Below are 126814 nucleotides of genomic sequence, written 5' to 3'. Positions count from 1 at the left end.
CTTGTAATTTTTAATGTGGTATTGCGCAATAACTCTTCAGGCTTTCTGGAGGTTTTGTGCAGTCTTTCTTTGGGATTTTCAGTTTCAGTCTAGTAGTTGTACCTGGCCATTTTCAGAGGAATGTTTATTTGTAAGCCACCTAATACAATTGCATACTCGAATAGTAAATCATTCGAGTATGAAAAAGGCGACTAATTCAAGGGAGATTCAGGGTTGTGTCTACACATAACAGACAGCTTAGAAATAGAAAAATAAATCCAGCAAAGACCTGACACAAGACCCAAGAGATACATCTTGCCCTTTAGTTTTCCAAAGCCTCATCAAGAAGGTCTCAATCGAAGTGTGGCTGTCAAGAAGCCAATTTCTGAGGAAGAGAAATGAGGAGAAAAGGCTGAGGTATGCCAAATTACACAAGAACTGGCCCGAAAGTCAGGGGCCACAGGCCTCATGGAGTGATGAATCCACATTTGAAATGTTTGGTTCAAATCTGAGGAAGTCAGAAGAGAGGTATACAAGTGAGTGGCTATACAGCCATCTGTAACACACAGCAGAGGAGAATGTCCTTCAAGGAGATTGGAGAACTATGACTGACGACTACTTAAAGAAATTACAAGAACGCTTGCCTAAGAGGGTTCACGCTGTGTTGAAGATAAAGGTGGTCATACCAAATATTTACTTTCAAGTAAACAGTACAAACTCTTTTCTTGACCTACATATTTCCATGTGTGTTTCCATACATATGTTAATAAAAGGCAGTAAAAGGCTAGCAACACATAAAGAAACGAGGGATTTCACTATCTAATCTGTTTCTGTGATATTGTGACATATCATACACAGAACCAAAACAAAAAGTTAAAGTCAGCTTTATTGTTATTTCTGCCATATGTACAGGACATATACAGAAAAACATTGTTCACCCGGCCCATGGTATGCAAACAAAGACAAGCATTAACAATAAATAAAAGAAAGAAAAAAATTATCTATACAAGAATTATGTATATTGCCGCAGTCTGTGTACATTACAGTGCCTTTCAGTGAAACAGTAGACAGTGAAAGGATTCAGTGGTTTAGTTATAATGCAGGGGACATTCAGCTGCCACTGGCACAGGCACTGCAAACAATTAGAAAGCTGTTCTGTGTGGATACATTTATCCTTTAATAAAGAAAATCTTTCCTGATGGGGTATCATCTCTTTTCCATCTAGGCCCCACAATGGGTCACTGTCAGCTGCGGATCTAGAAAATTTTACGTGTGTGTGTGTTTGGGGGGGGCTGAGGCAAGAGGGCAACTGCCCCCCCTTGCCCACATGTAGATCCACCCCTCGTCACTGTATAATTTAAGCTTGAAATTTATACAATTGCTCCCACACCTTAATTTGACTCTTCATATAGATTTTTTATTAATTTATCAAGCACCTGTGTTGGAAATGTGATGAATGATATCAACAAATTTATTTCAAATATAAACAGTCAGTGCAAAATGCCTAATAACACACGTGGAAATTACCACTGACACTTTCCGACATGCAATGATTGACAATTCAGCATCAACCATGTGGTGTGTCTGTTCAACAGCAATATAGAAACATGGGGCGGGAGGCATATATTATTACCCAGAATGAAAATCCTAGTGCTTTTGGATCATGGTGGAAAAATAAGTAAATGAATAAAAATGCAATATAAGGAAACATGTTAAATAAACTGCAATTTCATATAATAAAATATAAAATTCTTATATGCACTTGCACGTAGTACCTTTATGTGGCTGTTTTAAATAGTAACACACCACTGCTGCGTCTCCCTTAGATTTCCATGATTCTCTCAAGCACCATTTCTGCAATATTAGAAAATAACTACAACAGAGCCACCGCTGTGTGACAAATAGTGGGCATTTACCTTTACCTAAATGCTTTTCTAACAAGGGACATTTATGGTTGCTACACAGACACCACTGTTTTATGTCGTTCCAGCTCACATACAGTATATAGTGATCCTTGATCCTTGATACAACACTTAGACGTTATTGCCTGCCTCCAAATCAGCCATTGCTAATTCTTTGAAATGCATTTTTTTGTTTATTTCCCCCTCCCTTAATATCCTGTCTCTTGGATTATTGGACATTGTTACACCTTTATGTTATCTGTACTGTTTAAGAGGAGCTATTCAGAGGTTATTAACACCATTCACAGTATAATACAACCTAAAAACATTAGACTTATTTTCAGACAACAGCTGTTATCAATATACAAATCCAGTGTGTTTGCTACAAACCACCACTTCAGCTAAGATTTATGCATTTCAAGACATGTTGTATGCTCAAACTATAGGCACATTTTTTGAAGGTGGAGTCGGCCAGATTTACAAGCGACTGCAAACAGTTATAGATAGAAAACAAGGTGAGAGACACCAGCACAGACATGTCTGAACAAGTCATCCATTAGGAGCTAGTGTTCTGACACCAGTCCTTCAAAAGAAAGGGATCTATGAAGATGAATGACTGCTGCTCTGAGGACATCCATCAACACCTTTTAACATCTGTCTGTGCACGTTTAGCAGAGAGAGAGATACAGTGAGGTGAATGATTTGAAAGGGGGCTTTATACCTTGTCATTTTTCTATGCTTTTTTTTTTTCTTTTTACAGCTGGCCTTTGTATTTCATAATCTGTTGCACTTCACGCATCACACTTGGAATAGCTTAGCTTTAGCCACATTCAAAGCAGTTGATATTAAATCAGCCACAACAAGGACCTCTGGAAATTATGAATCATCAAAAGACAGGCGTGTCTAAGAAGTGGCTAGTCAAATTTAAAAAAAAAACAGCAGCACGTAACTTCAGGAGCTCATAAGATACAGCTGGTATTGTTCAGAAGCAGCATTTTAAACATGACCCCAAAGGAATATATGAATTCCTGAGGTTTTCACCTCTGTATTTACAGTACAGTTGTACAATTCTTTCATTGACATGTGATGTGAAGGTGAAAAAAACAAAACAATGTTTGTTTACTCCAAAGCACTAGTTCATTCACAAGTCCCACCAAATTATTTATGCACCACACTGCCAGAGGTTGTGTAACAGGGTGTGGCCTCGTGAGCGTGCCATACAGGTGGCAAATAAGACAAGGCAGATAAACGTGTCAACAGGTGATGAAAGAGTTAAGTAACATGTTCAATTTATGTTTCACTTAGAGATGGCTGTGCAAAGTCCTTGCCAGTGTAAATACACAAAACACATTTGTCAGCTTTAACTCTTTAAGAGCAAAACTGTTGTGTCCCATTTGTTATCTTTTTTATACGCCAAGATCCTTTGTAGAATTCTATAATCTACTGTATTTAGTATGGATTTTTAAATTTTAAAAAGTGTTTTGATAATAAATACATCCAACAAAAGTAAGATTTATTCCCTCTTTCCTTTTTTGTGTCCCAATTCAGAGGTCATATCTGACAGCTGTATGGCTCAAATAACCTTTTACTCTTTGGACTCTGTTGAGCTCCTCACAACAGGACCTATGGATTTATACAGGACCCTCTTTACTTTTGTTTTTGTTATAGCACATATTTTCAAACAGCCAGGTTAACAGGGGGCATTTTTATTCCCAAATAGGAACAGAAATGGGTTAATGGGACTCATGGGTGTCATGAACATGCTTGCATTCAGGACTGCATTAAGACTGTAAAAACAAACACTTTCTGTCTGTACAACATGCCTCTGTTTTCAGGCCTTTCTGTACTGATTTGATTGCCAGTGAAGAGCAGTGTTCCTTACTATAAATAACTAATGAGCATCATGGATCCAACACCAGATCATGAATTAGCCTGGTGCTTTCTTTAGAAGTGATGGCTTGCAGGATGTGTCTCTTCGTGTTTTTCCATTTGTAGTGATTACACTGTTGATCATTTAAATAATTAATTAATCCTCAGTAATGTTAAGATGCTGCCTCCAAATGTGCACAATGTCTGCGTGTAGCATATGTGTCATTGTTAACGTGTAGGCCGCAACAAAGGACAGAGTCACGCCACTAATTGAATAGGGATTACTAAGGGTTTATTATGATGATCATGATGTGTGTAAGTCCGTGTCAGTGGTGTAAAGCGGTGCATGGATGAGTTGGCAAATATGTGGCATATGATAGTTGTGCAAAAACCAAACCAAGATAATAACTAGTGCTGTGTGGTTCTGTAAATGTTGGCACTGATCTTATACCAAGTAAAGACAGGTCCAGTATTACCATACCAATAGTGGAAAAATAAATCTTTAGGCTTTTCATGTATTTTAAACTGGATTTTGTTGTGTTTTTGTAGACTTGGAATCTAAACATGTCTGTCTCTAAAGCACAGTGGGTCACCTTCTGATATTTAAATGTGCTGAAGGCTGTAAATAAAATAGATGTTACAGTCATCACAAAAACATTCACGTTTTTCATAGTGCATATTGGAGGTATATTTTTTTCATTTAACACAGTTTGGTGGGCTGCATCCTCAAGTTCAAGGCTACAAACAAAGTATCCTATTGCGCTAGTATTGATCATGCATTGGTATCGGTACTATACGATATTTTGATCAGTCTGTCTCTAATAATAACCTCAAATGAAACCATGACCATGACCAAATGGGGGTGCTGTGGCATTGAGGTGGTGCAGAAATGGTCACAGGAAAAAGGCCTCAGAAGGTGTGGTTGAAATAGAAATGCAGAACACATGCCTGGTGTCCTGCATTTCCAAAAGTCTCTTGCATCATACAGGACACTCCTGAAAAACAAAGCACACACACACTAAACCCCACAAAAAGCCTGGGGCGGTAACAGTTATGCATTGCTTCAACTGAACACAAGAATTAGGTTTGTATTATGCTTTTGTATTATGCTTTATTATGAAATTTCAGGTGCATGACGTGGGCTGCAGTGATGTAAAATCTGTAATCTTCGTTTTTAATCTTCTTACATTTTTATCAATGTAAATAAAAGCATAACACAGCCTAAAGTCGTGTTGTGTTTCTGTGCATACAAAAGTCTCTCTCCTATGCCTCTGCTCTCACTCTCAGCATTCACACCACTTTAAGTTGAAATACTTCGGTCAGAGGACTCTTATTCATAAGCCAATTTGGGAGCTTGGGGACACCGTAGATAATAACTTCTTAATCATTAAACGCATGCTTCAGAGAACACCAATCAAGTGCTCTGACCCAGTGAAGCTGCAGTTTTCTCTACTGCAGCCTTCATTCTTGTCTCCTGGCTTGATAAGGTTGGTCTGTGCTGTGGCATTGCTTTGATTTGAGCCTGCTCCCTCTAAGGGAGGCCATGGTGCAATAGAATGAGCCTGCTTTAGTTTATTTTACTCCATATCTGTCCTGCTGCTGCCAGTGACTGGCCTGGTCTGGTTCAGCTTGGCCTGCAACCTCTTCTAATCAGATAGCCGAGTAAGGCCAGGTGCTTTCCTGCCTCTCTGCTTTGACTGCTCAGCCAGCCCTACTGATTCACTTTATCCAGAGATAAGAGAAGGACTAGAAAGGGCCACTTACTGGTTAACTGAAAAGTTGCGGGGGAGCTACCATCTCCACCAACAAAGTCTCTGAATATTATGCTGCATTTGTGTTTCACTGCCTGCATTTGCTTTTATACATACTTTATACATCTATGTGAAAGAGTACGCACAACCAGAGGCATCTATGGCAAACATTCAGTCCTCTATTTACTGTATGATGTACCATACTTCATAGCCCTGTTTCAAAGTTCCTCTCTTTAGGTCTATTTGTCACTACTTTTATACAGTTAAAATGTTCTAGTTGTGATTTGTATCGCTTCATAATTTTTTTTCTACTATTTATATTACTTATCAAAAACTGCACCAAATTACATTAAGTGAAATAAAATTGAAGCATTATGTGTAAGACTCGTATCTAAACAGGTTTTGCAGACATTATCTCTGGTTAGAATTTTAAGATGCCAAAAATGGAGACTAAAATAATAATTACATTTTGCAGGTTTGCAATCGCTATTTTTCTTCTTATGGCACCTTATTTGTAAATATGTAAATATGACAACACAAAATTGAGCACAGCGTAAAATACTTCCTCACTGATCTGTATGAATTTATAATAACAGATAAAAGTAAAAGCTGTAGAAAGCAAATATGTAAATATGAGTGACAAACTGAAATGAATGCAGTGATGGAGATAATTACATGACACCCCCTTTGTTCTCGTTTCTTTTTTTATGTTAGGGTCTTTTCTCTTTGCCTGTGCCACTCTTGCAACCCAGATTTTACTTGTAGTACATTGCATGTATAGGGCATCTTCTTTGATGTGGACGTCATCTGCGTGGCTAACGGAATATTTAAAAAGTACTTCGAGGTGTAAAAGTAAGTATAAAAAAATATGTACATGCCAATCTTTGTGTACTTCTCTCGGGACAAAGATGCCATTATATTTCAGATGAAAGCTGCAGATTCTGTACAGAGAATTAATTTGTAAAAATCCAGATTTACACTGTCTGAACTTTACTTAATGGCCTGTACTCCACACAGTATCTCCAGTGAGATTAATTATCTTCCCTTTTGAATGAAAAGACTCAGACTTCAGCTGGTTAATTATTCCCCAGTCTGAAAGCCACAAAGCTTAGGTTACCATGGTGTTCCCCACTAGTCAAAATGAGACATCCTTTCAAACTGAAAGTTTGAATCACATGTTTACTAATCGCTTGTAAGCCAATATGTGAACATTATCTAGATGGGTGTTTTAAAGTTTCCAAGGATGTTATTCAAACTTTTTAAACGATCCATAAATATGGTGTTTTGTGTCAACAAATATTATTGTGGCTGCTATAAAAACTGAAAAATAGACAGGCAGGATGTCAGTGGCATAAATCACAAGACACTGAACTTAGAGGATGTAGTCTATTGTTTGGGTACGTTTAAGGACCACAGATTATGGTTTTTAAAAAAATCATGGTTTAGGTTGAAATATATTGAATACACAACATCAGTCCTGTATGCTGAAAAATACAGTCAAAGGAATCCAGCAGGGCTGGACTGATAATCTGGACTACCAGGCATTTTCCCGGTTGGCTGACGCACTTCTGGGCCGATGGACCGCCCATAATAGCACTGACAGCAGCCCATTGGCTTATTTTAATTACTGAGATTTGACTGTCCAATCAAGTCTCTTAATGCAACTGGCCCCTACCCTAACTTGTAGATAAGTTTAGTGCGGAGGAAGTTGTGAAAAGGTGGAGATGAAAACCTAAGAAGCTAAAAAGGTGTCAAGTTAACCAACATGTTAGCTGCTGTTAGCCGCTGCACCATGAGCAGTAGTACCAGCAACAACTAGTAAGGCCTCACAGTCGCAGGAGGCTCCTGCTGCTAGCACCAGCTGTAGAGAAGGGAGGAAGATGAAATTAACGTAAGAAAATAGCTGCAGGGCCGTAATTCGGAAGAGAGAATGATTCAAGGACATTCAGGTAAAATGAAAGCCATTGCTAATAGTTAAAGTGTCGCTTTTAATTGTTGTCACATGTTGCATTGCAGCTAAGAATAACCCACAACAACTGTACCAACCTGATTAAAACCTAATTCAATATCTATAATCAAACAAAAATGAAATCTGTACATAATTTCTTTCTTTGTTGTTTTTAATCATGGTGGGCCGCCTGGGCAAAAATGCCAGAGCCCTAGTACCTGGTGTGCTAAAATGTATCCATGTGCACTAGTATGAGAGTAAGACTAGTCTCACAATTAAGACAAAAGAAAATACAAAAAATTAATTGCACACTGTGGTATTCCAACTTTGCACCACAAAAAAAGCAAACCCACCATCCCTTTTTAAAGAGCAGGTGTGCAACCTGTTGATTTTTCCTTTCTCTTTTGCTTGTTTTTAGCCCAGCACAGCCCCTCTTGCAGTGTGTATCATAACTAGCAGTCGAGAACTCCTGGTTTACATTTATTTAACCACAATTGTAATAAATAAGGTGTCTACAAAGTTCCTTTGTTGTCTTTTTTCATATTATAGATACTGCTTCACTTTCGTCACCATAGTAAATAATAGTGCATCTCGACCATGTTACAAAGATGGGACTGATACCTAAAAACATGCTATCTCTGTCATACCATCCACTGATAAATTCACAGCTTTCAACTCAAAGGTCGATTAAATACTGTTAAACTGAGCTAAATTGACATAATGGCCATAAAGCATGCTGGCAGGGTGCCATGCTTTCACAGAGTCACTTTTTGCCAATGATAATTTATTTTATTACAGGAAGATAAAATAAATGTCAGTAACAGAACCAGTTGCCCACCACTCTGGCCATTAAACAGGACTCCCTTTAATAGCTGGTAGGTCTGTGGTTGACCATCAGTAGACTTAATAAATGAAAATCACTGCATGGAGTATTATACATTTCTGCCCTGCAGACCAGTAATACAGCAGGAGTACAGGAAGTATTGGCCATTGTAGCCGGTCACATTTAACAAACATATGTCCATACGTTTTTGGACAATGAAATTTTTGCCTCTGCACTACCAAAAAGGTTTTTAAATTAAAAAAGATTTAACTGAAGTTCAGACTTTAAGGTTTAATTCAAAGTGTTGCATTAACTATTTAGGAATTAAAACTATTATTAGACATAAAAATGTCTTCAGAGACTCAAAAGGAAATATAATTATTGTTTTTAATACTTGAGACACAAATTGCCTTTGGGGTTGTGTCGGGAATGGCGCCCAGCATAAAAATCTGCCACACCAAACATGCGGAACTGCCCACTGTGGTGATCCCCCAGGACAAGAGAGCAGCACAAAGTAGCTTTTTTCAAAAAACAAAAATATTTGAGTGAAAATCCCTTGCAGTCAATGACTGAACCCATGAGCATCCCCATATGTTGTGCTTCCTCCTTTACAATGCTCTGCCAGACCTTTACTGCAGCCGCCTTCATTTGCTTGCTCGATTGTGGGTTTCTCTGCATTTCGTTTTGTATTTAATAACTGAAAAGTTGCTCTATTGGGTTGAAACTGGGAGGCTAACCGGGCCATTGAAGAATATCCCAGTCAATCAGACAATATTTTTTACAGTCAGAGTAAAAATATTGTAAAGACACATCAGACCACATCAGTGTTTTTAGTTCTCATCGTAAAGTGCACAACAACATCACATGATATCAAACATTTCACCAGACAGTTCCTCCAATTGCTGTAGTCACATATAACATACAGCACGTCTATGCTTTTTTACTTCCTGTTTTGCTCTCTCGAACGCGTCACATCTGCAAATTCTGCTCATACAGTCATCACAAACTGTTTTTGTCCCATCATTCAGTCCCATCAAAGTTTAAAGACCAAAGGCTATTTTCAGCTGTCTGACTTTGATCCACAACTAAGAGAATGAGCCAAATGATTTGGCTTCTTAACACTTCTTTCCAGTATGTATGTCTTACAATAAATTACTTTTTTACTGTTTCTTTTAAAGCCTTATGTAGTCTCCTAGCTACATCTCTGATGTCTTGGTACAGTATGTGCCAGTACATACTGTGAGATCCTCAGGCAGATGTCTTTTGTCTGTTCCAGGGTCGCAGCTGCAAACCCCCCTTGGCTCTGGAACAATCTGCCAGATCGGTGAGTCAGTATCATCTTTTAAGTCTGATTTTAAAACATACTTTTATTTATGAAAGAACCTCCTGCTTTTACTTAAGCTTTCTTTATTTTCTTTAGGAATTTCTGTAACTTTTCTCATCAAATCATTTTTTGTGTACTTATAACGTTTGACATTTTTGAATTTTTTATTATGTTGAAAAACTGTGAGTTTTTTGCCCTTAATAAAGATCATTTACTGATCATACGGTGTAAAAGCAGCAGATTTAACTCGCTTTTACTGCAGCTGCTGCACCTGCTGTGATAGGATTTCATAAACATTCATCAATAACAGAATCAAACATTTAGTTGTTTCTACACAAGCCATGAATCTAAATCATCCTCATATGCAAACATACCATACATACATACAAGTGCATAGTATGCAGAGGCCTAACAGATTGTGAAGGAGAGTGATAGCGAAATGTGTCACTCGTTGGAATTAAGTTGTCACAAAATCCTCACTAATGCAGTTCCAACTCAGATATGCCAGCGCAGCTGTTTGGGTGTTTTTATCACTATTAAACAGTGTGAGTACCTGCTTGTAGCCTACAAAGCTCTTTATCTTTGTGGCAGCTCATTTCAAAGGCCCTGCCAGCAGGACACAGACATTAAAGACAGATTGTTGCATAACCAATGTTTAAAATGTGATTATGACCAGATGTGCACTCAGATTGTATCTGAGGCGGAGGATTTTGTGATATCGCACAGATGCATGTTTTTAGAGCAAAGCTTTATGTCCTGCCTCTCGAAAACAATCAGTTCGTGCATTGTTAAATTTCTGCCATCTGGCAAAAAAAAAATGAATAAATAAATAAATGTTGGGGTTTGAATGAATTATCCAAATGTATATATATATATATACACATATCTGTTGAAATTATGCTTGTTTGTTTGTAATGTAGGAAAATTGTTTTAAAAGGTACAACAACACAAAATCGTAATAGTAATTTGGATGCATTTTCAAAAAATACTAAACACAAATATGCATGTCCAAACACAGAAAGCTGTGCTGTGATTTAAAAGGTCTGATAGTGGCAGAGAACACAGGAGAATAGGATTTTATAAATTCTCTTGTTCTGGAGGCCTAGCACAAATCAATAACAAACGCGTCATACAAGTTCACAAACCTAAAAGACACAAACTACTCATGGTCAGTGTCAGCGTTACCAAACCTGTCTTTTTTAGGGTGTTTTTCTTAACTGCTGCCAGAACTGCTGTTGTAGCGCATAAAGGACAGACAGGACTATGGTCTTAGTATGTGGAGAGAGGCTTATTTGATATGAATACTGTGGTATATAAAGGCAGATACAGGAGTGTAATTACATCTAATGGCTGGAAATGCTCCTGTTCAAGACATCTTGGCGTGTAATGCCTGATTATGGGTGATCATTTTCTGCTTTTTGGAGAAAAAGCACAGCATCTAGGACCTGGGCTTTTTTGATGATAGTGGTTCAGAACAATGGGCTATTGAAATGTATTGTTACTATCCCAGCTTAAATGTCAGAGGATAAGGTTGGAAAGAAACTCCAAGGCACGATTTATACTAGCGTCTTCAAACAAAAGTAAGAGCAGCTGATATGATGCTGTGACCTGGAACTACCGTTGAGTAGCATTTTATCATGGACTCAACCATATACATACTCTGGCTACAAACTCAGGAGTTTCACCTGCAAAGAAATGATTTATTCTCGTCATCTACTGTCCACATATGACATGAAATGCTAATGATATTTTAAAGGAGAACTGCCACACAAAAAATATCCCTTCAGTGGTTAAAAGTAGGATACACTAAAACAGAAAAAAGCCAGGGTTTATTGAACTCTCCATCCATTTTCATCCGCTTATCCAATTCAGGTGCCCATCCCAGCTATAGGACGAGAGGATAGGACGCAGCAAGGCTAACATAGAGAGAAAGACAACCTTTTATACTCACATTCACACCAATGCCATAACATGTTCTGTCATAAGTGTGACAGAACATGCTGCAAGTAGACAGCATACATAAGTTTATAACATTGCAGCTAGAGATAAACATGGCCCTTTGCAACAGCAAGGATCTTGGACCATATATATATATGTGTGTGTGTGTGTGTGTGTGTGTGTGTGTGCGTGCGTGCGTGCGTGCGTGCGTGCGTGCGTGCGTGTGTATATATGTGTATATCTTTAAAGAGGAGTAAAGGTGCCCAGGTTCAGTGACTGCAAAACAAGCCCCCATCATCACCCCTCCACCTCCATACATGACAGCTGCTGTGAGGTGTTTGTGCTCATATGCTGTGTTTGATTTATGGAACTGTATATTATTTTGGTCTCATCTACCTAAGAGACATTATTTAGTCAGATGCAACCCTTGCAAACAATGCTCCTGTAACAGCTGCCATAGGGCGAGGATGATAGTAATAATAATTAGAATTATTTAGCTCAAACTAGAAGTGTATAGAGTTGTCAGTAGACCACCCTCACTACAAAGAGGGCATGTGAAGGTACTCTGTGTGATAAATGAATACATTTGTGGCTATGTGGCTAAAAAGATTATTCAATTAAAGTCAAGGAGAAATGTAACTATTTGTACAAGTCTCTCTTTGTAAGACTATGAAGTCATGCAAAACAGAAACCTAATGACAGACAGCTATCACTGAGGACCTGCTGAACCAGCTGCTGAGGTTCATGCTGCTGGTTTACGGTCAGTGTTTTTAATAATGAAGAGCAATCTCTCCATAAAGCTGTTCAGGACAAAAAAATTGTTTCTGCTTGTGAGTTTATATTGTTGCGTATAGTTCAAAGTTCGACTGAGGACAAACCTGTTCTTCTAACACTGTACACATCAGTAAAGCTAATGGTCTTCTTTTATGTTTTTCATCATAGTCGACTGCATTTGATGAATTGTACATCAACTTATGAGCCATGCAGGAACACAGAAGAGAGAGGAGAGATTAAATAAATAATGGCATTTTGATCAGCCCGCCAGAAAGGCCAGACGTGAACAAAGAGGTTTGGAGAGCTAGATTTAAAAATTTGTGTCAGGGCTGATGGATATGTGGTCATCTTCTGCTTCCACAGTAGAGGAAGAGGCATGCTTATGCAGCCAAAGCCCACATAGTCCAGCACCAAGCCAGCACCTCCTTGCTGTATTGCGCTAATCTGATTTGCTTTTAACACTGAAATTTGCCTTGAATAATTAAGGAAACTAAAATCTCATTCATACAGGAAAAGCTAAGCTTTGTGTGTTCTTTTAATCATTCAAGTGATGGAGAGCAGATGGTATACATCAAGTGTGAGGACTTTCCGTGCAGCACTTTCATCTATCTATCTATCTATCTATCTATCTATCTATCTATCTATCTATCTATCTATCTATCTATCTATCTATCTATCTATCTATCTATCTATCTATCTATCTATCTATCTATCTATCTATCTATCTATCTATCTATCTATCTATCTATCTACCTACCTACCTACCTACCTACCTACCTACCTACCTACAAACTGAAGCAAAAATCACATCCAGCTGCATATTTCGCATTAAAGGACAAGCTGCAGAGGCTCAATTTGAGCAGGTTGATGGATTTTTTTTGGTTCAAATAAAGGCAAAAATTTTTTGAAGGATTTTGTTTTGCTGAAGGCTGTTTTAAAAATGCAGTCCTGGATGTTTGTGTTATGCTTCGATCACCAGTTAAATTCGGAAGAGGCACCATACGATTTGTTCAAGGATATGCCTCAACCTTTTGTTTTGTTTTTTGTTAAAACATTCAGTTAATAAAGTGTACACTGCTTATTTTTGAACTGATGCGAAGACATTTTAAAGAAAGAAAGAAAAAAGGAAGTCCAGTTCTTGGCTGCAAAGCAGATTATTGGGTGAATTTAAAAAATGTAAAAAGAGAGAAATTATTAATTATGTGCATCATAGTTTTCTTTTAACTATTTTTTTACCACCAATTAATTGAATTTTTCCCTTTCATTCCTTAACATTCCTGCTTCTTTGTAGTTCTGTAATTAAATGAATTAATTTCACAATTTGCAGATAAAGTTTTGATGCATTTGGCTCTATATATTCTGAGGCTTGGCAAATGGCAAATACCCTTTCACTACGTTTTCCTCCTTACAGTTTATTGATGAACTGTAAATTATTTTGCATAATTTGATGAAACTGAATTTCAGAATTGCAGACTATGAAGTAGGAAAAATGAAATCCTATATTCCAGGTTTATTAAATAACTGATCCAGAAACAGTCTGAATAATTTTAACATTGAACAGATTGAAGATCACATGTCCCTAAAAAAAGGAAAGAACTATGCAGCATGTAGTTTTTCAAGATACGTGAGTATTAAGTGCAGCGCTCCAACTCCAGTTAGGGAAATGCTTCTTTTTCCAAAATTGATACAAAAGCTGTTCAAGCCTGGTTTCTGGTCTGTGATGACTGGCTCAACACCACCTACAGTATATAAACTCAGCTTTGGCCTGTAGATTATAAATTATAGATGAGATTGAAAACAGAGTTTGGATTTTGAATTTTATTTAAACTCTTCTAGCAATACGAGATAGGACATTGCAAGTTTCCCACTCACTGAGCAGTAATATGTGTATACCATGTGACTTTGTCCTGCCATGTGATTGTGATTTAAGACATTATGTTTTTCTAAAGGGCATTTCCTATTGGCTTTTATGTGTCTCATCAAACAGGCTGAAGCAGAAGCAGGATACAGACACAGAGGAGCCTCTTTGAACGGCAGCATCGCCGCGCTTAAGACAACAAGCACTGCCTTAAATGCATCTCTCAGTGTCCTGTTATTTTCTGTGGGAAAGTCAGACTGGACCCAAGATGCTGCTTATCTGAGGTTTCAAATTTATTGGATTAGTCTGTTTTCTTACATATGACAATATGTAAGCCATAGCTTTTAGTTCTTTTGTTGCGCTGTAGCTGTTTGAATCCTTTTTTTCTGTGATGACAGCAGCTTCTTATCAATTTTCAATTTTTTACTTCGAATTCCTTCTCAATAACTATATTAAAAATGTTGAAAGTATGGGGAAATCTTCTAAAATGACAGCTGTTTGCTCCACTTCGTGTTGTAGAGGTGGATTTTCTTCTCAGAGGAAATGTAAATGTTCAGATAGTTTATTTACTCTGGCAGCCTGGCGTATATCTCCTCCATCTGGTGAATTGCGTTTGACTGTTTAAAAGGATGATTTGCGTGAAAGGGCTAAAATAATGGCATTATATTTTTAGATTCATCTCGTCCCGGCTTTGCTGTTTTTTTTCATCAACTTTCACAGCTTCTGTAATTTCAGTGCAATTTCAGGCTCTGATTGCTCTGTTGCTTGAATGCTAATCATTGCTAGTGTATAACTTCATTTCTTTTTGGCTCTTTATGCATTTAAGGAAATGTCATTTAATAAAGAAAATGAAAAAGTTCGAAGAGGTTTGTAAACAGATTGCACTCCTCAGAGATGCGCACACAACAACGACGCGGGGACGTCTGCTTCTGCAGGACCGTGCTTTACAAAACAACTCTTCAGAGCGCTGCACCCCAGCTGCCTATTTGATTTGATTTTTTTTTTTTCATGAAAAAAAATGTTCTGTGCCTTTATGAGGACATCTTGGCTGACATTTGTCTGAGCGTAGGCTTTTTTTAAAAACATTTTATCAAAGGTTTCTTTCAAATTTAATTGAAATATTTAGTAAATATGAGTTGTTAATACACCTTGACTCCTCAGAGCTGTTTTTGATGTTATAACAATCACATAAAAATAATTAAATTGAGCTCTCTCAAACAACTCCCTTGGAGCTTCAGCAAGTAATCACATACTGAACATATTTCTGCTAATGACAAAACCCACTGAAGCTTATTATGTGACCTTAGTACCTGCGCTATTGTCCGTGTCCTGTATTCAAGTATTTTGTGTGGCTAAAAGTGTGTGTGTGTGTGTGTGTGTGTGTGTGTGTGTGTGTATTCTGTGCTCACAGTACTTATGGCTGCAGTATTTATATTTGTGTCCGCTAGGGGGCAGCAAAAATGACACACACTTATTGAGCAGCACTCAACTCCTTTAAGGTCTTTCACTCTGATCCTTATGAGCAAAATTATAATTTTACTCTTTTACTTTTTAAATGTTTTTGCTTTATTTGAATGTGTTTATTGCCTAATAGACTTCCGAGAGATCTATCTGATTTTTTTATCTCCTACATTTGACATTTGAAATCACTTTTTTTCATAATTAATTTGTTTCATTGTTTAGAATTCGCTTTAGAATTAAAAACTGTTTTTTTGTATCACATTTCCACACAAAAACACAAGATAAACATTTTTCTATGGCCCTCAGATTTTTGTTAAAATGAAATGTGCAAAGAGTTTTAATTTAAACATGAGAAAAGTGTGTCAAACCTAAAATAACCAAGTTTCAAGAAGTTTATCTTCTTCCCTTACCTCAAGTCTAAATATGAAAGTTGACCTGACATGCAAACAGAATTTTATGACATTTCAATGATCTTGTTGGCATTTTTTTTAAGTGTAATATGTTTTTATTTTCAACGAGGGAGAAAAACAACATATAACTGTAAGATGTTCCTGCTAGGTAGACCTGGGCAAATCAGAAAGGATCAGAAAGTGACCTAATTTATATGGCAGTAAAACGTCCAAAGAAAAATACAAAAGAGTCAGTGAAATATAAAAATAAAAATAAAATATGTAAGGAACGCATGAAAACCGGAGAGCAAAGCAGGGGAGCAAAATAAATATGAATGAAGGACAAATACTAAATACAAAAACAAGAAAGACATTACATGATCCAGAGGAACTGCGTGGACTGAAGAGGTGGGAATAATAAAGCCAAGATAGAAACCAACAATAACACAAAAAAGAAACGAATCACAGAAATAATAGTCAACAAGAAGTCAAAATGTGCAGAAAAAAATTCAAAGAACTTGAATTTTCACTAATATAAACCAAACCACCAGACTGCAAACCACAAAATCATAGCAAATTCCAGAGATCACGATTCTTCTAATCTGTATAATTGAATGTGTTTGTGTAAAAAAAAAAAAAATCACATTGCACACACTTTATTACTCCAGTGGGCCATTCTGACCCATAGCTATGGGGCTGATTACTGATAATAAGACCTATTCAGTGGACCAATAACATTCAGTGCGAGCTCCAATCGAAGTATTTTCACATTCCTTTACAACATTTTCACTCTTTAAAATTCAAGCTCACATAAAGCTCTTATTTTTTGTCTATGCGGAATCGCTCAGCTCTTTTTTTGAAAGCAGGGGTTTAAAGTGCTTACAAAATCTATGAATATTCAAATAAAAGTATGTTAATTCAACATGTTTTATACAAAGAAAAAAATGTCATCTTTAAAATGGGATTAAATACTATTATTATAAAGTTATTCATAAATGATAATGTCACGGTGCCTCTCAAATGTTCAGTATCCATCAAATTAAAGATTCTCTGACTGTCAATGAAGCCTCTACAAAGCAAAAGTTCCCCATTTTTTCCTGTGCAACAACACACTGACCTTCTCTGTCCTAAAATCAATTTACTCTAAATTACTTTTCTGTTCCTGTGTAATGGCTCGTGTCCATCTACTGTTGTGGCTTATACCTAAGTAATTGCTAAGTAGTTGTGAACGTAGTCTTTGCCCTTTATCTTTTAGTGAAGCAACATTTAGAAGAATAAAATTCCACATAGTGATATGTAAAAAGAAAGCTTTCAAGGGATGCAAGTATGACCTTACTATTTCCATAGGAATAAAGAGGCTAAGTGATAACTAAATGCACTTGATTAATTGATCCTCAGTAAGTGTGACCGTCTGTATAAAAGCAGATGTTTTGGCAGTTTGCTGGTCTGGAGAATTCAACATGTCTGTGAAGCACAATGGCACAATGTTCCCAGGAGTGGACGTCTTAGCGAATTCAACGCAAGGTCAACGTTCAATTTCAGAACTGAGAGAAACTGCAAAAAAGAAAACCAAAAAACCCCAAGAGCTACATCTCAGGTCTCAATTAGTCTGAAAAATGTGGGACAAACAAGACAAAAGTGGAAATGTTTGGCCATGATGCACTGCACCAAACACAATGTATCAGCACAACCTCATACCAACTTTCAATGTTCTGGGTTTGGACACCTTGCAGTTGACAATGAACTTCTCTGTATACCAGAGTATTTTAGAGTCAAATGTGAGCTGTCTGTCTGACAGATGCCAAAACTGAGTCAAATGATCCAGAGCAGAGCAGCGTGTTGCAATGACCCAGCCAAAGTCCAGACCTCAATGGGATTGAAATGCTGCAGTGGGAGAGCTGTGTATGAATAAATGTGTTTAAATCTCATAGAACTGAAGCTACGTTATAAAGAAGAGTGAGCCTGAATTCCTCCACTGATAAAATCACACAGAAAAGGATTGCTTCCAGTTTTTGCTGCTAAAGGTGGTTCTACAAGCTACTGAATCGTGCAGAGTACTTAGTTTTTCACAGGGCTTCAAACATATCTATGAAAAGCTGTTTTTAAGATTGCATACATCGCTTGTCCATCGCCCACGTCTTACACACCACTCTCAGCCACGTGGACAAGAAACAGGGTAACTATGTGCGAATGCTGTTTGTTGATTACAGTTCAGCGTTTAACACAATAGTGCCCTGCAGACTGTTCACAAAGCTGAGGGATCTGGGACTTAACAGCCGTCTGTGTGCATGGGTGTTGGACTTCCTCACTGGCAGAACTCAGGTGGTGAGGGTGGGCAGGTGCTTCTCCAACAGCATCACCATCAACACAGGAGCCCCTCAGGGATGTGTCCTCTCGCCACTGCTCTACTCCCTCTACACTTCAGACTGTGTGGCCACCCATGGCTCCAACACCATTGTGAAGTTTGCTGACGACACAGTGGTGTTGGGTGCCATCTCCAACAACAATGAGGCGGCCTACATGGATGAAGTGAAGAATCTGGCATCGTGGTGCCAGGACAACCACCTCCAGCTGAACGTCAGCAAGACCAAGGAGCTGGTGGTGGACTTCAGAAGGGGTCAGCACAGAGACTACAAGCCCATCATCATCAATGGAGCACCAGTGGAGAGGGTGCAGTCCTTCAAGTATCTTGGTGTCCACATCTCCTCAGACCTGACATGGACTGCCCACATTCAGGTCCAGACCAAAAAGGCTAGGCAGCGCCTGTATCACCTACGACAACTGAGGAAGTTCAGGGTCTCTCCAAAGATCCTCAGGATTTTCTATACAGGTGCTGTGGAGAGCATCCTCACACAGAACATGACATCGTGGTTCGGGAACAGCTGTGTGAAGGACCAAAAAGCTCTCCAGAGAGTGATCCGTACAGCAGAACGCTGCTGCAGGATTGCTCTCCCCCCGCTTCAGGACACCTACACCAGGAGATGCCGGACTAGAGCAGCGCAGATACTGAAGGACCCGTCCCATCCTGGCAACAAACTGTTCCAACTTCTGCAATCTGGTAGAAGGTTCTGCATCTTCCGGGCAAGGACAGAGAGACTCGAGAGGAGCTTCTATCCCCAAGCCATCCGTGCCCTAAACACACACACCCGCCCTCTCACATCATCTATAATTGACTGAGACAGGACTCTTCCAGACACTAAACCAAGGCACAATGTACATTTCAATTCCTTTAATTTTAAATATGTTTATATTGTCTATCCTGTAAAATAGTCAGATGTCTATTCATATTAATGTACAGAATTCACCTGCTTGCTGCTACTACTGCACATTCACCCAATGTATATACTACATACATATATATATATATATATATATATATATATATACGATTCTGCCCCCTCTCCCCTCTCTCCTCCACGGTCTCACTGAACTCTGTCACACACACACACACACACACACTCTGACTCACTCACTGGCCTGCACCAGTTACCAGTCACTTTGTGGAGCATTGGACTGCCATTACCTCATAAGACTCTGTTGTTACACTATCTCTTACCGTACATTACTAAATCTCCATTTGCACTATTTGCCTATTTGCACTACTCTGCCTGGTTTACACCCAATGTCATTTACCCATTATATTGTATATTGTATAGCTTTCTTGTTATATGTAAAATTGTATTGTATTTATTTAAATTTTTACTTTTTAATTATTTTACCTGCATTTTTTAATCACTCTTATATTTAAATGTTCATTTGCTATTTTATCTAGGGATTGAGAGTAACGTAGTTTCTATTCTCTGTATGTCCTGTACATGTGGCAGAATTGACAATAAAGTTGACTTTGACTTTGATAAAACAAAAAAACACCCAGCACGCCCCTGCGGGCGGTTTATCCTTCAAGCTCGGGTCCTCTACCAGAGGCCTGGGAGCTTGAGGGTCCTGCGCAGTATCTTAGCTGTTCCCAGGACTGCGCTCTTCTGGACAGAGATCTCCGATGTTGTTCCCGGGATCTGCTGGAGCCACTCGCCTAGCTTGGGAGTCACCGCACCTAGTGCTCCGATTACCACGGGGACCACCGTTACCTTCACCCTCCACATCCTCTCGAGCTCTTCTCTGAGCCCTTGGTATTTCTCCAGCTTCTCGTGTTCCTTCTTCCTGATATTGCTGTCATTCGGAACCGCTACATCGATCACTACGCCCGTCTTCTTCTGTTTGTCTACCACCACTATGTCCGGTTGGTTAGCCACCACCATTTTGTCCGTCTGTATCTGGAAGTCCCACAGGATCTTAGATCGGTCATTCTCCACCACCCTTGGGGGCATCTCCCATTTTGACCTCGGGACTTCCAGATTATACTCGGCACAGATGTTCCTGTACACTATGCCGGCCACTTGGTTATGGCGTTCCATGTATGCCTTGCCTGCTAGCATCTTGCACCCTGCTGTTATGTGCTGGATTGTCTCTGGGGCATCTTTACACAGCCTGCACCTGGGGTCTTGCCTGGTGTGATAGACCCCAGCCTCTATGGATCTTGTGCTCAGAGCTTGTTCTTGTGCTGCCATGATTAGTGCCTCTGTGCTGTCTTTCAGTCCAGCCACTGGTAGGATTTCTGGATATCAGCCACCTCCTCTATCTGCCGGTGGTACATACCGTGCAGGGGCCTGTCCTTCCATGATGGTTCCTCGTCTATATATATATATATATATAATGAATGTTCTTCCTCTACACCCCCCCCCCCCCCCCCCAATTTTTTGCACATGTCGAGGAGCGTGTCAGGCTACATTTCACTGTGTGTTATACTTGTATAACTATGCATGTGACAAATAAAGAACCTTGAACCTTGATCTTTTTAAAGTGAACATTTTTTGGCTTCACTGCTGTGTATTTTTTAAATGACACGGTCTTCATCTGAAAAGATGAACACACTTTTTAAAGCCAAGGACTTTTTAGTTCACTTATCTACTTTTTGCAAGCATCTTTTTTTCATTTTTCGCTGAGCAGTCAATGGCAGCTTAACCTCTGAGACCTACAGTTTTCAGAGGCATGAGAGAGCACTTTGCTTTCGAGATTGATTAATGAAGAGACAGAATGTATTGTGTACATCAAAAACCAGATGTAATTCAAGTTATTCAAGAAAGGCAGAGGTTAGTACAAAAAAAAAATTCTACATTTCTGAGAATATTCACTGAAATGCAACAGGCTTCTTTAAAGGTGACATGCTATGCTCATTTCCAGCACCCTCCTTTGAATTATGTCTACCGGTGGTTCTTTGCAAACACGATTCACAGTTCATTATGTGTTTTACACTGGATCTTGGCTGCCCATTGCAAACAGAAGGTGTGAACAGCAGGTGGCTGAGGCTGCTGTGCTCACAGACAGAGATGAGTTAATAAACATATTTATGATATTAGATACAGAGGCAGTGGTGGACTTGTTTAATATGAGCATTGTGTGAGTGCTCAGAAGCTATATGACAAAAAATAAGGAACGGTGTAATAGGTCAGACTTAATTTTGCCATGTATATATATATTTATAGCAGCTTTAATTGCTTTATTTTTAGTTTGTTTAATGTTCTTTTGTTGGACTGAAAAGATAATGCCTGATATTAGAAGTCGTGCTGTCAGAATCACTCTGGCCCATTATGACATGGATACAGGATGTCTGGCACCAGGATGTAGCACATTCATGTCCTGTGGGTTGTAGAATGGCTCCTCTTTGGATCCTGCTTGCTCTTGTGCATCCTGCAGCACAGTCTGATTAGTATTTGGGAAATTTGGAGGCACTACGTATTTGACTGGCTTGCAACAAAGTTTAGGTGGCTGATGTGAGTCTAGGGACCCAAAGTTTCCCAGCAAAACAAAGTGTACACCATACTGACTGTATGTGACCATCAAGGTAGAAAAACATTCATCATATCAAAAGTTAGCAGTCACTACTGTGTATTTACTCTGCAATAGAACCTGCAATAAAACTTGAAGTCCCTTTTTAGTGATGAGTGGATGAGGTGATGGCTTTCTTCTGTGGCGACTTCTTCAAGTCAAAGAAAACAGACTTTTAAAAAGAAATCTGCACATGCCCGGCTGTTCTTTATAGTCTGCAAGTTCAACTGATTCTGAGTAGAGAAAAACTAAGACATATCTAAGAGATCTTTGTACACTTTTATGCATGCATGAAAAAGCTGGGAACAAGAAAGAAAAATAGCATTAATTTAACAGCCGTTTTTTTCAGCGTATAGTGTTGTGTTTGTCATATCGGCACTAATAAATCAAAGAAAAGAAGTCTGCTTCTAAATCTCATGAACTGAACAAGAGAATCTCTCTTTAACAGGCATTACCGTGTACTGACAATAATAAGAAAATGTGCCTCATCCATCATTATCATCCTAAAACAAGCTTTTAGAGGCCGACCAGCAAAGAGACATGTAAAGGGAAAGATATCACTTATTGAGAAAATTTGTTAGTTTGTTGCCTGAGACTTAAGGTGTAGACCTCAAAGGGATTTAAAAAAAATTCTTATTCTTTACTAAACACACAAACCAAAATTACTGATGAGACTAATATGCATGACTCTGGCTCATCCACCATGGTGGATTAGAACGTCAGTTGCTTATCTGTGCCTATACCACAGTAGGACTAGGAGTAAGGGATATGATTATTATTAGTTAAATGAACAACATTTCTCTCAAACGTTAAATACGTTGGTTTGAAAACAGATCGTAGTTCTTTGCCCCTGTTGTCAGATCATCATGGAAAGGCTTCGAGAATAATGCCTTTATTACCAGTCTGATGTGATGCCATCTGGAGCTGGAGGTTTTTGAAGCCTCACCTTCCGGCCGCCACTGCCAAATTTTAGGTGTAGCTCTCATGGACTCATTCTACAGTAACTGCATAAACACATGAGTCAGCTGTGTGCTTTTCCCTTTCTTCCACAGAGGAGGAATCACGGTCACAGTTTGGATGCTTGTGTTGCTTGCACTTCAGGTATGTCGCGCAAGTGGTGGATAACGTAGCATTGAGCTGCCCATCTCCAGCAGAGACGGGAAGAACAGGCTGAAGAGGTCTTCCCAGAGTACTTCTCTTTAAATCCTCACTCACATTTTTTTTTTTTTTTTAAATCAAATACATCTTTTGATTTAATTGATACTCATTCAAGTGACAACTCTTGCCGGTCTGGAGCTGGAAGGGATATTTTTCACACTCCCCAACTCCTGTAAGGAGACGCTGATGGAAGCTCGCCTTTAAAATACAACATCAGCTCAATGAAACATAATTCCAAAAAAAGGGTGCACTGTTAAATGTTGACTTTAGAAACATGTAATCTCACCTCAAGGTTCAATATGTACAGAAGCTATTCTGGAGCAACAAAAGCAACACTTTTTCCCCTCATGTTTAGATTAAATTTGAGTTGGAAATGTTACTCTTCACCTTGAAAGCAGGAGTTTATTTGAACGACTAAGGTATCCATGAGAAGAAGAAGAAAACACTCCAAAAAAGACTAAGACCTTGTGGTGAGATCGGAATAAAAAAAAGTTACATGAACTTATTTGCTCTTTGCTTCTTTGCAGAGGTCTCAAACCATGCTGAATTAGTACTAGTTCATTCCCAAAACTGTTGATTAGTCCTGACCTTAGCTTAGCTTAAACTTAGTGTCACTTCAAAGAAAATATTATTTCAGCACTAAAACCGCTGATATGTGATATCAGCATCTACAGCCTCACATTGATGCAACCATGCAGGTGATCACCTTTAAAAAGTCATTTCTCCTAACCACCCGATTGTCTCACAGGCTTCATAAAAGGCGTCCGCTGAATGAGAGGAAAAGAGAAGCACGAACTGATAAAAAAAAAATGACAACATGAAGGCAAATAAACACAGCACAGTGCACAAAGATAGAAAATGTTTATGAAAACGATGCACAATACTGACATTCAGAGTTAATGCTGGCACCGTTGTGCACGTTACAGTTTGCTCGACCGTCAACTTGCTAAACAGAAGCAAGTCCAGTTAGTTTGCTTGAAAACTGTTCTTTGGTATTAAAAAACAAAACAAAACATGTTTTCCACCTGCACAGCACGGAAAATAAGATCACACGATTCTGTAATTTAACACAAACTATAAGGCAGCAGAGAGCAAAACACAAACATAGTGTCATCAAACGCTCACGATAATGCCAGACGATTTTCAAATCCTTAAAAATTACTCTAAAGTGCTTCACGAGCATCAATAGATTGTCTAAATAGGAAGCAACTATGTGGCTTCTAGTCAGAGAGGTTTACAGTTGATTGTCCGACATCGTGCTTTCAGATTACAGCAAGAGCGGCAAGCACATTCAAACGCATCACAGCGTGCTCACCGCTTCTATTGTCTACAGCAAAACGGAAAATCTCTCCGTTCCGGTGGAGCCACCCTGTGCTGCTGACCCTGTGTTTCCTGTTTTTCCTCAGTTAGACCACATATTAACCTGTTCAGTTATTTTAAATTTAATTGCGGCTATAATTTTACCACATTTCTATATATTTTGTTCTGAGTGAACAGCAGATGGCAGCAAAGTTGAACTAAATATCTAAAAGTATTTAGGACAGTCCATAGTGTCAAATATCCTTTGGTGTTATCCAAAAAAATAATAAAAAAATAGTTGTTGAGAGTAAACAGAGAGTTTGTTTTATAAAGTGATAGTAAAAAAACCTGCTTACATGACTGTTAAAAGACATGCCTGCATACATATTAAAATGTCTTTAGTACATATGCATAGTCAAATGAAAGCCTGCCTTGCAGTCACTGTTAATATGAGAACAGGCTTTTGTCAAATGTGACAAATGTGTCTGCTGCTACATTGATATGGCAGTTCTCAAAGTTAAAGTGCATCAAGTTAGTCAGTCATAATCCCAGTTAACTGCAGGGCCAGTTTCACGAGTAAGTTTGTAAAAAGTTAGCCTAATAGGCTCCAATGTTCTGATCATGGCTTGTTTGATTTACTTGCCTATTTACTCTTTAACCTATGTGTCCAATATATTATAACAGTTCACTCATCAAACCCACTGCAAAATTATTTGGTGCAGTTTTCCTTGCTTGACAAACTACCCCAAAGTAAACTACTAAAAGTAAACCAAAATTCTTTTTGCATAAGTAGCCTACAGTGTGTCTTCTTTGGCTAGTGCACACCCAGCACACCCACACATCTAACATCTACCTACAGTGTCATCATAAAAAGTAAGTAAACATCAGGAAGGTGCTTGTGCACATGTACAAAATGATAACAGGTTGAGGACGCTGCAACTAATGAACTCCTCGGCCTCTGGTTTAATGTTGAGGGTTAAATTTTTGCAGCTGAAAGTCTAGATTATCCTCTGCCTGATATGTTCCTGCAGCCAAAGCAGTAAAGGCTCTAAAGAGCTCGGCCCATCAGGCACAGCCTCTGTGTACATCTGCAGCAGTACTTCTTGTAAAACAAACAGCAGTGGCAAGCTCATGCTCAGTAGCTCATACAGCAACGTGTAGTCCTGTGCGTTGTCTCTCAGGTGGCCGGTAAAGGCCCGTGCTGCATGACACGCGCGCTGGGACAGATACCGGGGGGCGTTGCACACAGCACGAGTCACACTCAGAGGCCAGCTCAGCTGTTTCCTCATGAACGAGCTGAAGGTACCTGCTGCGGGTTCACTCTGCAGGTCTGCCGGACTGCTGGAGGGGGTGATATCTTCATCAGTAGGACGGTGCTCCTGAATGCTATCACGATTCTAAGAAGGAGGTGATGGGAGGAGAAGTTAGACACCTTGCATCCATCATTGTCAGAGGAAGGTGGATAAATACGCACAGGTCTCACTGAGGGTAGAGAGAAAGTCCTCCGTATGCTCGTCCCATTGTTCCGCTGATCAAAATGCAGTTTGCAGTAGAGTTTCCCTGTAAGATCAAAGTGAAGGTCAAGATGAGCCATTTCAGTTATTCTGTGCCATGTAGGTAATATGTGGCTACGCCATTTGGAGAAGCATACCCTCTTCAGAGTGGAAAGCATGCGCTCCCTGTCGAAGAACAGAGCTGCAGGTCGAACAGCGGAAACACTCCCTGTGGAAGTAAAGCCCCTCGGTGCAGATCCTCTCCACCATATAAACACGCTTCTGACACGAGTGACACTTGTCACCCGACGGGGGAAACGCCCTTCGTACTGAGCCGCCCTGGGAAAACAGCAAAATCATACAAGTGAATTTTAGATCTGTCACTATAACTGACACACTGAGGCTGAGTCTCAGCTTCCTTTTCAATGATCCTGCCCTTATGTACTTACTTACTCATGTGTACCCACTGGTTGTAAAACACAAATACTTGATTATAATTACCTACCAGGAGTTGTTCCTTTATACTCTACTAGTGTAACTCTTGCTATAATATCTGGCTGTTATAACGGCATCCAATTTACATATTTTTCTCTCTGGCCTGCAGCGCTCCTTTTCCACCTCCAGCAGTTTCTTCCCAAGCTACAATGAAATACGTAAATGGATTAATCCTGTACCTTTCAGTAGAAAAGTCGGAAAAGGTAGCGTCAACACACAACAGTGACTGTGCAGATGACCAATTTTAGCTTTTCCGTTGTTTACGTTCCCTTATGCTAATTTGGATTGTAAAGTTGGGGCTGTTCTGACTTTCTAAACTGGACTTCCAACTTCCAACTATAAATGGTGCACACCATATTAACACTACAGGCCAGGAGTAAAACACATAAACTGGATATTTGGGGGGGTTGAAATGGGCTTTTTAAGTTGGAGACAGCTTTTTGGGGAAGGGTGGAGCAGAGAAACCCTAAGAGTGAAACCACAAGAGTACACACTTCTGTCCTCTGAGGACTGCCAGTAATTAAAAGCAAAGGGCAGAAACAGCAGTTCAAGCAAAGCTCTCATGCAAAGCACATGACAATAATAGAAATCTGAGGTTAAAGTACTTCTTTTTTTCTATTGAAACAAAGAATAAACACACTAGAAAACTAATGAACGATGGAGAGCACTGCAAACATGCCACAACTGTGTCCTAAAACACGTGCAAATGAGGACACTTTGAGGGGCAGGGAGCACAGAGACACACAGGATAGTGTGGGATCACACATCAAGCTGGAGATATTCACCTTAAGTACATCAGAACCGTTTCCTGGGAACAACCCGCTAAGGTGGATGGCTTTTTCCTTTATACTCTTTGCATGAAACTCTCTAACCTGTTGTGTCTGAGCTTTTTTCTGCAGGATGGCAAAAGAAAAGTCATCAGTTCATCCAACAACCCTTTTTGTGTGCGCAGGCAAAATTAGGCAGACTAATAAATGCTTAATAAGCACTGCGCACGTAAGTGATGACAGACCTTTCTATCGTCTTCTCAACGAGAAGCAGGATTCGACAGCTAAGTGTCTATTGTCAAGAGGAGAACAAAGACGTCGCAGTTTGAAAAGCCGCCCTATTATATTAATTTCACACCTGAGTTGATGTAATTACTCAAACTGTATGGGAACAGAAAACCGGGATAGTCACACAGTCCTGGCAGAGAAATGAGAGACTAGTATATGAGTTCAACCAAAGTCATGAATGAAAAGGACAATTACTCATTTTCAGATTAGACTAAAATAATGATGTAATTTATCTCAACATTAATAACACAGGCGTGGGTAAAATATCTGAAGCCAGCAGCTTAAAGGAACATTTTCACATAGCGGCTGACCTATATTTGAAAATACACATGTCCAAAGCAGTCAGATTGGACATTAAACAGTCTCTAATCAGTCAGTTCCATAGTGTAAAGTCTGTATGATGTCTGAACAAGAGGCGACACTTAAACCAATCAACATGTAAATAAGGAAAACGTCACACAGTTTCTGTGGCTGATTCTCTTGACATTAGTCAGAGTTTATGTGTTGAAATAGCGTCATTGTTTTTACAATCTCAAAATCAGAGGCGCGTCAGTGGACCATTCATGTCAGTCTAGAGCTGGATCCAGGGGGTTAGCTTAGCTTAGCATAAACAGTGGAATGAGGAAAAAACATCTCGTGAATTCATATCCTGTTTATTTATTTATATCGCGCCAATTCACATCAGTCGGCTGGAGAATCTCACATTATTGGAGAAAATCCCAACAATCAAGCAACTCCTCTATGAGCAAGCACTTTGCAACAGTGGGAACAAAAACCTCCCACAGAACAGCTGTAAGTTCTAATATCTTCCTGACTCTTGCTAAAGAAATAAATCAGAGATTGTGTCTGTTGGCAGTCCAACAAAAAAACAAACTAAGTTGCGTGTTTCTACCCCTGCGCTCACTGTTTATGCTAAGCTAAGTTAGCGATCTTCTGACTCCAGTCATGGACAGATTTGAGAGTGGTAATAATTTGATAGCTAGTTAGCAACAGTCTGATAGCTCTAAAAAATAAATAAATATGGATTTCAAAACTTTTGTAAGGGATCATAAAAAAGACTAAATTAAAGGCCAAAAACTTCCAACAACGCTAAATATAGCGTTAAATATGTAAGACTACTCTTGCAAATTTTTGTCAGGCTGGATAATAAAGGGGCTGACTTCACCATCAGACTGCATATTACACGAGCCTAAATATATAATCAGAAAATGATATATAATCAACATTCACTCCTTGTTGAGAAACGCAACAATCACAGTGATTTAGAAAGAGGACAGAATGAAAAAACAGACAGAAAACAGGAGTTAAAGAAATAAAAGAAGAGGCACTGTTCACCTCAGAGATGTGTTCGTCCACCTCCTTGAGACGATGGAGGACTCTTGTCATGAAATGGACTGCTGACTGACAGGAGGAAGGAGAAACAGGGGGCTCTGCACCCTCCAGCTGAGGCTTCGTCTCAGCATGCGCTAGATCGACATGTCTGAGCTTTACTACAGAAAATGGATGTGGGGGCTGAAGCTGGGGTTTGGGCAGAGTCTTTGGAGGCAGGCGGACTAACTGTTGTGCTGCTTTTCTGATACTGACTCCAAACTGAAAGGGACAATGAACATGTGAGCTCTTATAACTCGTCACTAAGCAAACAAACAACGAATCCTTTGTTTTTGTGTGCATCCACTCAGAGATCAGATACTGTAAAAAGCCATACGGATGGTTTCAACCCATTAACTAAAAATAATCAGCCATTTTAAAGCACAGCACAAGTTTTCACATTGATTTCCTGCCCCCTTGGCAGACATTAGTCATGCTAGCACAGTATGAAAATCAGCCCGCATAGGTAATATATCAATATGGGCCTGTTTGCTTTATGTTTTCCCAGAGTTATGTAACCATCTCGTGGTCATGCATGTGTAAGAAGAACCTGTTTTTAAAGAAGATTTATTTGGGGGATGCTCAAGAATTGGAAAACCAGCCTGACATCTGAGACTGCAAGTCAGCAACCGAAGACTCAACGTGAATGAAAGAATTTATGACATTGCTGACTGTTGCTTTTTGCTGGTTTTCCAACAGCTCAGCTAATGAATGCAATGCTTTGACTTCAGCAGTGGCTGAATAGGACACAATGGGTTTTTTTTATCTCATTGGCTACGACTATTCGCAAACATAATAAGCAGCCATCTTGGAATGTAAGTAAATGTATGTGAAATTCCAAAAAATGTTCAAGTGACTTTAAAATTTTAAGTTTTTCTATCAAAGAGTTCTTGTTTGTCCACAAACTGCTTCATCCTGAGCCTGTTCAGTGACTATCTGTAATACAGGCGTGGATCTTATATTCATATAATGTGTGATTCTGAATATTTAAACATATATCAAATGTGAAAATTAAATAAAGCTTGAATTTAAAGCTAACTGCAAAGTAAGCATTGTTTACTTGATTTAAGTAACAAACAGATGTCTAATTGTGTATTTTAAATTTTGAGATTTCAGTTTTGTGCCAGCTTCACTGAGTGTGCGTGTGCAACATGTGATTGCAGTCAAGCATGAAGGCATTTAGCTGGTTTATGGAGTAAAATTAGGGACCGTGTCAGTCAGACCCAAAGAAAGCAAAACCACAAGTATGGCCTTTTAAAGATCCCCAAAAACCTCTGTTTTGGAAGAATTCTGCTAGAGCCTTATACAATAGTGGCATCTGTTACTAAAATCCACTACATGAAGTACATATATGCTGTAATTTTATAGGTTTTAAACACTTTTTTCAGATGCATTTGGTTTGTCTAATTTGTGCAGTTCTGGACTACCTGTGTCACAGGAGAAGGTTTGGGTGGGACCGGAGGTCTGAGTTTAACGGGCAGACCGTCAGTGAGGTCGAGAGTACGGAGGAATGAGGACTCCTCCAAGTCTGACTGTGATTTTGCAGAGGGTTAGTAAAAAGAACAGAAACAGAAACATATGAGTAGATTAAATACCAGCAGCAAAATCAGACAAGAGAAGATTTTGAGGCACTAGCAAAAAGGAAAGTTTTGTCAGATTAAAACCACAAGCCACTGTGAATCGAGCTCATAACTGGGGAAATTTAAATCATATTTATGATCCATGAAATAAAAAGAAAAATTCTATGGCGATTTTACCATTTCTGGACTGTTGTTTAGATAAATGTAGTGCATACAGTACTTAGTACTCAGGAAATAAAATAAAATCTACATACCATTGCGAGACATATTGGTGTATAGTTTCTACCTGTGTTTTGCGGATGGTGTAGTTCGGTTTATTTTCAAACTTGGCCAACAACTGCGTAGCCATAGAGCGCACTTTATTTTCCTTTGGATCCGGCCTGTCTCGAACTGTGGAGCCATTACTGGCCAAGTTAGTGGCCTAAAGAGAGACAGACAAAACTTACTGCATAAAAAAACCTGCAAAATGATCAACTATGCACTTGCAAAGTATATGCTAACAAACCTCCTCCAAATAGAACTTCCGCCTTCTTTTGTAAATGGGGTCTGTACCGTCTAGCTTCTTCTCTTCCTAAAAACAAAGAGCAAGGAAAAAAATCGGAATATGTGACAGTCATGATTAATCAATAACAAGTGGGAATAAAGCAAACCGAAGGAACAAACAGAAAAACTTGCACTTCTGCGCAGAGTTACCTTTGGCACCCGTTTCCTGGTCAGTGCAAAATTGAGCACATTATTATTACTTTTGACTTCCTTCGACGGATAATCTTCATTGTTTTCATCCACCCCTCTGGAACCTGCAGAATAACACATGACTGCATTAACAGCTTCACATTTTTCAACCGTGAACAGCCAGTAACGTCACATTATTGTGAAATTCCCTTACAGATCACAGAATATGTAAGAGTGGTTTGGGAGAAAAGAGGACACCCCCTTTCATTTCCCTGAAACAGTGAAGCTGAAGTAAGAAGTTGGGGGTTAAATATTCCAAAAGAGTTAAGGCAGAAATTTTAAAAGCACTTCTGTTGAGACAGACAGCTGTATGCTGTTGAGAATCTCAGACTTGTGCAACCTCGCAGTGCTGGTGCAGATACACATTCCTCTCATACCATTATACTTGATTAACAGGATGGAACAACATGCGAATTTTTTCACAGAAAATCCAAAGAAATGTAAGACCTTCAACACCGATGGAATTTGGTGTAAAAGATAAGGAATAAAAACAAAACAGAGGGAGAAATATTACGAATACCAGGCTTCAGTGGCTATAACAACACAGAATAATAGAGCAGGGCACCTGATGCAGGTAGAGGCGTTCCGCGGAAGAGCTCGTAGAACTTGGACAGGTAGTTGATCATCTTGGTTTTATCCAGCTCCTCCTCTTTACTCAGCTCCTTCGCAGATGTGAATGGACGAATCCCAAATTCCCGCTCACTGATGTCAAATGCCAGCTGGAGGTTTGCAACGTGGTCCTCGTCGTTTAATGAGTCAAAATCTCTGATGGAGGCAAAAACAGTCACACTGAGTATTAAATAGTATAAATATATTATGTGTTTTTATTGTAATTTAACACAAGTGGTCAGAGTTTTTTGACTGTTTTGCTTTTGTCTGGTACTGGTTTACAATTTCCCAAATCACTCCTCAACAAACACATAAAAACTTGTTTTTAAAATATGGGTATTACGTTGACTTACAGTCAGTGGCCACTTCATTAGGTACATCTGTTTAACTGCTTGGTAATCAAGATAGGCAGCCAATCACACGACTAAATTTAGACACAGCCAAAATGACCTGATGAAGTTCTAACTAGGAATCATATTATGGACACAAGATGATTTAAGTGACTTTAAATGTGGGATGATCTGAGTAATTTAGAAACCGTTTTGGGATTTTCCCAAAAAAAACCATCTCTATGGTTTACAGAGAATGGCCTGAAAAGAGAAAATTTGTGAAAATAACTTGTTGACACTGGAGGAAAATGGTCAGAATACTGATCTGAGCTAACAGAAGGCCAACAGTAACTCAAAATAAGCACTTGTTATAACAAAGGTATGCAGAAGAGCATCCCTGAATGCACATGAAGCAGATGACCACAATAGGTGCTTACTCCTGTCATCTAAGAACAGGAAACTGAGGCTCCAACTCACATGGGCTCATCAAAATATTATTATATTATTTAAGATGCACTGCGGACATGTGTGGTGTGTAAGTGACATTCTTTAAGGGAACTGTACATTTCATGTGACTGACAATGACTACATGTGCAAAGGAATGACGTCACTCAGAAACACATTTTTATTTCCAACACAGCCAAAGAACCGCTTTCCTCAAATGCAGGAGAAAATAGCAGCCAGTAGCCTCTAATGGGGGAAACGGCATCTTTATGTCGTCACCTAAGTGGACAGTGTGCAGACGACTTCAGAAGTAATGAAGTAATGTAAAGACAAGAGCGGTAACCTAGCAGCAGAGCACACAAACTCTGGCATTATTCGCTAAGTGCTCAGGCTCACTTTTTTCTGCCTTTCTCTTCTGTGAACCTGCTCTGTCTGCTGTCTGCTCTGCTGACAGTCATGCATATGGAAAAGAGGAAAGGGGAAAAATGCCAGTGGTTCCTGGAAACTTACAGGACCAGATGAAATTGTGGTGGCATGTGGCAAGGTATGAAGGCACTAATTAAGGGGTTAGAGGATAAAATTAGAGTTACTAAATCCATGCTGTGAGAAGCAGTCTGATCTGAAACGTGGCAAAGAATGAAAGTATGGCTTTTGTTCTTTGTTCTTGATTAGCTGTTTTTCTCCACAGCTCTGAATCAATAGAGAGAAAAACTTGGGGTTTTTTTAGAATTAAATACAAGTCAATAGTAATTCTGTTGGACACACATTGCTATGGGTACTGGAGCAGCTAGTATTTATTTAATTTGGCTTGACATGTATGAAATTTACACAGCTGCACACTCCTGTGAGCACCCAGCTAGTTCGGGGACAGCTGTGCATGAAGTATTTTTTACCCATCTATCAGCACAAGTTTTAAGGAGGTAGAGAGCAGATCAGATAAACACACATATAGATCAGTGCCCTTCATTGCATACCAAGCATATTTAGCATTCCATTTTAAGATGTGAATTTCCTCACAACTAGTTGTTTTTGAAGAGCTCATGGAGTTCATCTTCTCAGGAAAACAGATAACGCTCATGTGAATACATGCATGCTACGACTATGTTAACGCAACTGGTTTGGGATCAGTTTGTGGCTCTGCAGGTTGATATTATCTGACAGTTGATACGTACATCAGCTGAGGCTTGAATCTGTGGATGAGGGCACAGAGGGCGATACCATTTTTCCAAGAAGACGCCAGGTCTGTGATTATCACATTCCTGTAGCCCTCCGTCTGCTTCTGGCACCAAGTGAGAAGCCTCGCTGGTCTGACCTCTGAGTCTGCCACAGAAGCACAAAAAAGACGATTTTTTAAAATGATCAAATTCTTAAAAAGCAGTGAAAAGAAGGCAGGCTGTGTTAGAAGAAAGTTTCGGTGGTTATGATGTCAGATATGATGTCACGACGACAAACCAACAAATAGTGTGCTGTTACATAAAGTGGCAAGAAGATGTTTAGAGTGGGTGCTGGGGTTTGTACACAAACCTGTAGAAACAAGTACGTGCTTGCTCATAAGAGCGAAGGACTGACTAAAGTGGCTTTACTCAAACACACAGAGTAGTGCGAGAATAATCAGACTAAACAGAATATAACAGAATTCTGGCACCAATGTTTACTTTTCGCTTCGGGTTTCAAAATTTTGTCATTGATTTTTTTTTAAAATGTTTAAACGCAGGGTTGTTTTATGGACGTGACATTGAGTTTTGTTGATATTGGAGAGGGATGTATGTGTGTTTGACTGTTTCTTTCATAGTTTCCTCTCTTCAATGAACCCACATGTAAAAACAAACCTCATATCGTGACTTATTCCCTAAACTGAAGTTAATTCTGGCGACTTACTACTTCTGTTAGAAGGGAAGGAACTGAATGGGGGAGATTTAGGCTACAATGATTGCATTAGGAGCCTTTGAAAGGAGAAGAAACCCTATTAGTTATAGTATTAGTGAATAACCGGAGATGACTCAGTGGCATTCAATTCCTTTAACCCTTACCACATCTGGAGAGATTGACAGGCCGTCGTATGGTAGCGGCACGCTCGAGAGAGCAGGGGTTAAGCTGTCCGCTAATGTACAAATGACGCACCTGAAACAGAAAGGCAAAGAAAAAGCTGTTGGAACTGAGATATTAGTATTAGTATTTAAATGATCCATTGACAGATTTGCTGACATCTCACCTGGTGAGGCCTGATGCAGGTAGAGTTGAGGTTGGGGTATCGAGTTGCTGGGTCTAGGGTGTACTGCTCAAAGTTTTTGGCAATGTTTTCAGGGGTTGTCTGTGGTAGTAGTCGGTAAATGCTCTCCCTGTACCAAGACAAGAGGCATTACTGCATCACTTTAATGCCAGTGTGTCAAACCTAAGGCCCGGGGGCAAGGATCAGTCCCCTTCAAGAAGGCCAACGGGACAGTTTTGGAAAATGTGAAGGAGGATATAAACTTTTAACTGTATTTTCATAGTTTTATAGCTTTTCCTGCTGATAAAGACCGAAGTAAGTAAGTAAGTAATAGATAAACATTTAAATAACAATATTTTTCACTTGGTTCAAAAATAATTAACAGAAATATTGTCATGGTCCTGGGTCGTGCGACCCAGTGTTTTGTGTTTAGTCTATTTTGATGTTTATTGATTGTTTAGGTTCATTAAGTTAGTCCAGCCATCTGTATATACCACCCTTGCATTACGTCTCCCTTGCCCTTCGTGTGTTTATGTCTGTGTGTCTTGTACTGTCAAGTTCATGCTGTCAGTTATGTCACCTCCCCCTGTACTACGTCTCCCCGGTTCATGTCTCATGTTTCCTGTTTTACTTTGAAGGCCTGCATTCACTGTCAGTGTATTCAGCTCACTCCTCCTGTCCTGTCGTTAAGTTCATGTGTGTCAGCTGCGTTCCCATGTGTGGCCACTTCCCCTGATCATTCCTCATGTGTATTTAGTCTCTGTGTTTCATGTAGTCTGCGTCGCGTCGTCTGTGTTCCCACCCTCCATGTTTCCATGCCCGGTCTGTTGTATTCATAGCCTTACCTTAGTTCATTCCCAGTTTAGGTTTCTGTTTAGTTATTGCTTTTGAGCTGCCCTTATTCTTGTTTGTTTCTCTTGCGTTACCAGCCACAATAAAAGGCTCGCTTTTGTTTAAAGTTTACTCCCGTGTCACTCGTGTCTGCACCTGAGTCCTCCACGCACTCTCCACACGGTCTGCCCCGGCGGTCCGTGACAAATATTCCATTTTATAATTACAGGAAACTCAACACAATGAGCTAGCAGAGTTTTTTTCTGTAATGTTACACACAAATGAATAAATAAATAAATGAATAAATAAATAACAATAATGCATTTTTTTCTTACAATTAAAAAGATTTATTATTATTAAGCCCAAAGCATTTCCCTTATCATGTAGAAAAACTGACATGTACTGCTAAAGTTGCACTTCTTATATTAAAATATTAAATTAATTAAGTTAAATTAAATGTGTAGTTAAATGTCTTTACACTGAGAGAAAGGTGAGTTTCACTGCTCCGGCCCACTAAAGATCAAAGTGGGCTGTTCGTGGCCCACAACGTAAAATGAGTTTGACATGCTGATTATGTGAACAATGTGTTTGAGTAGCACAGATTTATAGGAGGCGCTCACTAATGCCCAACATAAAGTGTGGGTACCTCTCTGCCAGCACTTCGAGGACCGGCTGACCCTGCGCCCAGCTCTTTACCATCCAGGCCGTGTCGAAGGCAGCCAGGAAGCCTCTGGCGCAGCCTGTTCCCATTGGCCAGAAGGGCTACACAGCAACACACAACAAGTTTGCCAGTTATTGTTAGAGGCATCGTGCCGTGGCTTTTAGTCTGTTTGACATACTTCTTCTCTTGGTCATCGGGGGATATACAAAAAAAGGAGTCACGCTTTTTGGATTCCAGGTCATAGAAGTTGAAATAATGGAAAAATCAAGTCATGCTTAAGCAAACTGCAAACATGAAGTGTTAGCGGGTGATTATGTTTTCTGAGTGCAGATTTCCTTTTACAGAGAGACTGCTTACACAATAAAAAAATAAAAGTGATGGGAAACCAAAGAAATTAGAAAAATGTGGCTCCATTAGAGAAAAGTTTGGTCTTGTCTGGAATTTGGGATGTCTTTAGTATTTCTGTTGTTGTTATGTTTTACCCTGTCATGTCACATACCAAAGCATTGACTATCCAAGTTTGAATATCTTACACACTTTCCTAAAAAAGCTCAGGTTGCCCATGTCTCTAAATAGATTCCTGAAATGTCCCTGTGTGCTTCTGGACCACCACCATTGTCTCAGAGCACAAAAATTCTGCTCCCTTAGTGATTCCAGACAACATCACCATCAAGTTTGAGACAGAGCAAACTGTAAACGACCGCTTTCTACCGGTCTTCTGCCCACAGCAATTGGATAGAGGAATTTAAATATCCATGCCATGAATGCCGGATTCTGCTACTTGCTGTCTTACCTCAAGCAGACTGTCGCCAACCAGTGCTACCAGCAACTGGTGTCCAAATCTCTCCCTGACCAGAGCAGCGTTCTCAGAGGCGTACATGTTAGTGAAGTCAAACATTGCTACATCTGGCTGCCCGCAATGGTTCATGGCAAAGTCCAGTGTGGGAAGTTGGTAGTTTGTGCCAAAGTCAGCAGCCTCTCGGGCGTAGCACAAAAGAGCTTCCTGGTTGACGTTTTCACCACTCAGCAGCATCTCTGTGTCTGAGTAATCCTGTCGGACCGAAGCAGTCAGAACAACCACAATGAATTTGTGTGCAAAAGCGAAACAAAAGCTCTCTGTTTATGAAAGAAATCAACGGAAGACAGTGAATAAAGAAAAGTAAGTAAGAAAAACTGATGAGCACAGATTTATAAATGATAAAATCAAATCGTTCTGAATCGAAATCTCTGAAGCATCAAGTTCTGCCAACATCTGTCTGCATCTGTTAGCGGTTATGGTTCTCCTGAAGCCAGTGCTTAGGGCTAAACAAATTACAATACAATGAATTTAACACATGACCGACACAGTCTTAGAAATAAACAAAAGATTTGACGATTTCAAATTTATTGTATTTTACGATATTAATTCTTGGAATAAGAAACCTGAACTGTAAATTGTCTGTAATATTCTTTATTTTTAAAATATAAGATAAATAACAATAATAAAAAAAAAAAAACAGACAGCATGAAATAAGATTACAGCAGATCTGTGGAGCTAGTGTATTTTGCTCACGTTGATGACGACTCCCTTGTCCAGCAGGCTTTGTTTCTTGGCAGTCATGACAAAGTAATGTGTGTTGTCCTTGTAGTACACAATGTTCTCCAGATCAATACCTGTGACAAATGACAAGTTTGCGTTACGGCTACAATTCATAAAAATCACCAACAAGCTTTTTCCACAGAGATGAAAGCTTGAACTCGCTTTTGTATGCTGAAAGGGGTTTAAATAAATGGTTTCTTCACACATCAGTGTCTCTTTCTGATGAACAGACTTCTTATTTTTTATTGCTGGAGGCTCAGAATGATCCCAGTGAAAATAATGAAAACAGTCGCTGCACAACATTCTTGATATTTCTTCAGGTATTGAGAACACTGTGCAAAATATCCCTGAAACTTTTAGTGAATTTGAAGATTTTAGATCTGATTTTTGCTGCATTTGGTCTGTAGTGACTTAGTGGTCTCACAGAGAAGTTTAATCTAAACAGCTTGGTTTTCATCTAACAGATAATTGTGGCTGATCCTGTTGGATCCATTATTATGTGTGATATTTAAGACTCATCCACTGTTGAAAAAAAATTGAAATGCAAAAATTGGATGATGTAACATGCATTTTCTTTAATTGCATGTGTTTCATCAAATATTTAACATGCTTTTAAAGTGTCAAACTGTAGCAGTTTGACAACCACCGTTCTCCTGCCAAATCCAGAATCATCCATCTGATTACCAGACAGAGAAGTGGGATTTGCAGCTCCAGAGAACACGTCTCCACTGCTGTCCAGTGGCAGCAGGCTTTACACCACAGCAACCGCCACTCTGCATTGTGTTTGGTAACGTAAGGCTTGGATGCAGCTGCTCAGCCATGAAAACCCATTCCATGAAGCTCTGTAGGCACTGTTCTAGAGGTAATCTGAAGCCCACATGAAGTTTGTAGGTCTGCAGAAAGTCGGTAACCTCTGTTGACCCTACTCTGTGAGTTCATAACTGAGTTGCTGTCGTTCTCAATCACTTCCACTTTGTTACAATACCACTAACAGTTGACTTATGTTTAGTAACGAATTCCTCACTAAATTCACTGAATTCACGGAGCTGCAGGTGTAGGTGCTTGATTTTATCCACCTGTGACCATGGAAGTGATCGGAACAGCTGAATTCAATGATTTGGATGTGTGAGTGAAAACTATAACAACATAGTGTAACACCCAGTTTGTAATCTTACTATAATACACTAAATCTCCTTCTGTCTGTTTGCTTGCCCACAGACTCCTCCTACACTATCAGGAGTCGAGCAACCAAAATTGGCACACAGGTACATCTTAGGCGCCTGAGGGCTTTTCTCTATGTCACATATCATGATGTCATCATGTTGCCTAGCAACCATCTACCAACAAAATGACTCATTTGTTGTGTTAATGCACCTATAACACCTTGTGAAAGCATAACATTGTTTTTATTTCACAATCGTAACATCACAAAATCAACACAAAAATTTCAATATGGATGATATGACATCATTACGTTACCTAGCAACTACCCACCAAGGGGATAAAAATCATATACCAAACAACAATAAAGCATTGGTGATACTGGACTCAAGACAATTCAGCATGAGATACTGACTAACTAGGCATTTATTCAAATTTAAGCCTCTGAAATTGCCAGGTTTAATGAGTCTATTTGCACTCCCTTCCCACCTGTCTCTTCTTTGAGGTCAAGAAAGAACTTCTGGTTGAAGATGAAAGCCACTCCACTGATTTCTTCTACTTTGGCCTCTGCGGTGGTGTTCCTGTTGATGAAGTTGGCTGTGATGGCGATTGCCAGTTTACCCCTGAACTCCTTCCTTTTGAAACCTGGGAGAATGGAAAAAATAAAGACGGAAGAGAGAAAGAAATGGGGATGTTAATCTTCACAAGCAAACAAAGGCCTATCATCCTTTCCAGAGGAAATCTAACAGTAAACCACAACTGCAAGGAAGTCATTTTAGGATAAGAGGCAGCTTGCCAAGGTGATTCTTTTTAGCGACAAGGAAACAAAAAGCTATGTGTTGTAAAAAGCCCGAAGAAGTAAACTGCCAAACGTATCATCAAATTAGCCTTCAGAACCAAAAGTATGTGGCATTCTTTCATTTTATTAACAATGTATTCAAGGTGTAAGAATTCAAGTTCAAAAATAGTTTTAAAAGTATCTTTGTGGAATCTAATTAAATCTTTTAAATACAAAAGTAGCAGAATAGCTCTGCTGATGACTGCCAATGTCAGATCTTTTGAACAGAAATGGACACAGGAAACAAAAAAAATAAAAACATCATGCATTCTTCAGTCCCATAACCAAAATAACTCAAATTAAGGTTCAACATTTTACTGGCAAATCAAACTATTTTCTTTTCCAACCTGTAAATGAAAGACTCCCAACTATGAGTGTGTGAAGGCTACGAGGAAGGGGGGAAATCAAGTGGTTCCATATAACAAAGTGATGTGTGCAATAGTGACGGTACAGAAGTGATGCTCTGAGCATGTGCTGCAGCCTCTCCGCACTGTCACTGTTAAATGTCATCCGTCACTTCACTGCTCGTTTCCAAAACCAGCAACAACAAACGGAGAGCATTTTGCTCTATGTTACCGTAGCTAAGACACAAAAGCAAGCTCACTGCAGGGAAAAATTATTTCCCCCAGGAGTCTTCATAATTGGGGAATGAGCTAAACGTTTTGTTCTGCCCCAGAATGCCCTTTTTAGGAATAAGCATTTGTTGCGATTTGGTCGTTAGATGACAGCATTTTTAAAAGAGAGGAGACGGATGGAGATGGGATGATGGAACCGATCCAGGGGGAAAGCATCAGCTGCTGCGCTGAGCCCCAGCTCTGCTCTATTTATGTACAGAGCTTTGGCTGTTTTGTGTGCAGCCGGTCCCACTGGGAGAGATCAATGGCTCCGTGCAAGTGCAAGTTTGCAAAAGGTGGGTTTCATTTATAGCATTGTAATAACGTGCCTCAAGTTTATTTAAAGTGAGAGCCCAGAAAAAGTCTGGAGGAATGTAAGGGCTGTAAAGTGCACAATAGGTCTGCTATTAAACTATTTTTGAGCAATTTCTTAGTCGCAACAGGTTCATCAGGTCTAAAAGTACAGTACATCCTTGAGGCATCTATACTCTTCATCACTTTTGTTTGCCGTCTTCTCACCTTCCAGGGTATTTCTGCGTCCGTCAGCTCCCACCACCACATCAAACTCAAAGTTAGCCACGGGGTGATCAGCAGGTTGGATTGCAGCCCTCCACCCAACCCCTGAAAGACAGAGTAAAACTGAGAGGGCCGAAAAGCCACATAATATAAATCCTAGGACAACAGCCTTTCATTCCTATTTGAATATTCCACCACAGAACAATAACACATGCCATGGGGAATGTTACATGATAAGAACACCTTTTCTTCCTGGATCGCTCCGCCGCCTGCCATGCTTGTGCAACTCTAAAGTCATCAGCATAGAGTGAACAAAAGGAGAAATAGAGCTTTATGATGAGCAGGAAAGTAAGAGACTCAAAGCATAAGGTCAACTGCATCTGGCCTGCAGACCATCAGCATAATTAAAGTCTGAAGTACTCTTTCAACTTTATTATGACCCATTTTAAGCGTGCAAGTGGGAGCTACAGAAGTGTGAGACCAGCACAGGAACAGCTTGGCAAGTTGTGCAATATCATCATGTGGAAAATGCATTCCATGATGTCAAAGGCACGGCTAAGTCCGTCGCAGCAGAGCACAGAACACAAGTTTGTGTCTAAATTTAGGCCAGGCTCTTCTTGTTATCACTGCATTGATATTACAGCTGGAGGAACAGCACAATAGCATGTTCGCTATTTTCTTCTTCAGAGCTTATAGGGAAATGCAGGATGTGAGGGTCAAGTAGTCATTTACGAAGCAGCGCTCAGTTAATGCCATTAAGTTGGGGAAAAAAAAAGGAAAGTGATACTTTTATTCTCACTGCTTTCTAATACATGAAGTCCTCCTGTATCAGATATGCATTTGAGCAAAATAACCGTTGCTGACCTCATCCAAATATGATAGCAAAGTACTTCAATGCCAATGTTTATCTCGTGTTTACCGGTGGCTGTCAAGGAAATTAAATACTGCAGGATGAAAAGTCTTTCGCTGTCTAACCAGCCTTGAATATGAGCCGAAGCTGCAGAGCAGGAGGATTACTACAAATCCTCCAGGAAGCTCCACAGTATAGATCTCTAAAGAAACGTCTTCATTGAGCTTAACACATTGTTAAAAATCTCAACTTCACCTTATTAAAACACCAAGCTGTACAATTTCAGCCTTTTAAATCTCCCCAAATCTTGCGGCTAATAAACAAACTGTCAGCGAGTGAAGACAAACTCGCTGTTAATCTGTTGTTTGGACATGAAACCGACCTTCATTTTCCTGAGGTTCCAACAGGTTGACAAACTCCACATTGATGTGAAACTCCACGGCAACAATCAGGGCAACCTTCAGCAGGATCAACTGCAGCTGCTGAATGCCTGCAAGACAGATTCAGATTAATGTTTGGACACAGATGTAAGCCTGCCAGTTTTTACACCATCTTGAGAGGAAACAGCTCATTGTTTGAAAATTTGAAAGCTTTATACAAAAGGAACGTTGAGATCATGGATTGCTTCTTTTGTACAAATGAGTTTTATACAAATGATTAAAATTAAAGATGCACCGACTGACTGACCAGCAACCACCGGCCACCGGCCAATCAGACTCACGTGTCCCTTTTATGCATGCACAACACACATGCAGTGGTGAGGAAAACACCCAAAGTAAACTGCGAGGTGACCACAGACTCTTACAGACTCTTGAATCACCCTCACCCGGCTGAACACGGACATTTTAAAAAAAGAGAACAAAGGGAAAGCTCAGAGCAAGCCACGAGCTAGCAGCCTCGGTATGAACAAAGAACCAAAGCAGTTATGAGGAAGATTTATGGAGACAAGTGAAACTAGAAACTAATATAATTACCCAACATTAGTTTTATTACATAAATCTGCTGCACCTGCTTTTATTCAGTAAGGTAAAATATATTAGCTAAAGGTGGGTGTACAGCAGCTAATTTTCAGTTAATTATCCATATATATAAAAAATTTATTTAACTGAACTAAATTGAGTTGAAAAACCTAAACCCTGAAGCACAAAAGGTTATTTTTTTGTCCTTTTTTTCCCCAAATACTGCAGTTTCTGTGCTTATCTTTCTAGAAAAATAACAGACTGTTACTGCTGCTTTCAGTACAACTGAATGAGCTGAATCAAAACATTTAGTGCCCAGTGGACAGAAAAGGTAAAAAAGATGAGCCCTCAACGACACACATTTAAAAAGGTTCTATCTGTCCAACAGCCCAACAGGTCTTTTTTGTCACTTTGTTTTTATTTGTTTTGCCAAACTTATCAGAGATGCAGGCTTTTAAACTGAGCTCAGGTAACAACCCAGGTGGTTCCTCTACTTTATAGTCCAAATGATGCAATTTCCATGTTTTCCAAAAAGAATTGTAAATTTTGATTCATCTGACAACAGATCAGTTTTTTAGTCCTTAAATGAGCTTTGGCTCAGAGAAGCCTGTCTGGATCATGTTCACACGGCTTCTTCTTTGCATGATTCCTGAAAGTGTTCCTGAACCCATGCAGTGATTTCCATGACAGAATCCTGCCTGTTTTCTAATGCGCTGCCACCTGAGGACCTGAAGATCACAGGCATACTAGTTTTCACAGGCATCCAGTACCCTTGTGCACAGAAATTTCTCCAGACTCTTGGTAATATTATGTATGTACAGCACCTTAATGTCAAATTTTTTGCAGCATAAAGCACTTTAAGGTTGGAGTTAATAATTTGTGACAACAGGTCAAAGAAAAGCAAAGGCCGGTGTAGTTTCAGATACTCACTGATGTGGTCGATGGCTCCGGCACAGAATTTTCCATAGAACTTTTTGGCCCCCAGTCCCCGCAGGTCATGAATGGTATAGGGCCAAAGATGGAGCACGTTGTTCCTGGAAAAAGAGTCCCTCTTTTCAATCACCACCACTTTAGCACCCAGTAGGGCAAGTTCAATGGCAGTCCGCAGGCCGCAGGGACCTCCTCCGATGATGAGGCACTAAATAAGAGGGAATGACAAATTGACCTCATTAGCAACACAAGGAACCAAGCAAAAATCTCAGTCTTTGTACAATATTAATAGCAGAAGCCTGAGAGTTTTCCTGCAGAGTCCCAGATGAAAAATAGTTCACAGCCAACTTGTTTATAACATGCCTAGAAGCATTATGACATCTGCATAGATCACGATAGAGAGTACCATTTCACTGCACCACTGGACCATTTAGAGGCTGAGTGTCTTACTTAAAGACCCTAAAGGAAGACTGGCATTGACTCAGAGAATTATTGTGTCTTAGGATAACTTCCCCAGACCACCCGGTGTGCGTGAGGATTGTTAATAAAACACATTAAACGTGAGAGAGACAGATTACGGGTGCCCAAAGTGGTGCATTTGTCAGGAACTTCCCAAAAATGGATATTTGCGAACAACTTCCACCCACCTAAACCAACCTTTGCATATCTATCTTGTTATTCACGCACCAGCCTCTCCCAAAAATGCATGAAGTCAGTTCACTGAGGCTACTGCGTGTGTCTGAGAATGTGCGGTTTAAACATGACATCATTCCTTGAGTGATAGATGAAAGAAGTGACGCATGTGTGCTGGCAAACTCTCCTTTCCTTATGAGCACATTAAGAGGCTTTACAGAGAACTGTGCAGAGAGAAGATGTGTCTCAATTCTTTTGAGATTTAATCCAGAGGCAAGCTCCGACTCCTGCTGGGTGCAACAAGGCGGACTGTCTCCTGTCTCAATAGCCTCACCACATTTTAAATGCTGAAAATATCTTTTCTTTCACTTTTCTTGGAAGGTTTGCCACTTATCCAACACAAAGATCTATAGCAGCTCACTCCCTGCCATCCTGAGTCTCCAACAACTACACAACCAGAAAGAGTGAGGAGGGTTAATATGTATCAGCTCTGTGAGACAATCCGACATCATGACCTAATCGACTTCTTTCCCTGCGCCAAAAACAAGCAGCTGGGTTTTCATCACTCAGCACTGTCTCTCGCATTGAGCAGCTGAGCACCAGGTGTGATGAAGAACACAATGTTGAACCATGAGTTGCCCGAGGTTATAAAAATGAGGTATTCTCAGGTGTGGAGCACAAACAGGTGGTGGAAGCATTGCCTGGACAAGCCTACTGGCAAGGTTTGTTTTCCTCAACAAAGAGGAAGTTAAGCGAACCAGCTATTTTCACAGCCAGACCGAAATCGAGGATGCTAAAAAAAAAGAAGTAAAAATTAAAATAAAAAAACCAAAAAAAAACCCACGATGTCGCAGCAGAGCAGCGCTAAATCGGTTTGTTCAGATGTGTCGTCACAGTGTGTCCAATTTTCCTAAACTCACATCACCGCTTTGATCTCTCCAGCAATAATTAGCAAAGATGTCCCCTTTGTTTGACCACTTTTCCATTCGCTCATATATTTTTCCAGATATGAGGTTTTTCCTGAGGGCCAGCTCCACATCTGCCGAGTCAGGACAAACGCTTCCTTTCAGCTGCCCACCTGTGACCTCATTCTCATCCCAGCCCTGACATCTGTCTCCTGCCTTATCACCGAGCCCAGTTAGTCTGGTGATAAACTCACAGTTTGGTGTGAACGCACAGCATAGCCAAGAGGCCTCTGCTCTGTCATCGGGAGAGAATCAGGAGGTTATTTATTCATCTTCACATTATATTGTCAACTCATTTTTATAGGATCAAAACAGTAGAAAATAGCAATCAGAGCAAAAGTTAGTGTTTTCATTTTGTGCATTTTGCAAAACTCAATTCACGTCATCATCATATTTAACCTCCAGAGACTTGACCTCTCATTTGGTATTTTTTTCATTTCTATCTGCGATTGTTTGGAACTGATAAGTAAAAACTAAGAATTTCTTTTATACACAAAGTATTATGTCCTCATATGGGGACAATAGGCTTATTTTACAGCATAACACAATAAAGTCACTATTGTTTACAAAGCCTCAAACACTTTATTGAGCAGTACAAAAGATGAGGTGCCAAAAAGGCTAATCTTGATATATGAGGATACAGGACTGAGGAGGTTAAGGAAACAGAGCAAACATTTACATTTCTAAGATAAAGCAACTTCCAGCTGCTCCATCACTCACAGTGGCTCACCACAACAGATAGTGACAAATGTTTGACTTGACAGATTTTTTTTTTTCTTTTTAATGCAACCCCAAAGGGATCTGTGTCTCCTCCTGGGGATCTTTCACTCCTTAGGCAAATCTGTAACCCACTACACTACGGAGCCACCAGCATTTTGAGACATCTGCATCATCAGTGCAAGTTCTTTTCCCCAAACCCTTGAAAATTGCACAATACATTTTAACTAATAATTCTTGAGCTATAAGTTGCAAAAAAAACAAAAACAAAAGCCAAATATATAAAAAATTATAGAAACGAAAACTCAAAAATAAAACTGATTTTTTTTATTTGTCAGTTAAAACGGGAAAAAAACATAATTTTTTGGCAATTATCTCATAGTTTAGTTTTTATAGGGTTAAAACCAGCCACACAATTTTTGCATATTGAAATGAATGATCTCTTAAGGTAAACCCACACAAACAAACCCTGGACCGTTACGCTGCATTACCGCTCTTACTGGTAAGGCTGTTTGGTCTGACCACAACATGCCAAAAGATTTACAGTTGCTCCTTTTATTAGGGGAAAAGCAGATTAGCGACAGTCACCTGAAGATAATACAGGCACGCGTTGGAGTTTTGGACCTCTAGCAGCATTTTAGATTTTGTGACTTTTTAGTGTCACAGTCACAGAGGAATTTTGTATTGCTGTTGTCCATCTGACCATCCCTTTATTGGGAGCATGATTTCTAACAAACAAGATTGAAGGCTTTTGTTTGTTTGTTTTAAATGTGGCACAAACATTTACTTAGACTCGAGCATTAACTAATTTGATTTTGTTGGTCAAAATTTATGGTCAATTTGACCTCTCAAAGTGCAATAATTCCCATGCTCATGACAAAATACCACACTAATGCATACAGGTAATAACATAAAACAAGGAAGCATAAAGGGAGATGATTATAAAGTGCAATTTGACTGTTTGAAGCAGACATACAAAAGGGAGGCGGTGACTCTGGTTTTGTTTATTTTCCTGCGTGCGCTCACAGACAATGCAAAACTCATGTAAAAGAAACATGTAAAGGTTTCCAGGTGATTTCTCTGATGTGCAGGTGATGCTAATGCGCTGGCAGAGTCATGCAGGCTCATGTATACGCACAATGCAGTTTGGAACGTAAAACTGGAACTGAAGAGAAGCTACAAGAAAAACTCCTATATGTGTTTAAATCAGGTGTAATTATAAAAAAAGATCTGTGAGGTGCACTGAAAATGTCTTTGTCTATATTAGGGTGTCAAACTTGAGGCCCGGGGGCCCGAATTGGCCTGCCGAAGACTACAATCTGGCCCACTGGACAGCATTGGAAAATGTGAAGAAGGGCATGAATTTTGGACTTTTAACAGTATTTTCATAAGTTGTACAGCTTTTCCTGCTGATAACAACCTCCTGCACAGCCATTCATACTGCACCAAAGTAGTTAAGTAACAGATAAACAATTGCTTTGGTCTACAACTACATTGATTCGACAGTTTAAAATACGATGAGCTACCAGAACTTCTTACCCTTTAAGTCAGGCTGACATATTTCATTTACCACAGCTGGATTTCTTTAGCATGTAGATAAACTGAGTCATAAAGTTGAAACTGCACTTCTTTTTCTTATATTGAGATATCACAAGGATTAAATGTGTACTTAAATTTCTTGACAATGACAGAAAATGGAGTTTTGCTGATCTGGCCAACTTAAGATCACAGTGAGCCATATGCAGCCCACGATGTAAAATGACTTTGACATCACTCGTCTTTTTTATGAAAAGATTCATTCTGTTGTAGGCAGTAAAACTTCACGAAAAAGACACAAGCTACAGCCACATGTCACCTCAGCCAGCTGTGTCCGGTAATAAAACCCAGATGACATTACATCCTTTTAAAAAAAGTTACTGCTACAGCAGCAATAAGAAGACGAAGAGGTGCTGAGTGATATCACATCTGTCAGTGTTAAAGAGCTGCGCTGTCATAAAAATGACTCGTTACCTCGCGGTTCTCAGAGGAGACGCTTTTAATCACGTAACGGCAGACCGCCTGGCCATGAGTAATTAAAACATTGTGCAAGTGTACCTGGCTCATTAAATGTCTGGCATTTGCACAATCACAAATTCACTACGCACCACTCACTGGCTAAGCGTCTACATTTTATAACACAACTCTGTGGATTGTCAGAATTAACAGCTTTGGCTCAGAAGTTTAAGGGTCACACTTTCTTCAAAAAATATTTTTTCCTTCTTATTACCTGTTTGGGCGCCGGCTTAAATCAGGCAGAACGAGTAAAACCGGGCTCACATTTTAAAAACACATTTTCAATAATAACGCGGGCCTGGCTCCAACCCTTTGAGACGAGCCCAATTTTAGTAACGCTGGGGCCAAATAATCACAGTTGCTGACTGATGCTGTCTGCTTCTCTGGGCAATAAAACAAGCTCTCTCAATCTGAGCGCTGCTGATGGCTGCAAGGTAATCACACTCCTCTGGGTTTTTCTACTTTCCGTCATCACCTTTACTGCCCCCACGCCCGCATACACAGGATACTGTACACACACCCTTTTTTATGGCTCTTTTGTCCCTTTTGCAAGTTGTTTTTCATCATGCACTTCAAGACTACCCCCTGAATAGCGCTCTTATTGCACATTTAATCTGCTGTCTGAATAGGACTGAATCTTTACACGACAGTCAAAAAAAAGCAACACACAGCTGTCTTCTTGGTTTCCCCCTTGTCTTTAATAGTAATAAAATGCAAATGCATGCAATTTATATTTTTTTCTGCTGGCTGATCTGTCTTTGTGAAAATTTCAGGATGTATTTATTCCAGTTTTGTCATATAACACCTGTCTGCAGCAGAAAACATTTCCTGCCCCGTCTGTTGAGAGCTGTTAAAGGAGTGAAAGAGTAACTGTCTGAGCAAGTAGAGGTTAAAATAAAGACTACTTGAGCTATGGCACTCTGTAGAGCACTTTAGCAGGGTCTCAGTGAGACTGCCCCTGAACTGAGGTACAATTAAAAAGGAGTCATGTGAGACGAAACCATAAAGATACTTCCTAAATCATAAAACATCAACTTTAATGATGCATGAACCAAGCTTTGTGATCATTTTTAGACTTTCAGGCCAATCAACACATTGTTAGCTTTCTGCGCATACCGAGAATAAACTGAAAGATACATGCTTGAGATAGAAACCCCATCAGACTAAACATTTTCCCAGCTTTACTGTTTTTAACCACTTTTAACTTTTAACTAGCTTTATTTCAGCCACTAAACTCAAAAGTGAAGCTTAGAGTCAAAATATGAGAGCTGGCTGCTGAAAGGTTTTGTCAAGCAAATGAAAAACGGTGTGAAAAAGATGACGTCTATCGTTGTTTCTTCTATAAAAAACCCCAACAAAACAGCTGCTGTCATGCAGTAGACTCTGCAGTCTGGGGTAAAGGATCCTCGAAACCACTAACAAGGAGACTTTTTAAAAATAGCAACATGGCCACTCCAGGAAATAATCAAAGAATTTATGGGGCTGTGGAGAGCAGTTGATAAATATAAACAGAATATATCATGTCAACACCTCATATGACTTTTTTGCAGTATGTACAGTAGATGCACAAAGATGTAATCAAACCAACCTTAGTGCCCGCACAGGCTTGGCCTTTTCTGTACTCCTTATGGGACATCCTCTTGTCGAGCTTACTCCAAAGCGCTTTTGCTTTCCAGGAAGTAACCTTTGCCTTCAGACTGTTGTAGAAGGTGCTGTGCTCTGCGGGGTCGAGGTTCTGGCATCTGCAGAGGACGTTAAAGGCCTGAAGGGCTCCTTTGCAGGTCGAGGCCTGGATGAAGTTCTCAAACAGCTTCCCTACATTGTCCCTCTCCTCCTCTGTCTCTCCCATCTTCCCAGCTGCAGTAGATGGTCTGGTGTACGGAGGCGCCTGCTTAGTTCAGCGGTCTCTGCCAGATGTGGCTACACCCTCAGCTTGGCCCGCACCATCATGCCCCGTCTGAGGAGGCAAGACACATAAGAGCCTGACGTCATCTTATGGCAAAGAGTCTCTCATAGGTTGCTTTAGGCAAATGACGTTTTTCCCTATTCTGTTATTAGAATGACTAAACTAAGCATTTTCCTTATGTTACATCGAGCTCTTTTAAGGGTTTGTAAACTAAAACGCTGAAGTATTTTAAGGTAGGTTGACAACACAGCTGGATTCTATCTACTGCATGACTCCGGCTTACCATAACGAATTGCTTTAAATTACAGGACAGTCAGTGCCACTCCACACTAAGTCAACAGGCATTTTGAAACACAGTAAGCTTACACCCACATCAACAAGATAAAATTTCAAGCACACAGGAGGATTTGAGACAAACACTAGAGAGAAAACCGAGCACAGAAGTAGAATGAGCCAGTCTGTCAACATCGGGCAGCTGTTGGAGCATATTTACTACTCGTGCTTTATAGAGGCATAACCATGGGAGCCTGTAAATTGAGGTCTCTGTGGTTTTGTGTAGTACGTCCTGGTACAACAAAGAGTCAAACTTTTCAGCAGCTTCAAGTGTGTTTGACAGCTTTGCAATAAAGAAAAGTTTCAATTTTACACAAGAACATCGGCATGAAAATAATGTAACATGCAACTAAAACTGTAGCATGTTTTTGACTGGGATTCATTTTGATACAAGAAAAAAGAAAACATTTCCATCATAGCCAGTTTTAAATTGAGTAACTAGCATTTATATATCAAACACCAATGAAGCCCATCATGGGCTCCATTCCCTAAAATAATAACACAATAAAGTGAAGGTGCAGCGATTTGTTAAAACATGTCAACATAAATGTAGCATATCAGGTGCGAAACGGAGTTTAAAGAATTGTAACAATCTGGATTATTTGGTGTGACTATCTTTAGATGGCTGCCGTTCCCTAAGACTGGTTCTGCCAGAGTCTTCTTCCTTGTTACTCATGGTTGTTGGGGGCATCTCTGCAGTGTTGTAGGGTCTAAACCTTACATTATGAAGCACCTTGAGCCAACTGTTGTTGCGATTTGGCATTATATATTTGTTCTGTCTGATGATCCCACACTGCTTCAGTAATGTTGGGGTCCGGGTTGTGGGGAGGCCAATCCATGACTGATAGAAAAACACACAATGGAACACTATTTGGGTTTGCCTTTACTGTATTGGCACTGTTTTTGGGATCCACCTTTGCCAATCAGTTACTTTCCCAATGTTACTGCATGGTGGATCAACATCTGATGGTGTGTTCGTAATTCCATCAATTTTGACAAGATTCCCATCACCACTGGCTGAAATCCAGCCACAAACATGACAGAGCATCCATCAGGTGTTACAGATGGCTGTGAACACTCACTGTTGGACCTCTTGCCTGACCTCCCATCTGATCAGACTTTTTCCCTATTTCTTTAGGGCATGACTTTCAAATACAGTTCATCTGCTGTGGATAGTTTTTAGGCCTGTCACTTCTTCTTTTATCCTCCATTTTTCCAGTTTCCTCGAAAACTATGAAAGCCTGGAGAACTATTGTTCAAAGCTGCTTAAAAAATAATAAAACAAAGTCTGGTTCCTTGGAAACAAATTATAGAGAAATGAGGGCGGCTCAAGACTTTTGCATATCACTTTATTTATCTTGCGGTATTTTTCGCTCCACTAAAAAACCAGACAGTGTTTTTGGAAGGAAGAAAGAGGTCCTTGAAATTCACTGTAAGGAAACGTTAGACTAACATAGGCTGATAGATGTGATTAGGTATGCACGCTTTATAGCCCACCTTGTACTCAGATATTTGTATTCATTATGCGCCTGCGTGTGAAAGCGATTGTTAATAACACATGCTCGTGTCATCGCAGAGCTGAACTGACAGAACAAAAAAAACCTTCACTTCTCTCTTTCTTCCAAACAACCATCAAGCATTTTGAAAACCACGCCACAAAAGTCTGTGCCAGGGGTTCAACATCAAAGCGAAATGTGAAAAATGTCTGCATTAAGCATGTGTGGGCTAACTTGGGTGGAGACCACAGCTTCCGTGAGTTTTGGGCGAAGTCTGCCTTTGGTATTTTAATGTCTAATGGAGGGACATAGGCATGGTTTGAAAAGAGGTCAGTCTACAAGTGCAAGACTTGGCCAGAGCTAAAGAATAACACAGTCTTACTATCAAATCCACGGGCCCACGGGCCTACATGAGCGCGACTGTCGTAGGGAGCTTAAGTCAGAAACGAAATTAAAAGAATAAATAAAAAACAACAACAAGCAACCAGTGAAATTTACTCACATTCAACGACCATTGAACCCTGGGTCAGGACAGTTTGGATTGTGTTTTGAATGTGGTGAGATTTTGAATGTTGCTACCACAGCAACAACAGTGTCCCCAGGCTAAAATTAACATATTCATTTGCAAAAGATCCTGTTTGGCCCTGTGTTTGCATCCTGTTTTGCTGCTCCTGTCGGTGTAGCTTTACACTTTAGAAACCGGCTGGGAAAGGGACCATTGTCAAACCAATTGAAAAGACGTATACCATTGTGTGTGCTTCAAAAAGCTCCTGTCCTGTCAGTAAATCTCATAGACCTCTGAGGCCTTCACAGCAAACATCCAGCCTCACTCAGTGAGCTGGCATTCCTTTGCCACGTGGCTAGAAGAGCCCTGAACTGCTCCATCAGCATGAGTTCAACACTCACACTGCTAGCCCTCTGGCTTCACCAGCCACAACTCGCAGGACCACCTCCACAGATTTTTGGGAAATCTACTCTTAATTGTCAACAACTGACAAGCAAGAACTACGATGAGCGTGATTAATGATACACAAGCTTTAATCCTACATGCATGGCAGGAAACTGTGATTGGAATATTGTTGTATATTTATGGGGTTTTTTAAGCTTTTGTAATGTCTTCCATTGCCTGTATTTAGTCATTTTCTTTGACATTTGCATTATAATAATCTTTTGGGCTGCTAAGTTATACCACAAAATGAACAAAAGAAATTTCCATTGTCATCACTATTGTCTGTTGCTGTATTTTCTCTATGCAATGACATCATTTTACTCTAAACTTTGGTGAGTGTTCAATAAGCTCTCATGCCCTTGGTGGACGGCTCAGTCAAAGAGATGTTTACTGCATTTATGTATTCACATTACAGTCTAAGCAAAGTGGTAAAACAGGCACCCTTATTGGAAACATCTGCTATAGGAGCCTGCGAGGACTATTGAAAAGGTACCACTTACTGTCTTCAGAGCCAAGTCGATGCTCAACACTCTAACTGCACTGTCTCTGGCAGAGTCCTATGACTTCACCATCCCTGCCTGACAGAATGGAAAGTCACTTGTGGGCCGACACAGTGAATCCGCAAAGCAGCTGTAAAAAATATAACTAATGACAGATGAAGCAGGCTGAACGCACATGCACACACGCCATACACGTCTTATGTCTAACCATATAATGCTTAATAGGATTGGAGATTTTGATTGCATGTAGGTTTAAGTTTCCTGTGTGTTTAGAAAGGAGTATAATTAAGTGAAACTACCTTAGTCCTGAGAAGATCAAGGGAAGTGATTAATTGTAAAAAGGCTGGTTTTTATATAGAAATAGCTTTGGTTTGTTTGTTTTAATTATCAATCCAGGAAGTACTAATATCTGATCAATTTTCAGTGATGTCACAGTACTTTGTGCAATCATTTTGTTGTAAAAAAAAAAGAAGGAAAAGAAACAAAACTCCTGAACAACAAATGCTTGTTTGGAACAGTGGCCAAGAGAAAGGCTCTTTTCCTCTTAAAAAAGAACTTGTAAGCACAGCTTAGGTTTGCAAAGTCGCATCTGAACAAACCACAAGACTTCTGGATGAATCTCCTTTGGTGAGACAAGACCAAAGTGAAGATGTTTGACCATAATTCCCAGCACCACATTTGGGAAAAACCAAACACAGCATATCAGCACAAACACCTCATACCAACTGTCAGCCAAAGTGGTGGAGGGGTGATGATTTAGGCTTTTTTTGTTTTGTTTTTTTGCAGCCACAGGACCTTAGAGTTATTGAGCCCACCCTGACCTCCTCTATATAACAACTTGTTCGAGAATCAAATGTAAGACTAACAGTAAGCTTGGCCTAAACTAGGTCATGCAAGAGGACAATGATCCCAAGCACACGGCTCTCATGTTGGGTCACTGGAGCAGGTAGCTCTCCAAATTTGATTTGGAAGATTCTTGTAAAGAAAAGTGGGACAAAATTCCTCCACAACAAATTGACAGAATGACACAATCCTACAGAAAACAATCACTTTAGGTTCTTGATGCTAAATGTGGTTTTTCAAGCTACTGAATCATGCGATGTACTTTGTTTTTCACAGTACTGTGAGAACATTTTATCTCATTCCTGCATACGGATGAGCATGCAACTGAGTGTCCTACATATAAAATGAAAGCACTGACGTGTCTTTGAGAGACACCGCCAGGTATCAGTTTTCAGTATGATAAAGGAGGAATCTTAGGAATGTGAAAGTGTACCTGCAACACCTACACAACAAAAATCTTTAAATCTTTATGTCCTCCTACACTACTCTATAAGATATATACTTTCTTTGTCTGTGGCCCTCAGGAACATGTTAATTTGTTACTAGCAAAGCCAGAAATCATTTTTTAAAAAGAGGCATAAACAAAATATTTTGTACCCTATGTAGTATGGCCTTTGTATACCTGTGTATCTGGAAAAGGAAAAATGGCACCAAAGAGGGGGGGAAAAGCAACAACGATTCATTTACTTGTGACTTTATGGTGTCAGTCTGTTTGTTTTTTCCTTATTATTCAGTTGAATCAATTTTTTCTCTAAATTTTCATAGATATGGCATTCACACTGGCCACTATTTTCCCTACTGGCAACCCTTTTTCTTTACTTTAAGTCAGTTGACTTCTGTTTGCTTTGGCTTCATTGATTTGATGAGTCTGCTTAGTTGAACTGGCAGTTTAAATGATCTGCATGTTGATGTTATAGACTTTGGGTGGATGTGTATATACCACATGAGGTAAATGAACAAAGAAGGAAAGGAAAACAAACGTTCAAAACCACCATGAGAAAACTACAAGGCTTCAAACATAAATCCTTTCAACTAAACAAAAATGTGAATACAAAACTAATAATAATGTTGCGCAAAATAAGTAAATAAATAAAAACACTTTAACCCATGACTATGCCATGCCATTTTGGCTCTTTCATCTATCTTTACGTGACATCCCCTGGTGACTAATAGGCGAGCAGGATTTTCTTTCCTGTGTTGCTGTTTAGGCTCACATCGGTGTGATGTTTAATGGCCCGCAGTGAGGAATTAATAACTTCCCTCAAATGACTTAAAGCAAAATAAACAAGGCCATTTTGAAAATGTAAGGCGTGAAAGTAAACACTTGTCAGAGAAATCACTACTCAAGTAAAGTACAGAGACATAAAAATTCTACTTAAGCACAGTAATGAAGTATTTGTACTTCGTTACTTCCCACCTCTGCCTAGTGGTGGCTGAGGTTTGCAGTATCAGTTTCTCAATGAAGAGACCTCCACTCAGATAAAAAACAAACAAACATGTGCACACTAAGGATGTTCCTGTCAATTAATTTCATAGTCGACTAAACGAAGGGGGGGGAAAGTAGACTAACTAGCTAGTCTAAGACTAAGAAACACTCAATTATGATGTTAAATTCGAAAACTATTTAATGGACTATGTCAAAAATTGATAAGAAAACAATTTTAAACCATTTCAAATTCAAATTCAAATTTTATTTGAATTTTATTTTATGACATTTTTGGTGTTCATATCGCACTTTTAGACTCTATAAAAGCAAACATAGACCCAGAACCATGGACTGAACTACCAAGCTTCTGGTAGATCTAGCTCTACGTCATGACCAGAAAATGACATCAGTGCTCCCACCAAAAAAGTCATCAAGGAGGTTTGATTCACAGTCAAATATTCCAACTTCCACTTTAAACCAGCGAGCGTGCAGTGAGTAACATTTAGCCTATCACAATCTGTGATTAGTGGTCATAAGTGGATGGATATCCTCTGAACATGTGCAACAGTATTAGCTCATAAGCCTTTTTTCTTTTTACATGTAAAATTATTAACGGGAACAGTAACCTATTAAGATACATTAGATAACTTGATGGTTGAGAGAAAGACAGGATCTCCAAAAGGCAAACATCAGCCAATAATAACAGTGAACTGATACATCGTTCCGACTCTAGTGCAGACTGTTTGGAGGTCAAAGAGCGAGCTATATCTGGATATTAGCTACACAGGCAAAGCTTGTTAAAAAGATCAATTCAGTGGCAGATTCCACGGAAGTCTGACAGCAAATAAGTACAGAATATCAACATTTTTATCTCTAAGAGATACTCTTAACTCACTGAGTGTAAGACAATCAGTGATTGAACAACACCATGTGAAAACGGTTGTGCTTTAAACCTAAAGGCAATAAATACAATGTAAGAAACTGGATCAAGTGTCAATGCACTGTCTTCATTTGTTTCTGCAGAGCACGGAGCTTCTGGCTATCAGGATACAATAGGAAGCTGACAACACAAGGAAAACATTGGGAGTGCTGGGAAATGCACATACTGTAGTGCCGTCAGCCAGCAACAGTAATTACAGACTGGATTGAAGAAAACCAGGAAGGAACCCTCTGTAGACCTGATAAGCAGGCAGCTTGCCTCTGAAAACATTGCACTCATGTGGACTTCAGCCTGTGGGCTCTGCCCTCCACCAGGCCCCAAAGCTCCACAGTATTATCTCAGCTCTCAGAAATCTGGCTGCGTGTTCAGGCAGCATTGCCAAAACAAAGGAAGATTTGTCATGAGATAGGTAGAAAGACTGACAGATCACAGTATACATCAGTCAACTTCAGAGGGGGAAAGGTCTAAATTCACTCAAACGGGAGCAGACTTGTGAAGCTTCGGGGCTGCTTTTTGGAGGCCCATTTGACCTGCAAGGCGTGTTCTCCACATGGCTCTATCAGAAAATAATTTATCAAGAGTCGCACTGACACCAACAATTTACAGGAGCAATTATTACATCTACCTACACGTTATTAGAAGTCCCTACAGTCTCCTTAATAAACCAATAAACGGACTCACGACAACCTAACATTACACATCAGTGAACTTGGACCACTCACACCACAGAGAGGCACATTAAAGGTTTGTACAGCCGTGTATCACTGCCTGGCAGGAACAGCAGCTTCTGTACGCCAGCAATCATGAAAGCTAGTCTTGGAATAGACAAGTGTCATGTTGCAAAAGAAAACAGCACATGATACGAAAGGACATCGTCACAAGCAAAAACATGTAAACAAGAGACTCTGTAAACTAGATTAGCGCCAGAAAAACCCACAAAATTGCACAAAGTTCAACCCAATAAGAGTCAGAGTTTGGTACCATCAGGCTAACGCTTCAGGTGATGCACCGCACCACAGTAAAATTACTACAGCTGTGTCGGTCCTTCAGTGGCTCCAGCTTAACTGTGTTTATATGCGATATGTGCCAATGTTGCAATGTAGAAATGGGGAAGCAGAAATGTGTTTGTTTGCTGTCCTATTTTAAGCTGACCTGAAGTGGCAGAGATGACTCCTACGAGTCAAATGGGAACTTTAACCATGGCGCAGATGATTAAGCAGCAGACCACACGGAACGACGGGCCGCACCTATCTCCCAGAGCTCCTGTCTCTTTTAGTGTAGCTGATGCCTGGACACATGTGCCTGTTTTTTATGCTGTGGAACAAGGAAGGAAACATATTGCAGAGAGGAAGGAGAAAGTTTACAACACCTCCCTGGCAATAATGACTACAAGCTTCCACTTGTAGTGTTTCAGGCTGTGTGAAACTCATTGTTTTTACTGTACCTCACATATTTTTAACAATTCAGTTCACAAAGACATTCAGTGATTTTAATACTCGACAAGCTCACAAGTAGATGTCTTGATGACTGTAACCATCTAACCTAATCCTAACCAAGCAACAAACACTGTTTCAGAGGCAGAACTGGGTCGAAACACCATAAACTGTGAAATGTATTAGCACAATCACAACCTTCACAATCATTAATATGACTCAAAAGTCCCACAGTTTCACCAATCATTAATACTAAAAAAGGAACGAAACGATTTTTAAAAAAAGGAATGGAGGAAAGCCATCCACTGTGGCAACTCGTTAAGGGAGCAGGGGGCAAATTTCCCTTCAACTCAACCTGACTTCATATTTTTCACCTGGATGCCTGCACACCACCTGCAAGATAAGCCCCTGTTGCACAGATCTAGAAACTGCTCACCAACCCTGTTCCACCCCAAAGATCCTTGCGGCCTCTATCAAAGCTTGACCATGACCCTGATCAGGTGACCCTGAATCCTCCCTTAGTTCGCTGCAATAGGCCTAGGCTGCCAGGGGCTTCCCATAATGCACTAAATGTTTCGTGTTCACTCACCTTCTTCACCCACTATGTGCTTCACACCACTTTTTATTTAATCATTAGTTATTAATCTCTCTTCCAGAGCAGGTTTTTTGTGCTGTCTTCCTTCCCTCAGCCCAACCTGTCATCGCAGATAGCTGGCCCTCGGTGAGCCTGGCTTTTCCTGTTAAAGGGAATTTTTCTTCCCACAGTCTAGCATTCACACACTTACACTCCAGTAGATACATCTTGCCCAAGAATACTTTGGCATGTGGAGCGGAGGAATCAAGGATTGAACCACCAGCCTTCTGATCACCGAGCATGAGCCACAGCTCAGGCCAGTGGATTTAAACCCAGGCTCTTCTTACTGTGAGGTGATTACTAGCGCTTACTAGTGTTGACCATCACACAACCATGCCACCCACTGTGCGTATATAAATTGACCTGTTTTGTCAGGCAAAGGTCTTAAAACCCTGATAACTATCCTGAAACTAAAGATAGACTTTGGTCTATTAAATAACGTTTCTTTTAGATCCTTCATAAGGACCATAAAACTGTAGTTCCTCAGTTGGCACCATGAGTCAAGGGGGCTGTGCAGCTTTCTGCACTCACTGAACCTCCAGGGACTGTTGTTAGGTTAAACTCCAGTAAAGCTGGTAATTGCAAACTAAAAATGAAATGCTGCCATGGGAATTTGCAATGTAAGCTACTGAACCCTGTCACACTCATTTTTTCAACAGTAAAGTGGCAGTTTACAAATGGGGACGTTTGTATGCTTCCGTTTCACCAGTCAGTTTATCGCACTGGTTCCTCATGTGTTACAATGGTTCAAGAATCTGACGTACAGCCCCTATTGCTGCTTGATGTTTGTGTATTCTTTCAGATGTACAGTACACTTCAGTGCTAAAAGGAGACAACCAGGAATCACAGATGAATCTGTCATAGCTCACCATGTTTGGCGCACGAGCGTCAAAGCCACTGAGACAAGAATATACAGTTTACTGTGACTTCCAACGCATTTTACATCATAATGCATGAAGCCAAAAAAAGGGTAAATGAAAGGGGAATTCGAGCGAGAGGAGAATTCTGCGGTCGCACTTCGATGTTGATGCAGAAAGAGGTTGTTTACTATAAAATATAAAGTCCAGCAGGGATTAAAACAAACAAACAAAAAACACTCTTTCCATGCTGGAGAATAATCTTTCATTCTGTCTGTGAAGGTTCTCAGTCATCCAGGTCATCGTAGTCAAAGGAGCTTGCAAAGAAAAGCGTCTGGACTTCTTTAAGTTACTTTTAGACGTTTCACCTCTCATCCGAGAAGCTTCTTCAGTTCTAAGGTCAAATGGTGGAGAGTCCCAGATATAAACCTAGTGGGAGTAACCCCCCACAGAGGGACAAAAGGACCCCCTGATGATCCTCTAATCGCCTGAGCCAAGGTGTGAAACTGGGTGTGGGTCCCAATCAGCCAGAGTTTCGGGTGAGTTCATTGTGAAACCTGGCCCCACCTTATCATGCGAATTCCTGAGGTCAGATGGCCCAGGATGTGAGTGGGCGTTAAGGCGTCTGGGGAGAGATCTCAGAACTGGATTATAGATGGCAGAGAGTTGGTGTCGTAAACCACCGCCTCTGTTCAAAGATGGTCGCTCACAGTGGACATAGATGGCTTCTTTCACTCCTCTTTCAAACCATCTGTCCTCTCTGTCCAAAATGTGAACATTGGCATCCTCGAAAGATTGTCCTTTATCCTTAAGATGCAGATGGACTGCTGAGTTTGTCCTGTGGAGGTGGCTCTTCTGTGTTGTGCCATGCGCTTGTGAAGTGGCTGTTTGGTCTCTCCAATGTAGAGGTTTGGGCATTCCTCGCTGCACTGTACAGCACTGTACAGCAATCTTTCATTCTCACAGTTCGATGGGCAAACCTAAGCTGTATCTAAACTTCACATTCTTAAACTACACAGGAAATGATTGCTCACACAGCACTGGGAAGGAGCGCTACCGCTATTTGTATGACTCTTTAGAGCTTCCAGAAAACTGTGTCTCATGAATCATCTCCCAAGCCATATGAAACATAGCAGCCGGCGAGCTCGTGCAGTATGTTGAAACACATGGAAGAAGGATAAACAAATTAGTCTAGGCTGAAGGGCTTTTTCCTGCTTCATCAGGAAGACCTGCTAGATCCTAGGTCCAGCTGTGTATTAACTTGTAGTTACACTGCAAAACATTAACAGGTGGCTTCTGCCTCTCATTGAGCTTCTTTTTAGTAGCCGGCCTGTAAAGGCTGCCAACACCACACCTTTCTTTATAATGCAACGTATGTCGGTGTGCAGCTCAAAATAAATAAAGCCTGAGGTGGTATTTAGAGTCTAGAAGCCACTGAGTAGGTGGTTATGAGAGGAAGAGTTAACTAACCAGCAGCTTTACCTTTTTGAACTTCGATGCATAGAAAAGATCTCATTCCGGGTTTTAAATAAAGGTCCCTGGAGTCATGTTTGACAGGCTGGCACACTACACACGATTTATGGCTTACAGCAGCACAACAGCACCAAAAACAAACAAAACTAAACTAAAGTAGGCTGGGCGAAGTGCAGATAACCTTTTTTGTTATCAGAGAATAGGAACGAGCCTCTGTCAGATGTCTGACTGCTCTCAGGCAGCCTTCAACCGGGAAGCGATATGATCACGCTTCAGTTTTCGGCACCAGTTCAGAAAGCTCCAACGACATGAGAAACAGTGATCGTGGATAAATCAGTAAACAAACGAAACAGCATACAAAGTAATGACTGGAGTGAATCCTGGATTTCTCGCTAACAGCGTGCCTGTCATTCATTCCCGGTGTAATAACTGCTAACTTTGATCGCGTTGCTTAACAGGATCAAAAACTTCTATCAGGTGTCTCACGGTCACACCTCCCACAGCTGGCACTAATGACATCAGAAACGTACACAGCGTGAAAGAGCAGAACTTACCTTGTGCGCCTTTCTGCCTGAGTCTTCGGTTAATCGAGCTGCGGGACTGCTGTGGAAAGTAAAGTGCGTCCTAAGTCAGACTGACAGGCAGTAGTTTCTGTGCAGCTGCGTCCAGCGATTAAGGGGCGGTGCTCTAACGTGGGACACATCCCACGTGGGCACAGCGCCTGTGGCTGCTGTTTAATCCACACTTTCTCAGGGAAGGGCACCGCTCCGCCGACCACCTGCTGTCTGCGCAGAAAGCAGGTGAGAGCTGCCCGCACAACACACTGGATCCACCCCTGAATATTAAAGGATTACCAACGTAAATAAATACTTCAAATCAAAAATGCTTTTATTTAAAAAGATGATTAAGTCATTATTACTGAGGAAGATCCAAATACACTAACTAAACACATCTAACTAAACCTGTAAATATCAAAAAAGTTATTCGGGTGGAAGACGAGACTACGAGGCGCCAGAAACTCCACTTAGTCAACACTGTGGGTCATGTTTTGCAGCTTGTCAGCAGGAAATGTACAAAACCACAGCACCGTGGACAAAACCTGTGAGCAAACCATTTGAAAAAAGGCTTAAAATAGGCGGCAAGGACGGATATAGGTTTATTTTTAAAGTGCGTTGCGCCATCTTGTGGCCTGTTTTTGAAATAGAAAGAAAACTACCACGTCTCACGCTTCTGTTTGAGCGGGTTTCCACTGGTACGCTGGACCGGTGAACACCGGGTTGGTTGACAGGTTGCTTGTTACTGCCACATCAGTGTGCAGTGTGGATTTCTGTCACACATATATCACACATTTGACCTGACAATAAGCCCATTTTGCAGTTCTGTTTGTGGAAAACTTTGAGATGAAGACATATTTTGTCAGTTTCTTGGATCAGAGTGATTTTTTTGTGCGTGTTGTTGTTGTTGTATTTGTTTTAATAGCTCTTAAACAAAATTAGTCATTTCAGGGGAGACTTTTTTGAAAGAAAAATGAAGACAAGACTAAATTATTTATTTTATTGTGTGACTCCTTTTTTATATATTCATTTATTTTTGCAGGACGTTTTGTGGCGAGCCCAAGAAAGCAATGTCTATCAAAACTGGTCTTTTTTAAATTTTATTTTAATGCTTGCCTTTTTTTTTTTTTTTAAAGAACTTTATTGGACAAACAGTGAGTATACAACATACGAACAGATGAAGTATACAAAAGAACAGAACATGAACACACAAAACCAGGGGTAAAAAAAAATAATTATATGGATACACACAAAAATTCACATATATATGATGTTTTAAGAGCTTTTTTGTTGGTGGAGTCTGATACTGATTGGATGTACAATTCCACATCCTTAAGAAAATGACAGAAATATGGTGTTTTATAAGTAAACTTACATTTATGGATAAAAAATTTAGCTAAAAGTATTAACAAATTTATTACTGCCAAAACTGATGTCACAACGATCGTACCCCTGGAAATCGAGGGGTTTACGTTTGTCATGACTGACTTGTGTGACTCTTACATCAAGACTACCAACATTCAAATATCCAAAGCGGGTGTTTAAATGTTGGTAGTCTTAAACAAAACCTTTGTTATTGGATAATTGCTTGGCAAAGTGTCAAATTTTATTTAGACTTTTTACTTGCCTAAAAGCTATAATCCTACTGAAGAAGCCGAATAGTGCACATAATTAATCATCAAAATGCAGTCAAGCAAAAAAAAGAAAGAATACTAATTAAATTAGTAATGCTACCCAGTCATATGGAAAGATTTAGGGCCAATGTGTGACACATCTTTATTTTATTTTTTTACATTTTAATGTACATAATGATTATTTTATTAGATTTGTATTTTTAATTTTTGTTTTTACATTGATTCCACCAAATACAAACACAAATTAAATATATGCTGAGTTTCTAGATGGAAGTAAATGTAAATTATATAATCTATAAAATGATGTAAAAGTATTTTTTTATTGCTTACAAGTACATCCATCCATCCATCTGCTTATCCCGAGCCGGTTTGCGGGGAAACAGCCTAAGCAGAGAAGCCCAGACCTCCCTCTCCCCACCCACCTCCTGGATGGCCGAACTCATCAACCTTCAGAGAAAGCTCATTTCCGCCGCTTATTTCCGTGATCTCATTCTTTTCGTCACTATCCACAGATCATGACCACAGGTGAGGTTAAGGATGTAGACCAACCGGTACATTGAGAGCTTGTCTTTTACTCTCAGCTGTCTCTTCACAACGACAGACTGATCACTGCAGCCGCTGTATCACTGCAGCCTTCTCCCGTCACTTGTGAACAAGACCCCAAGATACTTAAACTCCTCCACTTGGGGCAGGAATTTGTCCCTGTCCCTGACAGAGTCCAACACCCACCGGAAACAAGTCTGACTTTTTGCCAGCTGTGCAGACCAAGCTCTTGCAACAGGTTGCATAAGCATTTAGCTTATACAAACTGCTTAAAAGTTCTCCCACAGTCCAAAGACATCCAGTTAGTGGGGACAGGTTAATTGATCAATGTAAATTGCCCATAGGTGTAAATGCGGGAGTGAATGTGAGTGGGACTGGTTGTCTGTCTCTGTGCGTTAGCCCTGCGACAGACTGGCAACTTGTCCAGGGTGTACCCTGCCTCTCACCCCATGACAGCTGGGATAGGCTCCAGCGCCCCCGTGACCCTGGAAAGGATATTCGGAAGCGAATGGATGGACTTTTCATAGTCACTTTGTTAATGCTGTCCATTTAAATGGTCTTACCCGTACACACTGGCTCCTGTTAAGGATCCTCCATCTGAATGATGATCTGAACACCCTTCTGAACAAACTAGCAGGTGTAGAAGGCACTACTGGCCCATATCTATGGGGCTGATTTCTGCTAATAATGCCCATTGAATGGAATGATGACTTCTGAAGCAGGTGTCTGGTGAGTATCAGAATCAGAATCAGAATCAGAATACTTTATTGATCCCTGGGGGAAATTATTTTTTGTTACAGTGCTCCATTTTTTTAGTAGCGCGGGAGTTTGGGATTCTTCATTATTCATGACACAGAGGGAAACTTTATTAATACTTTTGCAAAGTACGTGGCTTACCTCTAATAGTTAAACACATTAGGTCAATGACTGGATGAATTAGACTCATTAATGTCACGTGGTATGAATAAGCCAATTACATTGCAAACTCACTGAGATCAAAGAGCCATCGAACTGTGACGTCATCAGAAGAAATGCTTATAAAGAACCCGCGTTCAGTCTGACCCTCAGTGTTTTTGTGTCCGTCAAACTTCAACTAAACTTCTCCTGCGAAGATGTACTGAGAAGAAGCATTTTTACACATTTTCAACTAGTATCCAAGAAGGATTTCCACTCGTCTTATCGCTAAGATAGAAGACAGAATCTAGTTACACTCCAATCCAATCCAACTTTATTTATAAAGTACTTTAAAATAGCCAGCACAGGACCAAAGTGCTGTACAGTAAATAAGTTAAGAACAATAGAATAAAAGTTACAAAAAAAAGTTAAACACATAATACATAAAAATTAAAACAGCCCTATATAAAAAACAACATAAAACATCATAGAATCAACAAAAACAACTAAAATAAAGGCCAACATCTCACTAAAACCAACATCATCAGCTCACTGCAGTCAAGTAAAAAAACCAACATCTCAAGTGGTGTCAAAGGCCAGGGTGAACAAATGGGTTTTTAGAATTGATTTAAAAACAGGCAGAGAAGAGGCCTGTCTAATCTCTAAAGGCAGATTGTTCCACAGTTTTGAAGCTGCTACAGAAAAAGCACGATCTCCTCTAAGTTTACGCTCAGTCCTGTTTACATTCAGGAACAGGTGATCAGCTGACCTGAGAGCTGGTGATTGTATAAGGCTGTAGCAACACAGAGAGATATAGGCTATGGAGGGCTTTAAAAGCAAATAAAAGAATTTTAAAATGGATCCTAAAAGGAATGGGCAACCAGTGAAGTGAAGCTAAAATAGGGGAAATGTGCTTACACTTTCGAGTGTTAGATAACAGACAAGCTGCAGTATTTTGCACCCTCTGTAGATGAGTAATGTATGAAGCACTGACCCCTATATAAAGTGCACTACAGTAATCCAGCCGAGTGCTAACAAAGGCGTGGATGCAAACTGCATTTCGTTGCCCTGTACCTGTGACATGTGCAATGACAATAAAGTTGAATTCTATTCTATTCTATAACTGTCTCCAAGTGCTGCCATGAAAGAATTGGTTTTATTTTAGTCAACTGCCTCAGCGGAAAGAAGCTAGATTTTACCACTGCCTTAATCTGACCGTCAAGCTTCAGTTCAGAGTCCCCTTTGACCCCCAGGTTTGTGACAGTTGGCTTATTATACAGGGCCAAGGAATCTAAATACACATTGGGGGTCTCAGTGGGGCTACCAAAAACCATCACCTCAGTCTTTTTGTCATTGATTTTTAAAAACTTAAGAGACAACCAAGCCTTAATGTTATCAAGACACTGAAGTAATGGCTGTACGGAATATGTGCCTTTTTTCTTTAGAGGGACATAGATCTGACAGTCATCAGCATAAAAGTGAAATGCAATGCTGTGTTTTCTCAATATAAAACCAAGAGGGAGCAGACACAAAGAAAAGAGGAGGGGCCCTAGAACTGAGCCCTGTGGGACACCGCACAAGAGATGAGCGGAGGACGACACATGGTCACAGAGACTGACACAAAAAGTTCACTCTGCCAAGTAGAGCCTGAACCACTCCAGTGCTGTGCCTCTTATGCCCACAGTAAAATGGCACGATCCACTGTATCAAACGCAGCTGTCAAATCTAAAAGCACAAGAACAAGACAGTCACCAGCATCAGTAGCTAAAAATATGTAATTAAAATTTTTTCAAATGGCTGATTCAGTGCTATGTAAGGATGTAAAACCGGACTGGAAAATCTCTAGTTTGCTGCCATGTCCCAAAGAAACAATAACCCCAGACACCCACGAAATAACTGTGCTAATCCCAACGAGATCTCCGAGGGAAAACTGCAAACTGCGAGAGAGTACTTACATGTTGAGGGGTTGCCTCAATGGACTCCGCAACAAAAGAAGGAATTTCCTTCATGTTGATACCTTTGCCGATTCAGAAACGCAACTTGAGGAAAAAAAACAAACATCTGGAGGAGGAAAACCAAATACTGAAGAAAGAGAACATGGAGGTGGAAAACATAAAAAGCCACTATGCACAGCTGGAGGAAAACAAAAAACCTAAACAGCTGGAGCACAAATATGAAATAATGGAGAGAAAGATGCATCTGAAAGTGGCAGAGCTTAAAGAAAAGCTGAAAGATGCCCACTTGATAACTGAAATAGAAAATGACTACAAGCAATATCAGCTAAACAAACACATGGAAGCCAAACAACAACCGCAGGAGAAATGTCAAGAGTTTGAGCTGAAGAACCAAAGGCTGCAGAACAGAAATGCAGAGTTAGTTAGAGTCAGTTAGAGTTAGTGTTAGGAGTGTGTAATAATAATAATCATCCTCTTGTCATTGGGTACAGCTACAAGTGTGCTTTCAGGATGTAGCAGATGTAAAAGCTGCATCTCAGACACTTCAAGCATCAGTCAGCATGTTAAATGTTAAAGTCGATGGCAATAGGTGAGTAGGTGAATTTTGTCAAAAAATGTGTGCAACTACAGGACAGTCCAGGGATTATTTTTATTTTATTTATTTATTTATTTACTTTACGCACGGGAAATTGACAGATGGATTGGTGCTGCCCCTGCAGTGATGCGGACACTGTACCGATCAGTCGTGCTGAAGACTGTGGGTAGTGACGTGAGTAGAGCCACTGCTGCTCCACATTGAAAGAAGCCAGTGGAGGGGGTTCGGGTATCTCACTAGGATGCCTCCTGGGTGAGGTGTTCCAGGTATGCCCACAGGGCAGACCCAGGACACGCGGGAGAGATGATATCTCTCAGCTGGCCTGGGAACACCTTGGTGTTCACCCGGAAAGGCTGGAGGAGGTGGCTAGGGAGAGGGAGGTCTGGAGGTCCTGCCCTGGTGGAGTTTCTTAATGGAAAACTCATTGTTGCAGCCAGGGGCAGCACAAAACTGATTTTTAGTTTTAGTGTCCTCGTTTTCCTCTTTGTTCTCGATACTGTCAGTAGTTAGCTAACATAAACTAATGCTAGTCCGTTAGCCGCAGTCAACCACATGATGTCGTGTTCCCTACCGACAGAAGATGGCGCTAAACATGTTTTGAAAACTTTCTCAGCTTCACAGAGTGAATGTCCGTTTTTGAGAACAGGGCTCAATGATGACAGTTTACAATTTTTCGTAACTGTTTTAGCAGCTAAAGTATACTTCCGCTTACATCACCAGCTTCTGTGTAAAACTGCAAGCACACCTGCGTTTAAAAAAAAAGTCAAGTTTGATGTGTGTTTTTCCATTTTATTTTTGTTTTTAACGGCAGAGAAGAAAAACCTCGTCTCTGTTTACCTGGGCTACGCTTACTCAATGTTTACCTCGCCTATTGACTTCGAATAGTGGTTAAACCTGGCCGGAACTATGTTTGAAGTGCGCTGTTAAGTTGGTAACACACAATTAAAATAATGCGCACATTATCAAGTCGGCTTATTTTTCATTTTATGTATTATTTCTATTGTTATTTCACCTGTTAAGGGGCCGTCATGAATGTGGAGGTTTGATGGAAAAACCCTGCAGTGACGGGAACATCAGCTGTGGTGACGCTGTTTGTGTTTCTCAGCATCACTGCCACACCCTCCTCGGAGTGCAGCAGCAGCATCCTCAGCAGCAGCATGGTGCCAGCCATCCTGCTCGTTTTGGCTGTCACAGCAGTCTGCAATGGCATCCTCCCTGAGATAGTGGACCCGGGCATTAGTCACATCCTGGAGAATGACTCTGCACAGGGACAAGCGGAGCCGGACAGCGTATTTGTGGAAGTGGAGCAGCTGCCAGAGGATCCACAGCAAAAGCCCGAGGACTCGTTTCACCAAGTAAGCAGCCAGTTGCACCTCTCACTCAGCTTTTTACATGACATATAGCATTACCTAACTGCCTGTAGTATGTAGGATCTCAGTGGGTTGTATGATGAAAGTATTTTTTTTAAAACACTTCAATCTCTGGACAGAAATGAAGATCAGATGCAGCAATAAAGTAACATCAGAGTTATGCATCTTTTTTCCTGAAATCTGGCTTTGATCCTCTCCAAAATCCTTTCAGATAAATGAGGAGAACTCTCAGTCGAGTCTTCACAATGCAAATGCTTCTGATAAAGTGACTGATAAAGACCAGGTAGGCTAAGAAACAGTAAAGTAAAGTGAGGCACTGTTTGTTTCCCCTTGTGATTGAAACTTAATGTATGTCCCATCTTCACCCAGGAGACAAACAACATTACCACAGTCGACAGTTCTAACGACCTGGAGAACAGAGTCGATCACGTAAGCCCGTCCTGTTTACCTGCACGTTCAAAAAGAAATCTAGCTTTTGTATGACCTTCAGCTGCTCGGTTATCATCGCTGAAGAGGTTGCATAATGTCTTGGTGCACCATCACAGCCACTGACTTGGCACTATGTCAGCAAACGAATCAAAAGCGTACTTTTGTCTCCATTCGGCCCTTTTCCTGTGTACAAATAAGTGGTAAAGATGTCAATTCTCAAATGGTCTACTAGGTTTGTCATTTTTAAATAAGTGATGATTACGTGCTTTAGGACTAAAGCTGCAAACACAAAGTGAGGTTATGTAACCAAGCACTTTTGGACATATGGTGATTAACTGTCAAATCCAGTTGGGTAGCTTTCTGATAACTCAAGTTTTGTGGCTCGGGGTGTCACAGTGCAACTAATAAAAGCATCAGTCCAAAATATCAGCCTAGTTTTTCCTGTATGAGTAAAAGAATCTCCATTTATGTGGTTAGCATCTTGCTACATTTACACGCTGTCTCACCGTTTATTTTGGCAAAATCTGTTGGGTGATTTGATGTTAGACACAGAACAGAAAAACTAGGTCAGGCGTCAGTCTAAATAATAAATAAAACCAGAGAAGGTGCCGCATTAATATATGTTTTGTGCTTCAACACCTTCAACTGTACTGTGTTGTGAATGTGTATTCAGTTAAGGGTTTCTCTGACTAGAGCTGTCAGACCCATATTTAATATTTAAATGTAATTAGAAAAACGAGCTGGCCTGATGTAGTCTCGCCTCTCTCGTATTTAGGGATGCATCAGTGACGATGACTGTGGAAAGGGAAGGTACTGCCTTCACGACCCACATAATGCCAAGTGTCTGCCATGTAAAGCGCTCGATATGGTGAGTCAACCTAAGAGACTTTTCTGTGGACGTCTTCACTGTTTTCATAATTCTTCTCTAAAACGCACTGTTTCTCCTGTCTGACGCTTTCCAACACGCACAACACGATGCGCTCTTACATCCAGCCTGCTGAGGTTTCACACTGACTGCATTGCAGTGCGTCCACAAGTGTAATTGGAGTGTGCTGTTTCCAAGCACTCTGTCCTGTGAGCATCTCATGAAAGGGGGGCAGGTTAAATATGAGCTCTTCCCTTCCATCTGCTCTCTCGGAGAACATAGAGAACAAAAGCGATTCAAATCAAAGTCCTCTTATCTCATTGGTTTTATTCAGGACTCTGTTCTACCTGTGTTGCTTGTTCAGCTGAGTCTCAATTGGATATATTAGTGTTGATGTTGACGTATGAAAAAAGCAGTGGAAGATGATGGCAGCCTGCCAAACAAGGGTAGAGGGAGGATAAATGCACAGAGGACAGGATCTGTGTCTTCTCAAAGTCGCTGACGTGGAAAACTGTGACTTTGCAGTGTCTTAAAGATGTGATATTAGGATCTCTTTCCACTGCAATCACAGATCAGCTGACCTGCTGATCTCATTTATATATTTATATATATTCTTTAAGTCAGCAGGATTGGAGAATAATTAACGCCATTTGTGCTCAATACAATTCAATTCAAATTTATATGTACAGCGCCAAATTACAACAACAGTTGCCTCGAGGCACTTTATATTGTACCTGATCCAGCCCTAACTATAGGCTTTATCAAAAAGGAATGTTTTAAGCCTAATCTTAAGAGCATAGATAGTGTCTGTCTCCTGAATATAAACTGCTGGTTCCACAGAAGAGGGGCCTGAAAACTGAAGGCTTTGCCTCCCATTCTACTTTTAAATACTCTAGGAACAACAAGTAGGCCTGCAGTGCGAGAGTGAAGTGCTCTAATGGTGTGATATGGTACTATAAGGTCATTAGGATAAGATGGAGCCTGATTATTTAAGACCTTGTATGTGAGGAGCAGGATTTTGAATTCAATTCTGGATTTAACAGGGAGCCAATGAAGGGAAGCCAATATAAGAGAAATATGCTCTCTCTTTCTAGTCCCTGTCAGTACTCTTGCTGCAGCATTTTGGATCACACGAAGGCTTTTCAGGGAGTTTTAGAACATCCTGATAAAAACAATTTACAGTAGTTCAGCCTAGAAGTCATAAATGCATGAACTAGTTTTTCAGCGTGGCTCTGGGACAGGATATTTCTAATTTTAGAGATATTGTGCAAATGGCAGAAAGCAGTCCTACATATTTGTTTAATATGTGCATTGAAGTACATATCCTGGTCAAAAATGACTCTAAGATTCCTCAGTGTTGCTGGAGGCCGAGGTCATGCCATCCAGAGTAAGAATCTGGTTAGAAACCGGATTTCTAAGATTTTTAGGGCCGAGTACAGTCACCTCAGTTTTATCTGAATTTAGAAGCAGAATGTTAGAGGTCGACCAGGTCTTTATGTCTTTAAGACATTCCTGCAGTTTAACTAATTGGTGTGTGTTATCTGGCTTCATGGACAGATAGAGCTGGGTGTCATCTGCACAGCAATGAAAATGTATCCTGTGCTTTCTGATGATACTGCCTAAAGGAAGCATGTATAATGTAATTCTCCCAGGAATCTCAGTGTTGTTACAGTGGAGGTGCATGTTCTTTTAAAGCATCTGTGTTAGGAGAAGGGCTGCCTGCTGAATTGTTGGCTGTTTGCTCAAATGCTACTTTTCTTAGTCCTGCACTAAGGATGCAGAGTGCTGTGGCGAACAGCTCTGTGTGTGGGGCCAGTGCAGCCAAAATGCAACCAAGGGAGAGGCCGGAAGCACTTGTCAATACCAGACTGACTGCAGCCCAGACCTCTGCTGTGCTTTCCATAACGGTATGTAGTACAGCATGTGTTTATCAGTCACTACCTACACACCCCCAGAGAACTTACCATTGTTTTTGTTTTGTGTGGTGATTAGTCCTCCTCTTCCCCGTCTGTTCGGCCAAGCCTATTGAACGTGAGCGCTGCTTTGGTGCCTCAAACCACCTGACTGAGTTGTTGTCCTGGGGCCCGCAAGATGAGGGACCCAGGAAATATTGCCCCTGTGCAGGAGATCTCCACTGTCAAGACCTGGGGTGAGTGCAGTACATATAATCACATAAAACAGATTAAAATACCGGTACCCCAAAAATATTAAAGTTTTATGTATGTATGATGCTGTAGTATTCTCTTTTTTTTCCTCCACAGAAGAGGGTCAATGTGCCTGAAAGGAGAGGACTCGAGTGAAGAGGACCTGGCAGACACGCTGTACTCAGAGATAGACTACATACTTTAGGCTCGGCTCGATTTATTAACATTGCCTTGTAAAAAGCTAGACAGACTTCTGAGCTTTTTTCTTTTTTCTTTGCAAAGAGCACTTTCTATTTGCCGGCTTCTGTCAAAGCAGTAAATATTTAGGGCATGGGAAATGGATGGCAGTATATGTAGACTAAAATTTTAGAAATACAGACAGGTGGCACATGAAAGGAAAAAAACTGGCGGCTTATCCAAACTTGACTCAGCTGGTATTTGGATGATTTGAACCATTCACCTCCGTAGAAGAAAAACGCCACAGCGAGTGTCCAAAGCAAAAAGCAAGCCACAGCCTGAGGAGCTAGTTGTGTCATCGGCACGTTGTTTGATGATTCTTTAATCTTTGTAAGGGAATTCTAGGCAAGAGGCACTTGAAGACAGCCACTTTGTAAAACACCTACTTGGCAAGTTCTTTGATGCAGCTTCATTTCTTTGTTGTTGCAGTCATCACAGTGGGGTGATGAAGTGCCTGCCCCCGTTTTCCTGGCATGGCTCATGTCCCCTTGGATTGTCGGGTTGCTCGAAATCAATATGAATTTGTTTGTGTAATCTCCTTTATCCTAGGATGAAACATGTCCACCATGATGGGAGTGGTTCTCTTCCAAGATTACATAATTACCCTAAATCCTATCACCCGGCGGTGATAGGATTTAGGGCAGGACCCCCAAGAGTCTAGACCCTGGTGGTGGCGAAGATGAAGACGAAGCTTGGTTGGAGCGCTGACTGAGGTGTCTGTAAGGTGGAAATGGGGGTGGTTGCACAAATGAGTCTGAAAGGGAGAATGACAGACAGCACAGTTTTAAACCATGGAAAGTGGAGGTTGATTGGCTCAAAGAAGGCAGACAAGAAGATGATTGGACTAGAGGGAGTGATGCAGAGAACAAAAAGCAGCCTAACACAGGTTGATGAGCAGATCTTCCTTGTTGAAGTTTCACGTTAGGCTTTCCATCATCATTTAAATACTAAACGAGGGAATAACTTTTGGGAAGAGGTTTCATCCCTGCAGCAGAACTCCGGAGATCTCAGGGCACGCTGAGGCTACTCTGGTTGGTCATTTAAACAGAACGGCCTTATTTTGGTTTTGCCTTTAATTTGTCATTCTTCTGTATGTAAATCGTGATGAAAGAAAAAACAGGAAGAGTGTGCGTTTGCAGGCCTGTCTTGAAACGACAATTTACTTTCTTACCCTCGACAGCAAAATAAAAATAACTCTAGACTTTATAAGCTGCTCACTTCGCTGATTATATCTGATCACAGCAGATTGGAGTTGCTTCATGCACTGTATGAAAAATAAAACAGTAGGCATGTAGTTAGAACTGCTCTGCGTATAATGCTGGCATATTTTCAGTATGTGGCTTCTTCTATTCCTGCTAACATTTCAATAACTGCTGCCAATGAGTCTTTAAAATCTAAGAAGCTTGTTTACTTTTCTAACTGTAGCTGCTCGAAACTTGTACTAGTTTCTTAAGTTGAGAAAGTCTTTTTTTCCCCCACAGATGTGTTCTTCTCACAACCTAGCCCTCAACATTTACATTGCAGAGACGACATAGAACATAACCCAATGTTTTTGTGATCTATATTATACAGTTGTTCCTTTCTTTGATGAATCCATGGTGAAATGTTACCTGTGAGATGCTAAATTAAACTGCAGTGATGCTGTGTGTTCAGGTCATCTGAGCAGAATACACAGAAACTAGGAAAACAAATAATGTAGAGTCTCATGCAGTCAAGTTACCCTGCAAATCATTTTGCTGGGATTGTTATACATACTGAATATTAATTACACCAAAATTGAAGTAATTTACTGCTTCCTAGTATGGGATTCATAACAAAATGCCATGTAATCAATAAACTGATAAACCACCATCAAATGTACTTTATAATCGCTCATTCACCAAGTACAAAAACCTGAGCTCAGGAGGGAAAGCAACTTTCTTTTTTTCTCCTCTTTTCTCTATTTGAAGGCTGGAACTACCCTGATCAGATATCAGGATGATCATTAAAGATTGACCAGAATGCAGACTCCATTTGAAAGTACTCAGTAAGACCGAGCAACGTTTTATACATTATATATTTCATAATATAAAAGAAGCTGGATTATTTGAAAAACAAAACTATTGGGAGGCAAAAATAAAGTAACCATCAGGATGCTCTAAAATGTATATAATCAGTTCAGATTGCCAAAGACAGGTTCCTTGGGATGTGATATCCCAGTACGGGTTTGTGTTTTGGTAAACTCTTCCAAATCACCACTCAGGGTACTCTAACACCTTTTCCTCCCACAAAAATGTTTAAGTCCGTGTGGACGAGCTGCACCATCTCGGTTGTGTGGCACGGTGGTGCTGTGGTTAGCATAGCATAAGCATAGGCCCTGGGTTAAAATCCAAGAGTTGCATGTTCTCCAGCTTCCTTACATAATTAGCCGTAGGTGACTGTGAGCGTGAATGGTGGCCTGTCACTCCAAGTATCACACGTCTCGCACTATAACAGCTGGGGTAGTCTCCACCATGACCATGAATTTGAGAAGATGAAGAAAATGGGTGGATTTTCTGCAGTGTAGAGGTTGACAAATTCACCTTACAGGGTTTGAGAGTAAGTGACAAACCCAGCCTCAAGGGGTCACAGTGCAGCAGGAAGGGCATCCAGTGTAAATTTTTATAAAGAAAAAAAAAAAATGTGTCAAGCTGGAAGTACAGCTAGTATAACATCCTAACGTGTTTTTATGAATTGGTTAGCAGTAAGAGAAAACTGCAGTTCTGAAAAAAGCACTTTAATTCATTTCTAAAATCATCTTAAACTATTTCCACACAGGATCTGAAATCTCAAAGAAATAAACAACAACAACAAAAAAAAAAGGTTCTCTTCTGATATTGGCATTTCTACAGTGAATAGCTGGTGGCAGCATCAGAGGCCCGGAAAGGAGGCCGTGATGCTGAGCTTTAGTCCTCAGAGCAGTTGCACAGGCAGACTGAGTCCAGCAGGCTTTCTACACCCGCTGGTGTCAGTCTATCAAGCAGCAGCAGGTAGAAGCGCCAAAAATCCAACCTCTGACTCTTGCCCAACACCCAGAGAGAGCTCTCTCCTCTCACACCACACACACACACACACACGTGGATGACACGAGACATGTACTGCAAGTTTCACATGGTGCAAGAAACAGATAAAGATATCCAATTTCTAAATTAAAGGTTAATGCAGACAACAGATGAGTGCCTGGTGCTTCACAAGACCTCTCTAAATGATTAAGTCTGAAGCAAAATAATAATTTACAAACAAACAACAAAACAAGGAGATTCTTAACATCGTCTACTTGGTTTTGTTTTATTATATTAAGTTTTAAAAAGGACTGATAGCCTATGTATCACTACATCTAGTGGAAGTGATGTGACAGAGGCAGAGCTCCTATAAAGCACATAGAGCAGCAGTAAAGACAACCCATATCAACACGTTACTCTGGCATTATAGGAGCATTAGAGGAGAAACAACTTTAGTTTACAATTTATTAATTGCTGCTTTTTCAATTCATCAATTCTTGAGAATGAATGGTTTCTCAATTTGTCAGGCAGTCTGAGTGAGTGAGGTTTGTCTCGGCAGAAGAGGTGAGACTGAGGAAGGCTGGATAAGTAGTTTTTTTTTTGTTTGTTTTTTAATTTAAAGGAAGATGTTCAACGTAAGATGATTCAGATTGATTTCTCCAACAAAGTGGTGCTCAGAAAGTGTGAGCACATGGATTTACAAGACGGCCACGGATGAATCATAATCAACACTATTGTCCAAAACACGGAGATGAACACACAGTGACGGGGAGGACAGTGAAAGAGCCTGATGTAAAAGTAGACTGGAGCCTTGAATAGTCAGGATGGATGCCTCCCAGACCGGTTTCACAGTCCTAGACTCTCCGCATCCATCCCTGAAGCTTTCACTTTTAATTGATTTGTCTATACAGCATCCAAATAGCTTTTGTACTTCCCTTTAATCTTTACAGTACAATACACTATAGTGCACAATAGGGTTTCTGAGCCTGGAGCTCAGGGTGGAGGGTGAGAGCACATAATCCTCACAGCGCTGCTCGATTTCAAGTCACTGTCGGGCCCGACATTCAGAGTCCCGCAGCCTGGATGCTCTGCTGCAGCACCCAGGCAAAACAAATAACCCACGAGTGTTTCTCCATGCCTCAGTCCTGCCCTGGGTCCTTTGCAGGGCCGCCGTCCAGGTAGATCTTGAGGGCCTTCTCTTTGCGTGGCGAGTAACTGACACGGTGTCCGGTTTTAAGCAGACGGCTGCTTTCCTTCTTCATTAGCTCGTTGCGCTCATCCTCTGACAACTCCAGAGGTTCTTCTGTGCTGTCCCTGCGCAGACAAAAGAGCACAAAAACATTGATGGAGGTCACAAATACTCCTAATATAATAAGATCATTAGAAGAACTCCATGGATGTCGCCATGTTTTAAAATTTTAAGGGAATAATGAATGAATGAAAAAAAAAAAAAAGAAAACATGTAAACTGAACTGAAACTTGAAGTCTTTTTTTTAAAGCTTAGTAGCTGCTTTCTTTAAAATATCTCTACTACTAGATACAGTTTTACAATTAAAGCCTGGATTACAACATAATTGGTTCAGAACATAGTAAGAAAGCTCAAATCTGCACTTGTACCACTGCCTTTTCAGTCATTAAAGAGTCAGTGATGGAAATCAGACCTGTCAGCACTGACCTCATGCGGTCTCATTTATTAGCTGCATTGATTTGTGATTAAAAAAATTTTTTTTTACCATCACAGCAAAGACAGATACAACTACCTGTACCTATGTCCACATTATAGGCAGAAAATTACATAAAAAAAAAAAGATTAATTACTTAATATACATTCACTAGCCACTTTATTAGGTACACTTTCCACCCCACTTTGCCTTCCTAACTGCCTTAATTCTTCATGCAGTAGATTCTACAAAGTGCTGAAAGATTCCTCAGATTTTGGTCAATACTGATATGACAGCATTAAAAAGCTGCTGCAAATTTGTCAGCCATGATATGCGCTAAGAAAATATCCCCACATCATCGCATCACCACCAAAAGTTCAGTTTTGGTGAGCATGTAGCCTTCTAGTGTCATTTGACATGCTGCATTTTTCTCACACGCTCTCATGATTACCTTGGTGTTGGTTGCAACATGTAGTCATTTGAGTTATTGTTGCCTTCCTACAAGTTTTAGCATCAACAAGCTATTTTTGAACTTGAGAAACTGGATATTTTAAATTTTCTCAGGCCATCCCTTTGTAAACTTAAAGAGATGGTTGTAAAACAAATAAATCCCAGATCAGTTTCAGACAAGTCTGTTTGGCTCCAACAATCATATCATATTGAAATCACGCTTAAATCACTGTTCTCCATTCACCAGACCATTATCTTCACTGTGTCTACCATAGCCAAAATGACAGAGTTGCTTACATGTAATTGGCTGATTAGATATTTGCGTAAACGAGCACGTGAATAGGTGTAACTAATGAAGTGGCCAGGGATTGTATTTAAGTTTCAATCCTAAACTGAGACCCTCTTGACTGAAAACATTTACTGATTCATTTGTGGTATTAAATGTATAAATATGAGAAGTCAAAAGCTAGGGGAAAAACCTAAAAAACAACAATGCTTCTAATGCAACAATATCATGTTTTATTCATTACTGAGTCAAAGCCAACCTGTAAAGCCATGTGTATAGTTTGCGTACATTTGTACTTTATATTAGATATTGAGATTAGGTGTTCAAATATTAAAGTTGTCTCTAATTCATATTAGATGCCAAAAATTCAACTCACATAAACATATTGAGTTTTTAATAGTCCGAGCGAATGCATGACTTATGACTTCTACTACAGTCCTCTCTGTTCATGAAATGATTTCACAAAAATACCAAAGACACAAACGCTGTACTTGAATGTGGACTTGTCCCAGTTTGTTTTTTTTTACCTGTAGAAGACCACCGCCCCATCATCACAGATGTAAAGAGGCCACACATTAAGGGTTGACACCTTGGGGTTCCAGTCTAAATCCTGATGGATTTCCAACACAGAAATATCACAAGGAAATGTCCCCCTACCCTGCAGAGACCAGATAGCAGTGTCATCAATACAAACATATTAGAAAAATCGGGTCCCAGGTTTCAGGTAATTACATCCACCTACCTTTGCAAACTCCAGGTTTTCCAATGGAATACCACTGATTTCACTAAGCTGCCAACAGAATAAAAACATTAGACACAGGAATACAACAGTTTCCCTCAGCTAAACACTGAACACAAGCTATGAGTAAAACACATTTGTCATGCAGCAGACAAACCTTCTCCTTGAGTTCCTCCACACTGCTGCTCTCCAGAATCACTTCCTGAAAAGGCCCCAGCTTCATTGTAGACGGGCTCCATCTCCGAGTCAGAACGGCCAACTGTGACATTGATTTCATCTTCTCTGGTTCTGAGAAACATTAGAGGCTGTGGATCAATCAACTGCACTTTAAATGAAACTTCAGTGAAAACAAATTTTCCTTCACTCTAGAACCAAATACACGTCATTTATTAATCTGTCTCCATGTGGCGTTTCACAGCATGTTAACAATTCAACAATCTGTTTTTGAGCCCCTGGAAACAGATGATTTAATGTTTGTTTTCTGTACCTTAAAGGAAATTATTTACTATACCTTTAAAGAAAAAGTTTATATTATTAGAACAGAACAAAACTAAAATAAGGTAGTTGAGGTACCCAAAGAAAAACCGCATAGTGAAGCAATGTTTAAAAGAAAGTGAAAAACACAAGTTACCATCAAGGACTTCAAGGAAAACCTCCCAGTTGGACGAAATGCTGATGTCTTCCTCATAAACGTGGTAATCCAAAAACACTGTGCCCGGATTCTTCCACGTCTTTTTCCTGAGGCGAACCCTGACCACACAGAGATAGATACATGCTGTTTTGTACACATGTTCATTTTACCTGAAGGGTAACTGTATCAACAGTCCTCTGAACTATGCAAAGCAAAGAATCTTACCTGTCAATGCTGAGGTCAAGTTTACACTGCTCTTTTAACTGAGGAAGCAGCTCCTCTTTAGACTGTCTGACAGTCATAGCCTTGGCAAACACCGTGTCCACTAGGAACTTGCAGGGCTGAGAAAACACCACAATTAATATATTTTATAACATAATGCTGTGCAGCTGTACAACAGTGTATGAGTAAGAAAAGTCTGTCAGTTCTTACCTCTGGTTCATTGACTAGTAGTTGATACACTTTCACTCTGTATTCACCCTTTTTAAGGGCTCTGCCTAGTCGAATGGTTATCTATGGATAGTGGCACAGTCTTTGTTGAGATATTTCCTTACTCTCAAGCAAACGACTTTAATCAAAGTAATACGTTTAAACTGACCTTATTATCGTCAGAGAACGATGAGAGTGTCTCGTTGAGCCGTACACTCTCAAACTCCTGGTTGTTGGCATACACCCTAAACACCTTGAACTGGGTCGAGGTGACGCCGACGTAGGGCTCCAAGTTCAGCTTAAATGCTGCTAATGTTATTCTCTTGTCCACATGAACCACCAAACCTGATGTAGATCACAAGAAACATCAATGTACCTTTTCTTTCCTTTTTAAAAAAAAAAAAAAAAAGATATACGTCAAGGATGCAAAACAGGTAAAGAATGTTTGCAATCCTCCCCCTTGAATGGAAGTAATTGCCCGTACCTGATTTTAAATGTAATTAAAACATAAATATACTAGCTATGGATGACAACTGCTTTTAAATGCATAATAAAAGTTTGTACATTTTTGTGAATTCCACGAGGCATCATCCTGAGAACAAGGCTCTGCTCTGAAGTACAGGTACTGGGCCTCTGCCTTGCTCTTTCCATTGTCGTCATATTCGCTGTCAGTTCCAGAGTCTTCCTCTGCAGTGTCCCAGGTCTCTTTTTTGCCCTCGTGGGCTTTGGAGCGCCGGCTACTCGTGATGCTGTGCGAGTCCAGGCCATTGGCCAGCTGGATTGGGCCGCTGTCTGCGTTACACAGTGTGTCACTGCTGTGACTGGAGCTCAGGATGTCACTGTCCACCGAGCTGGTGCTGCGGTCATTGTTCACTTCTGAGTCCGACCGCTCCTCACAGGCAAAGTGGTTCTCAGGGTCAGAGGAGGCGCCGCCGCTACCCGCAGACGTGGCCCTGATCCGATTCTCTAACTCTCTGTTGTCTGCAGCCACGCAGAGAGAAGAGTTTGAGTCCGCCTCTTGGGTTGGGGATTCGATATGTTCAAAGTCGCTGGCGTCAGAGCTTTTCTGGCTGTCACTGGTGCTGGAGCCCTGCTGCTGCTGCAGAGACAGATTCTTTAACTTTTCTGTGCTCTCCTCCAGGATAGCCTCTACAGATTTCCTGTTACCCTTTGCCCCCTCAGAGAGCACATCAGAGTCACTTCCTACTTTTTGGAAAAGAGTTCTGTTTGCCAAGGTACCAGGAGACTGCTCTGGTAGTAAGACTAACAGCCGGATCGTATTCCCGTGCCGATCCAACAGTTTCCACAAGAGCGAGTCAGTGAAAGGAACCTGATGATCGGTCAACTCAGAGCTCTCAACGAAAACCTGGTGAAAAACAATGGCCAACAAACAAATTAGCAAATTTCATGTAATAATAACATATATAATAAGACTTTGTGAAATTTAAAACAAGACTGAAACACAATAACGCACAAGACAGAACAACTGTCAAAGTTAGAAGAAAACAAGAGACCTTGTTGCTCCTGAAGAATCCCTCAGCCTTCAGTGTCTTGTTTGGGACATAGAGAAGCCGGAGGTCATTATAGCAGCGCTCCAGAACCACACGCATGGTCTCTGCAGAAAGCCCTGTAGCCTGGAAAGAAATGCACACAAAAACAGGCTTACATTAATATAACAGACACCACTATATTTGACAGTTTCCTGGGTAAATGGTTAAAACAAAACACTGTGAAGAGGCTAAGAGTAAGAAACCTGTGCAATAAGCTGTTTGAATTCAGTGATCGTCTGGTTCAAGTACGCCCGAACGCTGACGGGAGACGCGATGGTCTCGCTCTTCAGATTAACAACATGAACCTTCACCATCACCTCTGTGAACAAAAGAAGAATCATAAACACACCCACGCAGATAAACAGCAACTAAGTTGCTTGATACACACACTTACACCTGTCACCGGTGTGTATTTGTTTCTGATCATCACAGTTTGTCTGTTCAGACTCTGGCAACTCAGCTTTTATCATCCTGAAAACAGCACTATGTACAACAAGCAGTCAACAGTAGAAGATTACCGACCTCCAGGTTTGTAAGGCTGGAACACTTGATCTGGCCTGCGGGTTTCTAGAAGCAAGTCAAACATGTATGAAGACTTGACTCCTCCAAGGAGGAGGCCCATTGGTGTGTCCTCCTCTCCTTCATAAGAGCGCTCCAGGTACTCATGGAACTCATCATATTTTACCAAGCGACAGCAGTCCAGAGGGACAACTCCCTCAAGCTCCATCATCTGACATACAGAACACCCATTAAAGAAATTAGCAGCAAGTTTTGAAATCCAAACTCTAAAGTGAGTTTCTTTTCTTTTGCTATAATCACAGTAATGCTGTGTTGCAAAGTTAATGGAAGAAAGAAAATTGAATGCACCAAATGTCTTTCAAGATTCCTCCAAAAGTAACTGAAACAAATCTAACAAACCTTGTAGGCCATTTCTGTTGCTTCTCTGAGAGTTTTGTCTTTGTGCACTTCCAACTTGCTCTCCATCATCATCTTCACAGGATGCATGCAGAAGAGCTTGATCTAAAAAGTAAAGAGCATAAGACTACCAAAAAAAAAAAAAGAAAAAAAGAGAGAGACAGGGTATTAAATTATCCTTATAAATTAGGCAAACAGCCCAGCACCTTGCAAGTGTTGCGTTCAATCTCCCTCTGTCTCTTTTCTTGCTCTTCAGACTCTTTCTCCTTTTGAACCAAACGCTTTATGTGGTCTGGGAAGTCCTCCACGGCTAAAAACTCTGCAGACAATTCAGAGATTACACATTAAATCCAGTGGCATGAGGAAAACTACAGAGCTCAGGGTATGTATCAGAGTATGAAAAATGGGAAAATTATGACCACAAGACAAAGGCGAGAGGGCAAGCTGGTTCCTTTGCAACTGGTGCAACACAAAGTTTAAAAATAAGTTGCAAATACAGGCAAAAGCCTGGACAAGTTTAGTTCAGATGGATGGCAGATAGGGCACAGTGGAAACTTGTGTAAAGGATCTTCTTACGTGTAGTAGGTATCAGAAGACAAGTGAAATTGTTTTATTTAAACACTTTCCTTACAAAAAAACAAGTTAACAAAAGGCCAAACACATTCACTAGGTTACGACGAAAAGATGAAAACCTGTGACTTTTACAGTTTGGGAGTTTTTAATTCAGAAATGTGGAAAAACTGTCATTCTTGCTCTAATTTTTACATTTTCCTTAGCAAGACTTAATTGAATGAATTTCTTACTTGCATTCCTTGAAGGATCTTTCAGTCTATAAATCAGCATATATGCATTTGTAGAGCTGTTGGGAAGGTAAGAGGAAGGAGAAAACTATTACTTCAATAAAAACAAAATTACAAACACAAACGGGGGGAAAATAAAAGGTTTCACATTTAGAAACAGATGTGAATAACAAGATAAACACCATTCGTTTTCCAAAGTCAGTGTATTGGAAGCATTTGATGTGAGGGAGTCCTCTATCACAAAGTCAGCGACTCCTGGAAAAAACGTGCATTCCCTGACCAGTCGGAAAGTGGCTGCTGCCAGCCACAAGGTGAAACAAATCGCATGGAGATACACGGTGCTGCTTGAAAATCATCTCAAGATTGCTTTCTGCACAATATGATCGACCAAAGCAATGACATGGAGGTTTTTGGTACAGCACGAGCCTCCAGCAATCACTCACCACCTAGCCAAGAAATAGACATTTTTTCCCTGGGGCCAACTGGGGGTTGCCAACTGGTCTCAAGGCCTGTGACTGCTGTGGAACACAACTGACCTTGCAAAGGCACCGGAGAAATAGCCTCTGCTCCCTGAGGATCCCCCATATGTTTTCCTGATATCATCCTGGGTGATCTGTTTGACAAAAATGAACACAATGAAACAAAAAAAAACTATTCAACAGAGGTTACCACAATGACAATAAGCAGCATTTTAAATGGCAGTTGCAGTTGGCAGTTTTTGTTTTGGTCTAGTATATAGAAATGGCAAGCACTGCCTGACATTTACTTTCAGTAGGAAGCCAAAACGTGTCACTCAAGAGCAGAGACTGACCTTGCTAACGTGCTGATCGTTGAAACTGTACCACTGGCCATCACTGAAGGACTTGATACAGGCATAATAGTGCCCGCCCGCAGCGCTCCCAGAATGGACCATAACAGAAAACAGCTCAAAGGTCAGCAAACTCTGAGAAGAAATAGGGGAACACTGTTCAGTTAAAACAAATAATTGTGTTGCAGATTTCACTGTCGACATACTATATTTTTAGAGATACACACGTTCCCATATTTTGCCACTTTAAAGCAAAAATAGAGAATAATCACACATCTTTAGAACACTGTAAATAAAAGACGAATTTATATATTTAACAAGAACAGAGAAGTATAACATTTTTAGCTGACACTTGCAGAATAACAATCCCTCTTATTACTACACCGTTGGAAAATCAGGTACTTCCTTTTAATCTGTTGTCAGATACATTCTCACGTACAAACCAAGCACACCAAATCCATCTAAGTGAGGATGATCACCTTTGGCTTCAACACCCTCTCTGTGCTGCTGGTGCTGTCCAAGCAGATGCCCTCATCCACACAATCATCGGTGGAAAAATCGTTGCTCATCTGGTCGCTGTGGCAACTGCCTTCATTCTCTGCTCCGCTGTCAGTGCAGCTCTCGGTCTGAGGGGACTTCTACAGAGTAGGCAATTTGAAAAACAACACCAGAGTTAAAGGTGAATTCAAAAGATCAATTAGAAAAGAACTAATCCAGCGTAGAAATGTAGGACATTAAGAAACCAGCAAGCTGGTTAACATCTCAGTTGGTCAACATACACAAACCATGGTTTATGGCTGACTGAAGCCTGTCATGGCAGGACACAGCACAAGATTACACACAGGGCACCTTGACCCTCAACACTTGGAAAAATGTTTTTGTGGACTGATGAAACTAAGGTTGCACTGTTTGGGAAAAACATACAGCCCTACAATGAAGGCACCACATGATAACACAAAACCCATAATCCTAAGGTGATGCAGAGGGAGTGTCACTGGTTCTGCTTTGCTTCCTCCTTTAGCAGTCATAAAGGAGAAAATGAATTCCAAAATTGATTAAAAGGCATCCCATAGGATGAATCCAAATCAGTAATGACAATGACAGAGGCAGGTAAATTCAATGGTGCTCTCACCTCATCTTCCACATCAATAAATGGACTCATGTCAAGTTCCTCTGGGAAGGTCATGCGGTCATTAAGTTTGATGCGATGCATAGTGGTGTAGTCGAAATCAAACCTTTTCAACTGTAATGTCAGCAGGTAAGGAAAGTGCAGAAATCTCAGCCCCTGCGTGCGATGTCAGAAAATGAGAAGAGACATTAGCAAAACACTGTACTCTCTAATCATGACTTCCATGTTACATTTTTAGTATACTTACCTTACGGGCATCACATTTCTTTTTACAGCGTTCACAGAAATACTGGTTGGGCCCATCGAGTGTTTCTGGTTGTATGAATGCCTGTAATGCTTCCTCCTGTGGCATCAAAAAATAAATAAATAAATAAATAAATAAAAAATCATATCATGTAAATCAAATCAATTTAGAATAACAATTTAATATCAAATAGTTTGAAACTGTACCAAGTACTGAATTTAAAGTAACCTTTAAGCAACACTGAATTGCAAAGAGTTAATAAATGTTAAGTGCTGCTGTGATAAAGTATATGCTTAGAAGAACAAAGGGTGAGAAACACACCACACTGCCATAGGCTTGGCTGGCTCCAAAGGGTCTGATCACAAGAGGGATGTCCAGGTAAGTATCAATCCTCCAGCTCTCATAGCCACACTCCAGACAACGGACATAATCCTTCAGCTTTCCCTGGTACAACTGGTTGATCAGGTCAGCCTGAAGATAGGGAGAGAACAGTCAGGTTTCTCTGCCACATTTTACTTTAAAGAAAAATCAACTCAGGATACAAAATGGTCTGCTACCAATTTGCAACATTAGCTGTGAGACAATTTCTCTCTACTTCTGGAGAAGCAAGTGCTGACAGCAAAATGTAGTGGGATACAGAATAATTCTACTTTAGATTTGTTTCCCATAAACCTTCCTTTACCATACAACTCCGTCGGCAACTGCATATGAAAGTTTCTCAGGATAATAAAACACAACAGACAACAACAGGCCAAGGAGAGTATTTCTTTTTAGTCAGTTGCCATCTGTAGCTTTCTCCAGACAGCTGAAATGGCAGACACTGGACGAACCAGCGTAACTGTTAACACTGCACAACAAGCCCTCAACTTATCAGTCAGAGAAAGAAAAAAAATACTCAAAACAGAGAGTAACAGAAACCTAAAGTAAAGAAAGAATGAACCCAAGAGCTGCAGGAATGATTTTTATTTGATTAAAAACTTTGCTCTGGAACAAAAAAAATGTATGTCATTATTTATAAAAGTCATTAGGTATTAATTCTGGTCATGATGGTTTTGTCCCATTATTGAATCAAGAATCAATCAAACCATTTAGAAACGGTAAAAACACTTGTGTTGTATATTTAATATAAGTCTTTTCTACTGAGATTAATAAATATGGACCAAGATAGTTTTGCATTTTTTCATTAGTTTGGTTTCCTGAGAGAATTTGTTCATTTTCATTTGTTTAATTATTTTATTTATTGCCCCAAAACATTAAATGTTAGTTTTTTTTATTAGTTTCAGTCTTTTCCTGTTCTATACTTCTTAAATTGCACATTCTGATAAAGAGTCACATGGACATCCCAGTCTCTATAAACTGCACCATAGCCTCATTTTGCTGTGTTAACAAATGTATTCAAACTAATCCATCCATCCATCCTCCATTTATCATCTTCTTGGATTCGACACTGTAAGCAAAGGTGGCCCGACTTCCGTCTTTTCAGGCATCTCTTTCAACTCATCCAGGGAGAAAAAAAAAGCATCCCCAAGCCAGCAAAGAGATGCAATCTCTCCAGCGTGGCCTCCTGGTAGGAATTACCCTAAACACCTCACCTAGGAGGTACCCAGGAGGTATTCCCAGTCTGATGCCCAAACCACCTCAATTAGCTCCTTTTGATGAAGGAGAAGCATTTCTATTTCGAGTTCCTCACTCTACAGGTGAGAGTAAGATCGCAGATCTACCAGTAAATTGACAGCTTCTCTGTCATTCTCAGCTCTCTTCTCCACAACATATCGGTACAGCCTCCAAATCATCACCACACCAATCCGTCTCCCCTCATTCATGAATGAGATCCCAAGGCACTTCTCCACTGGGGGCAGCAATTTCCCTCCAACCACCCACCTTGGGCATTCTACTTTTTTCCAGCTGTCCAAACTGAGACTTAACCATTTTGTGTATCTTTTAAATACATTTTCGTTAATTTTGCAGGTACTTTCTTTTAATTAAAATGTGTTTACAAGCCAATTCCTAGTTTTTAGTTTCGTTTTAGTTAAGTATAATAACCGTGTTAGGATGCCAAAATAGAATTTAATGCAATCATCACTTATGGTTCACATGGCACATGTAGACTGGGGGAAAACTTAACTGTTTCCAGATATTTATGAATATATAAACTAAAGATTAGTAGAAGAAGAAAACTGGAGCTTGAAAGAAAAAATGTATAGTTTATATATCCTGTCATCAGTTTACTTTCTATGGCTGAAAACTACAAGTAAAAATCCCTTGTGGTATGAGATTTTTTTTTAATTTAATTTTTTTAAATAGCATTCACATGTACTTATGCTTGCGTTTACAGACCACATGGCTGCGCATTCGTACACTGGTCTAAGTGTTTGCCGTTTATAGCCTATTCCCGAGATAAGAAAAAGCTAACCCCAGGGCTTACTGGCACATTTCACTTTTTCCACAGTAGGCCTTTTGTTCCCATTCTGGGGGGAGTCTGAGCCTGGATGCAGATTTTTTTTTTGTTGTTGTTGTTAATAGTCTGAGAAAACTACTTGTTTTCTCCTACCTGCTCTGTTTGCTTCCACTTCTGCTCCAGGGCATCGAACATGACCCTGCACAGCTCCTGGACGTCATGTTGTTGCCAAGCTAAAAGCAAAAGCACAAAGAAAGAAAAAGTATAATTAAGTGTACAGACAGAGGCACATGGTCTTGTCCTCCATGAACATGCAAACCAGCCATGTGAGCCTACTCACAGGCAAGTACATAAGCTCACCCTCACTGCTGTCCCAGCCAAAGCTTCGCGTCACATCAGTAGTCTCAATTGCCCGTTTCTTACTAGTTTGCAACAGAACAAACAGTCTTTGCAGCTGGTAGGGAATACTGGTGACAGGATCCTCCTCTTGCTCCTCAAACTCCCAACTGAAGTCGAACAGCAGATATTTGAGAAATCTAAATCTATTATATGTGACAAGAGAATTTTCACAAAGTGATCCATAACCATGATTTCTTACTTGTAGAGTGCATTCCTAAACTCTGGGGTCATGAACAATGTTTGCAGCAGACTGTTCAAATAGCAAGTCATCGCTTGGTTGACCAAGCCCACATAACCTGTAAAGGCAGCAAGAGACAAGTAGTAAGTGATCGGTTGGAGATGTATAAAAGGAAAGGTGTCACATATTCAACATGTAACCAAACCTCACCCGTCTCAGACTTGCTAAGGATGGACGAGTAAGAGTAAGATGGACTGCTGTAGTCACCACTGCAGCCAGGAGTCCCATCTCTCAGTAGGGGTCCAATAAATCGTTCCTGGGAACTGTCATCTAGTCCACTGCTATCTGCTGTTCCTGACTCATCCTACAAACACAAACATGCCTTGTAATAACATCTTTCGTTCCCTTTCAGTCGATTCACTCGGTAAGTATGGGATATCGCGCCCTCGCGTGTCCTGGCTGAAGAAACCTTTATTCACGCCTTGAAGGCAGATGTCGGCCCAATGTGTCGCCGCTGCCGCACCGGTTGGCCACGATGACACCTCTCTTTTCTCCCTGTTTTGCCGTGCTGCTGAGAAGCTGCAGGTGGACTGGCCCTCTCCTCCGCCAGCTCAGAAGCCGTCGCAGTTCGCGGGTTTTTTCCTCCCACTGGAGCCCGCAACGGCCAAAAACTGCCTTCCCATGTTCCCAGACTTTCTCTGCAAGCTAACAGCATCATGGGACAAACCTCTGTCTACCAACGTCACTGTGCCTGGCTATGGACAGTACATGGAATTGGACGGCGCCAAGGGGGCTGGCTTAGCTAACCCACCCCCTATGGAGTCATCTCTGGCTGCTTATCTGTCCCGTCCCCACTCTGTTCGAGTGGAGAAGGGGTCCAGCAGCAGGGAGACGCTGCTTTTACCCCTCTGTTGCCGCACAAGAGGTGCCGCTTAAGTTCTGTTCAGGTTGTCAGCCCCAGAAGGCGCTGCACTTTCCTAACACTGTCTCCCAAGCACAAAACCCCTGCACACAAAATGCCTCAGGTAACTCCCTGTTCAGGTGTGTTAAATGTTCAGGTGACCACATCGAGTGTTCCCGCTGTTTTTCATTGTTGTGCCCCAGAAAAGGTGCCTCCAACAAAATGTATGAATGTACATGTTTCCATGTTACAATCAATAAAGAGTGTTGTTTATTCTCAAACAATCACAAATGCTCACAGAATGAGCCAGGTCAGGCAGGTGATGCAGTCCCCTGCAGACACACTGGGGGGCGACAACGCCCCGCCGACGGTGCTGCAGGTCAGCCAGCTGGCTGCTCACTTCCCTCAGTGGTGCGCTTGCGCCCCCTCTCCGTGGGTGCTGCGAACCGTTGCCATGGGTTACCGGTTGCAGTTCCAGGTCAAGCCACCATGATACTCAGAGAGGAAATAAAGGCGCTATTGCAGAAAAGAGCAATACGAGTGGTCCCCGCTTCGGAGACAGACAAAGGTTGGTACAGCCGTTATTTTGTTGTTCCGAAAAAAGGGGGAGGGCTTCGTCCCATCCTCGACCTGCGAGTCTTGAACACGTATCTACGAACGTACAGGTTCAAGATGCTAACACTCAGACAGCTCTTGAATGCGGTTGGCCCGGGAGATTGGTTTGCAACAATCGATCTAACAGATGCTTATTTTCATGTGGCTATACACCCGAAACACAGGCAGTTTCTGAAGTTTGCATTCAAGGGCGTAGCCTACGAATACCTAGTGCTGCCGTTCGGGGTGTCGCTCGCTCCTCGCACCTTTACGAAATATGCCGAGGCAGCACTAGCGCCCCTGAGCGAGAGGCATCCGCATCTTAGCCTACCTAGACGACTGGGCTCTCGTAGCTTGCTCCAGAGAGCAGGCGGAGACATAGCTGTCGCTGGTTCTGTCACACATTCAGACACTGGGGTTCTCTGTGAACTTTTAAAAGAGCTTGCTAATCCAGAGTCAGCAGATTACTTTTCTTGGTTCGGAAATATGCTCGCTTTCCAGCCGCGCACGTTTGTCGGAGCACAGAGTGGCCGCGTTTCATCGCTGCCTCGCTCAGTTTCAGCTGGGACACAGACTGCGTTTCCAGACGATATTAAGCTTGTTGGGCATGATGGCATCTATGATCGCCGTAGTGCCACTTGGACTGTTAAAAATGAGAGCGTTTCAACGCTGGACTCTCTCTCACCGTTTGTGTGCATCGCGTCACCTCCGTCTTGCATGCCAGCTCTCCGTCCTTGAGGGAGCCCATGCTGTTTCGCAAGGTGTCCACAGATGCTTCCCTAAGAGGGTGGGGAGCGCTGTGCGAGTGTGCATCAGTGAGAGGGATCTGGTCCGCAGCGCCAGCTGCACATCAACCACTTAGAGCTGTTAGCAGTGTTCTTAGCTCTAAAGCATTTCCGTCCAGTCCTGGAGGGCCAGCATGTCTCAGTCAGGATGGACAATTCAACAGTGGTATCTTACATAAAGAGGCAGGGAGGAACACGCTCTCTTCCCCTGTTGAAGCTGCGCACCAATGGCCAGACGTGCTCCTGTATGCATTTCCCCCAGTGGAAATGATATCTCCAGTTCTAGAGAGAGTGCGTCGGCATTCCCTCTCTCTGATTCTAGTGGCCCCTTGGTGGCCCACAAGGTCGTGGTATGCAGAGATAATCAGCCTGCTAGCAGCGAGTCTTTGGCAGCTTCCTCTCCGCAGGGATCTCCTCTCTCAGGCGGGAGGAAAAGTGTTTCATCCGCGCCCAGACCTGTGGCGCCTTCATGCTTACCTGCTGAGAGGTTAAACTTGATTGCTAAGGGTTTGCCACCTAGTGTGATAGCGACAATTCAGAGCGCTAGGGATTCATGTACTAGAGGCTTGTACGCTTACAAATGGCGAGCCTTCGAGCAATGGTACCAGGACTGCCACACGCTTCCATTTCAGTGCTCTATTGTGGATGTTTTGACATTCCTGCAGGAGCTGCTGGATAAGGGCCTTTCATTTTCGACAATTAAGGTTTATTTAGCCGCTATATCTGCTTGTCATATTGGCTTTAACGGGGTGACACTAGGTGCACATCCCCTCGCCATACGTTTTCTGAAAGGAGTTTGCCGGCTGAGGCCCGTGCTTAAGTCCAGTGTCCCTGCTTGGGACTTGTCTTTGGTGCTGGAGGCCCTTTGTAGCCCCCCGTTTGAACCCATTCAGTCTGTGGATATGAAATTTCTTTCATATAAGACTGAATTACTTCTCGCTTTGGCAAAGCGAGTGGGTGACCTTCATGCGCTGTCTGTGCATCCCTCCTGCATACAGTTCTCTCCTGATGGCCACAAGGTCGTATTGCGTCCAAATGCTGCCTATTTTCCCAAGATCATGCCACAAGGTGGCCCCACTGAGCAGTTTGGCTCGGTGAAGAGCAGCTATCGAACTGAGGGATGACTGTGATGACAGCGGCTATATGTGCAGGCGGGGCCGTGCGTGTGTCATTACATGTCATCTGCCTTAAAGGCGTGAATAAAGGTTTCTTCAGCCAGGACACGCGAGGGCGTGATATCCCATACTTATGTGTTGTACCTCGTTCCTCTCCTTCAGGGAACAGAAGTTACAGACATAACTATTCGTTTCCAGTTAGAGTGTTTAGCGTGTTAGTAGATTCTGTAGGGAAATAATTATAGATTTCTTTTTAAAGATTATTTAAGAAATTATGAATCATTATCTTAATTTATTCTTAAACACTCACAGATGCAATCTGGGGCTGCTCTCCATCTTTATCTGTAAGCTGGAGGAAATTCCTCTTACCACCAGGTTCAAACCCAGACTCTGAGAGGGACATCTCACTGCTATGGTCAAGCGGTGCCTAGAGAAAGCAAATAAACACAATATGAACAGACAAGTTTCACAGAGGTCAACAATGCCTGGACAGCAGTAAACACATGCAATCTTTTTTATTCGATATTTAGTTTAAGCAAAATGTCAACTTAAGTCAACTCAGTCTACTATACATAAAAAGACCTTACAATATTATAAAGACCAAACAAACTACTCCCTTTGCGTAAACAGTGGAGCAGAAAACCTTCCTTTTAGCACCAAGAAAACTTCAGTAGAACCACTCTACGGGCTAGCAGCCATCTGGTTTGAACGGTCAAAGCAGATGGCTGCAGGCTAGCTGTTTACAAACTATAAAGTGGATGAACTCACCGGAAGAGTTAAAGTCCTACTGAATTCATTTTCAGCTAATTCCATGTATTGTTGTTAACAAGGAAAGCCTCTGCAGCCAACATGTGAACAACGCTACCTAGGTTTCTCCGGGCCAAGCTGAGGATGAGCAAGCAAAGTGCTGCAGTGGGAACAAGCAGTGGCTTAATCCACTGACCTACTCAGTGAGATAACAACAGGCAGCACCTGGGCTTTGGCCTGGGTCAGCAACAGGATTAGCAAGGGCTCATTTAAGAAAAGGGAATAATGTGTACACACAGATCCAACAGTACAAAACTCATCACTGATTAAACATATTAGGAAAGTCAGTTTTAGCAACAGTATTTTTACTTGTTTGCATTTTGTAGCAGTTGTAAAATGTAAATTTACATGTAATGACAGGGTACAAAAATCTATTATCAGCTGATGTCGTGGTACTGTCCTAGCAATAAAGAAGGTAAAAGAGCTACATTGTGTCTCAAATGAAACATGCGTGAGAATAAACTATAAACAAAGATTGGGAGCCATTATTATGAATCACATCAACGTTCACCAGAATTAGTCAAGCTACACTCAAGTCACTTTAAAGCTGCTGCCGATATTTTCTTTTTGGCCAACTGGAGGGCAACAGAGGTTGAAAGAAAAAAAAAGAAAAAGAAAACTGTCACAATAAACCATGATATAAAAGTGTTTTTACCCAACAAACTGCCAGTTTTCTGCATGTTGCACCACTGCCTTTTTTTTTTTTTTTACTTGTTTCATTAAAGCTGTTTTTAGTCAAGTGACAAATGATAAGTAAGACAAATAAGTCTTACTATAATTTCTTATTGACTCATATTTTACCTCTTTTGTTTTAACTCTGTCATTGTACCCAAACAGTAGAGAAGCACTGTGGGATACCTACAATTACCCAAACTGATTTTTTGTGTGTGTCACTGACTGAAAATCAGGTGCAACAGTAAAAGTTAATGAGAGGAGTGAAACTAATTTTGTTTGGTCTGTTTAAACTGATCTCTGGTTCATTTTCCCTTTTGATGTAGTTAGTTGGTGCAGATGCGAGCACAATAATCGCACTCAATGGAGAAGAAGTGACCGTCAGAAGGAGGTGGTTCCTGGTCTGATTTCGAATGAACTCCATCCAGGGAGGCTCATTTATGGTGAGAATGTCAATCAACCCAACTACCACTGCAAGTTTGAGCTAAACATCTTCCTGTAGCGACGTATGCACCAGGGTACCATAGATATCCAGAGTCCACAAACTATGGTAGCTTGCCTGCTACACAGTTTTACCCAAGATAAACACTATAAACATGAATGAGTAAATATTCAATGTTATACACTAGTTCCGAACACAGCACCTTAATCCTGCATTTACTTTTATTTCTGCTTTTTCCAGACACATCTGCTAATGTCTGCTGATGCTAAACCCACGTTACTCTCCATAGCAAAACAAAGCTAAACTGATGAATTACTAACCATGTCTTGTGTATTTCCCCATGCAAGTCCAAAAGTGCCATTTACGTATCCTGCTTTGTGAGCGACATCTTCATAAAGTTTGGAGAGGGTGGTGGAAGCAGGCAGGTTGAGAGTCAGCCGTTCGTTCACCGTCTTCGCGCTGGTGATGTCCTGAATTATACACAGCGCTCTGGGCTCCTCGGCTGCATTTTGGATCTGCAAATAAATAAAGAAAAAGATATAAACATTATTTTCTGACTTGTTTGTTTTCCAATGAAGAGCTAAACATTTAAAAAAGAAAACACAAAAAACGTTAAAGCTGTGCTACAAAGGTCATTAATAACATGCCAGTTAATGCTCGGTTTTGGTTTTGTTGGTTGTAATTTCATGCACAATATTAATTTTTTTTTTTTTTTTTTTTTTTTTTTTTTTTAAACACAAAGTACCCTGCTGTGGATTTTCAAAGGATTTCCATTCCCATATTTTCACCACACCTGGATCACCATGTAGTGTATTGAGTCCAACTCACCTTTCTACCAAAGTATAATGGATTCACTAAATCATATCAAATTAATAATATAATTATCGGGCATATATTAGGAAAAGAAGAAGATATTTAAAATGTAAAAATAGATTTTTTTCTGTATCTTAAAGGCCACTTTAACACTGGTGCTTTGAGTTATACAGGTTATTATTACAATCGGTATAAAACATGTTTCAAACCTAAACTAAAAGCAATTAAACTAACCACCGTTGGAATATTAGTCTGTTAAAAGCTCTGAGTTTCTCAGTTTTTATATTAAATACTTCCAACAGAATTACTTACTTGCTTTCTTCTTCAAAATTAAAGTTTTGAAAAAAAAAACTATAACAAGATAACAAAACAACAAAACTGATGTGGTAGACATGCAGTAATTTGACTTCAAGTATAACAGACTTGCAAAAGTAGCTCTTGTTCTCTTTTTTGCAATTGTGGTTTATCAGGGCTCGATACTGAAACCGCTTTACTGAAACCTCTTTTCAAAAAGTGTTTACGACACATGACTGGCTGATTTTTTCTACACTAAACCTCCCAACACATGACTGGATAAGGTGGGCAGTTGGTTGATTCCGGTGGACAGAACAACCACTTGTCAGATTTCTCCTACATACTCCACAATCTGCTTCAACAACATGCCATGCAATCGCTCACTCATGCTTAATTTTAAAGCAAAAAACAAAAACAAAAATAGTCAGGTGGAACAGGAGTTTCAAGAAGCATTGAGTCATTTCAACTAAACACTCCTCATAGTTTGCTTTGTGACTGGTCTGGTATGTAGTGTTCCCAGTCAGGGACAAATCACCTGCAGACTAAAAGCCAACCTTTCTTAAGAACTTGAGCAGCAAAATCTGGCAGAAAAGGTCACTCACCAAGCAAGAAAAGGTCTAGGCACTGAAGAGTAATGCCAAAGTGTTTTAGTTTAGCTTACTTACCTGTTAAGTATCAAATGAAATAAAACAACTAGGTTAAAATAACATATAAACCCTTTAAAGTTTCAGATACGTTAACTGGGAGTGCAGACTGTAACTGTTACATTTTAAACAGTAAAAGCTGGCAAGTACCACCCCGCCCAAAATGACAAAGTTTTCATTTCTATTACCAGATATTGTTTAGATATTAAAACAACACAAAGCGAATGCACTAAATTATATTTCAGAAAAAGCATTTACCAGTAGATAAAAGTGACACCAATTTATGATTAAAATGCAACACGAAATTATTTAGTTTTCCTGTAAATGTGCACCATGCTAATAAATTATTTGTCTGCTAATCATTATTTAATTCCCTTTCTCTTTGATTATTGAAAAAGGTGGTACTTGTTTAAGCTGGTTTCTAGTTTAACAACATGCGTCGAGCTTTGTTCTAGTATAATAGTCATCATGGCTACTGCTTCATGCATCCATTTACCACCATGCTCGATTGTGTACACACTCTCCTATATCAAACACACCTGAGAAATCCTCTTCATTTCATCAAAAATACTTTGTCTGCAACTCCAAAATACACCCTGATAATATGTGGAGATAGTTGAGGGTGAAGAACAACTTAAAACACATAGAACAAGTAAATTAAGTTGTAAAACATGTCATTTGGTTGGAAAACAATTGAGCTGTTTTCTAAAAACCTACAAATGCAACAATAATAATAATATATATTCAAATAATTGCACTTTTTGCAGCCTTTTTGTATGTGTGATCTTAGCAAAATGTGACTGCCAGCGCCTACAAAGACGCTGCTGCAGCTGACAACACACAAGTGTATTATGAGATTAAAGGTTATTTTTACCATGGATATAATCACATGAAGCTACAGGTACAGCATAACACAGGCAGCATATTACAGAAATATTTTAAAGACACAAAAATTAGACATTTGAAAAATGAGGAAATCAGTACCTATGAACTAATTCAGTAACTACAAATGAAGGTTACTTAAATAAAATATAAAGTCTTCAATGAAATAAACAAAGTGAAATGAATTTAAATCCACATTTCTAGTAAACTTTAACAAGTAACCATGAAGTTAGACTACAGTGATTTTTTTTGGTTCAACTGTTATTGGAGAGCTATGTCAACTGCCAATTTATAAATCATATTTGAGAACTGCACCAAAAAAAAAAAAAAAAAAAAAAAAAAAAAAAAAAAGACAAGAAAAGGGCTTGGTTGTCAACCTTCATCATTTAAATGCAAGTATTATACCCACTGTTTATTGTATCGGCAAAGGGATCATTGGGACAGTGCTTTTTGTTATAAGTCTACACAGCAGAACTATTAAATACCCCAAGCCATTCACTTAACATTTACCACAGTTGACGTAGAGCTGCATGTGAGTGTCATTACATGAAAGAGGTGGTTAATTAGCCTTTTCTCCTCACTCGTGTTTTATTTAACTCGAAACAACATATAAATAGAGTTCCCTCTGACTTCCTTTATCCCAGGATATCCCACCTCAACTTCCACCTATTCTCAATGCCAGCTGCAGTTTACATTACCTTCACCACAGCAGGCCAACATACATCTCAAATATATCTTAATATTTTTATGGTCAGGATGCAAGTTTTAGATGCAAAATACTCTTTAGATCCAAAATGCACAAAGCTGGTTATCGATTCACTAATGAAGGAAGATAGAACTATAATATTTGAAAACTATGAAGATTAAACACATAATACAGACTAAAAGAACACAGCAGCTGCAGACAAAGCAGCAGTAAGTGATGAAAAGCACTGCACGGCAGTTTAGTATTAAATGTGTGAGCACTTTAAGCACTTTGGCCAACAAGACTGGAGATGAGCTAGCAAATCGGCTAATAAACTTTAGCCAATTTGAAATCAGGATAGAAAGCAAGAAAAAAATACCAACTGTACAAGTTGACAGCCTCATCAATATCACAGTACATAATGGTCTAGAAAAGCAAATGTTTGATTAAATTAATGTTTAAAACATAGTTGGAAAAAGAAGACTCATTAAAAAAAATTCTAAAACCTATCCTTTCACAAAGATCCAAGGATCTTCCAGGAATGGTGACACTATTTTCCTGAGATTTGATCAGCCAGTGGTTGGTAATTTCATACTTGTTGGTTTTTAATCTGGAATCTCACCTGTTCCCAGCACAAGTAACCATGACGTTATACATCAGTAGGAAGTAAACCGCCTTCACAGTACAAAAGCCCAGGGTACATGGATAAGCAGAAACCCTGCTCCATCGTACATTGCTCAGGCACCAAGGAGGTATAACGGCAAAGAAATAATGGTTACATTATTAACCATTATTAATAATAATGGTTACAGTATTTCTTACTGAAGAAATACTATTTCTTACTGAAAAGCTACAGTCAACCTTATTGTCAAAAGACTTGACTTTACTCCAAAAGGTGTATCATTACTATGCGAGAAAATAGGCTGTAGGCTCGCTTATCAAATAGGGTCCTAATGTTAAATGGACGCCTGACAAATTGCTCTGAGCCCAATATAAAAGAAACAAAGTAAAAACACACCCTTAAAAATAATGGTGTAACGCATTAAATGGATATGACTGCTATGTTAGCAGTACGGTATATGATGTTTACCTTAACCCATCCTGTTAACATGTGAGCTAACATATCAGTAATCAAATCTGACTACCGTCACTGCCGTTGATCAAAGAGACTATTCATTTTATTCCTGTTTGAATAAGAAGGCACTGCTAATGTTAACATTAAGACTTTGCACGTTAACTGAGCTCCAAACTAGAAACATAAAAATTCTAAGTAACTTATCTTCAGCAATAAAAGAGGTTATCGACGATGTTAAAAAATAAACAAAGAACGATCAATTTATTCTGAGATAAACGCTAATGTTGTTAAACACATCTATCAGTAGCGTAGCTAGTCAATTCCGCTAACATTAGCGTTAGCTTGTCAATTTGTCTTGCTAGCACTGACGTTTACATTCAAAGTAGAAGTTTTACTTAAAAACAACCTGTAAATGATTCCAAGAAGGGTTTGAAATATATATCTGTAAAACTATTGTTTGGGGTCGACGGGGTTTCAGCACTGCTTGCCATTTGCAATTGGTTGGGGAACTTCAAAAACATCTAGATTAGCCGGAGTTGTTGCCACTGATCAGATTTAAGAAGCTAACAGCGCTTGCTAGCTAAATCCCACAAGCTAATGTTATGCTAGTAAGCTAACTGATGTTGACAAATGCCTTCGTTTGACGGGACAACATAATGTCATTAGCAACAATGGAAAAGGTTGGGTATTTTAGTGACCATAAAGCCATGTCTCGAGTCTAAACAGTTAAATGGTAATTATGATAACGCTTTTGCTACCTAAAATGTTCTCCGTCTGAAATGCATCGAAAGTAGCCGCTAACTAACGTTAGCAGATGCGTTAGTTAGCCATGTCATGATAGGCCGTCCAAGTCATATTTGGCTAACTGTTAGCAGCTCAGAGATAGTCAATTAAAGACGGGGTAAGATCGCAAACTTCAAAAGTGCTGCAGAAAGTTTTGCATCATTAATGTGCATGGTCTGTAAAGGTGACAGCTAATGCCCAGAGAGGCTGACTCTCCGACCTGGACACGGTCCATAATAACCTCACCTCTTTGGGTACGAACTGGTTCTCCTCGCTAGGCACCATTTCCATTTGTGCGACAGTTTAGACAAGCATCTATCCGGACAGGGATGTCAGCGAACAAACTTTGCAGCGGTCAACACAAACATTGTTTGTGGTCGGTTTGTTAGAAGTTTGGATGCTTAAATACCAAAATTAAACTTGCCAAAACTTGTAGGCTTATCAAAGTGAAATCGCAACACTCTCGGTTACACTACCCCCAGCACAAAGTGTCGTGCTATAAATGGAGAAAAATGGCCGGTGTTTTTACTCCGCGAGACTTCACTCAGGGAGCTCTGGCGTCACTTTCCATACAGATAAGCGTGCGTGATGCGGACAGGATGACGTCGGCGAGTGTGCGTGTTTTCGCTTGTTTTCGTTAAAGGGCAGAGATGACAGATATACAGTACAAGCGCACAGTTTGTGTATGAGAGAGATGTGTGAATTTAATTTCTACTATGTAATATATTAATTGTCATGTTATTATCAGATTAAGATAAAAAATAGCACAAGATGTGCCTACTTTTATGGTTTAATAAATTCAAAACTTTATTGATATTATTTTCACTCTAAATGTAAATGATGGCGTGGGTTTGACTGTAGGCTCATCTGCGCCACTTGGCTTCTAATAATCCTCCCATGTAGAATCTCAAGCCTGTAGCCTGTTGGGCCTAAACTACTAATATAATGAAAGGATTTCACTATACAATTGTGCATACATATATATAATGACATAGTGGGGCATCAGCGTGGTTAGCAGTGGTTCCTTCACAGCAAGAAGGTCCTTGTTTTGAATCCACCAGGCAGCTATGCATTCTTGTATGAGGTTTGCATGTTCAACCAGCTCTCTCCAGGCACTCCAGATTCCTCCCATAGTCCGAAAACATGAATAGAGTTAAGTTAATTTTTTATTCTAAATTGACCCTTGGGGATAAATAAAGTCTTTCTGATTCTGATTCTGTGATTGTGATTCTGCTCCAGATCTCAACCTGAATAAAACCCCAGACCCAGAGATGAAATTAATAATGAGCAGAATCGACAGAATCGAGTTAAGATTACTGATGTGGCCCAGTCCCGTTTTCTCATGTGGCTCCTTGGAAAAATGAACAGCCAACCCCTTTGCTTTGTTCTTATGTTTCTTGTATTTTGCACACCTCTGTTGCTTGTGAAGCTTGCACACAAGAATTTCATGCACATGTGCTGTACCAGTGTACCAGCGCATGTGATGTGACAATAAAAGTGATTTGATTTGATTTGAGCTTGGTGGAGCTCAATGACAACAAAAATCACAAGGTGCACGCTTAGTATACCTGTCTGGGGATGTATTTGGCATGTATAAATTTATGTTTAGTTGAATTACAACACAGCAGCCCTGCAAAAGACTGGCGAACTGTCTAGGGTATACCCCGCCTTTCACTTTACTAGCAAACTAGATAAGAAACATGCATAGATCAGTAAATATGCTACAAATATATTATGACACACCATTCTAATCTGACATTCCATTCAGTGTTATAAAATATAAATATGATTGTGTAATTTGTATAAAATACAGATGTTGGCACTCATGGTGTCCTCGGCAATGTTTGTGCAAAGTTTCAAGATTGGTCCACTTGTCTAGGAGGAGATAGAGAACACATAATATATACACTACAGTCATTATAGTATGACGATAGCTGGATAAAAGGTTAGCAAAAGGGATGGATGGGTTGGTACACATCAGTTTTGGCCAGCACTCAGTCTACAGAAAAGGGGTGGAACAGGTGTTTAATGGGGTCCCAGCTGCTCGTTTTTGCCTGGGGCTCTCTTTTAGAAATGTAATAAAGCTGTCTCCATATACCGCAGATGTGAATTCATCATCTTTTAATAGCTTATTGTGGGGAGGGATATAGGTGCTCATTACAGATTGAAGATTTAGCACAAAAAGAGGGAGAGAGACATAAATGTCCCTGCCTTGAACCGTGGTTAGTCGCCATCTCAACCATCTCAGCTGGCTGTGACTGAAGAGCAGATGTGGCGGACAGTGACACAGTAGTTGCTGAACTCTCATCTGTAGATTGTTAAACTGGTGTTTTGTAGTTAGATGACCAAAAATATTTTTCCTATAACCGGACATCTGCACTGCAGTGTGGCAGCAGCAATTCGGAGCAAACAGGGGTAAATATTTGACATTGTCACCTCACGAAGGTTCAAGGTGTGATAACGGCTCTATTCGGTGTCACTGCAATAAAAAATCTGAAATGTTGAGCACAACTGAGCCTGCAACTCCAGTTTTATCACAGCCCTGCTGTGTTGCTCAGGCCTCTTATAGATTGTAGCCAGGAAATGTTTAAACGTTACTCAACATTCAGAACTGCTTGTGCTACTTTTTTTTAAGTCAGTACATTTTATGACTGTTGTGCAACAAGGGTCCCTCAAACATGTTACATTTCCCGATAAAACAAAATGTTATCATTTTGTGGGTTTTGTTGCAGTTTCACACCAATGAATGTGAAACAGTCAAAAATACTTCATGAGAAGTTGAAGTGTGCACCGAGGAACTTTCTCATACTTATGTATGGAGTTGCATTAATGTAAAGTGTAAAATGATGAAATTAATAGACTAAAGCTAATGTAGAAAAGTAATGGTGAAATGAAATCATTTCCAGGAAACAACAGAAGCTTACATTTTTGTTTATTTCAGTGAAATTTCACTCATAATTTTTAATTTCATGATCTGCTCAGTCGATGTCCAAGCCATTGGGAATTGCTTCATGTGAAGATAAAGTTCTTGTATCACAGAGAACTCATATAAAATCCACCTATAGTTACTATTTTGAATATTAGGATTGTTTTAGAACCCAATTAATAACCACAGAGAAAAAAACTTCCTATCATAGACACAAGGGTTTGTACAGTTTTAGTCAAATAAACCTGCATCAGTGATCATCAAATCGTCAACATCCTTTTATTTAATTTCTTCTTTCCACTTCTGGCTTCAGGGAATGACATATTCACAGATGTACTTTTTCAGGCTGCGACACACCTCATCATACCACTTTCCTTGTGCAGCCACTGAAAGAGCAACACAGCTCTCCCTCTTCGTTCCTGTGGGCTGCTTCTTGGAGCGATCCCAGTTAAAGAAGCGGACTGGCTGGCTGTTGACATCGACATACTCGCCTTCTTTCACTATGTCTGCCACACCGATCCAGAAGTCCTTAGACCCGGGAGCACTCCTCTTTGCATAGTCTCTCAGTTCATTGTTTTCCAACATGTCCCGCGGTGTTGCAAGAGTTCCACCTTGTGCAATGCAGTCTTCATTTGCTTCATGGTAATGTTTGGGTTCCTCAATTGTAAGATAACACTTTCTATGAACTTTGATGCCCCGGAGACACACTGAAAACACAAAGCATTTACTTCATGAATTAATGAATGGTAAAGTAACACTATAAATTAAAGCTGCAAGCAGCGTTATGAGGGCCCTCGCACCCCGGCGTGTAGAGCCACACCCAACACCTAAAACCAGCACGTCCGATCTGATGTCACATTGATGGAATTCATGCATTTAACCAACAGCTAACCTTTCATCTCATTCAATCATGATTATAGTGGTCCCACTAGGTGGCGCTCTAACCATTAATGACAAATGGCATAACAAACATTTCCGAGCTTGAGTCTCATCATGCCTGCGACCTTTGGGAGAGATTGGACATTGTGTTTTTGAGTGACAGCAGATTACTGCTTTTTGGCGAGTGATTCAAATTCCACGTGGCGCCATGACCATCCCGTTTCCCTGAACGTAAAAAGCTTCGCAATTTAACATCACAAAGGTCTTTAGATTCCACACACTGGAGAATGGTTCAATATGATGAAATCCCTTGGAGGAGTTCGTCAAAGTATGAAGCCTGAAAAGAGGGGAAAATGTCGCCAAATTTGCACATTAATTTTAAAATGGCTGACTTCCTGTTGGATTTGGGATATTGCTCCAAGAGACTTTTTTGTACATCTTGATATTTTACATAAGCTTACCAGGTTTCAGACTCATACATAGAACACAGAGCAGGGGCTGTGGTTTTGAAATTTTGTAGGGGGCGCTGTGGAGCAATTTCGCGCTATTCAATGAAAATGATCACATGACAACAAGGCCTTCTTCCATTTGGAGGTGTGTGCCAAATTTCAAGCCTCTATAAACTTTCCAAGCCCCTCAAAAGCAACTTCATCTTTCATGTTGAACCGCATTGCCACCAGGGTGCGCCGTTCAGTTTAAAGTCACAATTTTTGCACTGAAGCATCACGAGGGACTGATGGTGATATTCACCGCTTTTAAGGTGGCCACGATGAACCTGTGAAAATCAGTACAACAAAATTAAAGCCATGACATTTCCTGTTGCCACTAGGTGGCGCTGTACGTATTCCCGACAATGGGCACATCAATCTGTTCAGGGCGGGTCTGACATCATGCCTGTAAAGTCTGGTACTGATCAGACTGGATTTCATTGAGTTATACTAATTTGTTTCTTCATGGCGTGACATCAAAGTTCGCCATGCTGCTGGGGTCACACGCTTTTGCGAAAAGTCACAGTTTTCACTGTAACCCAAGACCAACTCCTTAAGGCTTTCCTGGAGAAATTTGAGGCTGCAGGTGTCACCCATCACTATACTGTACCCCAAAGTGTAAAACATGACATTTCCTGTTCCCACTAGGTGGCGCTGTCCCTGGTGTCAAATATGGCAGTTGAAATATGTTCAGGGGTGGAGCCTTGTCATATGTGTTCACTTTGGTCAAGGTCAGAAAATGTATGACAAAATGAGAGGCAATAAGATTTTCATGGCGAGTCATCGAAATTCGCCATGGCGCCACGGCCTCATAGTATTGTGAAAACTCAAAAGCTCCGCAATTTAACATGGCACAAGGGTGTAGTTGACACTGTCCAAATTTGAAGGTTATGAAATGAAACCCCAAGGAGGAGTTCGCAAAAGTTCGAGGCATGGAAATGGCAAAATTAGAGCCAAAATGTCACCTTCTCTTCCAAATGGCGGACTTCCTGTTGGGTTTGCGTCAATGGGCCCACAGACTTTTTTGTTCGTCTTGGCATGATACACATGTGTGCCAAATTTCATACATGTAGCTCAAACGATGTGGTCGTAGGGCTGCATTTAACAAGGCATAGGTGGCGCTGTAGAGCCATTTCCCAGTGCTCATATGTAAAACCATTAAAATACAAAATTTTTCACCAGACCTGGCATGTGTGCAAAATTTCATGAGTTTTTGAGCATGTTTAGGCCCTCAAAAAGGCCCTTGTTTGGGGTGAATAATAATAATAATAATAATAATAATAATAATAATAATAAGAAACGGAGCAGATACAATAGGGCCTTCGCACTCTCAGTGCTCGGGCCCTAACTAGTCCCATCAAATTACATTGCAAGAACTATTCATGTAACCATCATGCAGCTTGCAAGTGAACCTGTTACTTTGCATTTAAAGGCTTCTTGGAGTGTTGCTGCCCTCTGCTGATAAGCTGGCACCATAAGGTTCATTCTACAATTAGGGGTACGCTTCATGTCTGCAGGCTGTATTGATCAATTTCATTAAATATTAATTTCAAGAAATTATCAAGTTTATATTCAGGCACATTTCTCTTTAATTAATACAGAAAAAGTCAACAGTTTTCATAATTTATATAGCAGAAAATTGGTATGCTATATCAGAATTAGCCTTTTGAGTTTGTGTATTAATTTAATTTTTATTTCTTCAAAGTCTCTTCTAACCCATTGATTTTCATTAAATCATTCACTTTGTGTTCAAGAAATCCTTGTTAAAGATTTAAATTCCTTCTGTTGAGGGAATTTGAAATGGTCAACTGTAACTTGACCTCAGTAGCTGATTAAAGAATAATTTGCTCTTCAGCATCCTCAGCAGCCTCTTCTCGGCCACAGAAAATCCAGTGCTGTTCTCAGACTTCAGATTTTGAAATCAAATAGGTGGAAAACCTCCCAAGAGACTCGAGGACTTTCTATGACACTGCTAATATCTGACAAAATATTGAATTTAAACATTAGCACTTAAGCAGCAGTTGATGGATTTTACACACTATAGGAGTATGTTGTGAAAGCGTCTCGATTATTATTTTTTCTTCCTTTTTTAGTTGATATGAAATGTGCGTCAGATTACAGAATCACTCTGACTTTTAAACTCTGGCTATTAAGTTATAAATGCAGCACTGTTCACACTCTTGCTCGTCTTACTTGTCTGTACATTAATATTAATTTATCAGGAATGCAGAAACGCTCTCACTAATACCTGTCTGCAGTGCCTGCATCTCTTTCAGAGAATTGACCTCCTGCCACAACCTCTGGAGCTGTGACATCACATCCTCCTCCTCTGTAGCTGCACAAGGAGGAGACAATTAAGAAAAAAACACACACACACAGGTCAGATAAAGCCATGATTTGATAGGATTTATACAATTACCTCCAGACTGGCGAGGTGAAACAGCCTTCCTGGTGCGAGATGGACCGCTGTTGCAGATGTGGAGCAAGGAGAAGCTGAGGACGAGGAAGACAGGGAGGCCCAGGCGTGCCATGTCTGCGGCCAGCATACAGGACACAGTGGCCCACGTTGTGCTGCTGTGAAAGGAACCAAAAGCTCTGCAGGCTGCTCAATATATACAGGTCCTCTGTATGCCTTTCCCTGTATTGGCTCTAAATGTGTTTGTTTTTGCCCAGACATCAGGAGGAGGTGAGGGAGGTTAAAAAGGGTGGAGGCCAATAATGATTTCCTTGTGTCGAGTTATTTTTAGATAAATATTTACTTGGGACAAGGTGCGCTAAGAAGCATTCACTTTCATTTCACAAACAAACCTGAAATCCATTGACTGCTTCAATACTACAGAGTGTTCTTCCTCTTTTCACATGTTAAGTTTGGACGTAATCAACTTGAGACTTGAAAACTTATACCACCTCTTAAGTGTCAAATGATGCAGCCTGGCAGTGAATTATCATTGTGCTCAGGAAAGGTTTAACCAACCACTTCAATAAATTTAAGCAACTAAATATACCTGGTACATCAATACAGCCTAGCTCTAGGCCTGTTTCAATCACAGGGACAGTTATGCAATATTTGAACATAAGGCTGCTATTAGAAGTCCAGTTTACAGCTTTAATGCAGGCGAGTTATTTTTAGAGGGAGATGTATACAGATGGGAGTGGGAGCTAAATAAGAAAAAAAAACTATTGGGCATATTTGCTCAATATAGCTATTCAACTGTCAAAACCAGTTCAAGCACGTTTTCCTATTTTAGAATCTCAAACTGTTTTTTTAATAATACATCCACCCCTGAGTGACATATTCTCTGGAATAATGCATTCCAATTATTTATTAAGAAATTTAATACATATAGATGCATATATGTCAACATGATGCGGCGAATGTGTGAGAAACAAACAATCCTACAAAATGAGCTTTTATAGACTTGTTGCTTAGTGGCAGGAATAAAGTTGTGCAAGCACATTAATGTATGATGTTCGAATGCAAGCTACGTAGCAGGTTATTTCTGGTTTGACTAATAATTGCTCATTGCTCAAGACCAAATGTGTGTGAAGCTTCAAATAAGGCGGCGTTTGCAGCAGTTTTGCCTAGAGTGCACTCCTGATTCTGACCAAACAAACTGGGGGGAAATCACAGCAAAAGCCAAAATGAAACGGAGTAATGTTCGACCACCATCGTCATTAGACACAAGCACCATTGTCCTCCTCTGAGATCCATATGTTCTTTAGCAACACAACTGTGTTTCAGCTCTCTGTTTAAAGAGAAATCCCTGATGCTGTTGTCATCTTGTGCAACACTGAAGGCTTACAAAGAATCTGATTTACTTGTATGTCATGAGTTTTGTGTTTCAGATTCCTGTTAATATATTTTGATATTATGTTTCAGTTTTTGTTTTGTTTTGGGGGTTTTTTATTCCTTTTTCTATCCTGGTATATCATGAGTATTATTATTTTGAGTGTAGTCCCTGCTTTGATTTCATAGCCATCTCCTCATGGGTTTCCCTGTAAGTCCCTTTCCCCTCTTGTGTACCTTTTTCTTCTCCTCTCGGTCATCCGGTTACTTCCTGTTTTACTTTCAAGGTGTTTTTTACCTGCAATTTTTCTCCTTTGTGATTCTCAGCCCCACCTTGACTGTCTTCACTTGTCTTGATTAGTTTCAGCTGTGCCCCGATCCCCACCTGTTTCCTGGTAGTGTATAACCCTGTGTTCATCTTTGTTTGCAATGTTCATTCCTTTTTGAATTTCTTCCTTGGTGCATTATTTACTTTCATGGTGTGTTATCCTGCTATAGACCATCAGATGGGTACACTGTCGACATTAAGAGATGGACACGGCGTGGTGTTTAAATGATGCTCAGTTGCTACCAAGAGGTCGAACATTGTGCTAAGAAAATATCCCCCACACCATTGCACCAGCAGCAGTCTAAACTGTTGACATGAGGAATGCTCTCACGCTGTTTACACCAAATTCTGACCTTACCCTTCAAATGTCACAGCAGAAATCAAGAGTTGTCAGACCAATTCAATAAAATTTTATTTATATAGCACCAAATCACAACAACAGTCGCCTCAAGGCGCTTTATATTGTACAGTAGATCGTACAATAATAGATACAGAGAAAAACCCAACAATCATATGACCCCTATGAGTAAGCACTTTTGGTGACAGTGGGAAGGAAAAACTCCCTTATAACAGGAAGAAACCTCCAGCAGAACCAGGCTCAGGGAGGGGCGGCCATCTGCTGCAACCGGTTGGGGTGAGAGAAGGAAGACAGGATTAAAGACATGCTGTGGAAGAGAGACAGAGGTTAATAACAGATATGATTCAATGCAGAGAGGTCTGTTAATACATAGTGAGTGAGAAAGGTGACTGGAAAGGAAAAACTCAATGCATCATGGGAATCCCCCAGCAGCCTACGTCTATTGCAGCATAACTAAGGGAGGATTCAGGGTCACCTGATCCAGCCCTAACTATATGCTTTAGCAAAAAGGAAAGTTTGAAGCCTAATCTTGAAAGTAGAGATAGTGTCTATCTCCTGAATCCAAACTGGAAGCTGGTTCCACAGAAGAGGGGCCTGAAAACTGAAGGCTCTTCCTCCCATTCTACTTTTAAATACTCTAGGAACAACAAGTAGGCCTGCAGTGTGAGAGCGAAGTGCTCTAATAGGGTCCTACAAGGTCATTAAGCTAAGATGGTGCCTGATTATTTAAGACCTTGTTCGTGAGGAGCAGGATTTTGAATTCAATTCTGGATTTAACAGGAAGCCAATGAAGGGAAGCCAAAACAGGAGAAATGTGCTCTCTCTTTCTAGGCCCTGTCAGTACTCTTGCTGCAGCATTTTGGATTAACTGAAGGCTTTTCAGCGAGTTTTTTGGACATCCTGATAATAATGAATTGCAGTAGTCCAGCCTGGAAGTAATAAATGCATGAACTAGTTTTTCAGCGGCACTCTGAGACAGGATATTTCTAATTTTAGAGATGTTGCGCAAATGGAAGAAAGCAGTCTTACATATTTGTTTAATATGTGCATTGAAGGACATGTCCTGGTCAAAAATGACTCCAAGGTTCCTCACAGTGTTACTGGAGGCCGAGGTAATGCCATCCAGGGTAAGAATCTGGTTAGATACCATATTTCTAAGATTTTCAGGGACGAGTAAAATAACCTCAGTTTTATCTGAATTAAGAAGCAGAAAGTTAGCGGCCATCCAGGTCGTTATGTCTTTAAGACATTCCTGCAGTTTAACTAATTGGTGTGTGTTATCTGGCTTCATGGACAGATAGAGCTGGGTGTCATCAGCATAGCAGTGAAAATGTATGCTATGTCTTCTAATGATGCTGCCTAAGGGAAGCATGTATAATGTAAACAGAATTGGTCCTAGCACTGAACCCTGTGGAACACCATAATTGACCTTAGTGTGTGAAGACGACTCTCCATTTACACGCACAAATTGGAGTCTATAGATATGATACAAACCACTGCAGCACAGTACCTGAAATACCTACAGCGTGCTCTAATCGCTGTAGCTATTTCAGGCCAGGCAACATTTTTCCAATCTCACATTGTCTAATTTTAGTGAGCCTATGTGAACTATATCCTCGTGCTCTTAGCTGACAAGAGTGGCTCCCAGTCTGTTCTTCTGCTGCTGTAGTGCCGCTGCTTTAAGTTTCAATATTGTGGACATTCAGAGATGCTCTTCTTCATACTGGTTGTAATCAGTTATTCACATCTGACATGAACTAGACATTTTCACCCAACAAAGTATTTCTGAAATAGTCAGCCCATCTGTGACCAAAAAGCACGAGTTCAAAGTCACTTAAATCACCATGTTCACCATAATAACCATATCTAGATGCCTACATGAATGGAGTTGCTGCCATGTGATTGGCTGATTAGACATTTGCATTAACGAGCACCTGAACACGAGTCAAAATCGCAAGAAATGCTTTGCAGATAAATTTATTCAAGTAAACAGAGCAGTGCTCAAAGAAAGTACACAACAAAAATGTGACAAAAATATATCACAGGTAAACCATAGTTTGAGGAATTTTGTGAACACACTACAGTGCTGAACAAGTTGTACACATTTCTTTCTTTTGTTTTTTTTAAACGAGGCAATATGAATACACATACAACTGTCTCTCTCACGCACACAGACACTAACAGGGACATTGAAGGCATCGAATTTTAGATTTTCTTCCCCAAATTGTCTAAATAACGCCCTAAATTTCAAGTCTAGGATATAATTTATCTGATCACTTTAGTAAACCCATTGAACATCTTCTCTTCACTGTTTATCACATTCAAAGCATGCAGTGTTTACTCATAACTTTTAAGCTACACATTGACTAGTTTCTACTTTTTTCAATTACAAAACACTGACATCCTGTGTTGTTTTTGTAGATGAGCCTAAAATGATGAAGGATTCAGACAGCTAGCCGATACAAACACACCGAGTAAGCAAGGTAGCGTAATTAGAGAAATTGAAATAGTGTAGCAGATTCTCACAAGTTTCAAAAATAAAATCGTCTGAGTAGGTGGGTGTACTTGCAGAGTAAAGGCAGAGCTTGCCATACTTAACTAAAGCGCTGCACAGTGTTCCTAAATCAGCCTCATACACGAGCTCACTGTAAAAATACGACGTCAGTTATGGAGTTTTACGGCACTTTTGTTGTGAGGCACCAGCAAGTAAACAACTTTGGTCAGACAGGCAAGCTAGAGACTCTAAATACCTTAAACTGCAGTCTGAGTCCGACTAACTACTTAATGCTCAAGAAAAACCAGGATTTTGACGCAGGTATAAATTGAAATTTGTCCTGTTCTACTCAAGTGTTTACAAATCTGTTCATGGTTTTCTGATCGGAAACAATAAATGTTACAATCGTGGTGTTACACATTATGTAAATTCTGAATATACAGTTCAGTGGGAAAAATAAGTCGAAATCCCTCTTATTACATGATCCAATGATGTTTTTTTTTTTTTTTAAACAGATTACACTTCATTTTCCACCTAAAAATAACTTTTTGTTTGTTTGTTCAATGTGAACTGCACATAAGGAATACATTTCAAGCATTTTACACTTGTTTGTAGCTCAAAGGCACTAGTGATCCCATAATATAAGGTTGGCACATTAGCATAAAATGTCATGCAAATATCTACACTCAGTCTTTTCTGCCTCTCCTGGCTTACATATTAGTTAACACAACAAAGGGATGCACTCCCTTGATCGGAACAATTAGAACACTGGGGTCACTTTCTCAAACCTATTTCAGCTGTTCGCTTTTAATTCTCACAGCCGAGCACAGAAAAATACTTCTTTTTCCCCCTGTGCTGTGAAATATTTAGAAATGTTTCCTTGTTACTATTTGACACTTACGCGCTTTACTTAATCTATTTCATGGGGTGCTAATCATAAAACGAGAATAGCAGGTCGGCAGGTTTAAATGCTTATGTGGTTTGCTGTTAATTTAATAAACTGTGGGCAGATGCAGTTAACTATAAAGTGAACACAAACCTATTCATATTATTGGCTAGCAGGTAATTACTTCATAGTACAGCATATAATGTAACACTGTGTTGAAAATGGCTCTTGCACATTGTGGCATCCTATCCTTTGCTTAGACTAATCAATTGACACATAATAGGAAACGGACAAGAGGCACTAAAGTATACTGCACATACATACATTCATGCATACAGCACATGCACACAAACACACACGACTGGGGTTGTGTTGCTCTGGTGAAACTGTGCTGCCTCTCCAGTGTCTCTAGGTGTGCTGCAGTGGGATTTTGTCAGGTCTAATGGATAAAAGGCATTCGCTCCTTGCTGTCGTTGTCTCCCTCGGGCTCCTCTTCTTCCTCTCCTGCTTCACTGGTCTCCGTGCTGTCGCTGGCCATCTACAGATAAAACATTTTTTACTGCCACCATTAACCGTTTAGTGGAAACAGAGGTGGAAATAAATGTGAGCTGACATCAAATCACACAGCGAACTCTGCTAATGGGCAGAGGATGGGCTGACATGACAATGGAAATGAAGAGGACAGCAGGAAATCCAGCTCTCACAATCCTGACATGAGAAGAAAATGTGCAGTTACTTATGTGGTTTGCTGTTAATATATATATATATATATATATATATATATATATATATATATATATATATATATATATATATATATATATATATATATATATATATATATTGTTTTACTACAAATGCCACTTTGTATGTCAGCTAGCAAATGAAGTGTGAGAAGAATACCTTTTGCATTTCTAAAAAAAATCATTTTCATTATAGATTTTCTTAAAAATGTGGACTTGGAATTCATATTTATCCAATTTTGCATCCAGACAATCCTACATAAACTACAGTAGGCTTGAATATAAGACCGATCCATACGGAGAAATTAAAACTCTTAACAGCCATGTCTGTTTATGTATGCAGTCTGTCACCTTTTAAAAGAGAAAATGTCTATATAGCAATAAAAGCCTTTCGTACCAGAGGGGTGGGAGACTTCTCAACATCCAGAATGAGTTTTCCTATGTTGCCTCTGTCATGAATTCTCTGCATCGCCTCTTTTACCTGAGAAGAAAACATAAGTTTAACCTCTTCTTAAAAAGCCGCACAGATCTTATTCTCAACATGTAAAAAAAGCTGGTTTAACAATAAAAGATCTCTAACAGAGAGACTGCTGTAAAATTGGATTAAAAAAAAAAAAACACCAGCTGATAAAATTTCAAAATCACAAAAAGATTCAATAATTTTCTGCAGATTGTAGACACGGGATCCATTTTTAGCACAGCTATATTACAGACTTCCTGTGCGAGGAAAGTTAATGGCCTTAACGGTGACAAAATGATGCTGACTCACTCTGCTGGCTGATATTTGACATCACGCTGAACACCTCACTGATGCAAGATCTATAGCAAGAGATTGAATAGAAAATCTGGCAGGGAGGGACAGGCTCTAATAACAGATACATTAAGAATAACTGTTTCTGCAGTCTTATTCCAGAAATGGTTTATTCTACACTGCAAAAAATCTTAGTCACATTCTGCAAAATAAATAAAGTCTCAGACCACACCTCCTAATAACCTGGCTCACTGTTATCCCCACATTCAATAGCTACAGTAGATAGAATTAAAATAAAATAAAGAACAACCCTTCTAGGAACTGAACCAAGGACTCCAAACTCAATTAGGCAGCTACATCTATAGCACACATTATGCCGTCTTCAGAGATAAAATGTGATGCTGTGCACTACACTGCAGAGTAAATCATAGGTGACCTATCACGTCTGTGATATAATAAAGGACATCATGTATCAACATGATAGGGCTCTTAAACTATCTTTAAATGAAGATGAGGCTTCTGCCACTCGGCTGTCTGTGGAAAAATACCATGACACGTTCAAATTCAGCAAAACCCCTCAATTCAGTGCTCCTGCTAGGAGAGCAAAACTGAGTAAGACAGTGAGTCAGAATCTTTTAGGTTTGTGTGATCTTTACTGCCAGCTAAAGAAAATCAGAAATAAGGTGTGTATTGTCGGTAGACTGAGGCAAGCGGGCTGCTGCAGAGAAATCCCTGTGCACATCATCAGCGCCTGTAAACAAAATCCCAGAACACTAAGCACTGCGTTGTGGCGAACTCTACAGCTTGCATTCAAATGAAAATAATTCAATATCCAGTCGTGATGCAGCAGTTGAGGCAACAGTTTGCCATGCACTGACAAGGCTCCTGCAAATGTACACTGTTTTCGAAAAACCCACACTTCATATGCTGTCATAAAACATCACGCTCGTGTTCACCAACACGGCCTGGGAGCAATAAGAGGCACAACATGTGACAACGAGCGACGCTTTCCGGTTCCGTGTTGCCATCCAGCAGGCAAAAGGAGACCAGAAACAACGTTTATGAACGACTGCTAGGCCATTCAGTCATCATTATTTATTTTGCTGTGACAGCAACTTACTTAACAGGTTAAAGAATCAACTCTGTTAGGCATGGTGCTACTGATAAAAGGGCAAAAATAAAGTCAGACCCACCACAAAAGATTACCATGCCATATCATGCACTCACGCAGACGCAGCTGAGTGTATGCCTTTGTCTGGAACCCGTTGTGTCACAGAAATCAAGCCAATAGGAAAAGTGGGTCATAAACCTGTACAGCACTTTGCTGTTAGGTAGCAACTTTCCAGAAGAGGTTGGGGGTTGGATAAATTCCGCTTACATTTTGAGCGAATTAGGTCTCTGTGCATAATGACCAATTTTCATGCAACGTGGGTTCGATTTTGTTTTTCAGGATTTTTAATAGCATTCAGCGTAGAAGCTGTACAATATTTTCCTGACTGAAACTAGCAGCGATTAGAAAAACTCCCATTATTCTGTCCCAGCCATGCATATTGTCCAACTTCTCATTCCGGAAAGAAAGGTTGCTATGGTCAGCATGTAAACTAACCTCTCCTTCCAGGCATATAAACAACCGAGGCAAGCTGTGCCCCTGACACTACATCCCACGCTATCCTCCCCTCTAATGAGATTCTTCATGGGCAATGGTTCCAGTGAATAGCCTGAACAATCTGCCAAAGTAATGACAACAGTGCATGGAAAGTTTCCCATGAGAAATCATTTCACAAAAATATCTCTCCGACTGTAGACAGAGTCTAGAATAACTTACAGTAAGCTTTTTGTGATTATTACTTACACTGCCTCTGCTTTCATCTAAATTCCTGAGGTATTTTTCAGTATGAAACAAAGTCCAAGGATAAACTTTCTGCTTCTTTTTCCAGTAACCAGAAAATCAGTGGACTGGGGTGGCCATGGCTCAGGAGATAGAGCAGATTGTCTACTAATTGGAAGGTTGGTGGTTCAATCACTGCCTGCTCCACTCTGAATATTATAGTATTCTTGGGTTGCTCCCATTATGTTAGAGTGAAAGTTAGATGTTGAAAAAAGGGCCCGTTTTTTAAAGTGCTTTGAGTAGAAATGCACTATACAAAAACCAGTCCATTTAGTCTCAAGTCCGCAGCTGCAGGTTCTTCATTGATTCTGGCGTTTGTTAGGTCTGAAATGGTGCAGAGGTAAGTCATTCAGAGCTGCAAGGCTTTGCCGAATTCATTAACCTACAAGAATATTAAAAGTGCAGCTTTTCCACCCCACAGGTGCAGAAAAATGAATAAATCAACCACCATCTGTACAGCCCACACATTCCTTGTTTGCAAATGGTTTAATTAAGCAAATAAGAGAAAACAGCTGTGGCGATGGGCCATGGTTGTCCCCATCTTTGTGTATCATTTAACTACAGACGAAAAACACAGAACTGTTCCTGCCTTACTCCGATCCCCGTTTTACTGTATCCACTGCAGGTACACGTGGACATCAGAGGAAGGATCACAAATATGAAAAAGGGGTTAAACTGAAGCTGTTCTCATGAAGGAGCCCAGCAGTGGTCAAATGCACACCGGCTAAACCCGCATCACAAGCCGGAGCTTTTATGGATAAATATGGGGATTAAGTGGATGAATAAGCATGATGGCCCTGCATACAGTTAAAGTAGTGAGTGTGTGTTACCTTGTATAAAACAAATCAGTGCATTTTCTGTTATTTCGGGCCATTTTAATAAACAGAAATGATTATTATGCTTGGACAACTAAAACCCCCAATTAGCAAACTTGCTTTATAAAAAAAAGTATTTCATTACGATGCCGGGGATTGTCCTTTGGCTTGGATTTAAGCGTTTTTGGGGGGCACTAAAAATTCTTTTAGGCAGGAAAAACCCTGTAAGTAGCATAGGTACGCTCTCTTAAAGTGGTACTTTTCCATTAGGCTTATGTACCAATGGGGATGTGAGCCACAAATGCCCTTGTAAAAATATAGCAGAGCGAGCAAAGTAAAAAGAGGAAATCGAGCATAGATGTGGTAATATTCATCTGTCTGTAAAATTGCCTATGTGATGGAAAGAGTCTGGTTTTCAATGCTTCAATATGTTCTACACACAACCAATTGTGACAGTGTATTTATGAGTCTCTCTTTTTCCAGTCATGGGTCTTCATTTACTACTGATGTTCCCCTGAACTCAAATCCCTTTTAAATGTTGCACAATGCAGGAAAAGACTGATCCGGATCTCTTAATGTAAATATCAAATTATTAGAGGAAACATGCATCTACTGTACAAAGGTTCCTGAGAAACTGAATGATCACAGTTATAGGAAGACTTAAAGAGTCTGTAGAAATCGAGTGTCAAGTGCTTGATGTATGGGCTGTTTGGCTTTTTGTGTTGGTGTGACATAATAGTTGAACAGGAAGATTCAACCTACCCACCATCTGTGGAAGAATGTCCAAGGACAGCTGACAACGTTCAGCAGCGACAAACAACACATTATATTCTGTCCAGGATGTTTAAACCAATTCTTCTTAAAATCTTTTCTGGCATCTCGGATTGCCCGACGTGATCGGGTCATTTTTAATTTGATCCTCATCGATCTCTGTGTCTTAAACCCTCTGATTACTTCAAGTTCTTACCTCCTCCAGCGCCCAGAGGGAGTCCACTACAGGCTTGATCTTCTTCTCTTCATACAAACACAGGAGTTTGTCCATCACTGATTTCACGAGGCCACATCTCCCTTGTTTGAAGAGCAGGTTGAGGAGCGAAAATCCAGCTATGACTTTGTTCTCTTCGTATAGCTTAATAGGGTTCACCTTCTCCACCTGCCACCACTGTAAAAACAAATAAACAAGCAAACGAGGGTGACGGATGTGTGCGTGCGTTTCATTTCCTGTGACTTATAATTGATTGGGCAGTTACAGGGTGTAGTTTCCTTTCAAATATTGATGATAGACTGCATCTCTGACTCACAGATTTTGCAAAGCTGAAGAAACTCTTTGTTTCCCCAGTTACCATGTTTGACGCGCCTGAAAAAACAAAAATAAAAGGATTTCTGTATACTGGCCAGAAGTGACTAGTCAATAATTGGCAGCCATGAAGCATGAAGGGAGAGTGGGGGAGGATCAGCTGGCACCTTTAGCCCTTTAGATCTGTGCAAGTATGCCTTTGCACATTTTGAGTATGGCTGCAGATAATGAATTAATCTCTCTGTAATCATGTTACTTGATTCATGAGGCTTGACAGAAGCTAAAGTAATTAACGGAGACCAGATAAGACTGGTTGCTGTGAAGGACAATACATTCAATTTGCAGGCTCTGGAGTATATATTATTCAAATGACACTCACTATTTTGCGACTAGATCTGTGCCACTCTTATGGGTGTGTGTAAAAATTGAAGCTGCAGCAAGAAGACAGATAGATTGCCATGAGGAATGTAAAACAGCTACTCGGGCTCTGTGCAAAAGTAACAAAATCCAACTAAAAGTACCTCTAAAGCTTCTTTAATCCACACGCAAACTGGTATAAAAATCTCTGCGTGTTCGTGCCAGACTGCTTTTTTGGGCCAGGGAATTTGACTCGAGAGTGAGACTGTACTTCTCAATATTTGAAGTAAGATTTAAAATGTAGTTATTTTGACTTTGAAGCGATACATTTTTGCACAGTAAAGGAATACATATCATCCCCACCATACAGGATGTAAGTTCCCAGCGGCTTCAGCAAACTCAGGCCTTTGCCTGTGTTCTCCCCACACAGGCAGTCAAGCACAATGTCCACTCCCTCTGGAGAAATCCTGAAACACCAAGAACAAAGGGACAGTTAAAAAATATTCAATTGAGCTAATAAACATGCAACATGCAGAGATTTAAACACTTCATTAGAACCAGTAAATTATTTGAATGTTGTCTCATAAATGAACAGATTATTTTAAACACAGATTTGAGCTGAAACATTTAGCCTCGATGGTAAGATTAGCAGAAAAAAGATTTGGACACATTTTGGACAAATTTGAATCGATTTCAGACATAATACTTTTTTTTGCCTTTTTAATGTAGTATTCCACTTTTGTCTAAGAAAACAAGTGATTTAAGGAGGCAGTTATATGAAAGGTTTCTACTCTTACTGAGCCCGCAAGAAACTTAGACGCTACAAGCCACATTCACACAGCACTATATTTTATCTGTCACCCCCACATTCATTTTGGGGTTAAGCATCTTAACGTTTTGAAAGGCAGACCGGAGGAGCTGCGGATCACACTACCCACCTTTCAGCCGGCGGATAACCCACTCTACCTCCTGAGTCCCAGTCACCCAGATTTAGAAAGCTCACAAGGGTAAAAATATAACCAGTAGATTAATCTAAAATCCAAATAACAGGCAACATTCAATTACCATTAATCAGTTAAGCAACTAATTGTTTCAGCTTTACTGAAAATGTCATGAAGAATTCGAGCAGTTGAGTTAAAGTACAGTGAAAGGCAGAGATATGACTGCACTGGCTTGTTTGTGTCCACAAGCACTAAATGTAAACGTGCAAAACATACTCTGTAAGCATATATATAGATATATGTATATATAAATATATATATAATTTATTTATATGTGTGTGTGTGTGTTTTCAGCCTGTGATTCATGCTGGAGCAGCTTCAGGTTTTGTCTAATCATGGATTCATAAGATAAGGAGCTTGGTTCTCTGGAGTATTACTCTGAGAAAAAGTTGCAGCCCACGTTTTCTTATACAGGGATTATTGATGTGTTGCAGTGCCCACGTAGCTCCTCATCGGTAACATATTTTACACTGTGTTACAAAAAGTTTCTGATCTCATCGCACACAGAATCAGCCAGTGGAAAAAAAAGGGCCATAATGAGACTTTTTAGAGTACGGTATATGAAAGAATGAAAGGCATGTTATTATCAAGGGGACATTAAGTCCATACTTTCTGCCTTGTGGCCCCAAACACCCGGCTGGCTGAACAGCTTGGTGGTCTTGTGATTCTCATGGTTTTTTGCCTTTTGTAAAAGGGCTAATTTAATTGTACTTTGCACTTGATCCTGAGAAGAATGTGTGGACCAGTGAGATGAAAGGCATATTAATCCACTACCACTGCTGACATGTATGCAGAAAGCACTCAACATCATTTCCTAATCAAGCCATTTGCATCTGTAGGTACTACAACGTGGCAAATATGGATTTTCATACATCATACTAATGCGCATCTACCCTGTTTCTAGTATAGCCACAGATAATTACTGCCAGAGCTCTGTGAAGCAGAGGAGGCCGTTTGGTGATGAAATAATCAAAAGCTTTGCAACATCGTTAGAACTACATGAAACCTCCGCAGATTAATTGTAGTAGACCTGTGGCATACCGCATCCAATCCCATGAACGTTTGCAACCAGCGGTTTCTTTGTAGCGTAAACCGTCTCTGATGTCAGTGTAACGTGTAAGAAATCGCTCCTCTGGCCTAATTGGCTCAGCTGTTCCACATTGCCGCTACAGACCTCCACCCTACACAATGCTTGCTGCTTGCTGAGATGAGCTGTGAGTTGCCATGGTGACCACAGCCACACATGACCAATAAAGCAAGCAGTAACATCTGCATCCTCCAGCAGGCCTCTTACCCTCTGTTAACTAAGCGTTGTCACGTTAGTTTAAAGGGGTAACCGGCAACATCTTCACCTGACTACATCTCCACATTCAGTCTTGACTCAATGAGTGAATGTTGCCAAAATTTGTCAAAAAGAAGTAAAACCACTTACACAACACACTTACTTTTTGACTTCTTGGATGTAGTCAACATTTCTGTCAAAGAGGTGAGCCACGGAGTCTCTAATGGCTGCGTGTTTGAAACACGAAGCGATCCCAAACACAGTGACATTAGGCACGGTGGAGCAGAGCTGAGCCACAGCTTGACCCTGAACATAATAACAGTTATAATAATGTATCAGTGCCCGAGAGCACAGAGGATAAGGAAAGCAGACATAAACATAAATCATACCACGGCATAAATAGCACTATTAACAGCGGGGATTAAACAACAATTCCATATGTGTGCATTTGTTTAGAGGGTGTGCACTAGTCATATGAGAACTGGACTTACTACACCACCTCCTACTGAGTGGACCAACACTGACATCCCTTCTCGCAGATTGGCAACCTCAAAGAGCATCATATAAGCAGCCACAAAGTTCAGGGAGAAGGCTGCTGCTTCAGCGAACGTCATTTCATCTGGCATCTTGTAGACAAAATCCACGGGTGCACAAACCACCTCCGCCCAGGCGTTGTAATTCACAAAAGCCATGACTCTGTCGCCTATCTGAAAGAAACATGTGAGGGAAGGAGGTCAACACACGGCAGACACTAACGTGAGCCCGTCATGTGGCAGTAAATGTCATCAGATTATGAATTAACAGCAGTATATTTCTGATTGTTACGCTTACAGCACTTATTGCAATCTGCATCCTCTCTAGTTTTATTGGTGTACTTCTCTGGCAGCATGTACTCATAGAACAACTGCATCAACAAGCTGTAATTACACTAACCTCAAATCCCTTTGTGTTTTCACCCACTGACTCTACTATTCCAGAGCACTCAAATCCAGGGACAAGAGGGGGTTTGGGGGGATTATCGATAGTCCCCTGACGTACCATCAGGTCCAGGAAATTCAAGCCACTGCAACAAAGAATAATTCTTGTTTGTTTACACTGGAATCCATCTGATTCGATATCTGGATGACGACCATGACCCTAAACAGTCTCTAACAGCTTTTTAATATCAAATATTTAGCATGAGGTGTTAAGAGATGTAGGGATTACCCAGCACTGTTTATTGCATTATTATGAGCAGTGAGTCACAGGCTTTTCCTCTGTGAATAAACAGTACACTTTAATTTTCCCAATGTCACACTGCTAACACTGGCAAAAGCTCAGCTGCAACCTGGGGGGGAAAAATGACTTGCTCAATATCTTGTAAACAAGCGCTTAGAAAATAGAAAGTGTGACATAGAATGACTGGAAACTGTGGCATCAGATATGCTTGTTATGAACATCAGCCACCCAACCTCCTGTACCAGAAAAGACCTGTGGATTCATGACTGCGAATTTCTGTGTAAGCCTTGTTGATCAGCGTTTAGACTTCACAAAAGCACCATGCAACGTGGGAGTAAAAGACCAGATCAGACCGCAGCTCACAAGTACAAATGAAAAACACTGACACCCTCATATTTACCATGTTTTCACGCGGATCTTCACTTCACCATCCTGAGGCTCGGGCATTGCCTTCTTGGTCACCCTGAGTTTGTTAAGACCCCCAAAACCTGACAATATCACCGCTCGCATTTCTTTGGCATTGCCAGACGTCTCCACGTTGTCTATTTCTTTCTTCACATTTTTGTCTATCATGTACTCGGTTTCCTCTGTCATGTCTGCTCCTTCTTTAGCCATGTCGAAGACCAGCTGCTCTGCCTCCCCGTTCCTAGTCGAGAGTGATTTGGGCGTGCAGCCGGTGCAGCCTGCACACAGGCAGGCGCTGTATGGACGGTTATCCACAGTGGAAGCTGAATCCTCATCATCTGCAAGCGACGTGCACTCACGCAGGTTTAAAGTTCCAGTATTTTAAGTCTGACAGATGGCGATTAATTCAACAAAAAAAACTTTGCTATTTCAAATCAGGAAATTATTTCATCCTGGTGAATTATCCTTCCTTGCGCCAGTACGATTTATAAAGTGCACCATCTGGTGGTGAAGCGCCCGCAAAACTTTTAAGTCTGATGAACTCCTTCAGATGCCCTCGGCAGCACAACCAAGTAGGATATAAATAAATAATCGTTAACCTCATAATAAAGATTCAAAGTTTTATAGTTTAATGGGATGTTTTCTTTTATTCTCCTTTAAAGGGTTAAACTATAAAAATGACCAGAGGAAACAAAACAAACAAACCTGGAAGAATTAGCGAAGAATTAACAACAATCAATCATGGTATGCATGATTGTGTGCGAGTGCAACATTCCTATTTAAAATAATGTATTCGTGACTTGTAGACTTGAAGTTTCTTCGAGGCTATAATTTTTTTTTTAAATTTGGATACATTTAATACATATATAATACATATTCTTTTACATCCCTCGAAATCTCTGTTTAAATTAACTATTAAACAGGGCTAAACGATGTTTAAATGACAATATATAATAAATAAATAACTAAAAGACAGATTTTTAAAAAATTGATAAATCTGTCAAAATTGACTTGAGTAACTCAAAATGTCATATTATTAGTTTATTAATAATAATAAATTATTTATAGATACATAACCCCAAATTCTGAGATTAAAACCTCAAAAAAAAATTTTTGAGGGCAAAAAAAATCTTTTTTCTCCTATTCGTAAGTCAAGATTGAGATAATAACCAAAAATTTGTAGATAATATTTTTTCCCCCAGTGATGGAAACAAGATTCTGTATTTAAAGCTCGTGAATTAATTTCTTAATTTGTATATCACACGGTTGCAACCTAAAAAATAAGGCTTTTATTATGACTGTAAAAAAACAAAACAAAACAAAAAACCCCAAAACAAAACAGTGAAAAGCATTTCACTATACAGAGGACACTATGAAGTCTTTATGGCTGGCTGAAAAGGTTTATAGGCCTCTCTTAGATATGGATAAACATAGATTCAAGTAGCCTGGAGTGGTTCAATGTCAGGTGCTACAATTAATGAGAAACTAGCAAAATGCTAATTTATCATATTCTTTAACAAATTTTGTGTGTTTGCTACCTAACACAAAACCTAATATGTAAAAGTAAAAAGCCTTTTCGCAATAAAAATTAATAAATCAGGTGGTGTAATATTTCTAATGTTTTGAAATTGACTTCTAATTTTCTTTGTAGAATAAACTCCATGGTCATGGAGAAAATAACTTCATCAACTGTTGCCAAGGTTACGGTGTAACCCTGTAACCCTGGCAACATCTTAAAACAACCTGCTGACGCATTCAACTTCCTGCATCATAAATTGCTACACTCGCTCCTAATTTTATCGTAACTGTTTTCTTTTATAAACGGACCTCTTTGCAAAAGGTTTAATCTAAAATTTCTCAAACACAAAAAGAAGCCAATGATATGTGCCAAGCATAAATAAATAATAAAATGAAAAGTTATTATAAACGTTACTGCTTACTACACATCCTGAAGAAGCCAAGACGCCATAATAACACTTGTCTAACATTCACTTTTTGTACTTCTTTGAATATCTGAGCTCAAGAACATGCTAGCTGCTAACGTAGCTAACTGCGGCAGCCTGCTTAAATAACAGGAAACTCCAAAAAGGAGCGGAAAGATTTTCAAACAGATTTGTAGAACTACAGATCAGAGCGATGAACTTCCATCACTCAGCTATACACTGGTTCAGCTGAAATGATTTAAGCCTATTGTTTAAGGCTTCCACTTGCTTTCTGCCATCATTTTTCAACATTCAACAGCAGCAAAGATGTTATGAAAAACTTCATATTTTCACTTTTAATCCTCAGCGTGATTAATATTAGATTAATTTGACAGGCAGTAATAGTGAGCGCATTTCCTTTTTTATATAAATGGATTTTTTTTTTAAATTTAAGCAACAAAAAGAAAACAGTCAACAAAAGTAGCTTCCTTTTATTGCAAGGTACATTAGAAAGGAATAGGTAGCATAAACACAGGAGCAAAGTACAATCCAATGCCAGTAACCAATTTTGAAATTAATCATCTTAAGCTAGATGGTAACACAGACTGTGGTCAGAGTTAATGACATTGCAAACTAATGCTCCATAAACAGATCCCTCCCCAGTTAAAAATAGAGTCTGTAGCTATTCTCCACCATTACGAGACTGCCCATTATTACACCAGCATCACCATCAGCCCTCAGGAGACCCCACAATGGGAAGAGCCTACATGACTTGACACTTTGCTAACAATTTAGCAGGCCATTTTGTGCGTATCACAGCTTTCATTGGTTCAATATATTATCTTAGAGTACATGATAACTCACTTAGCAATCATGCATGTTTCACACTGTCAGTGTTTAACTGCTACAGATAAGGTCCTGTGCGTTTCTGCCACTGGTACATTAACATCTATGTCACAGGATTAGTTTAGTACATAACAGCTTTTTTTCCTCCCAGTTGTGCATTCATACTAGAGAGGGTGAACAAAGGAAAGGTTTGTGGGCCAGAAATAGGACTTTTTCTAATGTTGTGGGACATCAGTGAATATTCGTAATCCATGCATGTTTTGAATCTCATCTTTGAGTGCCTGTGGAGGACAAGACATACGCAATACTTGTGATTAAAATATCAACTATTGCAAATATAAACTACAAGTTTTTGTTAATTGAAGCCAAGACGACAGACTTAAAAGAGGACATGAAACACTAGATCTATGGAGGTTAATTTACCTCATGGAGTGCTATACAAACCCAGACACTGCAGCTAACAGATGGATTTTCCCATTTCAGTGCCGCTAGCCAAGTAATGAGAGCCAAATACTGCTAGAGACAAGACGGTAAAAGTGGACAGTATATCCTTGGTTTCTTAACATAAAACTCATTGTTATACCCAGGGGCAGCACAAACCTGATCATGATTCTGTCACTGGTTAGCAAACATAAACTAATGTAAGACTATTAGCTGCAACCCAGTGACATCACGTTCCATACTAACAGAAGATGGTGCTAAACATATTTAATCCAGCTTCACAGACAGAGTTACATCTATGTCAGTTTTTGAGAGCAGGGCTCCATGATGTAAATTATCCTTTATATGTGTAGCGTTTCATGTCATCTTTAAAAAAAACAAATAACAAGCACATACAAGGTTCAACACAGACTAAATAAAACATCAACAATTTTAGATTTAATACATCAGTTTAGACAAGGTTTCTAGGGGTTTACCTGATTGACTAACTGGTGTTGCTGAACAGTCCTTTTTCCTTTAAACTCACTGGATTCTATGTGGATCTCATACATGGCCCCACAGCCACCTAATAACAGAACAGAAACACAGAAACAGAGAATCTTATGACTTGCTTTGCTTGTTTGTTTGCTTCCTTGGCTTTCAGAGTTTTCCTCAGTTCAAATGCACGGCTTCAGGGAAGACCTACATGTCCTACCAGGCAAATTCAACATAGTTGGGATTTCTTTGCATTAGCTGATTCTGCAAACCTAAAACCATATGAAGTGGGTGGGTATCATGAAGGCAGTTAAAGACTTAACCTGGGCTTTTTACTCCAAGACATCTAAAAAGTGGTGTCTGCTGCATCATTTGAGTCTTTAAGCCTTTTCGAGTGGTTGATAAACAAAACAACAATAAAAAACAAGGTATCAGAAAAGGGCCACATTATTGCTACAAAGAAGTTGAGAATAATACCACAGAAAACCAATTATTTTTGTGAATTTTGACTTGATATATTGATTTTATAACTCCATGTGCTCTGTGTGTAGTTCAAAAGTGATACACACATCAAAGGATAATCAATGTAATCAAGTCTGACATCGTCTCGCAGAGGGTATTAATAAGTGGGTGACCAGATGAAGGTGAAGTTAATTTTACTGACTGATTGTTCTTGGTATTAAATGGGCTACAAATACTCTAATCTGTTGGATGTTATTTGCCATTCATCAATTTAAAACAGACTTAGCAGCAGAGTACGACCAGGCAAAAACAATAACCATAAATAAATATATATATATATATATATATATATATATATATATATATATTAGAGCTGGGCAATATGAGATTTTTTCATATCACGATATGTTTTTTTCATTTCAGGCGATAACGATATCTATCACGATATAAGCCAAATAACTATATTTGTAAGATTTAAATGTGCCGTTGCTCACAAGTAAAATGTGAAATAATCAGCAGCTTGTTTTGATTTAAATATTTATTTCTCATAATAAGTTCAACAGGGTAGATGTACTTAAGGAACATGAGACTTTTTCAGATAAATAAAGGCAAATATTGCAAACTACACAAAAGGCAGCCGCTAAAGCGTTTAAGTTTCAAAATAGAACAAACAAAACAGACTAAATTGTCAATTCCACTTAGAAACAAAATATTAATTCTAAAAATAAATCTTAGTTTGTTTTACAGAAGAACAGACAAAACTGACTAACTTTTGTCAATATCAAATAAACTGAGAACTAAAAGGAAATTCTCAATCTCTCCTTGTTGTATAGCTGAGCTTTTCAAACAGTTTTAACAGTTACTTTAGTCTGACAAAAGCCGAATGACGAATTAGCGCTTCCAGTCAGAGACTGAGGCTACGTCCACACGTGCACGGGTATTTTTGAAAACGGAGATTTTCCGTTTTCGTTTTAAAAAAGAATCCCGTCCACACATAAAGGCAGAAATGAAGGAAAACGCTGCTATGAACATGCCAAAGCAGCAGGTGGCGCTAGATTCCTAACCGTGCAGAAATGTTGGCCAATCAGAAGTCTAGAAGCCTCGGTGGGAAAAAGTAAACAAAGCTGGGGAATAGAAGCAGAACCGAGTCGTATGTGTGGAGGGACAGTAACTGTGTGTATGTGTAAGCATTTAAACACTGCAGAGAGTAGAATTAACAGTAACAGTATTGTAGAAATTCATTTCACCGAAACAATAACGTGGCGCAGTGTGACGCATGCACCAGTTTATTGTATTTCCAGACTTGTTTTCGGCACAATTTACAGTGCACGCTACTCTGTTTTTTGTCAGACTTGAAATAGCCGAAATACCTTCACACTACGGAACTTCTATGGCTCTTCCGTTCGACAATCTCTCCGGCGTTGGAACCATCATCTGTTTTCTCTTCGGTCACGCTCGGTTGATTTTTCTAGTTGGCACACTCATTTCCTCCATTACGCGCTGGCTCCATTACCAGCTGGCTGCTTCCCAAACAAACACACGTGCGGCTTGGCACTTGTGCTGTACCGAACAAGTCACACGACGTGACGCTGCGGCTGTGATTGGTTCGGCTCTGCGCTACTGAATTTGGCTGACTTTTTTTTTTTTTATTAAGATGACAAGAGCGGCGAGGTCTATCGCGATAGCTTAATTTCTCTATCGAGTAAAAGTTATATCGCGATACATATCGTTATCGTTCTATCGCCCAGCTCTATCTATCTATCTATCTATCTATCTATCTATCTATCTATCTATATATATATATATATATATATATATATATATATATATATATATATATATATATATATATATATATATATATATTTTTTTTTTTTTTTTTTAAATAGCATATTTAAGATTGAAAACGTTAAGCTCACAAATCCTTTAATCCTGCATCGGAATGCAGGATTGCATATTTTTAAATATGCTATTTAAAAATAGCATATTTAAGATTGAAAACGTTAAGCTCACAAATCCTTTAATCCTGCATCGGAATGCATCCCTCTGAGGGTCTTTTGAGTTAGCTGACTCAAAAAGCTTCAAATCAGTGATAATGGGTATCACATGATATAAACCAGGGGAAAGTATTTATCCACAGTGTATGTGCAAATAACAGAAAAGTTTACACAAAATTAACAAATCAAATACCACCAACCAGAGTTAAAAGGAGCAGATCGGTTCCTTACAATAAAAGGAAATAAGGGTGTTGCTAATAAGCAAAGAGAGGAAAAACATGTAATCCTGTCAATCTGGGTGATGTCTTTGTTTTTAGCACCGTCACTGCCTGTCAGTAATTCCTCATGTGGCAGCTGCACAGTAGATGAATCCTTAAAAATTTACTCAAGGTCTGACACTGCCCCCACTGTGTATGAACCAAAAGTTTTGTGTAGCTTCATTTCCAGCCTTGTCATTTCCCACGTGTTAAGCCGTGCTCCCGTCTTAGGCGGATCAGGATCATTTCCGCGGATTTAAGTGTTTACCTGATATATCCACAACTTTGAGTGACGAGGCTGAAGGGAACTTCTCCTTCAGTATCTTTGCGATGCGGACCTCCCCGTCGGTTTGCGTGGACAGAGGTCTTTCCAGCTGTCCAGTGACGGCAGTCTGAGG

The 126814-nt window shown here is 40.2% G+C and overlaps 6 protein-coding genes across 17 annotated transcripts in view; 1 reads left to right on the top strand and 5 right to left on the bottom strand.

Moving 5' to 3' along the window:
- Positions 1-20776: 20776 nt before the first annotated feature.
- On the bottom strand, positions 20777-61572 carry mical2a (microtubule associated monooxygenase, calponin and LIM domain containing 2a). Of its 7 annotated transcripts, XM_085269776.1 has the most exons (24): positions 61320-61571; positions 49564-49932; positions 43609-43816; positions 42102-42209; positions 40873-40974; positions 39391-39546; positions 37714-37814; positions 36955-37212; positions 36147-36262; positions 34673-34799; positions 34491-34581; positions 33633-33780; positions 31644-31843; positions 31040-31143; positions 30852-30917; positions 30633-30767; positions 30194-30298; positions 28734-28988; positions 27129-27236; positions 26007-26187; positions 25830-25915; positions 25662-25752; positions 23763-23823; positions 20777-23254 (listed from the first exon to the last, which is right to left on the bottom strand). In XM_085269776.1, the coding sequence occupies exons 2-23, from the start codon at positions 49822-49824 to the stop codon at positions 23765-23767; spliced, it is 3066 nt and encodes a 1021-aa protein (XP_085125902.1). In that variant the 5' UTR covers positions 49825-49932; positions 61320-61571; the 3' UTR covers positions 20777-23254; positions 23763-23764. The 7 variants fall into 7 exon arrangements, with proteins under 7 accessions (XP_085125902.1, XP_085125903.1, XP_085125901.1 ...); XM_085269777.1 differs by having other exon boundaries at positions 20777-23823; positions 25839-25915; positions 61320-61572; XM_085269775.1 differs by having other exon boundaries at positions 20777-23823.
- A 5555-nt stretch (positions 61573-67127) lies between these two features.
- Positions 67128-73841, top strand: dkk3a (dickkopf WNT signaling pathway inhibitor 3a). Of its 3 annotated transcripts, none has more exons than XM_085269782.1 (8): positions 67128-67206; positions 68046-68295; positions 68522-68593; positions 68680-68739; positions 69515-69607; positions 71367-71511; positions 71597-71753; positions 71866-73841. In XM_085269782.1, exons 2-8 carry the CDS (start codon positions 68098-68100, stop codon positions 71951-71953), a joined length of 813 nt encoding a protein of 270 aa, XP_085125908.1. In that variant the 5' UTR covers positions 67128-67206; positions 68046-68097; the 3' UTR covers positions 71954-73841. The 3 variants fall into 3 exon arrangements, with proteins under 3 accessions (XP_085125908.1, XP_085125906.1, XP_085125907.1); XM_085269780.1 differs by having other exon boundaries at positions 67192-67206; positions 67961-68295; XM_085269781.1 differs by lacking the exon at positions 67128-67206 and adding an exon at positions 67609-67871 and having other exon boundaries at positions 67961-68295.
- Positions 73842-74719: 878 nt separating this feature from the next.
- On the bottom strand, positions 74720-98662 carry usp47 (ubiquitin specific peptidase 47). 2 transcript variants are annotated; one of them, XM_085269770.1, is made up of 28 exons: positions 98361-98662; positions 93259-93453; positions 91328-91444; positions 87833-87986; positions 87644-87740; positions 87406-87551; positions 87199-87278; positions 84969-85118; positions 84651-84746; positions 84407-84559; positions 83754-83912; positions 83278-83409; positions 83003-83079; positions 82470-82525; positions 81873-81985; positions 81670-81771; positions 81274-81481; positions 80955-81070; positions 80716-80835; positions 79766-80567; positions 79371-79546; positions 79205-79285; positions 78998-79113; positions 78773-78891; positions 78299-78429; positions 78145-78192; positions 77930-78060; positions 74720-76319 (listed from the first exon to the last, which is right to left on the bottom strand). In XM_085269770.1, the coding sequence occupies exons 1-28, from the start codon at positions 98403-98405 to the stop codon at positions 76145-76147; spliced, it is 4095 nt and encodes a 1364-aa protein (XP_085125896.1). In that variant the 5' UTR covers positions 98406-98662; the 3' UTR covers positions 74720-76144. The 2 variants fall into 2 exon arrangements, with proteins under 2 accessions (XP_085125896.1, XP_085125897.1); XM_085269771.1 differs by lacking the exons at positions 93259-93453; positions 98361-98662 and adding an exon at positions 91786-91940.
- Positions 98663-101071: 2409 nt separating this feature from the next.
- clec3a (C-type lectin domain family 3, member A) lies at positions 101072-104973 on the bottom strand. The gene is made up of 3 exons (XM_085269772.1): positions 104827-104973; positions 104656-104742; positions 101072-101747 (listed from the first exon to the last, which is right to left on the bottom strand). The coding sequence occupies exons 1-3, from the start codon at positions 104951-104953 to the stop codon at positions 101350-101352; spliced, it is 612 nt and encodes a 203-aa protein (XP_085125898.1). The 5' UTR covers positions 104954-104973; the 3' UTR covers positions 101072-101349.
- Positions 104974-107029: 2056 nt separating this feature from the next.
- On the bottom strand, positions 107030-120927 carry vat1l (vesicle amine transport 1-like). 2 transcript variants are annotated; one of them, XM_085269769.1, is made up of 9 exons: positions 120013-120927; positions 119328-119457; positions 118886-119101; positions 118558-118700; positions 116475-116578; positions 115759-115814; positions 115425-115619; positions 111401-111484; positions 107030-107187 (listed from the first exon to the last, which is right to left on the bottom strand). In XM_085269769.1, the coding sequence occupies exons 1-9, from the start codon at positions 120225-120227 to the stop codon at positions 107032-107034; spliced, it is 1299 nt and encodes a 432-aa protein (XP_085125895.1). In that variant the 5' UTR covers positions 120228-120927; the 3' UTR covers positions 107030-107031. The 2 variants fall into 2 exon arrangements, with proteins under 2 accessions (XP_085125895.1, XP_085125894.1); XM_085269768.1 differs by lacking the exon at positions 107030-107187 and adding an exon at positions 108842-110798 and having other exon boundaries at positions 120013-120919.
- Positions 120928-122412: 1485 nt separating this feature from the next.
- Positions 122413-126814, bottom strand: part of bola3 (bolA family member 3) — a 6806-nt gene continuing 2404 nt past the window's right edge. For both annotated transcript variants that reach the window (XR_014891777.1, XM_085269767.1), the window contains 3 exons: positions 126685-126808; positions 123703-123791; positions 122413-123066 (listed from right to left, as the gene is read on the bottom strand). Coding sequence is in view for 1 of the 2 variants with exons in the window: in XM_085269767.1 (XP_085125893.1) it covers positions 123001-123066; positions 123703-123791; positions 126685-126808 (279 nt within the window). In the remaining variant the exon portion in view is untranslated. The remainder of the gene's footprint in view (positions 123067-123702; positions 123792-126684; positions 126809-126814) is intronic.

Source organism: Mchenga conophoros, linkage group LG1 (assembly GCF_057382185.1).
Source record: "Mchenga conophoros isolate Kocher_MC1m ecotype Shallow Benthic linkage group LG1, M_conophoros_male_GT1.1, whole genome shotgun sequence".
Classification (NCBI taxonomy): domain Eukaryota; kingdom Metazoa; phylum Chordata; class Actinopteri; order Cichliformes; family Cichlidae; genus Mchenga; species Mchenga conophoros.
This window is presented reverse-complemented; position numbering and strand designations above follow the sequence as displayed.

Bases quoted from the DNA above. Each gene is read 5' to 3' on its own strand.
- clec3a (XM_085269772.1), bottom strand. From the start codon at position 104,953: ATGCTGGCCGCAGACATGGCACGCCTGGGCCTCCCTGTCTTCCTCGTC. The intron at 104,743-104,826 runs GTAATTGTATAA...CTCCTTGTGCAG, and splicing joins TTCACCTCGCCAGTCTGGAG to CTACAGAGGAGGAGGATGTG. The intron at 101,748-104,655 runs GTATTAGTGAGA...TTGTGTTTTCAG, and splicing joins GATGCAGGCACTGCAGACAG to TGTGTCTCCGGGGCATCAAA.
- dkk3a (XM_085269782.1), top strand. From the start codon at position 68,098: ATGGTGCCAGCCATCCTGCTCGTTTTGGCTGTCACAGCAGTCTGCAAT. The intron at 68,296-68,521 runs GTAAGCAGCCAG...AAATCCTTTCAG, and splicing joins CCGAGGACTCGTTTCACCAA to ATAAATGAGGAGAACTCTCA. The intron at 68,594-68,679 runs GTAGGCTAAGAA...ATCTTCACCCAG, and splicing joins AAGTGACTGATAAAGACCAG to GAGACAAACAACATTACCAC.
- usp47 (XM_085269770.1), bottom strand. From the start codon at position 98,405: ATGGAAATGGTGCCTAGCGAGGAGAACCAGTTCGTACCCAAAGAG. The intron at 78,892-78,997 runs GTAAGATTCTTT...CTGTGTGGTCAG, and splicing joins CTTGACCTCAGCATTGACAG to GGTTCGCCTCAGGAAAAAGA. The intron at 78,061-78,144 runs GTAGGTGGATGT...TGGTCTCTGCAG, and splicing joins AAAACCTGGAGTTTGCAAAG to GGTAGGGGGACATTTCCTTG.
- mical2a (XM_085269773.1), bottom strand. From the start codon at position 49,824: ATGGGAGAGACAGAGGAGGAGAGGGACAATGTAGGGAAGCTGTTTGAG. The intron at 31,144-31,643 runs GTGCCCTGCTCT...GTTATTCTGCAG, and splicing joins AACGCCTCTACCTGCATCAG to GTTCCAGAGGGGTGGATGAA. The intron at 25,753-25,829 runs GTGCGTATTTAT...CCTCCTTCTTAG, and splicing joins CTCTACCCTCAGTGAGACCT to AATCGTGATAGCATTCAGGA.
- vat1l (XM_085269769.1), bottom strand. From the start codon at position 120,227: ATGGCTAAAGAAGGAGCAGACATGACAGAGGAAACCGAGTACATGATA. The intron at 119,458-120,012 runs GTAAATATGAGG...TCTTTGTTGCAG, and splicing joins AAGATCCGCGTGAAAACATG to TGGCTTGAATTTCCTGGACC. The intron at 115,620-115,758 runs GTGAGTCAGAGA...TTGTTTTTACAG, and splicing joins TCTTCAGCTTTGCAAAATCT to TGGTGGCAGGTGGAGAAGGT.